This window comes from Protopterus annectens, chromosome 7.part0 (assembly GCF_019279795.1).
Source record: "Protopterus annectens isolate FY-2018-M chromosome 7.part0, PAN1.0, whole genome shotgun sequence".
In the NCBI taxonomy this organism is placed as follows: Eukaryota; Metazoa; Chordata; order Ceratodontiformes; family Protopteridae; genus Protopterus; species Protopterus annectens.
The window spans coordinates 1,366,825,436-1,366,969,614 of record NC_056739.1 but is presented as its reverse complement, the minus strand read 5'-3'; positions in this window follow the sequence as shown (position 1 = coordinate 1,366,969,614).

Genomic DNA, 144,179 nt, shown 5'->3' with positions numbered 1-144,179 from the left:
TTGTAGTTCATGTAGTACACAGCCCAGGATGTCATCTGGTCCCATGGATGCTGTATTCTTAGCTTAGGAGAGTGTGGTTTCTACCTGTGTGCCTGTGATTACTGGAATTTGGCAATATTTTGGTATTGAGATGGGCCCTTTAGGGAGTGAGATGGGGAGTGAAGTTTGCACTAAATCGATCTGTCAGGATATTGGCAATATCCTTGGGATCAGTATATTTAATGCCATTCTGTTGTAGCTCAGAGCATATCTGAGGATTGCCATTTAGATTCTTGACATAACTATAGAATGCAACAAAAAAAGGTGCAAACTGGATAAAAAACAAACAATGCCAACAAAATCTGGTACCAATGGTCAAAAAAGGCAAGACTGGTGCTAAATTAGCATACCACAATTTATTGAATGCTTTCGTCAAAAGACTTCATCAGAAACACAATCATCATCTTCTTTCGGCTATTGCCGTTAGGGGTCGCCACAGCAGATCACCTGTTTCCATTTCTTCCTGTCCTCTGCATCTTGCTCTGTCACACCAACCACCTGCATGTCCTCTCTTACCACATCCATAAACCTTATCTTAGGCCTTCCTCTTTTCCTGTTACCTGGTAGCTTCATCCTTAGCATCTTTTTCCCAATATACTCAGCATCCCTCCTCAGCACATGTCCAAACCAACATAATCTTGCCTCTCTGGCTTTGTCTACAAACCTTCCAACCTGGGCTGACCCTCTAATATACTTATTCCTAATCCTGTCCAACCTCGTCACACTCAGTGCAAATCTTAACATCTTTAACTCTGCCACATCCAGCTCAAACTCCTGCCTTTTTGTCAATGCCACTGTCTCCAACCCATATAACATAGCTGGTCTCACTACCCTCTTGTAGACCTTCCCTTTCACTCTTAAACGTACTCATCTGTCACAAATCACTCCTGACACTGTTCTCCACCCACTCCATCCTGCCTGTACTCTCTTCTTCACCTCTCTTCCACACTCACCTTTATTATGAACTATTGACCCCAAGTATTTAAACTCATCCACCTTCGCCACCTCTACTCCTTGCATCCTCACCATTCCTTTATCCTCCCTCTCATTCACACACATATATTCTGTCTTTGTCCTGCTGACCTTCATTCCTCTTCTATCTAGAGCATATCTCCATCTCTCCAGGGTCTCCTCCACCTGTTCCCTACTCTCACTACAGATCACAATGTCATCTGCAAACATCATAGTCCACGGGGACTCCTGTCTGATCTCATCTGTCAACCTGTCCATCACCATTGCAAATAAAAAAGGGCTCAGAGCTGATCCTTGATGTAACCCCACCTCCACCTTAAACGCATCCATCACTCCCACTTCAAACCTCACCACTGTCACACTACCCTCGTACATATCCTGTACCACTCTTACATACTTCTCTGACACTCCTGACTTCCTCATACAATACCACAACTTCTTTCAAGGCACCCTGTCATATGCTTTCTCTAAGTCTACAAAAACACAATGCAACTCCTACATTCTCTGTACTTCTCCATCAACCGTCTCAGAGCAAACATTGCATCTGTAGTGCTCTTTCCTGGCATGAAACCATACTGCTGATCACTAATCATCACGTCCCTTCTTAACGTAGCTTCCACTACTCTTTCCCATAACTTCATGCCGTGACTGATCAATTTAATCCCTCTGTAGTTACTACAGCTCTGCACATCACCGTTATTCTTAAAAATCGGTACCAAAACACTTTTTCTCAATTCCTCAGGCATCTTCTCACTTTCTAAGATTTCATTAAACAATCTGGTTAAAAAATCAACTGCCATTTCACCTAAACACCTCCATGCTTCCACAGGTATGTCATCTGGGCCAGCAGCCTTTCCATTCTTCATTCTCTTCATAGCTGTCCTTACTTCCTCCTTGCTAATCCATTGTACTTCAAGATTCACTATCCCTACATCATCCAACCTTCTCTCCCGCTCATTCTCTTCATTCATCAACCCCTCAAAGTACTCTTTCCATCTCCTCAACACACTCTCCTCGCTTGTGAGTATGTTTCCCTAATTATCCTTTATCACCTTTACCTGCTGCACATCTTTCCTAGCTCGGTCCCTCTGTCTAATGAATCGGTACAGGTCCTTTTCTCCCTCCTTAGTATCCAACCTTTCATACAACTCTTCATATGCCTTATCCTTAGCCTTCGCCACCTCTTTTTTTGCCATGCACCTCATCTCCTTATACTCCTGTCTACTTTCTTCATCTCTCTGACAATCCCACTTCTTCTTTGCCAACCTCTTTGCCTGTATACTCTCCTATACTTCCTCATTCCACCACCATGTCTCCTTGTCGACCTTCCTCTGTCCCGATGTGATACCAAGCACCTTTCTAGCCGTCTCCCTTACTAGCTCTGCTGTAGTTACCCAGCTATTTGGTAACTCTTCACTGCCACCCAGTGTCTGTCTTAACTCATCCCTGAACTCCACCTCCCAATTACCCTTTTTCAATTTCCACCATTTGATCCTTGGTGCTACCCTCACACTAGAAACACAATAAAATTTAAAAACATCATTTAAATACTCAAACCAATTAAACAATTAATCCATCAATGTAAAATGTAAACAGACAAACCACTAAAATACATAGAAATGCAAACAAAAACTTTAACTTAATTTAAATATGCAGTTAGATCAGCATCTTTATTAAGATTCAACTTTCTATATTTTAAAAACATTTAAAATTGATAGCCTCATTTAACCCAGGCTTCTTGTCAGCCCCAAGTTTAATGTGCCATATCGTTTCTCTTTGTTCAAGAAAGTTCTTGAAATCTCCACCTCTCGGGTCCATTTCAACAACTTCCAAAATGGTAAAAAGAAACTTCTTATATTTCATACATTCCAAAGAATGTTTGTACAAGGAATTTTTAGGATCTTTAATCTTAATGCTATAAATATGCTCCCTAATACATTCTGGTAAGGTACGTGTAGTCATACCAACATAAAACGCAGGGCAGCCACTACAGAAACTAATGTAAACTAACACCCTAGTTAGACAATTAACAAAACCAGGAACTTCAAAGGTAACCCTAATGTGTTCCAACATAACATAGGGCCCTTCTAGAATATATCTACAAAAGTTACATTGTTCACATTTGTGAATACTGTTTTTGTGTGTTAAATGGTTAAATTTACCTCCAAAATTATCATTTTCCAACAACTTTTTGAAATTGGAGCTGTTCCTATTAACACATCTGGGCTTCTCTCCTAAAACTTTTATCAAATCTGAATTCCCTTCTAAAATGTTCCACTTTTTTTCAAATAAATTTTTAATACCCCAACTATCAACTATCATATCAAGGGAACAAACAGCACCATTATTAACACCAAAAAAAGGTGTTTTCTTTGCCAAATCCTTTAGAAGTTACCAAAGGGGCCCTCAAAATAGCCGGGTATAAAATATTCCGTTTATTAAGGATATCAAGTCCTAAACTTTCCAAAAAGTTTTATCATATCCCCTATTGACAAACATTCCTTTAATCAATTTGAATTCTTTTAACAAATCACTATTTTTAGTTGTCATACGGCAAGCTCTAATATATTGTCCTTTTTGAACATTCTTTTTTATATGTTTTGGGTGGTTACTATTGTAATATAAGTATCCGTTTGTAATGGTCTTTTTACGAAAAATCCGACTTTGAAAAATCTTTTCTGTATTGTCCCACCAGAAAGTGACATCAAGAAAATTAACAAATTCATCACTTCCACTTAAGAAGAACTTAAGAAAACCAGAGGATCTATTAATGTCAGCCAAAAAAGTATCTACCATTGCTGGTACACCTTTAATAATAAAAAAGGTCATCAACAAACCTAGAATAAAAAAAATCTTATAATGCTTCTCCATTTCAACTAGGACATTGGTTTCCCACCAGGCCATAACTACATTTGCATAAGCAGGGGCTGCTGCTGACCCCATAGCAACCCCTCCCTTTTGCTTATAGTAAACCTCATCAAATAAAAATAAATTATTATTCAGGACTATGTCCAACAAACTACAAACCAAGGAAATAGTTCCTGCTTTTATTCCTGAATGCTCATTAAAAAACCTCGAACAGCTTCAACCCCATCCTCATGAGGGATGCAAGTAAATAAAGAGACAACATCAATAGAAAACATAACATGTTTAACTGTATCAGAATCAATTTTCTCAGAAAATGCCTTTAATTTATTAAGAAAGTCCCAAGAGTCTTTTAAGTATGACTTCAAATTCTGTACCAAGTGATTTAATAAGGCATCAGCCATTAAAGCAATCCCCTCAGTAATGGAATGTGGGGAAGAAACTATTGGTCTAAAAGGTGGATCGACCAAGTCCTTATGGATCTTGAGAATACCAAATAACACCCCAACTTTTGGTTTGTCAACCAAAAAAAATTCGTACATTTTTAAGTCCATATCACAGGACATCAAAGCTTCATACAAAAAGGAGTAAATGTTCTGATAGCTACAATGAATGTCGTATAAAAAAATCTTTTTCATGCTCTTCTGTATTACTTAAGATTTTTAACATGTTCTCTTTGTATTTTACTGCATTCATGACAACAATATTACCACCTTTGTCACTCTTCATAAATCTAAGGTGGGATTTCTTTCTAAGTTCAACTAGAGCTTTCTGTTCATTAGGGGTTAGGATATCGACCCATTTCCCCCTTATTTTTAAAAATTCAGAAAGCTCCTGCAAACAAACTTCTTCAAAGACCTTAATAGTGCTATTCAAAGATGGTGAAAAATCAAAGATTTAATGAAAATATCATTTGAATTAGGAATATTATGCATTAAAAAATGGAGGTTCAGGTTACGAGTATATTTCTTAATATCAACAGTTTTTGTAAATTCAGCCCTTCTAGTAGGAACAAAATTTAAACCATACCTCAAAATACATAATTCAGTATCCCTTAATGGAGTATCAGATAAATTCACAACATCAAAGGTTTCAGTTAAAGTCCTTATATTTCATCGACCGACATCCAGTTCTCCCTAAAACTAAAACTCAACTCATGCCACAACAAAATTGCCAAATCTGCCACAAATGTAAAATACTCCACCCACCACTGCTCCTCACTACACCAACTAAATTGACTGGAGCTCCCTCATCAACTCACTTATGTGCAAATAATTATTGCCCATAAACTTATCTACAATCCAGCAGCCTGCCCAGCTGTCTCCCACATTCTGAGTGCATACCAACCAAAACGAGTCTTAAGATCTGAAAATAAAATGCTGTTGAATATTGATATACCTAAGCTGTCAGATGGACAAATGCTATACTGTTATGCTGTCTCCGAAGTATGGAACAACCTCCCTGCCTCTCTCAGTTTTAAAAATCCCTTAAACTACATCTATCCTCACAATGGATATGCACCTGCACTCCTATAGTCTAACCCTTAACCTAACCTTTCTCAGAATAGTTACTCTTTCCAACTGTATAACTAGCCCACCCCACATTTTTCTTTTCAAATCTACTCCTTCTGCTGCCATTTTAGCCTCTGCTATCCCCACTTTAATCCTTCTGCCTTAGTATCTCTTTTTTTTCTGTACTACGCTAAACTATGTCTCTACTTACATTTCACTTACTCTCATACACTTTTTCACTTTCACATGCAGCTAAGTAAAAACAACTGTACTCAATTTCTTCAAATGATTCTATGTATTATAACATTTTCTGTATAATTATGCTTTAAGTATGCAATACTACTGTATTAGATACTGTATACAATGTGTTAATACTTTATCTGTCTGTAACTATATGTCTATGTAACTATATGTGGAGCTTTTCTCCCCAGGCCTCCACTGAAAATGGGCTGTTCTCAGGCCCAGTGGACTTTCCTGGTAAACAAATGCAATAAATAAATAAAATAAATAATTAATAAATCACTGAGTTTGGTACTCTCAGTGTAAAGCTTTAACACCCATTCCTGTGGTAGTTACAACAGACCCGATCCAAACATGTTAAGCCTGGATGTCTCTGGTTTCCACTTATAGTTACTGAGCTTTAGTATTTGGGCCAGTTTGGAAACTGTAACATATCTGAAGAAATGGGGAGATCTCCGATCCCCATAGTACTGGGAGCCTGGTAATAGAGTTTTGTCAACTTATATATATATATGTATATATATATATATATATATATATATATATATATATATATGAAGTGCTTTGGACAAAACATTTTTTGAGTTTTTCCTGTTAGGGACAAAGGTGTTGATCTGTTGACATAACGCGATAACACTTTGAGATATAGGCTAGGTGAGGTGATATCCTTGGTTCACACTGTTCCAAATATAGCTGCATTTATTAATGCTTGTGGGTGAGCAAGAACAGCATGTTCAGCTGGAGAGGGCAAGTGCTTTATCATGTACAATAAGGAAGGCATTATCATTACCTGTAAAGCTTGAATTTAGCAAATCATCATATGAAAAATCTCCAGTATAGTTAGACTACTCTCTGTATCTTTGGATATTAATTTACAGAGATTTACATTCATTGTATCATCACAACTCATGCCCACAAGTAAACCTAAATATTTGTGATTCGTAGTCATAAATAGGTTACGTACATCTGGAATATAATTCCTTAACCCACACTTAATCACTGACAAGTTGCTGGTGTTTAACATTACACCAGCTGACCTTCTAAATGATCTGTAAATATCTAGAACACTTCCCAAACTTCAGGTAAATATGAAACTATTAATAGACAGTCATCTGGAAAGAGATAAAAAGAACTTTGAACCCCTTTTTCCTGTGACTTTCCCCTCAAGAAGAATCTCAGTAGGTATGTTCGTTCTTCCATTACTGAAATTAATAGACTGGGTGAAAGAGGGTATCCCTGTCTGCTGCCCTTAGTGATCTGTACATTTGCCGATAGCCCACCATTCACCAACTCCTTGAAAGATAGGGAGAGATAAAGATGCTTAATCCAGTAAGTAAAGATGTCACCAAACCTCCTAGACTACAGAGTTTTAACTAGGAACTACAGCTTAAAGGATCAATTGTCTTGGCAATATCAAGAGGACTAACCCTGCCTGGGATGATGTCTGGCTTGAACCACAAAGGAAACCTGGCAACTTCATCATATTGTCTTTTATCACTCTTTCTCTAACAGAATAATTCTGGCCTAGCTGTACCAATGCTGGAAGCAAACTATCAACCTATCTAGTCTAGTCACCAGACTTTTTCCAAAAAAATTAAAATCAAGGTTAAATATTGATAGAGACCTGATCTCACATAGAATCAGTATACTATATTTAACTTTTGGAATTAAGGTAATCACAGTCTCAATAGTGTGCATAATACCATAATAACCAAACCATGGGGTATTATACTTCATGGTTTAGTCATCCCAAAGGTCAGTACCACCCCATTTATAAAAGGGGGAAACCTGTCCAATCCAGGTACTTTATATGGCTTTATACCACATCATATTGCTTTGGTCATTTCATAATAGGTATTAGATTGACCACATCTTTCTCTATCAACTGGCAATATAAGGAATCTTTAGCATCTTAAAAGCCCAGTGGAAACAGTTTCACTATGATATTGGCAACTGATACTGTTATAGTTCCAACTAAAGGGATCACTAAGCTTTTCTTCTCCAACTACTACAAAAATGTCAGTAGTCCATATCTGGGATATTACATCATTGTAGGCCCACTGATTTAAAAAAAAACATGCTATGCACTTGGGAGTACCTTTCCTGTTAAGCCACATTCATACATACTTTTAGGCAAATGGCCTCCTTTCAGAAAAGACACAAGCTGGTTTCATTCTGACTAGGGGAAATTCAGCCAGGACACCAGGAAATGCCCCCTCCTGCTTTTATTAAGTCCCTTGGGATCTTATACAAACACCTGAGCTACTGCCAGCTCAGGCAGATGGAGCCTTGGTTTAACATCTCATCTGAAGGACATCATACCCAGGGGTGCAGCACCCCTGTGATGCTGAACAGCAGTGTCCATTTTGGTAAATCAATCCACATACATGGCTTGGGTATAGAACCCGCAGTCTCCTGCACCAAAGGAGATTGTACTACCTGCTGAGGTACTGAGACAGTGTTTCTCTTCTGCAAAGCTTCAGCTTCTGTCTTTGAGATTTCTATCATATTAATTCCAGCCTTTAACAAAGTTTCTCATTCTTGCATCACTTCCTGCCTTTTCCTTAAGTCCTCATGATCCAGTGGATCTCCTTGACTGGACACGTTATGGGCTTCTGAAAGTATAAATTTTACTGGGGTCCGTCTCTGAGTAGACATGCAGCATAAAAAGCCTTAGTAACAAGGGAGCCCGCAGGATTATTTGCAGGGGGGTGCAAACACAGAGCCCTGCCCATTCCCCCCATGCAGCCCTCCCCCATGCAGCACCCCCCACGCAGTTCCCCCATGCAGTTCCCCACTACCCACGCAGCCATTTCAGTGTCCCGTTACTTGGCTATTTCTCCCCAGTTGCCATACACACTGTTCAAAACTCAATGTGCATACTGTTTTATGCTTTACTTCTATGATATTACAGATATTTCAATTTAATTTACAAATTTTGTAGCACAAACACTGATAGACATTTGCTAAATGAAGTAATAGTCTTACAATGAAAACAGTTTTGGCATTAAAACTTCTCTACCTTTGAAAGTCACATTAACTGAAACAGCATTGAAACCCACATTCAAAGAAGATGCATCTGGCCATTGACAGGTTAAGTTAACCTTTGGGCTGTTTTCAAATCACTGGCCCTTTGCACACATTTTAGGACCATGCAAAAGTTCTTTAATACAATCAGGAAGGTGAATCAATTCTAATATCTAATAATTGAATTATATCCCTTGTATAATACAGCACCATTTGATAGAATGTATTTTAAATTTATGGTTTTGAACATTTTCCCAGTAAGCAATGAAATAAAACATATGAACCAATAATGACAAACTGCCCAATTTAATTTCAACCATAAAAGGCCACTCAAACGTCTGTCATTATAATCCACCAATATCAGTCAATATGCACAATTTCTGCAGAAGTAAAAGTCATCTGAATAATTCTACATTAAAGAGATCTGAAACCAATGAAGAGGTTGTTGTTAGAAAACAACTTTATATTTCAGTGTTTCATCTACAACTTTAGCGCCTTCTGTCCTTGAAGAATAAATTGCCTATTTTACATTAAAAAAATGGTAAGCTGCTATATTCCAATAGGGAATGGGTGGCAAGCTGAAAAAACAGGTTCATAGTTACTAGCCATGTCATCCAAAGGAGGACATACTCAGGTCTGCAGCACCCCACCCCCTTAAAATACAAATCTGCATGCTGTGGGAGCAGAAACTATAGCCCTCTGCATCAAGATGCAACTATGCTACCTGCTGTGCTACTAAAGCTGCTGTAAAATTCTATACAACAACAGTGATATCACTTGCTGAACAAAACAGTTGTACATTTTAAGCAGACTTAGCATGAGCAGCAGTAAACTTCTCTCCCCTTGAAGCTCAATTCCTTGAAAATGCACTTGAAAATAAATTCCACCTGCTAACTCTAACTAGGGTGTTTCACTCTTTCTTACAGACACACACACACACACACACACACACACACACACACACACACACACACACACACACACACACACACACACACACACACACACACACACACACACACACACACACACACACACACACACACACACACACACACACCTCAACATCTCAGTGCAAGAAATCTGGACAAAGCCTAAAATAAATAGGGACATATTATAAATATTTCTGTCATGAACTTAGAGAATTGCGAGAAAAACAGGATTTGTGTTAGTATGCAGTTTTCTAAAGGATATGATGTCTAAAACTCAAATGTCTGTCTTTATTTAGCAACTCCAATCCTTTTTAGGAGGAATATGGGGCAAAAATCTGGACATTATGCAAAAACCTGGACAGTTGAGGGGTATGCTACCACCCTCTTATACATACATACACACACTCACAAAGGCCCCAAACTAGGGACACATTTTGAAAGTAGCTAGAACAGAATTTGTGTTAATATCCTTCAGAAAATGCATTCTAAGTCTGAAACTCCAATGCATGTCATTATTTAGTAACTTTAATCCTTAGCTCATCTCAGTGATTTGTCAAAAACATAATTTTTATGAGGAACAGACCAAAAATATAAGGCAAAAATCTAGACAATCTGTGAAAATCTGTACAGTTGAGAGGTATGGGTCACACACATAACCCCCCTACCTCCTTAGAAAGTGGCTAGAACAAGTTTTTCATTAGTATGCATTTTCTGAATTATATGAAGTCTAAAGTTGAAATGTCTGCCATTATTTTATGACTTCAGTCCTCAATGATTTTCTAGAAAAACACAATTTTATGAGAACGAAACCAAAAATATGAGACAAAAATCCAGATAACTGCGAGCAGAGGTCATACCTCCACCTCTTAGAGCAGAAAATCTGGACAAAGCCTAAAATGATGGTGGAACAAATAGGGACATTTTTTAAATATTGCCCTTACAAACTTGGAAAGTTGGAAGAATAATAGGTTTTGCATTAGCATGAATTTTTCAAAGGTTGTGGGGTCTAAACTTAAATGTCTGTCATTATTTAATGACTTCAGTCCATGGCTATGTGCCAGAAAGGGACAGATTTTAGGAAGAGCACACCAAAAATATGAGGCACAAATCTGGTAGCATAATAGGTTTTGCATTACCATGAATTTTCCAAAGGATGCGGCGTCTAAACTCAAATAAATGTCTGTCATTATTTAATTACTTCGATCAATGGCTATGTGCCAGAAATGGACAGATTGTAGGAGAAACACACCAAAAATATGCAGCACAACATTGGCTGCATAGGTCTGTGCTTTGTCTGAAGCCAGTGCAGTATGACTGAGTAAAAATCAGTGTGAAGCATCCACTGCTGCTTTGCTGCATACAAGTATTTTTTTATCTTGAAATAGATTTTCTGCTGTATAATGTGAAAGAGAATTTGATAGTGCGCATGTTAACTAATTAGCTTGTCTTGCATTTTAACTTCATCAGTGCAGTCCTGTGTGCATAGTCTTTGAAAAGAAGAAAATGCATTTCTTTTGTTACAAGCTTTTTTTTTGTGGTGAGTGGCTTAGTGAGTTTGTTTATACATCGAGTAGGCTGTAGGGTTAAAGAGGAATTTTTCTGCACTCATTCTCTGGTGCTGCACAAGCATTGGCTGATATTGGATAGCAGAGAGAAAACGAAAAAACAGATTTGAGTTTTGTATGGTGTAACTTGGTACATAGTGAGTTATAAATGAAGTCTAAACATTTTTATGTAGTATCGCCAGAATTTTAACAGCAGAATATCTGCACTGAGAGATCAAATTCTTATGTTTTAGAAAGAGATACATACATACATACAAATGTTTCAAGCACGGGCATTAAGCCCTTCTTGCTTGCTAATATACCAAAACACTAATAATAATATAAATGTCCAGGTTGTTCTTAAAAATATCTAAACTAGTACTTGCTTTAATGTAATTTGGTAGTCTGTTCCAAGCATCAGCTACTCTGTCAGAGAACCAATTGGTACACTTCTCATTCCTATAGAATTTTCTACATAGGTTATCTGACAATTCTCTAGTACTTTTTTTATAACCCCAAACATTCCCCGAGGTAGTTGTCCCTAAATGCCCTATATACCCGAATAAGATCTCCTCTTAAATATCTGCAAGAGACACTGTACAAGTTCAGATATTTTAGTCTTCCATAATAACTTAGATTTTCACATCCATGGATGCCCTTGGTATATTTCCGCTGTACTCTTTCTAGTTTATTAATGCTTGTTTTCATATAGGGTTTCCATATTGTTATTCCATACTCAAGTTTGGGTCTAATGTAACTAACAAACAATGACTTCATTATGTTTTATTTCCTAGACTTTATACATCTTTTTATACAACCTATAGCTCTATAACTATTATTAGCCAATTGGTTGAAATGATTAGAAAACCTCATAGCTGAATCTACCCATATACCCAGGTCCTCAAATGAGTTTACAGTTTCAATCACTGTGTGCTGTATTACATATTCACCTTTCAGTTTATGTCTCCCAAATCTCATATGCTTAGTTTTTTATGTATTATTCAACATATTATTCTCCTGTGCCCAAATGGTCAATTTAGTCAAATTATTTTGCAGACATCCCTTATCTGTAACACATGTAATCAGTTTACCCAATTTCAGGTTGTCAGCATATAGACTGTAGAACACCTCAGATGAAAACGTATGGTCTGAAAGATACAATCTAAACAAGTAAGGGCCTAGTACAGAGCCCTGTAGGACACCTTGATGGTAACCAAGTATTTCACCTGTCCATTTGGCGTGTGATACTTGCCATGTCCTAGTTGTAAGCCATGTAGCTATCCATCTTATCAACAGTACATCAATACATAGTTGTACTAATTTATTGATCAATGTTTTGTGTATGACCTTGTCAAATGCTGAAGTTAAATCTATATAAATCACATCACAGCACAATATTTCATTCATAGCTATTATAATATTGTTATAGAACATCATGTTACAGGTGGTAATAGATCTATTTTCAACATATGCATGCTGATATATGGTTCAAGTCCCAACCTACCCAGTTCTGACAATAACTTATCCAGTATTACATACTCCATTATTTTTCCACACCATGAAAGTAGACGTAAGGGTCTATATGATTCTGGATTTGTCCTACTCCCCTTTCCCATAAAGACAGGTTTAATAAGTGCATGTCTCCAATCTTGAGGACTGTCCCCATATTTATATGACCTTGTGAATTATAGATGTAATGGAGTGTAAGTTCTTGCTGAAGTGTTCTAAGGTCATTGTTACTTATTCCGTCTCCTCCCTGCACTTTGTTTGGATCCATTTTGCACAGTTCTTTTTCAATATAATCTAATTTGATTCCAGTATCTGGGGTTACATGGATGTCACTAGGCAACTTACCACCCCTTTTGTGGAGCCAAACTGTTTTGCATAAGATTTTGTAAATATATCTATAATCTGTTGTGTCTGAGAATAAATTTTAGAATCTACACACAGTTTATCAATTTGTGTATCTTTACTCCTTCCACATATTATGTATCTATAAAAAGGTTTCCTATTATACTATATATCTTTATATAAATTTTCTTCAAAATTTTTCTGATCTTGTCTAACACTATGCTTAATCTGTTTGTCCAGCTCATTTATTTCAGTTTTCAAAGTTGTAGCTCAACCTCTCTTCCATTTTTTATATTTTTTATCTCTCACCTTAATCAGGTATCTTGTTCTTATGGAAATATAACCCCCTGATGCTGCATGCCTAGATCCTGATGTTAAACATTTTTTTTTTTACTTTTTGCACTCAAACAATTTCTCTTTCAAAACTATCTGCAGTTTTTCCATTGAACACCTCACTCCATTTAGTTTTATATAGTAACTGTTTTGCTTCCCTATAATCTGCAATTAACCTTCTGTGCATTGGCTTAGATTTCAGTTTGGCAGAATTATCTAGCAACAAATTAACCTTAATAACCCCATGATCACTGCACATCAATGGTAGTAAAACTTGACTTGAAGTTACAGTAATTTATTTGGGAACACAAACAAATATCTAGTATATTCCATCCCCTGGTAGTTTTTTTTTTACAATTTGAAGCATTTGCTGTTCCTGAATATACTCTGTGAATAATTTCTTTACTAATATTATTCCATTCTGTTTCTGGTAAATTTAAGTGCCCAGCTCAGGCATGGGCAAACTACGGCCCGGGGGCCACTTGCGGCCCGTTAAACGTTTTGATTCGGCCCGCCAAACTTGAAAAAAATTAATAAATTAACCTTGTTAATGTTTTATTTCCCCTGCAATTCTGATGTTTCCTCACTAGATGGTGCACTCTAGATATATTGGCTTTGTTGAGGTGAAGCGTAGGCCTATTACTGCACATTTGCACTTTACCCTTTGACCCACCGCCCCTCTATGAAGATGAGCGGACCCAAGAAAAGGAAAGTGGACAGAGAATGTCGAGTGTTCAATAAGGAGTGGGCAACTAAATATTTTTTCACTGAACACCGATCATCTGCTGTTTGCCTGATATGCCAAGAAACTGTGGTGGTTTTTAAAGAGTACAATATTAGCCGTCACATTGCCACAAAGCACGCTAATTATGCTAGCAAGCTCTCAACAAAAGAACGGGAAGCTGCTGCTGAGAAGGAGGCAGCTAATTTGAAGGCTCAGCAAAGTTTTTTTTCACCGTCAAACTGCCATTCAAGAGTCAAGTACCAAGGCCAGTTTTATGCTTTCATTCAAAATAGCAAAGGCCAGCAAACCACTGCCTGAGGGTGAGTTTTTAAGTGCGCGCAGATCAAATATAAAGCTTCACAGACTGACTTGGTGCAACTGTTTCGTCCTTGCACTGGTCATTGTTGACTTTTGGCACCAGGAAACAAATTGAATAAAAGGAACAGGACAAGTACATCTGCATCTCCAACCGTTTTTGAAAAAAAAGACAGTCAGGAGGAGAGTGATGGTGATATCCTGAAGGATAACAGAACTTTCAGTGCTTTAAAATAAAATGGTCATTTATTTGATTTTCAGTGTTTAAAGACTCATTTCAGTCAGAGATTTTATTGTAATGCTTTTCTTCATTTTCATTGGAAATTAAAGCACATGTTTTCTCCATATCCCAAGATGTGTATTTTTCCCCCAATGAGGTGATGTTTTCAAAGCATGCCATCTATCTGCTCCTGTTCCGGCCCCTTTGTCAAATGTTAGAACTCAATGTGGCCCACGAATCAAAAAGTTGTTTGCCCACCCCTGGCCCAGCTAATATTATTCTTCCCTCCTGTGTTTCATGTAAGAAATGTATGAATTCCTCTAGGTCATCTGCACTTGACTTTGGCGGTCTGTACACTCCAACAATTGGTATATGTTCCAGGGATGATTCTTTCTGGATGCAACAGCATAAAAAACACTCCCCATGCAAACTGTCTGAAGAAGCTAGTCTTAATCTTGAGAGAAATGCAGGACACTCTGTCAAGAAGCCTAACACACAAACTTCTGAGAAGCTTGTGATCTTGCGCATTGGAAGCTGATTTTGGGTAGGTTGTTCTTCACTTCGATTTGTGACTGTTGAATTCTAGACAGTCCATGTTGAGCTTTCGAAAGGAAGCATTTCCTGACTGTGCTTCCCATATACAGACTGTTAAGCGAAAAGTACAGGCTGGTGTAGTCTGAGATGTTTTGTGTGTTAAGGCTGTGATTTGATAACCATTTCCCTTGCTTTTCTAGCTGTCCCTGAATTAAAAAGGAAATTGTACAAATGAATGTATTTTGTATAGGGGAAGGTGAATTTTATAATAAAACTGATGGAATCAGTTTGGTGCTTGTGGCATTTCTGATAATTATCTATGTGATGAACAAATTGTTGAAGATGCTTCTTAAAGTGAAGTTTTTGAATGTTACTTCATTTTTGGGTATATATTATAAATAGAGAATTAGTGAGTGAGTTGACAAGTATATGTTTGTAGGAGACTGCATGTAGTAAACAGGAAGAATGTGCATATAAAATAGACAGGCACAGCCCTAGTGTAGATCATTTTGAAGCTGAAAACTGTTAACAGCTAAACCAACAGAATTCACTTTTTGTTTCAAGATCTTTCTTCAGATGGGCGAGAACCCTTGCAGCCTCCAGTGTTAAGTGTGTGGGTTTGGGTAGGGATGGAGGGTTGAGTCCAGCTTAATCTGTCTGCTTTTATTCTGTAGTTGTCACCTCCAGAGAAATGCAATAGCTTGGGCATTTTTTTCTTCTTTACTTTGTTAAATTCAGCTAACTCAGGAATTCCCTCTGCTTTCAAAGTGCATTCTAGTCTTTTTAAGACTAGATGTGTATATCTGGGATTCTTGATTACTGAACCCTTCTGAGTCTCTCTGGGGCATTTTGGAATTTATGTGATTTGTCTTTCTTTAAGATGCTCTCATCTTGTACAAAGGAGGAAAACACTGAGACATTAAAATGCATATTGGACTGCATGCATTATCCTGCTTAATATCCTCTGTGTGTACAATCTGAAGGCTGAGGCAGGAATTGGAGTTTTCTTCCACTGTATTTCCAAACACTGAATTTGCTTAAAGTGCGCACAAAGTATGTTCACAAAGACTGGCAAGACACCATGCGGCCCCAATGTGGTGAAGTGGCACTCACCCCAATACTTTACACGTTTAGTGTAAAATTATGCCAACTTGGAGAATTGTTTCCATTAAGCGTACTTTGTTTACAAGCTTTGACTTTTTCTGTTAAGCAAATTTCCATTCTCTGGCTTGTAAAGTCAACTATGTCCTTCACTTCAGCTGAGTTTTGGAGAGCCCCCCTCCCCCCACACACACACATACAAGCTACCAGATAAAAGCAAGTATCTTTTGCCCTTCAGGGTTTCACTGCACCGGTGAAATGCTCATTTTGTAGCCTACATAATTTGTATTGTTACAGTTTCTTCCTTTGCACAGTGTACAATTCCTTGACCAGAGTGCCCTTAGCCAGTAATAATTCTGCAGTGTATGTATTTTTTACTTTTAAATGTCTTCTATGAGAATCCCTTCAAACCCCCCCCCTCCCCCCCCCCCATAGCAGTATTGAGATTAAAGCACTGATTTTTGTTATTGCTGCTAACAGGGGAAAACACATTAGAATGAAATGTGATTGTGAACTAACAGGGCTTTGTTCCTTTTACTGTGCAAATGGCACATTCCTAAGCTAATGTTTACCACACAGTACTATCTACCCATTTTAAATACTTTTCAGTAAAGCATCCTGTCACCTGTTTGTGTTTGGACATGTCCAAGCTTCTTGGTTTAAGATTCTGCCACTATTTTGAAGGAATGGCTATTGGAACACTTCACCAATGTACAATAAATTAAAACACTAAGACGAACAAAAGTGTCTTAATGCAGTCAGTGGTTTGATAATACATATGCATCTAATCTTTTGATATTGGCTTCCTACTTGTTTGACTCAAAATTCTCAGAGCAGTCCTGCTAAAATAATGTGCTTCAAAATATTCAATGCAAAAGATTTGTACTAGCAGCAGTTTAAAATGGGAAAGGTAGCTTCATATGCTCACAAGAACCTGTATGTTTACAGACACCCTCTCTTCTCTTGCATGGTAGATTGTTGATGTTTTTTTTGCTATGTTGCACAAATCTGGTAAAATAATAGGCTTTGCATTAGCATGAATTTTCCAAATGATGTGGCATCTAAACTCAAATGTCTGTCATTATTTAATGACTTCAATCCACAGCTATGTGCCAGAAAGGGACAGATTTTATGAGGAACACACCAAAAATAAGAGACGCAAATCTGAACGTTATGCGATAACCTGTACAATTGAGAGGTATGGCCAAGGTATGAACCCCCCACCCCTTACTCACACTCCTACCTCCCTCTTACTTACAAACTCACACACACACACCTACCTACTTCTTAAATAAATGCATACACACCCTACCTACTTCTTACATAAACGCATACACACCCCTACCTACTTCTTACATAGCATAAACAACACATATACACCTCTACCTACTTCTTACATCCACACACCCCTACCTACCTATTTCTTACACACACACACCTCTTAAACACTTAAAACACACCTAACTTTCACTTGTATGTCCATCCGTAGTCCAAACGTCTCATGAAATTTAAATTCCACCCGGAAGATGAAATTTAATCCATCGGTTGCACAGATGGAGAAGACGTAAACAAGTAGCAAACACCTGCTCTGTCTATGCGACTGTACATAAAGGGCATTCTTAAAGAAGAACGCCCTAAAAAAAAAAAACAAAAATTAATCTCCAGGCTAGCCGGTTCCAGGGGAGTGCAAGTGCACCCCCTTGCACCTGCCTGCAGACGCCCATGCTTAGTAGCTATTTATCTCTATCTATACGTCTCAACAGTCCAGATTTTTGTCTCATATGTTTGGGCCGTTCTTTGTAAAATTTGTGGTTTTCTGGAAAATCACTGAAGATTGAATTCAATAAATAATGACATGCATTTGAGTTTCATATTTCATATCCTTCAGAAAATCCATGCTAACACAAATCCTATTATTCTAGCTACTTTCTAAGTTTATAATAACAGTATTTAAAATGTGTCCCTATTTTTGCGCCTTTGCTCCCCATTATTTTAGTCTTTGCCCAGATTTCTTGCACTAAACATTTGGGAGGTATGTCTCTAGGAGGTCTTCATTGATCGTGTGTTCAGCACTGCCCCCTAACTGCCTGTCTGTATGATTCTATATAACTGATTAGGGGGACTAGGGCATGATGCATCAAAGCTATTTTCTGGGTCAATGGGCTGCGCAGTCTTGACTTCAAATTGTCAGGTATAAGTATAAGGCCTATTCTGTTACCTTGCTTCATTAGATTCCTAGAGAATGATGTAATTTTTCCATCTTATACCCCACCCAGTTTGGGTTTGTAAAATGCAAATCATGTCTCCTAAACCTGATAGACTTCTTTGAGGCAGTCACCAAAGCCGTAGACAAGGGTAAGGTGGTTCACACAGCCTATCTAGATCTTGCCAAGGCTTTTGACACCATCCCCCACTCTGGAATTATAGATAAACTAACTAAACTAGGTATAAATCCTGATGTCACAAGATGGGTTGCCAACTGGCTCACTGACAGAACCCACACTGTGAAAGTTGCAGACTCCAAATCCAACTTCAGACCAGTGACAAGTGGAGTACAACAGGGTTCAGTCCTGGGTCCTCTCCTGTTTGGTATCTACTTCTCTGAAGTACAGGCTAACACAGAAGGTCTTTGGCTAATGAAGTTCGCAGATGACAGCAAACTAGGAGCCATAATCAAAACTCTTAACGATGTGGACATCCTACAAAAGGGCCTCACTGAGACAGATGCCTGGTGTCAAAGCCATGGCCTCAAGCTCAATGCCAAAAAGTGCATTGTCATCCCCTTTGGTAAAAACTATGTACCCATGAACTACAACATAGGTGGTAGTATACTTAACACCGAAAGTGTGATAAGAGACCTTGGGACACAGGTGGACAGTAGTCTCTCCTTTGATAATCACATCACCACAATAGTCTGGAAATCCTTCTACGTGGCACACCTCATCACAAAAGGTTTCTCATCCAGAAAAAAAGAGGTCATTGTTCCCCTCTACTCATCACTCATTAGACCCATTATAGAGTACAACGCCCCTTTAGGTATGTACTTCACAAGACATCTACAACAACTGGAAAGGCAGCAGACATACCTCACAAAGAGGATTACCGGCCTCAAACAGATGCCCTACGCAGACCATCTAAAAAAACTCCAGCTTTACTCCGTCGCATATTGCCTACTCAGAGATTATCTCTGCCTAACATACAAAGCTATGTCAAACCCAGAGCTGTTGGACATGCTCCACTTAAAGAAATCCCAATCCCTTCAAGCTAAACACTCTAGGGACCTATACCTTGTCACCACAATAAACAGAACATGTTGGAGGGATAGATTCCTGTCCCAGAGACTTCCCATACTCTGGAATAAACTACCTATCTATATCAAACAAAGCTCCTCATTAGCACTCTTCAAGAAAAATCTTGATAATTGGATGGGAAATAGGAAATTCACCCCAGGGATCACCTCTGTGGCTCTGCTCAACAGTGGTACAGGAAAATAATTTTCTTGGTTGACAAAAGCCAGGATACCTTTTTGGCTCGGCTTGTATAGGCCCCAGGACTGATAGCCTAGTACCTACCTATGAACCTATGAACCTATGAATCTGGATGGAGTTCCTTCCATATGGCTAACCAGCTCTGGCTATTCACCCATTTCTTAAGGGCCACTTGCCACTTTCTATGTGACACATGTATGTTAAAAAGTCCACCCTTTGTATTCTTAAAAACTAGGTTAACATTTCCTAGTAGAATAATGGTGTTCCCTTTATCAGTCACCCCCTACCAAATTGTGAGAACATTTGCAAAAACTATTCTTCATCATGATTAGGAGCATATATGTTCCCAACAGTCAAACATTCATTGTTAATGATGTCCTCCCACAGTAACCAGCTAGTGTTTCCCACTTTTTAGAATACTTTCTGCTGCCTCTGTTGAAGAATTATGGAATAGTATTGTATTACCTTTATTCCCCCAACAGGTTTATGGAATGTATGAAACAACTTACATTCTCATTTTCATAATGTATTAGTTTTTCTTACATGGTCGTGCAGCGGTTAGCGTTGCCACTTCACAGCAAGAGGTTCTCTGGTTCAATCCTCAGCTGGGGTGTTTTCTGTGTGGAGGCTGCATGTCCTCCCTATGGTTGTGTAGGTTTCCTTGGGGTGCTCTGGTTTTCTCCCACATACCAAAGACCAAAGTAGGTAGATTGGATACTCTAAATTGGCCCTAGGTGTGTGTGTGTGTGTGTGTGTGTGTGTGTGTGTGTGTGTGTGTGTGTGTGTGTGTGTGTGTGTGTGTGTGTGTGTGTGTGTGTGTGTGTGTGTGTGTGTGCCTTCTGTGGAAGGTTGGGTGCCAGGCTGGCAACTCAACACTGTAAAACTCCATTGCCAATCATGAGTGGACAGGTGATCCACTGTGGTGACCCCTAACTGGGAAAAGCCAGAAGAAGATTATTGTTTCTTACCTTCATTTTTTGTTTCATGCAAGCATGCTATCAAAGCACTGTACCTTTTGACTCTTTCTACAACCTAGGCTTACCTAATGGAATGAGTACATCCCACCACATTACAGGAACATAGCTTAACACATTCCCTAAGGACTATATGATATATACCAAATGATCTGCCATCTAATTCTTTCGTTTCAGAAAGCTAAGCTGCCCCCACTCCCCTCTCCATGCAAGTAAATGCCAGAAACATCATCTACACTAGGGAATAAAACAAGGACCCTCCCTTGGGTTTTGATTCACCAAAGTCCAAGTAAAAGGTCTCTAATCGCTGTTAAATCAAGACTGCAGACACCTAAAAAACAGCCAACAAATTTCCCATATGTTAGGCACAGAGTGAAGGAAAGGAAAGGGACCCCACCCCTAACTCGAGAACCCTAGTAAAATATCAAGTAACATTTGAGCAAAGAATAAAGTTTACCTGGTGGTTCATATCTTCACAGATGTATCCACATAAATCTTTGTTTTCCATGGAGACACCTGTAGTAAGAAGAGATAAAGTGGAACATGCTAAAAGAAAAACATATCATATTGATGCCATTAACAACAGATTTCAAATAGTATGGAAACAGGGATCTAGTCCCCCACCATATAGCAGAAATATTAAAGTAATAGTAATACAAGTCTAATACCCAGTACTAAATACAAATAAATAAATAACAAGGACAGCACAGTAGCTTTGGAATATGATTCTCAATATAATAAGCAGTGAGTCTCTGTATTCCAGCTGTAAGAAGGAACACAAAAGCATAGGTTTCACATATATAGTCACAGAACCTGATATGCACATTTTAAATGTCAGAATAATTAACTACAGAACACAGTTTCTCCTCTATGGCTCAGCAAGTGCACTACTACCTATAGGAAGAAAGAAATACACAAGGTCCAAATATTCCACAGCAGACAGTATGGCACTGTCTATGTTGATCGACTTTCATTTCAGTATGACAATATACTCCTACTTATCCACCTGTAAAAAAAAGAAAAGAAAATGACACAGAGATAAGCTGAACTTAAACAGTGCTAGTGACACATGAGTCAGCCACATTCCTGTCCAATCTGTCTAGTCCTTGTGCAGGTCAACAATGCTCATCTACAAAGTATAGTAATCCTAAAAAAAATTCTAGTTGTCTTCTTACTGAAGGAATTCAGTTTGTCTGGGGGTGTATTAAATTCAAGTAAATTTATTCTGTGTCTGTGTTCATGCTTATTCCATTGACTGAATTTCATGATCTTATACAATGACACTTCATTATCCTTCACAGACCACTCCTTTACCAACAAAGCCAATGTCCCTGTGTTTCTTGCTAGCTATCTGTGAGTTTATGCACATGTGGGTAGCAGATTCTGAAGTCATCTGGGCCCAGCAGAGGGCATGTGCCTGTAGAGAGGTAGGAGGGATCTGTTGTTTTATGTACATGTTTGTTTTTTGGTGGTACTGCGTAGGGGGGGCACCGCATTTTCTATGTTAGTTGTCACTCATTTTATTTATCTGTCTCCTATCTTCTTCCCCCTTCCTCTTCAAACTAAGAATCCATAATCCAGAATCATATTGGTCTCATGAACAATGTGTAGAGTAATCTTCAGCCCTTCCTTTTCAAGAAACAGAAATGCCAGGAACTGAATGACTGACATATAGCTCAGATCAGAAAGTTATTTTTTAAAGTAACTGAGCTACTTTGTTAACATACAAAAGTTTTGTGAGTAGTCTGCACAAAAATTAATTCATGCTTAACCCATCTAACACCAATGTTCCTGTGACAGTTTTGCATGAGACAATCCTTTGTGTGAGCTTACTTTGGTGTGCTTAATGTATGTCTCGAGGTTGAGATATTCTATCTGAATAGGCCCGTCCCGTGTACATTCTCAGTTGCTAGGTTCACTTGACTTGACATGATGTTACTGATTTAAGGAAATACTCAAGAAAAGAGTGTAGAGGTTTATTTTAAACTACTTCAGGCAGTCCCTTCACCTCACCATTGATGCACTTGGAACAATGTGCCAGGTCATCCAGTTTCATGTTCACTCTCTGTACAGTTTTGAGCCTTTCAGTTTCTTTGTTAACTTTAGCAACCATGACTTATAAGCTGGACGTCTGCTTGAGCAAATTAATCTCCAGGCCCAGTCAAGCCATTTACTTTTTCTGTGTAAGACTAAGAAATGGCAAAACTCCGTCAAAGAGACTTCTGACACCATTCTGTCAAATGACATAAAAAATCTCTCATATGATCCCACCTTTCTGAATTGCTCCCAAACTGATTTCCTGTTGATGTTTTTTCCTTACTCATAGCCATATCCCATGTGCCAGCATAGAGCAAGAAGGACATTTTATTGCTTGAACTAGTTCCCAGATCTGCAGGATCTTGTTTTTTTGTTGTCCATCTTGGATTCAGTCCAGCCATACCCACCCCCCACCCCCACCCCACCCCCACACACACACACAATTCTTGTATTTTTAATGAAAATGTATAGTTTTCCTAATGTTATAGACATATGTCATATTTTTAGTATAGTATTGTAATAGGACATAGCACTTCAGTTACACTAAGAAAAAAGATAGCATAGGATCATTATTCTGGTATGTCATCATATTCTGCAACTAACTTACAGCCTAGTGGCTATAATATCACATGCATTTATTATAAATGTTAATCAAGCAGTTATGATGTTTGCAGTGAGGCAGATAGTTTAGAAGAAGATAAAGATGATTATACAATGACCCCCCATTAATATTCCAAAACGTGCATGCTGATTGGTCAGTGTGCACGTTGTAAATCAGACTTATACTAATGGAAAAGGTCCGGTCGCCCGGACTTTTTCGATTAGTATAAGTCTTTTTTTTTTTTACAGCAACAAAGAACACAAGATCTCCGTTGCTTTTTAGAAACTGTCTCGCTATGTTAAAGGAGTTTAACATAGCCAGACAGCTTTAAAAATAGCAACGGAGATCTTCCTTTCTCCATTGCTTTTTTTAAAGCTGTCTCGCTATGTTAAACTCCTTTAACACAGCGAGACAGTTTCTAAAAAGCAACGGAGAGCTTGCTTTCTCCATTGCTTCCACCCACAGCTCTGATGTACTGTATAAGCATACGCATGCACAGTACATCAGAACTGCCGCAGAATACCAGACAGCTGTGGAAGGGCAGCATGGAGGCATTATACAATGCCATTATTTAAGAAAAGTACGTTTTTTTTTTCTTAAATAATGTCACTGAATAATAGCAATTACCTACTTCTGGAGGTGGGTAATGCTGGATTTAATCGCAATATAGAAACACTTAAATCCAAATAAAGGAAATATTTATTGAATAACCACTGAAGATTTTAAATACATCAAATTCAAACCAGTTTTGGCTAACCAGCCTTCATCAGTGAATAGCATTTCTCATCCAATGTTAATAATGAATATTTATACATAGTTCCAACCACTGAAAACATGGTATGGTCCAAAAGAATAGTTTAAAGAACCGAGAATGCAATAGCATAAAAATTAACATATTAATGTTAATAATACAGTGTGGGGCATTATGAAGCATTGTATTACAAATTATTTACATAAACATATATTTTAAATTTACAATTTAATATTCAATTTAACTGTGTTATTACTGATTATTTATATATTCCATCATATCAATATTACCATATAAAGCTCAAAGACATTTATATACACAAATGTGATAGCAGATGACAACATGTTGTTTGGAGGGACCTTAGTCTCAAAATATATCTTATTAATCCAAAAAAATTAAATAATGCTAATATACAATCCACATGCCAAGTAAGAAAACAAGGTTTCATGGGATAATTATATTTTAAAAACAAATAAACCATATTTTTGTGTCTGTCAACACTAATATGTATATGGAGATTGGTCCATATCTACTACTGGCCAATGGATTCACCTCCTATATATATATGTATGTATGTAGTAGGCATGTTTTATAATGGAACATATATAAATGTAGTGTTCCGTTTCTTAGCCCATATTATCAGTATATATATATACCAAATGAATATTTGGTACATTGTTTATATAGCTTGAAAGCATATCAGCAGTATAAAAAATTTTATATGCTCATATACATATTCAAATTACAGGAAATTGTACTGTCTCAACTACCTATAGTTAGTGCATTCATTTCCTATACTATAGTGTCCAGACTGGTTATAAATGGTCATTGAGACCTGGGGGGAATAATGCCCCAAGATTAATAATCCAATACTTTTCTTTATGGTTCAAAATACTATGCCAACCTTGTTGGTTGCTTCTATCACCTGTGATTTTGTCTATGATCATAAACATGAATCTGGCATTGGTACGTTTAATAGTATGTCTATAGAGGGCATTAGTCTCTTTCTTATTTCGAATGTCACTTTTGTGTTCATTCATTCGTATTCTAAGGGAGCGAGAAGTTTGACCAACATAAAAAGCTGAACATTGACAGGTGGCTAAATATACAATCCAAATGCTACTGCAGTTACCAAAGACTCTTAAGTCATAAACCCTACTAGTATTGGCACTGGTAAATTGTTTAAGTTTACTTACTTGTTGACATGATCCACAGTGTCAACACGGAAAAGTACCCAAAGGTTTATCTCCAGTTATGGTCATTTGTTTATATATTGCACCCCCACTTTCCTTATGGTTATAATGAGAAAATAGGGCACCCAGTGTTTTACCACGTCTGTATGAAAATTGACATTTGGGACCTAAAAGTCTCCTTAATTCTTCATTTGCCAGAAGTATGTTCCACTGGGTATCCAAGATGTTCCTAATGATATTATGATTTTGTCCATATGTGGTTACAAACCTAAGCGTAGACTCCACCCCTGTGGTTTCACGTTTTTTGTATTGCGATAATGTATTCCTATCTTGACCGGTAGACCATTCACTTGCCCTAAGTATATCAGATTCTCTATAGCCCCTTTCCATAAACCTGTTGTAAAGATCTAGTTTGGCCTAATCAAAATCATGTTTTAATGAGCTGATACGTTTGATGCACATACATTGCGATTTTGGTATATTGCGGATGGTGTGGCGTCGATGCATACTCAAAGCATGGAGCAAAGTGTTGTACTGTGGATATTTCCTATAGGTCTTGGTATTTAGAGTATTATCTTCATTCCTATAGACTGTAACATCCAAAAAGTCAATGGTGTCTTGATTAGATGTTACCGTAAACTCTATACCCCCAATGTTTCCATTCAAATATTCCACAAACTCCTGTAGATATGCTAGATCTGCATGCCACACCATCCAGCAGTCATCCAAATATCTGCGCCATATGTCAATCTCAACCATGTACAGGTTATGGAGTGGATTGTAGATCATATATTCCTCAAAATATGCCATGAATAGGTCTGCATATATGGGAGCAAAAGATGCTCCCATAGCAGTACATCGGAGTTGCCAATAGCACTCTCCTTGAAAATAAAAGACATTTTTGTTGAGTACATGTTCAGCCATGCATATTAGCAGTGTATATAATCCAGGTGGATATAGAGCTGATTGTTCAAGCCAATACTGTAAGGCCTGCAGGCCAGCCCAGTAAGGTATACTAGTGTGTAGGGATTTCACATCCAAAGTACACATGAGCCAATCCGGCTCTAATTGTGTATCTTGTATTATTTGAAGAAACTGAGTTGTGTCCTGCACTCTGGCCCTAACAGATGTGAGCAATGGTTTCAAATATTGTGTTAGAAAAACTGGCAAAGGTTCCGTCAGGGAACCGATGCCCGATACAATTGGTTTTCCGGGGGGGTTTGAGATAGATTTGTGTATCTTCGGGAGAAGATATCAAATCTGTTTTTGTGGATCAGTAACCATCAGATGTTTAACTGTGCTCTTAGTAATAATCCCTTCTTCCTCTGCTGCATTCAGGAAGGTGTCTATTTCTTTCTTGAATACAGGGGTTGGATCGATGGACATGTACATATAACATCTGGTATTAGAAAGTTGTTCTTTACCCTCATTCAAATAATATCCCATATTCATAACCACAACCGCCCCTCCTTTGTCAGCTGGTAAAATGACAATGTTATGATTTTTCCTCAGTTCCTCCATAGCCATCTTTTCCGAAGGGGAAATATTTTGACCCATAATACAAGATTCCCTGTGTGGAAAGTGTAGATCTCTGAGTACCGATTGTAGAAATATGGATAAATGTTTGTTCATGGGTGGTTGGAATTCAGATTTATGAAATCTGAATTCATTTGATCTTTGCGAGGTTTGAGAGGTTTGGTCTGAAAAAAACAGTTTAAGATTAAGATTACAACAAAAGCATATTACATCAGATACTATACTGTACTCATTAGAAAAAAATCCAGGTACAAATCCAAGACCTTTATTGAGTAGTTGTTCTTGTTTGTTTGTAAGTATTACATCTGACAAATTCAACACATTTCTATGGACATTATCAATTATTTCAGAAGTGTCTGTATCAAGAACTCTACAGAATTTGTTCTTGTACCCATGCTTGTGTTTGCGGCCTCCCCGCCACCTCTTTCTATGTCTAAAGGGTGTGTTGTATTGGATTTTTTATGGATAGGTGACTCCCTGTAGTTAACACTCTCATTGTCTGTAAAGGAGGATTCTTCCCCTAATGTACTGACAAAAGACCTATCATTGGTCTTAAGGATAGACCTGGGTCTTTTCCTGGGTCTACTATTTCCTGTCCCCTGACTGGTATCCATAAACCTTACTGATCTGAATGATTCAAATGGACGTCTTCTTTGATAATCAGTAATGTCCCTATTAAATTTCTTAATTTTTCTATCCCTAGTCTGTTTCTCATAGCTTGCCAATTCCTTCGAAAGCTTAGTCACAGAACCCGCATGCATGGATAGGGACTCATAATTTTTGCATTCCTCACAAATGGTTTTAACCTCAATTAAGTTAATATCAACCATTCTTTCATAGTATGAGGCAAGTATTTTGACAAACATCATAGAGGCTTGTTGTAACACCATATTCCATTCTTTGGTTAGTCTCTCTTCAGATCTACCAACCAACGGTTGTAAGCGGATTCTCAGGCCTCTTGGGGCTATGTGCCTATTGATATATGCACAAAATAATCTGAGATGCCAAATATTTGCTCTTAAATTCTTCAAGCCCTTACTTAATTTGTTGAAGGCCATGTCACAACCATTTGACGGATTATTCAAGGAGCCATTCTGATTATTGCCTGGTATGTTGTCTATCCCAAAGACACCAATGTCATCCCTATCGGCAGATAATCCATGAAGAATGTTCTCCAAATCCATACTAGTATATTTTTACCACAATGTATATTAGTATAATGAAATGGCCAAATCTGTATGATAGGTCTATTAATGCTCCTAAACTATCAAAGGAATCGGCCCCCTATGAACAAAGATATTCATTATTTAATTAAATAAGTAGGGGGGCACTTACTGATATCAATGGACATATATATGTAAGTATCTCTATTCTCATGTAGATATCAGTCAAAGGACAGCAATATTGCAAAGTCATAGAGCTTAAAAGGCCCAGACCCATCAGTCCATTAGTATGCTATTGGTCCATAGGTTGTATAGTATAACCTGAAAAATGTCAGAAAACCTTTATTTGTGTGGTTTAATTAAACTGGCAATTTAACTTGTTGTTACTAAATAAGTCTTACTAGCAATATTTGTGTGTGATATCTTGATTAAGTTTCAACAGTTTGTATACACAAAGCTACTAATGACACCAGTACTAATTTCCGTCATACAGAATATTATACAAAATCAAAATACATCCCTATGGGTTATAAGTTCTATACAGTCCTTCAATATAAGGCATGCCATCATATAAGTGGTAAAGCTCTGCAATGAGATTGATTCATTAAACAAGCAATCATGAATACTAAACTTTCCAATAAAGCTTATTATTAATAATAATAGTCAGGTATAAAAACCTGGATGAAAAGCCTATACCTAACTTCTTTTGTCATGAAAAAGCTAAAGAGAGTCCTGTTTCCTGAACATTGACTCTCAAATAGAGCTTATTCCTGTTAATGATAGTCCTAAATCATTTTATATTTTACTGTTTAAATCAGTTGTCATGAAAAAGCTTATACAGTATCATGTTCTAAAATATTTACCTATATGATGTATGCGTATGCTTTAATGGGCTAAAGAGACTTCCTCTATCATATGCCTATTGTATTAATGTATAAACTCAGGACTCTACAATAGTCATACGCACCTATACGGATAATGCATCCCCTGATATTTAAAATGTATGCTGATAACAAATATAAGCTTCAATTTGTCCCTTAAAATTCGTTATGTCAAAAGGTCATATATTACAAATAAATAATCATATTAGGTTTGTATGAAACACCTAATCCAAAAAGGCCTATGTATAGTAACAAAATGTTAACCCAATTTCGTAATGGCAGTTTGTATATTTGTTCTGCTCAACAGTATTCACACCTCACATACTTTGACCATAGGGACTATGGAAACATAAAAATATGCAGTTTTAACCAAACAAACTATAGTTAGTGAAAGGATATAAAGTATATGTTAATCAAATCATGACACTTTAATCACAGATGAGTTAGTGTCCGTGGTAGGCCTAAGCTTCAATAACTCAAAGTGTACACCGTCACTCTCCGATAGTAATCCGAACCAATGTCTCTGAAGGCCAATGATACTCCAATAGTACCAGTAGATATATTCTCAAGTAAACAACCACACCGGTATTTGTAAAAAGAAACTACTGACCCTCGGTCCCTTTGGGTATGACTGAATGCATCCAATACTGCTCACTTGGTTCTCTTATGAACGCCAAAAATGTGATGTCTCCATTCAATAAAACAGTTCGTAGTGACGCCCAAAAGGATAATGCCCCAAAAACTGTATTGTTACACAATTCGTTTTTTGAAATTTTTAAAGGTTAGTCACCAAATTAGCAGTGGAAACAAAATCCTCCTATACGAACAAGGAAGTGTTAATATTGCAGCCCAACAGAAAAGCCAATGAACAACAACAGGAACTGAGTGCTTTCCAGGTATGGTATGCTTGGCCAAACCATTACTGAATAATACAGCAACGGCCAGCAATCGCAATATAGAAACACTTAAATTCAAATAAAAGAAATATTTATTGAATAATCATTGACAATTTTAAATACATCAAATTCAAACCGGTTTATTAAATTGTAAATTTAAAATATATGTTTATGTAAATAATTTGTAATACAATGCTTCATAATGCCCCACACTGTATTATTAACATTCATATGTTAATTTTGATGCTATTGCATTCTCGGTTGTTTAAACTATTCTTTTGGACCATACCATGTTTTCATTGGTGGAACTATGTATAAATATTCATTACTAACATTGGATGAGAAATGCTATTCACTGATGAAGGCTGGCTAGCTGAAACCAGTTTGAATATCTACTGGGACTATTGGCCTTCAAACAATACTAGTACATATTCGCGAAAACGCTGGGTGGCCATCCTTTTGAACTATCTGTTTATTTTTCGACAGAACATCTTGTTTCAGTGGAATATAAGGTACTGTACTCACTTTTATCACTTGTGCCTTCGGGCTTTCAAGTGATACAATTATATCCTTGTGGGAATGTGTGGCCATGGAAAACTCCCTAGAAATTATTTTTTTGGGTATTTACAACTAAATATACAAAATAATTGGAATAACAGGTACTGTATTCATACTTTATTTGTATCGTAGAGGTGGAGAGACATTTGAACATTGGCTCTGATTCTTATCAGAGGGTGATAGTGTTTGTTTTGAGTTATCAAAGTCTAGGCCAACTAATGGGAATATAAGGTACTGGATTTAGACCACAGATACATCGTGGAGGTGCAGAGACATTGGTTCGGATTACTATCGGAGAGTGACGGTGTACACCTTGAGTTATTGAAGCCTAGGCCTACCACGGACACTAACTCATCTGTGATTAAACTGTCATGATTTGATTAATACATACTTTATATCCTTTCATTAACTGTAGTTTGTTTGGTTAAAACTGCATATTTTTATGTTTCCATGTTCCCTATGGTCAAAGTATGTGAGGTGTGAATACTGTTGAGCAGAACAAATATACGAACTGCCATTACGAAATTGGGTTAACATTTTGTTACTATACATAGGCCTTTTTGGATTAGTTATTTCATACAAACCTAATATGATTATTTATTTGTAATATATGACCTTTTGACATAACGAATTTTAAGGGACAAATTGAAGGTTATATTTGTTATCAGTATACATCTTAAATATCAGGGGATGCATTATCCGTATAGGTGCGTATGACTATTGTAGAGTCCTGAGTTTATACATTAACACAATAGGCATATGACAGAGGAAGTCTCTTTAGCCCATTAAAGCATATGCATACATCATATAGGTAAATATTTTAGAACAGGATACTGTATAAGCTTTTTCATGACAACTGATTTAAACAGTAAAATATAAAATGATTTAGGACTATCATTAACAGGAATAAGCTCTATTTGAGAGTCAGTGTTCAGGAAACAGGACTCTCTTTAGCTTTTTCATGAGAAAATAAGTTAGGTATAGGCTTTTCATCCAGGTTTTTATACCTGACTATTATTATTAATAATAAGCTTTATTGGAAAGTTTATTATTCATAATTGTTTGTTTAACGAATCAATCTCATTGCAGAGCTTTACCACTTATATGATGGCATGCCTTATATTGAAGGACTATATAGAACTTATAACCCATAGGGATGTATTTTGATTTTGTATAATATTCTGTATGATGGAAATTAGTGCTGGTGTCATTAGTAGCTTTGTGTATGCAAACTGTTGAAACTTAATCAAGATATCACACACAAATATTGCTAGTAAGACTTTGTTAGTAACAACAAGTTAAATTGCCAGTTTAATTAAACCATACAAATAAAGGTTTTCTGACATTTTTCAGGTTATACTATACAACCTATGGACCAATAGCATACTAATGGACTGATGGGTCTGGGCCTTTTTAGCTCTATGACTTTGCAATATTGCTGTCCTTTGACTGATATTTACATGAGAATAGAAATACTTACATATATATGTCCATTGATATCAGTAAGTGCCCCCCTACTTATTTAATTAAATAATGAATATCTTTGTTCATAGGGGGCCAATTCCTTTGATAGTTTAGGAGCATTAATAGACCTATCATACAGATTTGGCCATTTCATTATACTAATATACATTGTGGTGAAAATATACTAATATGGATTTGGAGAACATTCTTCATGGATTATGTGCCGATAGGGATGACATTGGTGTCTTTGGGATAGACAACATACCAGGCAATAATCAGAATGGCTCCTTGAATAAAAATGGTTGTGACGTGGCCTTCAACAAATTAAGTAAGGGCTTGAAGAATTTAAGAGCAAATATTTGGCATCTCAGATTATTTTGTGCATACATCAATAGGGATATAGCCCGAAGAGGCCTGAGAATTCACTTACAACCGTTGCTTGTTAGATCTGAAGAGAGACTAACCAAAGAATGGAATATGGTGTTACAACAAGCCTCTATGATGTTTGTCAAAATACTTGCCTCATACTATGAAAGAATGGTTGATATTAACTTAATTGAGGTTAAAACCATTTGTGAGGAATGCAAAAAGTATGAGTCCCTATCCATGTATGCGGGTTCTGTGACTAAGCTTTCGAAGGAATTGGCAAGCTATGAGAAACAGACTAGGGATAGAAAAATTAAGAAATTTAATAGGGACATTACTGATTATCAAAGAAGACATCCATTTGAATCATTCAGATCAGTAAGGTTTATGGATACCAGTCAGGGGACAGCAAATAGTAGACCCAGGAAAAGACCCAGGTCTATCCTTAAGATCAATGATAGGTCTTTTGTCAGTACATCAGGGGAGGAATCCTCCTTTACAGACAATGAGAGTGTTAACTACAGGGAGTCACCTATCTGTAAAAAATCCAATACAACACACCCTTTAGACATAGAAAGAGGTGGTGGGGATGCCGCAAACACAAGCATGGGTATAAGAACAAATTCTGTAGAGGGGTTGATACAGACACTTCTGAAATAATTGATAATGTCCATAGAAATGTGTTGAATTTGTCAGATGTAATACTTACAAACGAACAAGAACCACTACTCAGTAAAGGTTTTGGATTTGTACCTGGATTTTTTTCTAATGAGTACAGTATAGTATCTGATGTAATATGCTTTTGTCGTAATCTTAATCTTAAATTGTTTTTTTCAGACCAAACCTCTCAAACCTCTCAAAGATCAAATGAATTCAGATTTCATAAATCTGAATTCCAACCACCCATGAACAAACATGCATCCATATTTCTACAATCGGTACTCAGAGAGCTACACTTTCCACACAGGGAATCTTGTATTATGGGTCAAAATATTTCCCCTTCGGAAAAGATGGCTATGGAGGAACTGAGGAAAAATCATAACATTGTCATTTTACCAGCTGACAACGGAGGGGCGGTTGTGGTTATGAATATGGGATATTATTTGAATGAGGGTAAAGAACAACTTTCTAATACCAGATGTTATATGTACATGTCCATTGATCCAACCCATGTATTCAAGAAAGAAATAGACACCTTCCTGAATGCAGCAGAGGAAGATGGGATTATTACTAAGAGCACAGTTAAACATCTGATGGTTACTGATCCACAAAAACAGATTTGATATCTTCTCCTGAAGATACACAAATCTATCTCAAAACCCCCCGGAAGACCAATTGTGTCGGGCATCGGTTCCCTGACAGAACCTTTGTCAGTTTTTCTAACACAATATTTGAAACCATTGCTCACATCTGTTAGGGCCAGATTGCAGGACGCAACTCAGTTTCTTCAAATAATACAAGATACACAATTAGAGCCGGATTGGCTCATGTTTACTTTGGATGTGAAATCCCTGTACACTAGTATACCTCACTGGGCTGGCCTGCAGGCCTTACAGTATTGGCTTGAACAATCAGCTCTATATCCACCTGGATTCAATACACTGCTAATATGCATGGCTGAACATGTACTCAACAAAAATGTCTTTTATTTTCAAGTAGACTGCTACTGGCAACTCAAAGGTACTGCTATGGGAGCATCTTTTGCTCCCATTTATGCAGACCTATTCATGGCATATTTTGAGGAATGTATGATCTACAATCCACTCCATAACCTGTTCATGGTTGAGACTGACATATGGCACAGATATTTGGATGACTGCTGGATGGTGTGGCATGCAGATCTTGCATATCTACAGGAGTTTGTGGAATATTTGAATGGAAACATTTGGGGTATAGAGTTTACGGTAACATCTAATCAAGACACCATTGACTTTTTGGATTTTACATTCTACAGGAATGAAGGTAATACTCTAAATACCAAGACCTATAGGAAATATCCACAGTACAACACTTTGCTCCATGCATCGAGTATGCATCCAATCCACACCATCCGCAATATACCCAGATCGCAATTTATGCGCATCAAACGTATCAGCTCATCAAAACATGATTTTGATCAGGCCAAACAAGGTCTTACCAACAGGTTTATGGAAATGAGCTATAGCGAATCTGATATACTTAGGGCAAGTGAATGGTCTACCGGTCAAGATAGGAATACATTATTGCAATACAAAAAACGTGAAACCACAGGGGTGGAGTCTACGCTTAGGTTTGTAACCACATATGGATGAAATCATGATATCATTAGGAACATCTTGGATACCCAGTGGAACATACTTCTGACAAATGAAGATTTAAGGAGACTTTTAGGTCCCAAATGTCAATTTTCATACAGACGTGGTAAAACACTGGGTGCCTTATTTTCTCATTATAAGCATAAGGAAAGTGGGGGTGCAATATATAAACAAATGACCATAACTGGAGATCAACTTTTGGGTACTTTTCCGTGTGGACACTGCGGATCATGTCAACAAGTAAGTAAACTTAAACACTTTACCAGTGCCAATACTAGTAGGGTTTATGACTTAAAAGTCTTTGGTAATTGCTGTAGCAGTTGGATTGTATATTTATCCACCTGTCAATGTTCAGTTTTTTATGTTGGTCAAACTTCTCGCTCCCTTAGAATACGAATGAATGAACACAAAAGTGACATTCGAAATAAGAAAGAGACTAATGCCCTCTATAGACATACTATTAAACATACCAATGCCAGATTCATGTTTATGATCATAGACAAAATCACAGGGGATAGAAGCAACCAACAAGGTTGGCATAGTATTTTGAACCATAAAGAAAAAGTATTGGATTATTAATCTTGGGGCATTATTCCCCCCAGGTCTCAATGACCATTTATAACCAGTCTGGACACTATAGTATAGGAAATGAATACACTAACTATAGGTAGTTGAGACAGTACAATTTCCCGTAATTCGAATATGTATATGAGCATATAAACATTTTTGTACTGTTGATATGCTTTCAAGCTATATAAACAATGTACCAGATATTCATTTAGTATATATAAACTTATAATATGGGCTACGAAACGGAACACTACATTTATATATGTTCCATTATAAAACATGCCTACTACATACATACATATATATATAGGAGGTGAATCCATTGGCCAATAGTAGATATGGACCAATCTGCATATACATATTAGTGCTGACAGACACAAAAATATGGTTTATTTATTTTTGAAATATAATTATCCCATGAAACCTTGTTTTCTTACGTGGCATGTGGATTGTATATTAGTATTATTGGATTTTTTTGGATTAATAAGATATATTTTGAGACTAAGGTCCCTCCAAACAATATGTTGTCATATGCTATCACATGTGTATATATAAATGTCTTTGAGCTTTATATGGTAATATTGATATGATGGAATATATAAATAATCAGTAATAACACAGTTAAATTGAATATTAAATTGTAAATTTAAAATATATGTTTATGTAAATAATTTGTAATACAATGCTTCATAATGCCCCACACTGTATTATTAACATTCATATGTTAATTTTGATACTATTGCATTCTCGATTGTTTAAACTATTCTTTTGGATCATACCATGTTTTCATTGATTGGAACTATGTATAAATATTCATTACTAACATTGGATGAGCAATGTTATTCACTGATGAAGGCTGGTTAGCCGAAACTGGTTGGAATTTGATGTATTTAAAATTGTCAATGGTTATTCTATAAATATTTCCTTTATTTGGATTTAAGTGTTTCTATATTGCAATTGCTGGCCATTGGTGTATTATTCAGTAATGGTTTGGCCGAGCATACCGTACCTGCAAAGCACTCAGTTCCTGTTAATGCTGACTTTACCCATGGTTGTCTTTGTTTGGCCACTTGGTCTTTGCCCTCCTGACCAAACCCCACCAACCGTTGGTAAATCCAGCATTACCCACACCCAGGCGTGGGTTATTGCTTAAGCTAAGTATCCAACTAGGCATTCTCAGATTTGGAGAAACAGTATGACAGGTCCAAAGAAAGCTGATTTGGGCAGTCTTGTGATGGTTCAAAGTCTTCAAAACATTGATGAAATTAGGGCAGTATATGTACAAGGGACTCAAGGACACAAGCACAAAGAGTGTTTTGACTCACAGTAGGGTTCACAGTGGGAGCGGGTGTGCATCAGGAATCAGCACTGAGCCCACTGCTCTTCATATTGTTGATGAGTTCATTAGCAAATAAGGTGGGGAGCAAATCATCAAAATTGCTGTATGCAGACAATGTGACATGACAGGTACACTTTAATCAAGAACTTCTACAAAGGATAGGGCAATGGATTGCAAAACTGAACGCACATGGAATGAAACTAACTACAGATGAGACAATTGTAATGCAGCAAATAGGGGAAATCAGAAGAAGCTAAGAAGTGATATAAAAGGGAAAATAGCGAAACAAATTAACAGCTTTGAGACCTATGAGTAGTTGAAGAGAAGGAAAGTCAAAAGGAGGGGATCAAAGCTAGACTCAGAAGGACCACAGATAACTGACACAGAGTGCGGGGTAGCTTATGACAGCAGAATGCCAATCGTGCTGAAAAGTAAGCTGCACAAAGCACTGGTGAGTCCAATACCACTGTATGGTACAGAAACCTGGGCAGTGAAAACAGAGCAACTGAAGAGGCTAGAGGTGATGGAGAAGAAGTGCCTGAAATGGGTTTTAGGATTTGCACTTTCAGTGAAACAAAGAAATGAGGACATCAGAGCAGAAGCCCAAGTATCTCCATTTGCAGAAAATGTCAAAGAGAACAGATTACAGTGGTTTAGGCACATGTTCAGGAAAGCAGAAGTCAATCTGGTAAACAAGATTTGGAACAGGTAGGATGAAGGCAACAGAAAACAGGGCAACCTGAAAAGAGATGATAGTGTGAGACAAGACCTTCCTAATTGTCAAAGAAGATTAGAGACTGACATTGAACTGAGACAGGTGGCAATAGGGGACAAGATACTAGGACCACCATGTAGAAAATGGGAAAAGGGGGGGGGGTGATAATCATGATGATGATGATGATGATGATGATGATGATCAAGCAGAATGATAACTAAACCATATATCAATTCCATAATGGATCGTTTGTCTTCTGAAGTAAATCTCTGATAAAACTGCTCAGCTGTGATGCACTTTGAACATTACAAAATAGTCATGAGGCAATAAATATGTCAAGAATTTCATTATATATTTTAACATGAATATAATAGTTTGAAATAAAGTTGTCTTACTTGCTTCATAGTTTAAATGTAGTAAGAAATGCATCATATTCTATGAAATAAAAATCAGAAAGTAATGTACTAATTTGTTACAAATGTGGAGAGAGAGGTTTACATTACTAACTGCTGTGCTACTGACAAAAGTGTGAAAACTGAAATGTATGATTTATGTCAACTGGTTTCAATTGAACACAATAAAACTACTTCTAAAATCCACCACCTTAGTAAAATGTACTACATTGTTAGAGGACATGGATGTTAAACACCTGTTAGAAATCTAAGCATGATTTCTCTGGTCTAGTATCCTCCGATGCATAAGCATAAGATTAACAACAACTCCAAAGTGGAGTTAATATGCAGTTATATAGACAGAAAAGAGTATTATCTTACACATGTATAAATTCAGACAGTTGTTGGAAAACTGTTACATTCTATAACTGTAAATCATTATGAGTCGCAGTTATAGAAATTTATGAGTTTTAACTCATTATATAAATTATGAAAATGGTTTCATAGTATCTAAGCACAATGGAAATATAAGAGGAAGAAAAATCTATAGTCCCAGTGTGGCAGGCTTATACACTTAATAAAAAAGAGGTAGAACAGTAGTCTGATAACACTCATTAAGTATAACAGTGTGTGTGTGTGTGTGGGGGGGGGGGCACTTATACTCTAACACTGATTCAGAATCAAACCAGGAAACAGCTGTGCATGCAAATTGCAAAAGTAGACAGACCCGGCTTATTGTTTGACAGTTAAACAGAAGCAAGTTCCAATGATAAAGCAAAAAAACCCTCAAAATTGTAACAGATATATAGCAATTGAACATGACGTGAGTGAAATCACTAAAGTGAAAATAAGTGCAAGACAGAAATATACACAAAACTTAAAATAAATGTTTGTACATAGTCAGGAAGTATGAAAATAGAAAAACAAAAGACACCTGAGTGAGCACCCTCAGGAGAGAGTGAGTGCAAAAACTAAGGTAAGCAGGAGAATTCAGAGCTCCAAGATTATTATAGCAATAACCCACGCCTGGGTGTGGGTAATGCTGGATTTACCCATAGTTGGTGTGGTTTGGTCACGAGGGTGAAGCCCGAGTGGCCAAACAAAGTCAACAGTGGGTAAATCCAGCATTATCCACACCCAAAAGTGGGTTATTGCTATTACACAATGACATTATTTAAAAAAAAAAATAATTACTTTTCTTAAATAATGGCATTGTATAATGCCTCTTTGCTGCCTTTCCGCAGCTGTCTGGTATTCTGAAGAAGTTCTGATGTACTGCGCATGCGCATGCCCACACAGTACATAAGAGCTGTGGGCAAAAGCAATGGAGAAAGCAAGATCTCCGTTGCTTTTTATAAACTGTTTCGCTATGTTAAATGGGTTTACCATAGTGAGACAACTTTAAAAAAAGCTTTTTTTAAAGCTGTCTCACTATGGTAAACCCATTAAACATAGCGAGATAGTTTTGAAAAAAGCAACGGAGAAAACAATCTCCGTTGCTTTATACAAACTGTCTCGCTATGTTAAAGGAGTTTAACATAGCGAGACAGTGTGAAGCAACGAAGATCTTGCGTTCTCCATTACTGTAAAAAAAGAGTTATAGTAATGGAAAAAGTCCGGGCGACCTGACCTTGTTCTATTACTATAACTCAGATTTACAACGTGCACGTTGCCAATCAGCGTGCATGTTTTTGAATATTAATGGGTGGGGGGTCGTTGTATAATATATATACATTTTTTTTAATGCAAAGCAGAGAATGCAATTTAAAGCAGTCCTTTAGCAGCAGAAATCTGAAAAGTGACAAAAATATTACACCATCTTTTTGTTCTGACATACACTTTGTAGTGAAAGTACTAGATAGGGAAGGAGAAGAAAGTGACAGGGTAGTATCTATTTAAACTTAGTCAGAGGGAGTGCAGACTAAAAGAAAAGAAAAAAAAAAAGAAACCTCAGGAGGCCTATGCCGTTACTAGAGGAAGTAAATCATAAGATGATTTTTGTTTGGAACTACCATTTGAAAGCAAAGACATAGAAGAAGCAGTACCAGTGCTTTTGGCGACAGAAGCTACCTAGGCCTTCCTCCTCAAAGGCTCATTAGTAAAGAACTTAACCTTAAATTAGTGAATTTAAAGATAAGCCACTGCCTTGAATTAGTGGCTTACCTTCACTTTAAAAAACGGAAAATGGTAAAATCAAGCATTAAACAGAGTAAAAGAGAATGCAACAATAGTTGTAGCGACAAATAGTAAATTGGATGTCCCCATTACTTCTGATGCCTATTTTGAGATTAGAAATATTCTCTTATATAGAGTAAGAATAAAAGTGGAAGAAATCCTGCATTATTAACTAGTGACATTTTTTTTGAGGACATTAAGAGTGAAGTAACCCTGTAGTTGTGTTCTAGCAGACCACCTTGAGATGAACCAAGCAAAGCCAAGGGCATTAGATTTTACTGGTCAGACATTATAAAATAGAAGTTCTGTGGTTCTGTACAATAATGCCAGCATAAGCAGTGTCATTATGCAAAGCTAACAACAAGGTAATTGCCAGGGTACTGTTAGTGTTATTCGGAAGCGTGTGTATTCTGCAGGGGATACTTATAGATTAAAACACTCCATTTACATCAAAGATACTGCACCAGCTATGCCAGTTCTCTATAGTTAAAAAGTTGAAGCCACCAGTCTATCATCTGCAGACTGATGGATTAGAAGAAGGTTTTAATACAACACTGAAATAAATGCTGATGGAAGTTAAGGATGTAGCTGGTAATACTGAAACAAGTTGTTACCTTTCTTACAGCCTGCAGTCAAAAAGATGTCACACATTTAATCTAGATTTGCCCTATTTGAACTTCCATATGGCACTTATCGATGTGGCCTGCTTTACATAGCTAAGGAAACTTGGGAGAGGAAAGGACACCATATAAAAGCATGATACAAACTTATGTTAATTTACAGGATAAAATAAAGTTGGTAATGTCCATAGCAAAGGTAGACACACAGAGACCCAGGGAAATGTAATAATTTTATAAGTATGAAAGTCCGATGTAGAGAATTTAAAGCAAGAGATATGGTATTACTGCTAATGCTTTCCATCGACAACAAAATATCTCACCAAATGGCAGGGACCCTTTTAAGATGTAAGAAAGAATAAATGTATTTTACTATAAGGTTAGACAGCAGGGAAAGAGAAATATGAACTAAATTTATTACATTAATGTGCTAAAGCCATGAAAAGTACTAGAGAATTCTGCAGAGAGTTTCATTATAATGTTCATACAGAGACTATGGAATTTCTACCTCATGTGTATATAAAGGAATTCTTGTAAAGTGTGCCAAACTAGAAGGTGAAAGTAAATTTTATTAAGAATAAAAAAGTGTTCTCGGCGATGCCCACAGCAGAACTACACTAACACAACATAATAAAGAAATAATTTTTTGACCAAAAGTTATTCTCAGAATCTATAGTCCCCCAGAGTCAAAATGGCAACAAATGAAGACATTCAAAAATCCTCAAACTAGGTTTGACAGAAGAGTTACAGATGGACAACAACAATCTAATAGTGATAGTCCCTAATCCTGATGGAAGTATTAGATTATTTAATGCCTTTAGGAAAAAAAAAAACAGCATTTCAGCATTTGATATCTCTTGCCCATAATTGATGTGTTCATAGAGAACATGGGGAAGTTCAGACACTTGACAATACTAGACTTAACAAAGGGAGCGTAGCAGATACCACTTGCCACTTACCTTTTTTGGTATAGAAAAAACAGATTTTGTAACTGTGGAGTATTTCAGTCACAAGGAGCTCCAGCCACCTTCCAGGTGATGATGAATAAAATATTGTAGTCCCACACATGATATGCTGAAGCATGAATAATGTGGGTGATTGGGAATCTCACATACCTGAAGTGCAGGCTGCGTAGAATCCATAAATGTTAAGAAAAGTGAACTGGTATGATCAAAGGTAAGTAATTATGTTACCTAACAGGAAGAACTGGATGTGGAAGGAAATGAAGTAGAAAACAGAGGCCATAATATCTGGCCTATACTCTCAACCAAGAGAGATTTATAGAGAGATAGAGCAAGGGAGAGAGAGAAAGAGTTGAAAGCCTTTTATACTAGCTAGATTGTGCAGGAAGTCTGTTCCTAATTCTACAATTATAGCATGTTCTTTGGCAGTTCTATGAAAAAGTTAAGGTCCAGTCAACATGCGGATAGAGCATTTAATGAACTAAGAGGGATTATGCACCTTGTTAATAACTTCTAATTTTTCTAAAGTATTAACCTCATATAGTGATTCATCAGAAGTAGGTCTGATGACAATGCTATTCCGAGATATTCTAAATGAGAAGTACCATGCGTGCCATCTTAACCAGTCTGGAATGAAGGTAAATGGTTAAGAATCCACCAGACTTAACTATAAATCAAGGACTAGACCTGCTGGTTATCAAGGCACAAAGCAAAATTTCAGATGTTAAACTCCTTCACATAGTTTTAGTGATCACTGCCCTATCACACTTATGTATCAGTATTCTAAACCCAAACGTACCATCATACTAAACATGTTTCATTACGAGAAGAACTTCACAATGTTTCAATGTCCAACATCCTGGCTAATGATAATTACTCTAATGAAGTAGCATAATCTTCACAAACACACCTCTACTCCTGCAAAATGAGCATTTCCTCATAATTCTTTCAATATGTTTAGAGATTTAGTATGGTGCCAAAAGTAACTCCTTCCTCTCCAGAAAATAAAGATACATCCACTCAGCTGAGAAATTTAGCCAAACATTAACCTGAAGACATAAAGCTAATTTCATTTAAACAAAGCAAACATTGCTTAGGATCAAACAGAAACAATTTTAATACCCTAATAATCAAATCGCAGTTTGTTATCAAACTGAAGGCCACTAGCCCTAAAACAATTCTTACATCCTCAGGCTGAAGTCTCCTCCTGGGCAGCTTTACAGAATTTTCTCCATTTCCCCCATAACTGCATTACCCCCACTCTTGTACCCCTCCCTAAAACACCCCTATTTTCACCATTGGTTTATTTAAAAAAATCAGCTGAATATATCAAAGCAGTGAAACAAATCCCCCTCAGTGCTTCAGCAGGATCATATGGCCTACTGCCATGGATTATTACCATGACTGCTACATTATTGTGACTTGTGCCTTACCAACACTGTCATTTTAGACATATGAAAAAAGCCATAGTTAAATCAGGTCCTAAACTACCCAAACCTGTAGCTGCTAAGAACTTCAGTCTAATTCTAATCCTTCCAACGCTGAGGAAGTCTTTTGAGAAACCAATGTTCAAATAACAGATTAATCTAAAAAGTACAGCATCCTAACCTCTTACCAACATGAATGCTGTTCAAGAAAAAGTACCATTACCATTATATAAACGTTTGTGGGTGACATACTCAACAGTATGGAAAATAGCCATATTACTGGTGCTCTGTTCACTAACATAACCAGTCTTTAAATTTAGTGGACCATGATCTCTTACTTGAGTCCCACATGACAGCAGGTATTAACACATAATCACTTCCTTTAATAGCTATTTCACAGACTCTTTAAAGTTTAGAGAGTAAAATGTGCTTCATCACCCCCCTCTTTCAAAGGTATTCCACAATGACTAGTCTTATCCTTATCTGCTTTTCTCACTCTATTTATCAATAAATTCTCAGCATACTTACCACAAACCCTCAATTTGTGCAAGCTGACATCAATAACTTTCATCCCTAACATATACACTATTATTCTTAACTTTACACTTCTTTGACAGACAACTTACAATAAGAAGAACTACTTATAGCCTATGGTCACAGTTATCCATCTCCATAAATACCCCACATAATAAACTTCACACTGCAGACCATTGATTTACTATAGTGGCCCCAGAAAAAATATATGGCTCTGTTTACTGCAGCTTGCTGTGGGATTTGAAGTCTTCTTAAGATACTCAGTCTTGATGGCTGGATTCTGCTAAAATTCAAAGTCTGGTTATATTTGCATTCACAGTCTGTTGCATACAGAAACTTGCAGAATATACACTTATGAGAGAATATACTTTGCAGCATCAACTTTAGAGCAGTAACAAATAACTTTTTATAATAAACCAAATGGACTAATGTTGCAGCTTAAAGTACTGTTCCAACTTTACTTCTCATATAGTGCAGATGATGTGAGAGATATAACATTTACCTGAGGACAAATGTGTCCCTACCATACCCCTAACATAACTGGATTTATACAGCTCTTTATATACAATTTTAGTCCTCTTGGTATTCTGTTTTGGAGAATTGCTCATCCTGTATAAACAGTACTAATTGTTGCAGATGCTGATGCAAACTGCTGACTTAATGATATTATTTTTCAGCTTCCTTGTTTAACAATGTCTTGTAAGAGACCAGCTTTTCTGACAGTGTGAACATCATGTATTCTATTTGGATCTTTGTATAAGAACATCTGTTCTTGTGCCAATGCTGATAAACATGTCCAGGTTTTCCATGCAGAAAAACATATTTTTGAGGAAACACATTGTCACAGTGTCATAAACATGTCCTGTAATTTAAGGAAACATATTGTGTCCATTCTTTTTATATGTAGAAAAACATGTCAGTGTTCTTTAAAAGCAGATTTTGCATTTTTGCTGTTGCATACATCCTGTTTTTAAGTCTGTAAGGGAAAAATGTCCATTCAGCAGATTCCTTTTCCAAACCATGGTAATTTAGTATGGTTGCTGATTACATATTACTAAACTCTGTTTCTGCATTTAAGCAAGCTTTTTCTTTCAGCATATTTACAACAGAATTAATTGTATCCATATAATCATAATATCTAACAATTCCCTCTGTTTTTAAACATACTCAAAACACTTTATATAGAAAACACATTAAGAAACAAACCTATAGTCTTCTTTTGATACAAGTCAAAATGCAATTTTACATAGTTAATATGATGATATTAAATATTACTACCAAAACTGAATGTATTTAAAACTTTTTCTTTTGCAGATCATTCTGTGAAAATAGTTTAGCAATTATGAGCTTTGTCTGCTTTAATGTTATTTTTTTTAACTTGATCAATTTATTCTTTTGCAATCACAGAATTCAATTTATTACTTAGAACTGTTCCATTAACTCTTTGCAACTGTTGAATTAACTATAAGAGACAAGAACCATGTGCTACTGCAAGCATTTATACACTGCTGAAAATATACAGTTTTAATGTCATTTTAACTATCACATTGTGTTCATGTGTTTGAACTGCTCATTAACATCTTGGTAAAATACTGAACTGGGCTTAGATAATAAATATCTGAAAGCAATTATTTTACTGGGGTAAAACCAGTGATATTACAACTTGACAAATTACTTTTGAACTTATTACAATATATCCTGCACAGTATGTATTTACACAGACTGTTTGCATTTCAATCTAGTAGGTACCCTGGACCCATTGTTTTCTTTAAATATGTTTTTTTCACAAATATTCATTACTAGACATTAATTTTATTTCTACTGAATTCTTCTGCATTTGTACATACAAAGACTATAATTTGTACTGAATTCTTCTGCATTTGTATATACAAAGACTATAAAGTACATTTAGTCTAATCTTACAAATTTAATAACATTAATATTAAGCAAAGTCTTGGAAAATGTTTTTGTCTCTAGAAATATCTAGTGGAACTGGCACCAAAGGCATATGTCCTGTTATTTTAAACTACATACTCAGCAATTAAAAATACTTATGCTTTTTTATACCAACATTGTTTTGCCAAAAATATATTAAAAATAGTGACCATTCTTGTTCAGTTTTTTACATATCTTTACTCTCTTGTATAGCTGTAATAAAACAGTTTAAGCCATCTCTTGTTTTTTAAACCATCTCTTGTATAGCTTTACAGTTTAACAGGTTGTAAATACAATTTAATACTAAACAATACAATAATAGCCATTATGATAGCTATTAACAACTTGTAAAATATTGTATCCTGTCAGGTTCAATTCAGTTTACCAGTATTTTTAATACACTAATACCTGTTTTTTCCTCCCCATAAAAGAGTATTGTCAAAAAGGAATGAGATTTTTCTTCCTGTAGCTTTATTTTAGACCCTTGTGCAGTACTGCTTATACAGTCAGTGTAAAACTGAGAAAGTACTACACCCCCTTTAGTACTGCAGCACTATTTACCTACTTTATGCTGTGGGAATAGAATGTATGTCAGCCCAACACTATGGTTATACATGTATTATATTAAATTATGGACTTTTGTCTGATTTGATAATTTTTTATAAAGCTGTTGCTGTTTACTACCACTAGTAGGCATTTACACCCTCCTGCACAATTGATTTGAACTGTATGTATACTATAGCCCATTTGCTGGCTGTACTTGATGCAACTGAGTTTTTTTTTCTTTTAACATTTACTTGCAAACAGATTATCAGTGACATCTATGCACAACTGTGGCATTTTATTACAATTACTAAATAGTGTTGCCTGTAAACATTTTAACAATTATGTTTTAATAACAATGATGTTTTTAGAAAAACTCAAGCTACTTGTCTGGCAATCAGTCTTGTTGTTTATTTCATCTTTTCAACATTTCCTGTAACTATTCATTCAGTCTAGGAAGGTCTGAGCTCACATTTCATACTCTGTAAACTACAGTTAATTCTTTTGGCATTTTTCCTTTAATGTGATTGTGATTTGCATAACTATGCATTTATACTGCATTACAATTAGCTTACATGGATTTCAGTATTTATTTATTTATTTATTTCACTATTTAACTGTCCTGCCATTAATTTTACAAAAACTGTTTGTCAAATACCGTCTGTGATTTTCTTTTTAAAATTTAGAATTTTAACTGTTTGGTGTTACTATACAATTATAAAAAAAATTGTAAAAAACAAAATAGATATTAGTTTAACCAACACATGTTTATATTTATATTATTTATATTTGCTGATGTCTGCCTTTTGCTTTTGTGTATTGTAAACAAATGTACTCTAGATGAAAAGAACATACATGCATGTCTGTCTTGTATCTGTATATCTTTATGGAAGCATGTCAGTCTTGTGACTTTAAATCTTTATTCTTAATAATTATTTTTATTTAATTTTATGCACTATAACTGTTTTGTTTACCTTTTGACTATGCTAAGAATGGCAGTTATATGCTCTACTTTACTGTAGTACTGATAAATGTCTTGCTTTAACTGAATGAAAGTAAAACACTTGAGAATGATTTTCCCCTACCATCCTACCATGTATGCTTAACCATTTTCAAAACATAAACATATTATAAAATATATATTTTTTGCACAGATTAGCTGTGTATGCACAAAGTTTTCAGTCTCTGTCAGTTCAGCTAATTTATTTCCTTTATCCTGCAACTGCTGTTGAATTTCCTGTAATGTTGCATGGTTATTCTGACATTCTTTAGTAAGCTGCTCTTCTGAATTTGAAACTACTATGCCCTTTTGAAAAGATGTATGTATAACTTGTCTAAGCTTCCTGAACACATCGTGTCTGTCTTTTAGAAGTTTATTACATTCTTTTGTAACAAAATGTACTAGGGGTTCTATCAGTAACTGATTTGACTCACATGTGGTGACAGGACATAACTGTTCAACATCTGAATGTAATGGAAACACTTTACCCTTAGTTAATTCTTTATCATGAACAGATCTGTCTTTACAGTCTATTTTTTTAGCAATATGATGCAATATTTTTTATGGCATAATACATAAAATGCAGTTTTTGTTGAAGCACACAATAAACATTTATCATATTTCACATGGTTTTCTTTGAGATACCAGTTAAATATTGTAATACATTTGCATAATGCCTTACTATCAACCTGCCCTAATAAGGTTTTACATTTACTAATGTGCTGTGTATACCAACATTGCAATTTACTAAAGTTTGGTTTACTCCTGCATGAATTATAAATAATATCCATACTGTCTAAGAATATACAAACTGTCTAAGAATATACAAACTGTCTAACATCATCCACACTAAATATGTGACACAGAAAAAAGTCTTACCAGTTAGCAAGAAAGCAGGTGATCAGGCTGTTGTTGCTGATAACTAGAATTTTTTCAGAGTCACTTGAGAAGCTGGTGAAGCACAACAGGCAGCGGACTGCTGTACAAGTAGACATCCACCTTTTCCTGGAGAATTTATGACACTGCGACTTTCTTGAACTAGTCTCACTCCAGATTTTAGACGTCTAAAAAACTTTACTACTGCAAGCTGCATAAACTGGAATACTTCTGTTTAGGATTTACACATACGTACAAATGTTAGTTACTGCAATTTGACTGAAGTGACCCTCTGCAGGGCTTACCATCACTCCCCCTGTGTTTGAATGCAGATTTTAGGTTCAAATGCAGGCTAGCTTGCCATTGAAAAATTATATGGCTCTGCTTACTGCTGCTTGCTGTGGGATTTGAAGTCTTCTTAAGACACACAGTCTTGCTGGCTGGATTCTGCTAAAATTCAAAGTCTGGTTATATTTGCATTCACAGTCTGTTGCATACAGAAACTTGCAGAATATACACTGATGAAAGAATATACGTTGCAGCATCAACTTTAGAGCAGTAACAGATAACTTTTTATAATAAACCAAATGGACTAACATTGCAGCTTAAAGTACTGTTCCAACTTTACTTCTTATATAGTACAGATGATGTGATAGATATAACATTTACCTCAGGACAAATGTGTCCCTACCATACCCCTAACATAACTGGATTTATACAGCTCTTTATATACAATTTTAGTCCTCTTGGTATTCTATTTTGGAGAATTGCTCATCCTGTAGAAACAGTACTAATTGTTGCAGATGCTGACACAAACCGCTGACTTAATTATATTATATTTCAGCTTCCTTGTTTAACAATGTCTTGTAAGAGACCAGCTTTTCTGACAATGTGAACATCCTGTATTCTATTTGGATCTTTGTATAAGAACATCTGTTCTTGTCCCAATGCTGATAAACATGTCCTGTTTTCCATGCAGAAAAACATATTTTTGAGGAAACACATTGTCACAGTGTCATAAACATGTCCTGTTATTTAAGGAAACATATTGTGTCCATTCTTTTCATATGCAGAAAAACATGTCAGTGTTCTTTAAAAGCAGATTTTGCATTTTTGTTCTTGCATACATCCTGTTTTTAAGTCTGTAAGAGAAAAATGTCCATTCAGCAGATTCCTTTTCCAAGCCATGGTAATTTAGTATAGTTGCTGATTACATATTACTAAACTCTGTTTCTGCATTTAAGCAAGCTTTTTCTTTCAGCATATTTACAACAGAATTAATTTCAGCCTTATATTCATAATATCTAACAGCCCCTTCCAGAAATTCAGATGCCAACTCAAAAATTCATGCTTGAGCAAGCTAACTTTAAATGCTTCTGAAGACAAGGAAGAAATTTAGAATACAAAACTCCTCTCATAATGCACCCTCAAGCTACCTCATTGACTGACTGCTAAATATCCCGTACTGTATTAAACCTCATATACCTTTTTCTACTTTGTAAATCCTCACATTGCCGTTATTCTTTAATCAACTGTTTACCTGTTTTTGTCCACTTCTTCACAGATTACCATTTTGATTTATTTATTTATTTTATCTCTCTTTCCAACTGCATTGTATGTACCATATATTTGCTACACTGTTTATTACTGCATTTATGCTTACCAACATGTTTTACTCATTATTTTATATTGAGTATGCATTTTAGCTATGTATAGGATCATAGGATCTTAGGAGGTTATTAGGCTACTGGCCCTGAGGCCCTTACCAGCCTAGCCAAGAATTTAGTCCATGTTCCAACAAGTCAGCACCCTATGCCACTGTCCAGCAGGAACACAGATGGAATCCCAGGGATGCATTTTTCATTCCACATCCAGTTATCCAGGTTGAGCTTAAAAAGGGTTAATGAGGAATTCTGCTTGATATGGAGAGGGAGTCTATTCCACCAAAAGGGGAGTCTCCAGGACACAAATCTCTTCTGCCAACAAGTTTTATTCATGTCACAGACCAGGTTGAGGTCATGCATGTGGGTTGCTTGAGTGGAGCTTGATTTGAGGATATGCAGCAGTCTCAGCAAGCCGAGGTCTAAGATTGCTTTATATTCCAGACACAGGTCACCTCTGAGGAGTCTGTAGGAGACTGAGTAGAGGGACAGAACCTTTAGCCTATCTGTTAGGGTAGATGTCTGAGGCCCTGGATTCTCCTGGTGAGGAACCTCTGCCATATCTTCAGCTGCTGCATGTGGTTTGTGAGGTATGTGCCAAAAGGGGCATTGTACTCAATAATGGGTATTATAAGAGAAGAATACAGAGATGTCATGACCATCTTGTCCCTGGATGAGATACCTTTACTAATGAGGTGAGCCATGTAGAAAGCTTTCTGTACAATGGAGGCAAAATGGCGGTCAAAAGTCAGTTTGCTATCAACCGGGGTGCCCAAGTCCTTCATGACTGATTGCATGCTTAGGACCTTATTTTCAATGTTATAATTTGTGGGGATGTCACTCTTCTGAACGGGGAGAATGATGTATTTTTTGGCATTCTGTTTGAGGCCATGTTTCTGGCACCAGTCATTTGTTTGGGTGAGACCCTCTTGGAGGATGTTCACATCATGAGGAGAATTGATGACAGCACCCAGCTTGCAGTCATTTGCAAACTTTGTCAGCCATAGCCCACTGGTTTTGACCTGTACCTCAGTATACCCAAACAGCAGAGACCCCAAGACTTATCCCTGGAGTATGCCATTCATTATGGGTCTACTGCTTGAGGTGGCTTTAACTACTATGACTAGGTGAGTTCTGTCAGTGAGCCAGTATAATATAATATACCAATCCAGTTATTTTTCTGCTGATTGGAATCTGTTTCATTTTCAACTAAATGTACTGTTTTTTTTCTTTATAGTTTGTACTTCCTTGTTGAAATTGGATATTGCCCAGCTGGATCAGCACTGCACTCCAGCTAACAAATGAACATATAAAAATAAATAAAGTACTTTCTTACCAAAATGGATGCAGATGCTTAGAGTGGCCTGCAGCCTTGGGATTTATTTAAACAGTCGGTATATTTGAGGAGTTGTATGGGCTATGAATATTAGTTGAAAGCAACATAAGGTAATCTATTTTTTCATTTCCGACTATAAAATCAAGTGTGCTATAATTTGCTCTTCATTTTGAATTTATTTAAATAAACCTGTATGTTTATATATGATCTACCTCAAGGGTCTCTTTAGATATATGTCACGGTAAATGCACTGAATTGTTTGGAAACCTGGGTGACTTGGGGGTTAAAAGTTGTTCTGTCCTGCTCAACTCTGTAATGGCTGCTTGTACATCACCACCCAGTTCTATGTCCTCCTTTTCATAGCCCTCTCTGCAACAAACTTTCCCCTACCACCTTGTACTCTAATAGCTTAACTTCTTTCTTTCCCCTTTAGTGGCACTTGGTACACTTCTTTTTTTCCTTCTCTTATCCACTGTAAACTCTCTAGACCACCGACTTCTCTTTGTTACTACTTTTTTTCCAAGTGTTCTGAGTGTTTTCCCTCTTCTCTTATTTAAAACCTCATTTGCTGCTTGCCTGATTGTTTTTCTTTTCTGTTTAGCCCTCACTTCACTCCAGCTCACTCTGCTCCCCTACCCTACCCCCATTCCCAACCACCCCCACATTCATTACATTTATACTATCCTTACCACTCCCCTTCCTTTCCTCTAACCAATCCAGTAATTCCTACTCCATTCTGTTACCTCCCCATCACACTCCACCCTTCTGTCACACTACCTACCTGTGTCCATCTCCTTAATATCCTTCCTTGTCATAATCTTATTCTCTTATCATTTAAGTAACGCATAGTTTTCTCAGTTCTCCCCACTGGTGCACAATACCTTTCTCCTCTGCACTTCCACTCTTTTTTCATCCTCTGCTCATTTCTCAACATGTGGTCTCTCTATCTTTCTGCCACCTTTCTCTATTTCCTTTCAGTATCAACCTTCTTACCATACACCACTCTGCTATCAGTCACCTACACCTACTCTACCCTTTTTGTTCAGCATCCACACTACCTCTCACCTACATGTTATCTCTTCATCTCTCTTTCCCATCTCATCCTCTGACCTCTTCAGAATTATTATTTTTCCAAATTCATCTCTCTTCACTACTCTAAAACAAAGACATCCTACTACACTGAACTTACTCATATATATTTTCAATTTCTTTGACACACTTCTCTTGGGTGGGGACATCCATACCAACCAGGACTACCTGCCACTACCTTTCACAAAATCCCAACTCAAACCTCTCCCCCTCACCTACCCCTTCATACCAATATTCCCTCACTCCAAATCACTAAAAATCTTCTCTGTTAATATTGAAAGCATGGTTAATATGACAACAGAACTTCTCTCTTGGATTTCTAACACTACTCTCCACACCCTTACCCTATCTGAAACCTGGCTTAAACCTCACATCCTTAATACAGAACTCATCTTTTGCTCAGATAGAACCAAGAAGAGGGGTGGGAGGTTGCCATCCTCTATTCCACTCAACTTAAACTTTCCCCATGGTCTCTCTGTACTTAGCTTTCAACCTGCCAAAAATATTATTGTAAACTCTCATCTTAACCCTCAAAAAAAGATTTGCATTAGTCTGTATATACATACACCTGGTTGATAATATTTCTATCCTAGAGAACTTTCTGTCCTGGCTCACTCAATATTTCCCTTACACAACCATTATACTTGGATATATTAACATAGACTGTTCTAAACTTTCTACCTCATCCTCCACTCACAATCTCAACCTTCATGGATTTCACCAGCATATATCTACCCTACTCAAACTAACAAAAGCTCCTTACCTGGACCTATCCTGGACTGAATCTTACCTCACATCCTACACATTATCACAACCCTGTTGTACTTCCTAACTCTTTAAGTGACCAGTCCCCTATCTATGTTCATAGATTCACCCAACATTTTCCGAAAGATCATGCATACAGAGTATGTCAAAACCTTATCCACTTTGACCAAGATACTTTTAACTCCTAACTTTCTAGCATTAAATGGTCCTTCCTGTATCACCTTCCTCTCAATGAGGCAGTAGAATCCTTCAAAAAAAATTCCTTGACACACTTGACTCAGTTGCCCTTCTAGACAAATCAGAATTAAATCTAACTTTGCCTCCTGGCTCACAAAACAAACCCACTCCATTATGTACAAAAGAGATGGTGCCTGGAAAGCCTGACTGAAAAAACATATACTCTATCCTTCTTCAAAGGTACAAAGAGCTCAGAAACCTGGCCAAAAAGCTAGTCGACAAAGATAAGAAAGTTTTATTCTACTCTAGCTAATGTAGCACACATAAAAATCCAAAGAAATTCTGGGCTACCATCAGTAACCTGCTTCACTCTGGAAACCCATCTACTCCCAACCCCTTCCCCCACAACACTGCTACTCCATACTCCTTAACAACTATTTCATAGAAGCAATCCAATTACTTACACAAAATAGTACTTCTAACTCAACCTCCATCACCCCATAACAAAATCCTCCTCAACATTTCCCTTTCCAACCAGTTCCTACTTCCATTATTAAATCTCTTCTTAATAAACTTAAACCTTGCTCTCCCTCTGCCAACCAACTACCCCCTGAATAGCCTGTCTCTATACTTACTAATCATTCCATTTCTAAAGCCCATGTCCAACACATATGGAAATCCTTTTATATAATCCCTCTCCACAAAAGTGGAAACTCTACTGATCCTTCTAACTTCAGACCCATTACTATCCTGTTCCCCCTATCCAAAATCCTGGAAAAGTGCATCCATACTAAATTACTCAAGCACATTCTTGATGACAACCTCCTAAATCCCACCCAACATGGCTTTAGACCTCACCATAGTAGAGCCACTGCACTACTCTCTTTCACCCAAATAGTAGCTGAAGCATGCAACAAAAACTTACTTGTCACCTGTTTATTCCTGGATCTGTCTAAGGCCTTTGATACTATTTCGCATTCCAAACTTCTAGCTAAACTCTCTGACCTTCATCTCTCTACCTCCTGTGTTAACTGGTTTTCTTAATACCTTTCTGGCAGGCAGCAATCCATTTGCTGGCAAACTGTCATCTCCCCTTTCCCCCCCGTAAACCCTGGCGTCCCTCAAGGATCTATCCTTGGCCTCCTCCTGTTCAATATTTTCATTAACAAACTTCACTCTGCTGCTAACCTCTCAACACTTCTACAATATGCAGATGATTCCACTCTTATCAACTCTGTCCACAGCATTCCTAAACTTCTAGCTCTCACTCAACATACCTTCTCATCTATCAAAACCAGGCTTTCTGATAATCAACTCATATTAAATCCCCAAAAAACCAAACTCCTTCTCTTCCTTCCTAAAACACTTGCTATGCACAAACCCTCCTTTTCTATCACCTCTCTCAACAACAACACTATCAGATCTGAACCCCATACAAAACTACTTGAAATAATCATTGATGAGGAACTAAAATTTGATACACATATCCAACAATGTATAAAAACAACCCACCGGAAACTTGGCCTTCACTATCGCAACCAAAAATATTTTACACCCTCCACCAAACCCTCCCTAGCTTAGTCACTCCTCTGGCCCTGTCTTTTTTATGCTGTCCCCATCCTTAGTAATGTTAAAACATCTCTTGTCTCCACAACAGAGCAAACAGATACAAAATAGGCAGATTTGCCTCCAATCTTCCATACAAATCCCATCATTGCCTTGCTTTTAACACACTCCATTAGCTTGAATGCCCTAAACAACTACTTATTTCTCAACTATATATTGCACAGTCTATCCTGAATGATCCCTCTTTCTACTCCTCCATTTGTAATCTACTGTCCTACTATAACCCTCAATGCCACCTCTGTACTACAAGCAAACACCTCTTTGACATATACAAGCCCAATAAAAACATTGAAAAGTCCCTTTATAAATACTCCATAGCCCATGCTTGGAACCTACTCCCTCTCAACATAAGAAGCACTCCTCAAAAATACTTGTTTAAACAAGAACTTAAACTTTATCTACAAAACACATGGTCCTGCCATTGTCAACCCCCAGTTGAGTTATTCTACTTTCTGATCTACATAATTTATTTTCCTCATATACCCTTCACCTTATGTTATATTTCCCTCTTTTTCCTATTTTTAAATAATAATAATAATAATAATAATAATAATAATAATAATAGGTTCTTGTGTTACTATTGACTCTTTGTACATTGGAATGACCTTATGTATGGTATTGCACTGAATTTCACACTGCCTTTTTAATATTTATTTATAGATTTGTTACCTGTTAATAGACATATGTTATGTCATGCTATTACTTGCTAGTAGACATGTTATCTGTTGATTATATCTTTGCAACTTTTGTAATAATTGTTAATTTTCTGGAGATTTTTCCTCAAGACTCCAGCAAAAATGGGCCACTGGCTCAGCTGGACTAGCCCATTTAACAAATGCCAATAAATAAATAAATAAATAACACATAAAAAATGGGGGGTGAACAACATCCCACAAGGATGTGTTTTGTGACTGACAACTGCAGAAAAGGAGAATGTAGTATGATATATGTGACCCCCCTGCACTGGCCCAGTAATCGAGGAGCCTCAGTCATCACCACTGTCAACAGTTAGGGGATGTACACACTGGGAGGATGACAATTACAAACAAACTAAAGTACAATTTCCCTTAAGAGCACACAGAGATCACAGTCAGTCTGGGTATGGTTTCTCCCTCTTTCTACAGATCCCCAACAAAACTCCCCACTGTTACAGCTATAGGCTTGAGATCTCAGTTGAGTGGCCAAGCCAAAACTTCCAGTACCCTCTCTGTCCAACCAGTGCTTTATGTCCCTGCCCAAGTAGCTGCCCCACACACACACACTCTTTGAGGTTTGATTTATATACAAACATATACACACTCCTGGGAAAGGCTGGCAAAGGTTTACTAGCTATTCCCTCTTCTACCCAGACTATAAGGTAGTTTGCACTGCCACCAACCACTCTCATCGGCTACGTTTTAGGCCCTTAACAAAGGGTGTCCAGTCCTACTGTGTAATGTTACTATTAATCCAAATAGTTGTCTGATCAAGCAAGATTATTGGAGTGGCCTGTACAGTATCAACAAATAGATATGCAAGTATATTAAGAGCTTAAATATGTCTCACAAATATCAGCCACAAAGATAGGTTTAAATATATTTAATAATAAATAATAAAAGAACAAGACAATACTCAGTAAATCAACACAGTTACTTTAGAATTCAAAATCACAGGAAGTATTTAAAACAACAATGCAGGACAGTCTCAAATAAATACAGAAAGCATCTAAACTAATCTTTACTATATATTTATCTATATCTAAAAGAGTTACTATGCCCTAAAAATTTACTTACAGAGCAAGGCAAGTGCAGATGGTGATGATGAGTGGATGTTTCCAGGTCAACGACAAAGTACAAAATGCACAGTCTCTCTCTGAAAGAGTTCTTAAATTAATATCACATTTTACTGTTGGGTTAGCTTGAATGACATCACTTTTTGTTACCTGACTTCAGTTCCCAGGCTTAAACAGACAATAACAGAATTTAACATCTTTGTGTTAGAAATACATATCTCTCAGATGTTTGTAGACCTTGGGAGTCGTAAAACAATAAAACACTTTTACATTTGAAACCTAGTAACTATTTCTCTTTCAAGACAATACAAAAACATCTATCTCTAGACATAGAGTCTGCTACTGAATTGAAACTGAGAGATAACATATTTTGTTTATGGCCCAGCTATAAAGTAACTTATCCTCAAGTATTCTTAGGTTTTGCAGGTTAATCTTATATGTTCCAGCAGGATACACTGTGGATACCTCTTAGCTCAGTACATAACATACTAATGAGGTGGGCCAAGTAGAAAGTGCTCCATACAATGGAGGCAATAAGGTGGTCAGTTTGCTATCAACCTGGGCGCCCAAGTCCCTCATGACTGATTGCATAGTTAGGACCTTATTATCAATGTGATAATTTGTGGGGATGTCACTTTCTACAAAGGGGATGATGATGCATTTTTTGGTATTCAGTTTGAGGCCATGTTTCTGAAACCAGTCATTTTCTTGGGTGAGGCCCTCTTGGAGGATGTCCGCATCACTATGGAATTGATGACAGCATCCAACTTGCAGTCATCTGTAAACCTGGTCAACCATAATCCACTGGTTTTGGCCTGCACCTCAGAAAAGGATACTCAAACAGCAGCATCCCCAAGACCGATCCCTGGGGTGCACCACTCATTACGGGTCTACTGCTTGAGGTGGCTTCCCCTATTTTGACTAGGTGGGGTCTATCAATGAGCCAGTATAGTGTAATATACCAATCCAGTTATTTTTCTGCTGTTTAGAATCTGCTTCATTTTCAGCTAAATGAACTGTTTTTTTCTTTATAGTTATACTCCCTTGTTGAAAATGAATATTGTCCAGTTGGATCAGCATTCCACTCCAGCTAACAAATGAATATATAAAAATAAATAAATAAATAAAGTACTTTCTTACTGAAATGGATGCAGAGGCTTAGAGTAACCTGCACCATTGGGATTTATTTAAACAGTCTACACATTTGAGGAGTTGTATGGACTATGAATATTAGGTGAAAGCAACATAAGTAGTCTATTGTTTTCATTTGGGACTGTAAAATCAAGTGGGCTGTAATTTGCTTTTCATGTTGGATTTATTTAAACAAACCTGCATGTTTATATATAATCTTCCTCCAGGGTCTCTTTAGACATATTAAGCAAAAAAAAAGCTAGAAAGTACGGCTGCTGCAAGGCAACAAAGCTAGTCAGACCAAATGAAAAAAAACGCCAGCACCAGTAATGAGCTGAGAGAACTGTAAGAGCTTTATTAAGCTGAAATACTAGACTGGTTTCAGCACATGGCTTTCATCAGTAGATTAATACAGAGTAGAAGAAAAGCCCAACAATAAATACCTCTGCCCATGAGGTAGTATGACATCATTTCCTGTCTTAGAAAATATGAATAATAAATATATACATATATAAATTTATAAATTCAAAGAGCATGTGTATAGAATACATTTATCAAACAACAATAAATCTGGCACATACATATAATATAATAAAGAGAATATTTATAGTTTGTCATTGAGTCCAGGGGAAAACAAACCCCCAAGTTTCACTATCCATTTCCTTTCTTTGTTATTAAGAATTCCATGCCATCCAGTTTTAAAGGCCCGATTACCTATAATGTTATCTATAATAGTAAATGAAAATTTAGCAGAGAGATACATATGCACAATATGTGGTGACTTTTGCAACGTTTTAGACAATTGTTGTACTGAATATATTGCCATCTTATTCGCAGATTAGATTTCAGGGATCAATCATCTGTGCAAGTTGTTTAAAAACGTTTGGGACTTTGATCTTTATATTGGATTATGTTCTGATTCCATGTTTTATTTTAATTGCATTAGCAACAATTTTTTTTTTATTTTTGTCCCTAAAACCATTTGGTTTAATAACTGTACTAATTGTCATGTATCCTCTTATGGTTTTTTGCTCACATTTAGCATGATTAATAATTTAGTTTAGAATTTCTGATATTTCCAATGTCTAAATTGGTGCATATTTAGGTTGAATAACAGCAAGATATATCTTATTGAGTTAGTCTAGTATATGTAAATTGTGTTTTCTCAACAACTTCTGTTTTTCAGTAGCAACTTTTTATGGAAGTGTTTCATAATATTACAGGATAATTTTTGTATTCTTTTTCAGGTGGGGTGTTCAGCTTTGTTTATATTTTCTGTTGTATCAGGACAGGGACTTATTTATAGTGTTCAGATTATTCTGGTTTGGGTATATTTTTTATACACATGCTTTTTACCTCACTCAATTTATGGTCATTTTTCTCCGTTTTTGTCATTCACAAATACATTATACACTTATTAGTTACTACGTCTATATCAGGATTACACAAGTTTTTATTTTTTATTTTTGGATCTAGGGACAAAAAATTTTTTTGATTAGTATTATGGCAAAATTCAGTATGGTTACCATTATGCAGGACGGGATTACTGAAACACTAATTTGGTGTGCCTATAATTGAACTCCTCCCTATAGGTGAACTGTTATAACTGTTATAATAATAAGGGTTCTGTGTTATCTTGGTTGACTGCTTATTTGTTGACTTATATTTTTATATCTTTATATTTATCAGGGACAAATATATAATCCAATTTTCTTGGATTACGGGCTTTATACTTTCATCCCTGTCCGGCTCAAACTGATACATAAAATTTTTTTGGGGGATATTTAACAGTGTTTCTATATATTTTTGCCCAGGTTGTACTATTGATTGGTTCTGGTCGTCTGAAACTAATATTTTTAATTAGGCAACTTATTGTCATGGATCTACAAAAGTTACTTTCCGGCCTGTGTGTGGACAAAGATGATATCCAGGTTTTTGGCATTGGTACTTTGCCAGTGGACCTTGTGATGGTCAGACATTAGATCCAGTTGACGGTTGCTTTCTCTTGTTTAGCCAGTTGGGTAAGAAAATCAAAATATTAAGGACAAATATTTGGCATTTAAAATTGTTTAAGGCTTATCAAAATCAAAAAATATCCCCAGGGGGGCTCAGGTCGAAGGTTCAACCATTGGTTGGCACACCTGATGACATTTTACTTAAAGATTGGCAGATAGCCCAGCAACAAGCATCTGCATCCTTTTATGACAGAACAGTTCAGACAAATATTTTGGAAGTTGAAAAGATTTGTAATGACTTGAAAACGTTTGAAGAACATACCAATTTCAAAGACAACCTGGGCAAATTATCTAAGGAACTTTTGATTCTTGAGAACAATCTCAAAACTAAGAAGCTACATAAATTTTCGACGGACAGGGAGGATTATGATAGAGGAAGGTAGTTTGAGTCACATAAGGATAAGGTTTGCTCAAGGCACTAAGAATCCTACATACGTTCGCAAAAAGAGACCAAGATCTATACTCAAAAAGGCTGTTTTTACTAATACAACCTCCGGTGAGGAGTCCTCTACAACAGACACGGAATCCATTGGTACTGGTGATTCACAAAACTCTAAAAGGGGATGCACATCAGAAGACCCTTTAGGGGTAGGAAACATAGGGGAGGCAGAAAACACAAGGGTAAAAAGTTTAGAAGACCTCTTTTTGTCAGTAGTGAAATAGACACTCAGTGTACTAATGTACATAACATTTCTAAATATGTTTTATCACCAGAAGAATATGCATTGCTAAATAAAGGTCTTGGATTCATCCCTGGTTTCTTTGTTGACGAAAGTTCTCTAGTTTCAGACATTATTGCATTCTGTAGAAAAGTTAATCTTAATTTGTTTTTCAGACAACAGGATCAACCAGATCCTTCTCAAAGATCTTCTGAATTCAGATTTCATCGGTCTACCTTTAACTCTCCAATGGATAAACATGTGGCTATTTTTCAGCAGGCAGTTATCAAAGATGTACATTTTCACCTAGGATCAGATAATACCATTAAACACAATTTATCGAGAGCTGAACAATTAGCCTTAACACACCTCAGGAATAATACTAATATAATCATTCTTTCTGTTGATAAGGGTGGTGTGGTTGTAGTCATGGATGCCTATTATTATTGGGATGAGGGAAATAGACAGTTGTCTAACCCCCATCATTACATGAGAATGACCACTGACCGCACACCTAATTTTAAAAGAGAAATTGATGACTTTTTACAGGAGGCAGTGGAGGCTGGTATTATTTCTGATAAGATTAGGTCACATTTAATGGTTATGGATCCTGCGAAACAGTATTTATATCTATTACCAAAAATCCATAAATCTCTTCATCAACCGCCAGGTAGACCAATTGTTTCAGGGATTGGATCACTTACTGAACCCCTATCTGTTTTCCTCACGGATAAACTTAAACCTCTTTTGCCATTGATTAGAGCCAGACTCCAGGACACAACAGAATTTTTACAAATTGTTTCAGATTCACAATTAGAGCCACATTGGCTAATGTGTACTCTTGATGTCAAATCTCTTTACACCAGTATTCCACACTGGGCTGGATTAGCAGCATTGGACTTTTGGCTGAATAAAGCAGGCATTTATTCCCCTGGATTTAACACATTATTGATTTGTATGGCTGAAAATATCCTCACCAAAAATGTTTTTTATTTTAAAGAGGATTGCTACTGGCAGATACAGGGCACATCTATGGGTGCTTCATTTGCACCTATTTATGCTGACCTTTACATGGGGTATGTTGAGGAACATATCATTTATGATGAGCTTCATAACATACACATACCTGAAATTGACATCTGGAGAAGGTACTTGGATGACTGTTGGCTAGTTTGGAAAGGGGGAAGTGACTATTTACAGGAGTTTGTTGAACATCTTAATGGAAATATATGGGGTGCGGAGTTTACGGTTGATTACCATCATAATGAAATACACTTCTTAGACTTTTTTTACAGCGTCAACCAGATAACACCCTTAAAACTTCTGTATACCGCAAATTTCCAGAATATAACACCTTGCTACATGCCACCAGTCTACATCCCAAGCATACTATTAATAATATCCCTAAATCCCAGTTTTTGTGGGTTAAAAGGATATGTTCCTCTGAACAAGACTTGAGACAACATCATAAAGATCTTGCCAATAGGTTTCTTACAAGGGGATATTCTAGATATACTGTTTGTTCAGCCATGCAATGGAGTAAAAATCAGACCAGGGATACATTACTGGAATACAGAAAACACCATAGGCAGACTAATCAGGAGACCTTGAGATTTGTCACTACATATGGTAGAAATACTATGCATCTTTTGGACATTATAGATAAACATTGGAACATACTGAAGTCTCATACTCTATTAGAGGACCACTTGGGGGATAGGTGTTCATTTTCATATAGAAAGGGCAAGACACTGGAATCTCATTTCTCTCATTATAAGCAAATAACATCAAGGGATGATACTCCTTATCAGAGGTCCCTCATGGGTGAAAAATTAGTTTTATCATACCCTTGTGGACACTGTAGTTTTTGCAGTTACATATTTAAAACTAAAACATTTACTAGCAAGAACACAGGACATCTATACAACATCCGTTGCTTTGGTAGTTGCAGTACAGATTGGATTATCTATCTTGCAACATGCACACATCAAGCCTTTTACATTGGTCAGACATCTAGACAGTTCAGAATTAGAATATCTGAACATCTAGGTGACATTAGGAATGCTAGGGTTACCAATGCCCTATACAGACATACATTGAATCATCCCACTGCTAAATTTTCATTTACTATTATAGATAACATTATAGGTAATCGGGCCTTTAAAACTGGATGGCATGGAATTCTTAATAACAAATAAAGAAAATGGATAGTGAAACTTGGGGGTTTGTTTTCTCCTGGACTCAATGACAAACTATAAATATTCTCTTTATTATATTATATGTATGTGCCAGATTTATTGTTGTTTGATAAATGTATTCTATACACATGCTCTTTGAATTTATAAATTTATATATGTATATATTTATTATTTATATTTTCTAAGACAGGAAATGATGTCATACTACCTCATGGGCAGAGGTATTTATTGTTGAGCTTTTCTTCCACTCTGTTAATCCACTGATGAAAGCCATGTGCTGAAACTGGTCTAGTATTTCAGCTTAATAAAGCTCTTACAGTTCTCTCAGCTCATTACTGGTGCTGGTGTATTTTTCATTTGGTCTCTTTAGACATATGTCATGGTAAATGCATTGAATTGTTTGGAAAGCTGGGTGACTTGGGGGTTAAAACTTGTCCTGTCCTGCTCAACTCTGTAGTGGCTGCTAGTACATCACCACCCAGTTCTATGTCCTCCTTTCCATAGTCCTCTCTGTGTTGGAGGATCTGCATTCATTTTGTAGATTACTTAATCTTAAACTGCATTTCCATGAGGATGGTTTAGATTGTAGTTTTGCTCATCCTAGAGGCTCCAGGTTTCATAAATCCACATTAATTCCACCTATGAATAAAAATGTAGAGATATTTCAAAAATGTATTTTGAAAGAACTACATTTTAGTTCTAACTGAGGTAAAAAAAAAATTTCCTCGTAACTTAATGGCACCACAAATTAAAGCATTGGATAGGTTAAGGAACAATAAAGATATTGTTATTATTCAAGTAGATAAGGGTGGTACGATAGTAGTGATGGATTGGTCAATGTATACTGAGGAAGCTAATAGACAGCTGCAGGATGCTAGATTTTATACATGTATGCCTATAGACCCTACACCAAAGTTTAAATGCAGTTAGTGTAGGAGTTATTAGTAAGAACACATCATTTTATTTAAAGGTGAAGGATCCTTTACCACAATATCTATATCTTCTCCCGAAGATTCATAAAGATGTTAATAAACCCTCGGGGAGACCAATTGTATCTGGGAAAGGCTCTCACTGAGCCATTGTCTGTTTATTTAACTACCTATTTAAAACCTTTGTTGAAAGGTATTAGGGCAGGTTTGCAAGATACCACGGAATTCCTTAATATCACATCTGATACTCCATTGGAGCCTGGTTGGCTAATGTACACCCTGGATGTGACTTTGTTATACACTAGTATTCCAAATTGGGCAGGGTTATGTGCTTTGGAATATTGGTTGGATAAAATTCCATTATACAGTCCAGGCTTTAATACCTTTTTTCTGTGTTTGGCAGAACATATCCTCACAAAAAATGTCTTCGATTTCAACAGTAAATTTTATTTACAACTTAAAGGAACAGCTATGGGTGCATCTTTTGCACCCATATATGTTGATTTGTTCATGGGTTATTTTGAACAAAAGATTATTTATGACAGTGGTCACAATCTATTTCTTGATGAAATAGATATTTAGAGACGCTTTTTGGATGACTGCTGGATGGTGTAGAAATTGGATGAAGTCTATTTACATGAGTTTGTTCAGTATTTGAATGAAAACAAATGGCATATTAGATTTACGGTCAATTATGAGGCGGTGTCTATTTCTTTTTTGGATGTGAATTTACTTAGGCAGCAGGACGGTATGTTGGCCAGTTCTGTATTTAGGAAACCCTTTCATTCAAATACACTGTTACATGCCTCCAGCTGTCATTCTAAGCATGTTACTAATAACATTTCTAAGGATTCATCGTATCTGCTCTAACACAGAAGATTATATGCATTTCGACCAGGACTTGATTAAACGGTTTAAGGAATGTGGTTATCCTATAGCTAAACGTGTTAATACCAGTAAGGAGGTCCAACAACTTTGTAGAAGTGATCTACTTAAATATAAGAAACGTGATGATCAAAATGATAATATCAAAATGAGATTCACTACAAGTTATGGTAGGAATACACATCAGTTTATGGATTTGGTCCAGCACCACTGGGATATCTTATTGGCTGACAGAAGAGTGCATGATCTGTTCGGAGATAGACGTTCATTTTCATACCGTAGGGGAAAGACTTTGTGTAGCCATTTCAGTCATTATAAATGTAATATACCATCGGATCATTTGTTGCAGGCCACAATGGATGGTTCTAGGGCAGCTGGATGTTTTCCTTGTGGGCATTGTTCCTTTTGCAAATATATTCAACAGACAAAGGAATTTACTAGCAGAAATACAACACACATTTTTTTCCATAAATACTTTTTCTAATTGCAGTTGTGACTGGGATATCTATCTTGCAGTATGCACTTATTCAGCTTTTTATATCGGCCAAACTTCTAGATCTATCAGGCTTCATATTTCTGAACACCTTAGCAATATTAAAAATAAATATTCTACTAATGCATTATACAAACACATGATTGTACACACTTCCGCTAGTTTTAAATTTATCATTATTGCTAAAATATTGGGTAATAGATGCTTTAAGACAGGCTGGCATAACATCTTGAATAAAAAGGAGAAATCATGGCTTGTGAGACTGGGTGATTGTTTCCACCTGGTTTGAATGATCATTTATAACAATTTTTAATTGGTTAATTAATTTGGATGACATATATATACTGTGTGGTTGACTGCAGTTAATATTATGTATTGAGAAAGGCCTTTGGGCTGAAACCAGTCTGTTGAATGTGGGTTGACGTATTAAAGTCAGTTTGGTTCCCCATTCCAGTTGGTGCTGGCTATTTTTTCTGTGTTGTGCTTTACTATTTTGAGCCTTTTCACCTGCCGTCCATGCAGAACTGCGGTATATGTTGTGGTAAATACATTGCATTTTTTGGAGAGCTGGGTGACTTGGGGGTTAAAAGTGGGGGTTGAACAACATCCCACAAGGATGTGTTTTGTGATTAACAACTGCAAAAAAAGAGAATGAAGTATGATTGATATATATATATATATATATATATATATATATATATATATATATATATATATATATATATATATATATATATATATATTCATTTAACTTCAGAACCTGAAGCATATATCTTTAATAAAAATACCTCATCTGAGGCTATAACTATTCCTTTTACCAAGACTGCATGTGGTGTGTTGTTATGTTTACATTTCGAACTTCAGTTTTATAAAGTAACACATGGCTAGAATTCATCTTACCAACATATTTATGTGAGTTATCATGGTTGTCTGTGGAATGGTTGTTTCTAAAGGAATGGTCAGACTATGGACTTTACTGTGTTCTGTTTGAGAGCAGGGCTTAATGGATTTAGTTGTTTAATGAAAACCTTTTTTCATGATTTTCATTTGCACAAAGGACCACAAGGCTCTGAGCTGTAGAAATGAGATATGTCATCCACAAATTAAAGTTGTAAATCTTATTTCAGTAAAATTGCTTGATGTCTTCCAACTTCATTCCCAGTTTCATCACTTGTGCTACCAACAGGTCACATATAGTATAAATTATTGATGTACTTCTACAATATGGAAAAGGAATAGAGTTAAACATAATGATTTCATCTGTTTCCAATAGTGGCTAGTGCATATGAAGTTGGACCCAAGGAGTTGCATATAAGTCAAACTAGGAAGTAAATGCATAATTCTCCAGTTTTTCCTCATAGTGTATTATCTTCATGTGTGGAATTATGCCACCTCATGTTGTTTTTTTCCCTGTAACAAAACTTTAAACAAAACAAGTTTCTTGTTTGGCATGCAACATCTCTACTGGTCTCCATTGTTATGTATATGACTCTACACTGTGAAGTTCTTACATGTAGTCCTGTTAAAAAAGGCATTCAAAGCTCTTAAGCAGCATTTACTTCCAGTCATTAAATCACTCAAGTGTTCTGTTAAAATGTTCAGCACATTAAAGCTGGGGAAAAAAAGGACAGCCATAAAAGGCCTTGCTTAGTCTCTCACTAGGCAGTGCTACAAATTTTGTTTGAGATGACACGTTTCAAATAATATGAGTGCAATAAGCACTTTGATTAGGTTTAGAGACAGAGAGGGGTGTTTTAGGTTTAAGGAGCAGAAGTTTTAGGGTTTGTTAAGGTATTGAGAAATTTGTGGTTAGGGAGGAGGGACTTGGAGTTTTAGGTTTTGGAAGAGACAGGAATTTAGGAATAAGAAGGGGGAGTTGAGTTTTAGGGTAATGGAGCTGGGTTGGGAACTAGATGAGAGTTTTAGGGTTAAAATTTAGATTTTGCTAGGGCTATGTAGTCTTACAGGGTCAGGTTAGCAGAGAGGTACAAACAGTAGAGTGAGCTAATGGGAGTTAGAGCACTTGCTTTTTTAAGTAAGTGGCAGTGGTGGTGAGCAGGTATGTTCAAAGCTACTAGCAGTAGCGACTTGCAATACACCCTGCTACTTCCACATAATTATTTCTGGTTTTGATTTATCACTATGTCTGCATTAAATATGTTTGTTAAGCATATTTCTTCAAATTTCATAAATATTCAAAAATCATATAGCTAAGATTAATCTTTGTAAACAAGTAAGTGGCATGTTTCCCACATTCATTTGCTAATTTTTTGCAAGTTGGTGTCAGTGGTGATATATAAGAAAAAGAACTAAAGCAGTCATCTCAACAAATGCTTCTAAGGCTCAAGATTTTTAAGTAGCAGCTTGCCAGGTTAAGGCTCTTTGCCCATAGCAGTCATCAGATATCAGGGGAAAACAGCACTAGCCAGAATACTGTCACATTTCAGTTTAAAATACAGTAGACATATTGCTTATTGTTATATCCCATGATTTTGTTTTTGCCAACAATGACACTTTTCAGACTGTATTCTGGATTATCTACAAAGTGACATTACATGCATACGTTGATTTCCAGGACAGTGGGGCTCCATGCCGAAAATGAGACAGCCATACTGACGTGATAACTTATTACTTGGCAAAAGGGAATGGCACTCAAAAAGCACTTAGCAACTGAGCCAAAACTAATATCTGTAAGCTCAGTTACAAAAGCAAAATATTCTTTGTCATTCCAACACATATGACACTTCCTTTTACTTCGCTTCATAGTAAAAGAGTTTAAACGCTCTCAGTGATTATTTTTGCCTGCCTGCTTTGCTATTAAGACTCATTGCAACAGAATGTAAGAATGTGTGTGTGTGTGTCTATATATATATATATATATATATATATATATATATATATATATATATATATATATATATATATACACATATATATCTATCTATATATATATATATATATATATATATATATATATATATATATATATATATGTTCAAATTGATTTCATATCAAGCCTAAAACTAATAATACTCATGAAATGCATCAAAAGGAAGAAAAAAAAAGAAATAAAAAAGTTAGTTGGAGGAATTTAATAAAGCCTACACAGATTTTTTTTTTTCAATGTAGGCATAGTGGCACACTGCTTACATGAAAGTAATCAAGTGCTGGGCGGCGTGCACACATGCACCTACACAGAAGTATCCATGGTATGCAAATCACCTGATAAGCAGATTAATTGCATGCAAATGAGGGAGGCAGAGCGATCCAGGAAGCAGATAGGCAGTCCTTCAGATCCTGCGTTGGTTCCCGTAGTGTACACAGAAAAAATACCATGTACAGGATGTAAAAAAACAACATAGGTCATAAAAGGGCAGGTAGATGAGCAGAAATATCGTAGCAAAGACAAATATGTCCAAAGCCTTTCACCATGTGTCCAAAACCATATGGAAAATAATTTAAAATAATTTTATTTTTTTAATAATCTGTGTTTGCATGGCGTGCTGCAGTGCTGAAACATGTCGTTATGAAAAAAAAAATAAAAAGTGTAAAAATGAAATTTAGTAGTATGTGACAGTAATGCATTATAGGACCCTGCGTGGAGTATTTACAATGGCGGAATGGTTCTGTTGCTAAGGAGGCAGTGTCTGAAACTGTGTTGTTTCCAGGCTGTGTGCATGGATCCCTAAGCAAATGAGCTGGGGTTACTGAATAGCACAAATGGGTATCTGTGTCCACAGATCCCATCCATGTAAGCACAGAACCATGTTGGTGGCCACAGAAGAGGTAGCTGACAGCAAGGGGGGGTGTCTGAGGACTTGTAAACTCACTGGAGCTCAGCCGTTCCTTTTTGCATGGTGTGGTGCTCTGCTAAGTAGTGGGGGGTGTACAGTGTTTGCTAATCTTTGTTTACCTTCAGGGCACATGTTTCATCATGTTTCAGCATGTTTGAGAGGTGCTCCACTGTGCTGAGCATGATCTTTCATGGGGGCATGTACAGTGAGTGCTGAGCACTGTTTACCTCCATGGCATGTGTTTGCATGGTGCACCACAATGCTGAGTGAGAAAGGCTGTTCAAAAAAAAAAAATTGGAAGAGAAAGGTAATGATATCCTAATTACTGATGACCCCTGGTTCACTTAAACTAGGGCCATTTACAGTCCTTAATGATGTACTCAGCAGGTGGAATGCATAAAAGGTAGTCAATCACATATGCTGCACCTACAGCAGAGCACTATAAAGGTTGCATACACTCTACAATCTGATTTCACCCCCATGCTCTGCACCAGTGGAGCACAGACTTGGGAGTTTTAATTAAAAGAATGCTAGGGGCTGCTGCAGGTCTGCTACATATGTATATGCTAGATGCTGAGGATAATGCTGCTGCTGCTGTTGCTGCTGACTGCAGACCTAGACTGTGAAGGAGAAGAGTGTTAAGGCCCAGGGTAACCTTCCAGAAGCTACATGAACTGGAGATTGTAGACAGCTGCATGGTGGACAGGGATCTACTACAAGAACTTACTGAACTCAGCCTACCCCAACTCAGACCCAGAGCCAACAGAGGGGAAACCATCCCAGTGGAAAAAAAGGTGTGTGTAACTCTTAGGATCCTCGCTACAGCTACTTTCCAAAGGTCAACTGGGGACATTATGGGGGTCTCACAGGCATCAGCATCCAGGGTACTCCACCAGTTCCTGGATGTCATGCTACCACATGCCAGTGAGCACATTTATTTTCCCCTCACCCCTGATGTGAGGGCCAGCAGTATGCAAACTTCTACCATGTAGCACACTACTCTGAGGTACTGGGTGCCATAGATTGCACTCATGTGCACATCAAAGCACCAACCGGTGAGGAGAGTAGAATCTACATCAACCTCAAAGGGTATCACTGATTCAACTGCCATGTATTGTGCAATGCCCAGGGCATTATCATGAATGTGCATGATGGCAGCCCTGACAGTTATCATGAGTCCCATATCTGGCACACATCACAGCTGTACCAGATGTTTGATAGGGTGGCCATTCCACATGGCCATTTACTGGCGGTTGCTGGCTACTCACTGGAATCGTGGCTGATGACACCCATCAGAAATGCACATATACCCACCAAAGAATGCCATAATGAGGGACACACACAAACTACATAAACTAGGAACATCATACAGCATGTATTTGGGCTGCAGAAGTCACGGATCCGGTGCTCAATATATCTGTTGGAACCCTGCAGTAGTCTCCAGCCACATGTGCACAGTATGTGCTATGCTACACAATATGGTCCTGCAGAAACAGCTTAAGCAGAATTAGCAAAGGGAAGGGATACGCAGCCCCCCACCAGTGCCTAGGCCACCACAGCCACACCCACAAAGGGACTCCAATGAGGAACCTCTGAGGTTGTCTCTGTAGGCAGACATAGGCAGGCCCAGTATGCTCTGTCCTTGGCCAAGTGACAATGCATAGCACATGCACTGATAACCTAGGGCCCTAGGGACTGACACCTTATTCCGACTCACATACATATTTGTAAAAATTATGCCAGCCACTCTATACAACCTGTACCTAACTGTGTATTGGCTGTGTACTCCTTGCATCAGACAGAGTCAGCTCCGAAGTACAGGTCTGTCAACTGCTGCATTCACAAGGTAAGTCACACATGTATTCACCACTTGTAAGGGGTACTAGCATATGTTAGCATATTTATGGACATGCCAGATGTATGCAAAGGAATATAGTAGGCTACTAGGCTACTTGGGAAGATCTAACGAACAACAACAAGAAATGAACCAAGTTGCTACACCACAGTATGAAACAACAAAGCCAGTACACAAATATGGTTCTGTATTTATTCTCTATCGCCTCGGCCACAGTAAGCCTTCAAGGAGTAACACATAACACAGACAAAAAAGTTTATATAGCATCAGCTACTAAGATCAATCAAACAATGAAACAATTAATTCATTAAAATTAATTAAAGTGCATTTCAAAAAAAATTAAAATGCATTCCAGGCAGAATTAAATAATACTTCTCCAACAGAAATCTGTATTTAAACCCCTAGGAGTTAGGGTTTCATACTTCAAAATAAAAATAGTTTCTTTCTTTAAAAGTGCATTCTTAATACAACCTGTACCTAACTGTGTATTGGCTGTGTACTCCTTGCATCAGACAGAGTCAGCCCCGAAGTACAGGTCTGTCAGCTGCTGCATTCACAAGGTAAGTCACACATGTATTCACCACTTGTAAGGGGTACTAGCATATGTTAGCATATGTATGGACATGCCAGATGTATACAAGGGAATATAGTAGGCTACTAGGCTACTTGGGAAGATCTAACAGCAACTTGGGACAACAGGTACCCTGTGCAATAGTATGTGCTCCATAATATGTACTAGGCCGCATGGCTGAAAAGCCCACTACATTATTCAATGGAGATGACAAACAGTGGGGTCACACGACAGTCGCACAACTGTCTATGCCAGCAGAGTATGGGCTGGTCATCCCACACCACCAATGCATCAGTGTACCCATACAACTGCTGTAACAGTAAATCTGCAATGATATATCATTTGACTAGCCAATTTGAGGGCTGTGACACAGAACTTGGCCACACGTTCTATGTCTCACGTAATGCAGGGGTGATGATGTATGTCTGTATGCTGTTGATTGTGTGATGAATGATGCATCCATGTCTAGCAGCCTTTGTGTGGCTCAGTAGGCTAGTGACATTAGCAGGGGTGATGGTGTTGATGGTTTAAATCTGGCAGTATCCACATCTTTTGCATGTGAGATATAGTTATATGGTGGTGTCCCCACAGACTGTCATACCCCTCAATCTGTTACTGCATGAGAGCTGGACAAAGCCAGATAGAATGGGGGGAAAAAGGGATAAAACTACAGACCAGCATTCAGATGCTCTGATTCACCTAGAAGGTGGCTAGTATGAAAGCGGGTTGCATCAGTACAGCCTATCTGAAGGATATAAAGTCCAGAAGTGAAATGTCTGTAGTTAGGATTATTCACTGACTGCCTTATACAACACTTTACTGGAACACCATGAATGTATGAGGAACAGGCCAGACATACGGGGTGAAATGCTAGACATTAAGAAAAAACATGTACAGTTAGAGGCATACCTCTCAACTGTACAGATATTCGCAGAATTTCCAGATTTTTGCCTCATAGTTTTGGTCAATTTTTCATGAAATTGTGGTTTTCTGGCAAATTAGTGGCAAACCATTAAAGACTAAAGTGAGAAAATAATGGCAGGCATTTGAGTTTCAGACTTTTTACCCTTCAGAAAATTCATGTGAATACAAAACATGTTATTCTATCACCTTTCTAAGTTTGTAAGTGCAATAGTAAAAAAATGTCCTTATTTTTAGGTCTTTGTCCCACTTTTATTAATGGCTTTGTCTAGATTTCTTTGTGTAAGAAGTTGAGAGATATGGTGAGAGGTATGCAGACTGTCACCCTGTATGAGGTATTACATCACGTACCCCAGTCACATATTAATTACAGCACATAGCCGGGGAATGCCATGGACAATGTCAGGGAAGTGCTGTACTGCGGAAACAGGTGCAGCTGTCTGTAGCACACAAAATCCCGGCCTGGAGTGCAGGTAGCTCTGGTCTGGAGTTACCTTGTAAGTACTGACAGTCCCACTGGGCATGCTCCTACACTTAGGTAACTTGAATCTGTTGCCTCTTCCTCACAAAGACCTGTTATGTGGAAATACCTCTGTACATACAGACAGCTACCTCTATATATCTGTCTGACCCTGTCTCCCTCCCACATGTGTAGTGCATGTATCAGTATGTACCCCATATATATATATATATATATATATATATATATATATATATATATATATAGATATATATATATATATATATATATATACATAGAATCTTGACATATATCTACAGAAGTCATATACATTACGTACACACACAGCGACATTTATAGAGACTTTCCTGTTATACACATTTATATATATATATATATATATATATATATATATATATATATATATATATAGATATAGATATATAGATATATATACAATTGTGGGGATGTATGGATTTCCCCACATACACTCAGAATGCTGAGGTTATCTGTACTCACACATCAAAATAACTGCCCAAAGGAACCAAACCAAGGCCGTGGCAGTACATAATCCACTCACCCATGGAGCCCTGTGCCTGTGGAATGTCACCTTGTACACAGACACAGGTGAGATGGTGTTGTACTGTACAATGGTTCAACTTATTACTTGGAAAGGCCATATTATTCCTGTCCACATGTTTGCCTATCTAACTGCAACCAGCCATGTATGACCATACTGCTAACTCTACACACATAGCAGGGATAATGACAGATACCCCACTCCTAGGACACTAGATACAATAACAGTACCAAGCAATATCATTCTGCAGGCCACACATGCTGTCTAACACATGGCTAATTTGCGTACTCCACAAGTGCTGTGCTTGCAATCACATATACAACAGATGTAACCCGTGGTACATGTGATATGTAGTATGAGCTATAGTGTGTAATTGTAAGTAGGTAGATGTTCTTTTTTCTTTTTTTTTTCCAAAAATCTTTATTTAATTTTATAATAAAATCTAATAATACAGATAGAGCACTTATCATAAAATGCACAGGTGAGAAAAAAAAACATCAATATATCAAAAAAGTAACTATTTTACACTTATTTACAACAGTGTCATTCAACCTAACATGCATATAAGAACCTATCCAAAGAGATGAAGTAAGAAAGGTAGATGTGAAGCCAGGTTTAACATAGAGGAGAGGGAGAGGAACATTCTCTATGTTACTTTATTGAAAAAGATTAAAGTAGGATGGTAAACTATTATAGCAATAACCCACGCCTGGGTGTGGGTAATGCAGGATTTACCCACGGTTGGCGTGGTTTGGTCCAGAGGGCGAAGCCCGTGGGACCAAACAAAGACAACCGTGGGTAAATCCCGCATTACCCACACCCAGAAGTGGGTTATTTCTATTATACTATGACATTATTTAAGAAAAGAAATAATTACTTTTCTTAAATAATGGCATTGTATAATGCCTCTTTGCTGCCCTTCCGCAGCTGTCTGGTATCCGTGGCAGTTCTAATGTACTATGCATGCCTACGCAGTACATCAGAGCTGTGGCCAAAAGCAACGGAGAAAGCAAGATCTCCATTGCTTTTTACTGTTTTGCTATGTTAAATGGGTTTAACATAGCGAGACAGCTTTAAAATAAGCAACGGAGAAAGCAAGATCTCCGTTGCTTTTTACACACTGTGTCGCTATGTTAAACTGTTTTAACATAGCGAGACAGTGTTTTAAAAGAGACTTATACTAATGGAAAAAGTCCGGGCGACCGGACCTTTTTCCATTAGTATAAGTCGATTTACAACGTGCACGCTGGCCAATCAGCATGCACGTTTTGGAATATTAATGGGGGGTCATGGTATAATACATGTTGAGTCATCTCACAGGGAGTAGCAAAACAGGATTAACCAACTAATTTAGTATAAGGTTAAATAGCATTTCCCAATACTCAAGAAACGAAGACTGTCTTTTGTGTTTAAAAATCACTATTTTATGGGCTAGCAAGTATTAGTTGCCATTTGTTTGAAACCCTCCCAAGTGATTGCTGATCTGTCCAGCCATTTGGATGCAATGAATAATTTAATAAATAGAAAATAGGTAATTAAGATACATGTTTGTGATATTGGTAAGCCTGGGGGAGGAATGTGAAGTATTCCAAATTCCAATGACAGAGTGGATTTTTCATATCCCTTTTTTTGGAGCTGGACCTTAAGGGAGTTCCATAGTTTATATACATATTTGCAATTCCAAAATAAATTTAGTAGATCAGCTTTTTGGGAATCACAAAAGCAATGAAAGGGTGAGAAGATGGGATAAAATTTGTGTAGAACTGTGGGTGTAAAGTATGCATTAAGAATCATAATATGTGTGTACATTAGTTTCAATGAGGGGATTAATTTAGAGGTTAATTTTATAGACTGATTTATTTGTCAATCAGAGATCAAATACTTTTGGCTTATCCTGGTCAGGAGTCGCCACAGTGGAACTCCAGTCCGCTCATGATTGGCAGTGTTTTTTATGGTGCTGAGTTGCCAACCTGATGCCCAACCTTCAATGAAGGCATGCCCATTCACGCTCGCACCTACCTGCATGTGTTTAACATCACTTGACTGGGGGAGGACATGCAGACTCCACACAGAAGGCGCTCCAGCCAAGAATCAAACAAGAGAACCTCTTGCTGTGAGGCGACAATGCTAACCGCTGCACCACCAAGGCTTATTTGTTGATCAAAGATCTCTGGGTTTATTTTAAGCCAGTAATTTGAAAACAACTTATTATTTTGATATTTAATTGCAGATATTAAGTTATATGTATTTGAAATCATTTTTGTCCTTAAAAGCATTAGTTTCCACAGAGAAGTGCATGTTTTAATATCTCTGTCTGTTATGGTATTGTTAGATAAATATCTTTGGCATAATTCTTTAGCCTGTCTTATAATAATAGTATAGCATTTAGGTAAAGTTTATCCCTTATTTATGTGATGGTAGAATTGCAAAAGGGAAAGATATCAAGAACGTAGAGGCTCTAATCTCACAGCAATGAACTCTGTGTGCGTGTGTGTATAAATATATCTCCATGCAGCACTATGGACAAGCCCATATGTGGTATCTCTGGGAAATGGTTATGCATTTTATGGCCCTGTGACTAGATGCTGGCCTCTATATTGCCCTCCTTTACAAGGCTTGATGATGTCATCTATCTCAAGAGCGTTGGCTGACAATTTGTGTGTGAAAATATATTCAAATGCAGCACTATGGACAAGCCTATACAAGCTATCTCTGTGGTATGCTTTTATTGTCTTTTGTCTAGCTGCTGGCCTCTATATTGCCTTCCTCTACAAGGCCTGATGATGTCATCAATCTCAAAAGTGCTGGCTGTCAATCTTATATTAGATAAACTCTGGGGCACATGCGATAAGTATTGTGAGCTATAGTGTGTAATTGTAGATAGGTAGGGGTTCTAATCTCACAGCAGCCAACTGTGTGTGTGTGTGTGTGTGTGTGTGTGTGTGTGTGTGTGTGTGTGTGTGTGTGTGTGTGTGTGTGTGTGTGTGTGTGTGTGCGTGTGTATGTGTGTTTGTGTGTGTGTAAATATATCCCCATTCAACACTATGGACAAGCCTGTATGGGCTATCTCTGTGCAATGGTTATGCATTTTATGGCTATGTGACTAGCTGCTGACCTCTATATTGCCCTCCTTTACAAGGCCTACTGATATTATCCACCTGAAGAGTGCTGACTGACAGTCTTATATCAGATAAACTCTGTGACGCATGTAATAAGTACTGTGACCTATAATGTGCAATTGTAGATAGGTAGAGGTTCTAATCTGACATAAACTAACTGTGTGTGAATATATCCCTGTGCAGCAGTACAGACATGCCCTTAGGGGCTATCACTGTGCAGTGATTATGCACTTTTTGGCCCTGTGACTAGCTGCTGACTGTAAATTGCCCTCCTATACATAACCATAACCGATGTCCGCCATCTATCTGACCCAGACACAGGATATTTGTAGACATGTCAACTCCATCACCACACCATCTAGATTTGTAATTTCAGATAACCAGGTGACATGTAGCCAGGGTAGCAGGCCTTATAGCAAAGTATGAATGCATTAATACACTGACTTCCCTATTGTCCCTAATAGACTGTTCTACACATATGCATCTAAGGTACCATGCATGTATACTGCCGTACCTTGTTGATGTCATATTTCTGATGTGCTGCCATGCCATCCTGTGCTGCTGTATTACCGCTATGTGTCCATAATGTAGCCTCTCAGACTCCTGGAACAGAAACATACACAGGTCCGTGACACAACTGTCATTCTGTAACACTACCACCAGTCCAACTTCGTGCAACAAAGATACACAAAGTGTGATATGCAGTCATGGCACATGCCAGCATACAGTGCCTGTAGTGGTCCACAAGTGGCATGGCAAAACAATACTGCTCTAAGCAAGTACATGTCAAGTAATAAAGATACTCTGTGCATCAGATAGATAGAAGTATTGAAAATAAACACCAACCAAAAAAGTGAAAGAAAATCACCAAATTCAGCTTCAGCACAATATGATATTGCACACTTTATTCTGGTAACTCAGCTTATCACCTTCTAAGAATAATTTTATTACCACAAACCGCTCCCTTTTATACACAAAAAAGGTTCCACCTTCCCCAATTAAACAATCATTTAATCAATCAATATTAAATAAACATCTACATACAATTGTGGTAATAAAATTATTCCTAGAAGGTAATAAGCCAAGGTACCAGAATAAAGTGTGCACTATCATATTGTGCTGAAGCTGAATTTGGTGTTTTTTTTTCCAGATAGTAGCATTGCCCTGCATTGATGGCATGAATGGCAGGGATGTGGCACAGTTATTATCACATGCATAGAGTGTGGTGTGTGTGAATCAGGAAAGGTGTGGGTTAGATGGTCCATGAAGAGGTGCTGTGTGTATCTGTAGCTGACCTGCATGTGACAGTGGTGTTTCAGTGTGTGCATGTACACAGTCAAGCCCAATGCTAGCCCTACACATGTGTATGTTGGACAGCTGTGAACCATACATGGTAGAGTGGACAGTTCACCATCTCCAGCCATGAACACAGGAACTGGCTCTGCCAGGAGTAGCACTGGCACTACCATGCCCAAGATAAAATGTGATGCTAGTTCCTGATGGCGACTGCAAAATGCTGGGGCTGTGTCCCCCGCAGGACTACCCAGGACCATGTGCTCATGGCATGCCAGGTCATTGTGTGGACACCACAATTCCCTCTGTAGCACTGGAGGTGCAGCCACTATGGGAGTGTTGCTGTGTATGGCCATGTGGACTCTCAGCAGATGGTGTTGCTGACCTATGTCCACATCTATGATGCCCAACTCTAACCAGATGTTCCAGCACAGACAATGTGCAGTCCAAGACAGACATTGTCTCAGTCCACCGTCTGTCCACTGCATCAGTGAACCATTCCATGGTGTCCCCAAAGCGGTGGGGGCCGTCATGGATGTCAAATTGTGCTCCATCCATAACCCTAAGCATGCATCTGGTGTTGCCTACAGAATGTGCCTGTGCCTGCATGATGGCCCAAAACATGTGCTGAGTGACCCATGATGTGACATCTGGGACAGGTGGTGGATGGACAGCCATCCTCCTATGAGCACCCCTCTCAATCTGCCTGTGTGGGACCTCACCTGCTCTCTGAATATGGCCAGTGCCTGCACTCACTGATGTCATAGTTACCACACTGTCCTGTTCAATATTGCCACCACTGACTGTCTAATATATGTGGCCTCTGGACACTGGGTATATGTGGGCATACTGAATGTGTGTGGTGACAATGGGGGCAGAATAGGGATGTCAACCTCTGGGACAGATTCAGCCACCAAAAACCCACCTGTGCCTCACCATGGCCACCATCATCATCAGAGTCCAATGAGACACTGACATCTGGTTGTGAGGAAGGTGGACTGCAACCCTCCTATGGTCACCTGTGAAAACAAAGACAAAAGCGGTACATTACCACCTGCACTTTTATGTGCAGTAATCCACACAGACTCATACAAATAAGCATCCACAACTACATTACCAGTCACACATCTTCTCATCTCTGCTTCTATGCACAACAAACAACCTCACACCAACATACACAGAAAAGTCAAGCCCTTTATAACATGAACATCAGCCACATCCAGGTTTGTCATTACAATCTGCCTGTAAGGTATGAAATACGACACTATACATGATAGACCTACACATACAAACCTGTACACCTATCTTGCAAATGATATGCCAGTACTTGTGCCACTGCCTCAGGTATGTAGCATCTCCCTGTTGTGTTTGAATAGGCAGCTTGAAGTAATTGCCTCATGTATACCAGGCTGTGTAGCAGCTCATAACTATAAATGCAGATGTGTTGTTGGTCATTCAAATACACACCTGTGACTAACCAGCCTATGAACCATAGTTATCTGTTCCAGAATGGAACGTGCAAATATTCTACTCTGGCTAAACACAATTTTTGTACATAGGGCAATAAGGCAGCCCTTAATTTTCATAGGATTTATAGATCCATAAAAAAAACTGTATCACACTTACCAGGTACAGCACCACAGATTTGGGCCACTCCTGAATGACCTATGAAAAGGTGAGGGAGAGGTATTGTCTGTACCACCAAATGTTGCAGCACTACAAGGTAATATGGGCATATAGCCACATATACAGGGGCTGCTGTGATACTGGCTGTGTTGCTGAGATTCTGAATATGTGTCCACAACTGTACATAAACCCTAACCCCCCATGCAGATTGACATAACACCCTTGTACAGGTATGTACATGCTGCCACAATGACTGATGTAGTATTACACTGGTGAAAATAGTACGCTTACCTGGACGCTCCTCTGCTGTGGACACAGTGGCAACCACCAACATGATGGATGTTGTGATGGATGCCTGGGACTTGTTGTGTGTTCCTAGGTTTGCCAGGAATTTTTCTGTGGCTGTGAGTGGATGTTCTGTTGCTGGCCCTCCACCAGTGGTGGCACAGTCCCCGGCAACATTAGTTGCCCTTTGTCATGCATCATTCAGCATATTTGTGGCCTGGTTTTGGACCAGCTCATAGATTCTGTCCTGTCGGCCAATCTGATTTACATCCCACACAAGATCTGCCCACAATGCTGCCCGCTGCTTCTGAATATGCCTCCCCCTGGACAACATGATGTGATGGTGTTGTCTCAGTCCATCCACTATCATGTCATTCTCTGCCTCTGACAAGCGGGCATGTCTTCAGCAGTACATGGTTCCTAAAAGACAACAAAAGAGGAGTACATTACATAACCAGATATCTGGACATCCACTACGTACAAATCCAGCACACCCATAATGGCCTGCACTATCCACTGCTCCTTCACAGGTCATACCCCACAGTCTGGCTACACTCTACATGTGTGGATACCACCAACATAGTAGCAATACTGGGATATGTCCCTGTGTGCTGTGACAGATTCTACTGTATGTTCTAACACCCAGCACTGCAGTCTACTGTGGTGTGTCCCTATGGGCAAACCCCCACTAATATGTCATATTGCCACTGCCAGACAATTAACAGTGTGCTATAACAACAATTGTATGGGGACAGTCCAAAAAACACCAGTGAGCCACAATGACAGTAAACAATACAAGCCCGCTGTACTATATTTTCCCTAGAGGCATCATACCTCTCAACTATACAGATGTTTGCAGAACGTCAGGATATTTGCCGCATAGTTTTGGTCATTTTTACAGAAACCTGTGGATCTCTGACAAATATTTAAACACTGTAGCTGAGTTTGGGCCTTTGACCCCCATAAATTATGGCTTTGTCCTGTTTTGTTGCTGTAAGAGGTTGACAGGTATTTTAGGCATAGACATCAACCAAATAGGGACATATGTCAACAGAAACAGGGACTTAGCCAGATTACATCAGGGACATTCTGGGACACTTTTAAAATGTTTAAAATATGTATGTGAGACAGTGACTGAATGAGGAGGGGTGAATTACAGTATATCGTTTGACGTTACAGGAGTATACACCCTTACTCATTGTAACTATGTATTCTATGTAATCCACTAGCTTTCCTACAACAGCCAACCATTGTAGTTAGGATTGACAGGAACAGAGCTGAGATGTGATTAAAAATCAGGGACAGTTGAGAGGCATGCCTCAGGATGTAGGGCAGCAGATTATCACTGACATGTCATTACCATAGATCTAAGACAGGCTTAATGTTATAATCTCTATTTCCCATACATCCATCCTCTAATCCACATCCTGCTATATGGTGAAATCTATTACCTACCTGCTGGAGTGCAATACTCATTTTTTGGAACTTTGCTTCTGGTATACTTTTTGAAATTCACTCTCCGTGTGAGTGAAGTCTCATACAGAGCTGTTACACATAAGCAGCTTCTTGCCTTTTTAAGGTATTTCTCATTAGCAGGTAATTTCCTCTGCACCAATCTGTGGCTTAGAATTGATAATTGCAGCCAAAACCAATGAATTGCACTATCATTGGCAAATGACATGCCACCATGTGCAATATATAAGGTCTTCATGTAGACATGGGCCCCTTTCTTAGTTAAAAACTCAAAAGAAACACTCCAGATGAGACAGAACATCAGTGCCAAATCATTCAATGTAAACATGGCCAAATCACATAAAATCCAAAAGAATACACATCCACATGAATGCTCTTGAAACAACTATGTTTTCATCCCCAATTATACAGACTTCTTCAGACAACTTTTCCCTCTTTGGAATGGGTGCTGTACTTGGGATAATCATACAATTCAGTCACATGATCCTTGAATACTCCCCTGACTGGGCATCCTTCCATAAATGGCACTGTGAGCTTGTTCTATGCCTCAAGAAAAGCCTTTGTTTATTCACTGTCTGAGTCTTCAAGCCACTTGTAAGGATCAGGAACTTTATGCCCATGATAATCATCACATACACTCCTGTCACGATATGCTTCAGGATATAAAAAGGAAATGTCCTTTTTATATCCTGAAGCATAATGTGATGAGAGTGTATGTGGGAAAAGTCTGAAGAAGTCTGTATAATTGGGGACGAAAACGCAGTTGCTTCAAGAGCATTCATGTGGATGTATATTTTTTTCAAATTTTATGCGACTTGGCCATGTTTACATTAAAGGATTTGGATTTGGCATTCTGTCTTATCTGGAGTGTTCCTTTTGGAGTTTTTGAGTTCTACTTTGAACACTCTTTTCCTCATTTTTTCCCCTTTCTTAGTTGTTAAGATGGATATCACTGAGGTGTGGAGAGTACAGTATCACAGAGGGTAGGTACCATAACTGTCAACTGTATAGATTTATGGAGTATGTCCACATTTTAGCATCATATGTGTGGTCAGTGTCCCATGACATAGTGGTCATCTGGCAGTTCACTGTCAGACATTGTGAGTTGAGGTTAGTAGGGAAAGAGACACACTTAAGTGTCAGACTTCATACCCATCAGAATATGTATGCTAATGCAATAAGTGTTAATTTATCAACCTAATATCTTTGTAGGGGCAAACTGTTACACATGCCCTATCTATGGGCCTTAGCCCCCCATTACATCTGGCTGTATCTGGATACCTGGTTCTAGGGGGTTGGGAGGTATGGTAGGTCTGTAGCAGCTACCTTTGCATACAAGCTGTGTATGCTACAGGCTGCTGCTGCAGTCTAGCGTGCATAAGGGAGAGTGTGTATTCTTTAGAGGACAGCAAGCTGTAAGTGTATCTGTGGCAGCTGTGGCAGCCCTGTCATTATGACAGAGCCTGGGTAAGGGTACCCTGTACAGTCCAATCAAGGAATGTGATTAAGGTACATTAAGGTACATCTATTATGCAACAGTGCCAATACAAGAGTAGTAGGCAACTTATAGTTAGGCTATACAGATATATGTAGTGTGTCCCAACCTGAACGCCTCTGACTTGCAAAAGTGGGTAGCAGTTCATTAACTAGCAGTAACCTGTGCAAATTAGGATTGTATGACTCAGCCATTACTTGATGTTTCTACAATAATGTAACTGACGTGCTAGACAAAACTGGATTGGAACTCAGGACTGTGTGTGGCAAAATGTACTGCAGGGAAGGCATTTAACAGACTACACCACTGAGTCACTGCAAAACTGTGTGTATTTGCAAGATATATGTGCAAGTACACAGGTTGTGGGAAACATTTATACATCCATCAGTATGTGCATGGCTTTATATGACTGTATTTCTGCACCAGAGTTCCAGTTATACATTAACTTTGTCATTGCTGCCTTATCAGGTGTCTTTCCACAATTTGCTGATAAAAGGGCACATGTACCTGCTATCACAGGCCTCACTTACATCCATTATTATGTCTTTGTCTGTCTAATGGTATATTATTGCACCAGAGCCCAAGGGACACTCCCCTTGTTTCCATTACTTTTTATTTGAGTTACATGCCTAATGAATAAGTGGCAATCAGTATGTTTTACTGGAAAAAGCTATTGTGCCATTAGATTTGTATGGTGTGGTGGGTTAATGCTGTGGGCTGTAGGTAAGCAGGCCCTGGCTTTGAAGCTTGGCAGGGGTTTTCATTTTGTACATGTGTCAGACAATGCAATAAACACATTTAATCATTAACACTCATTTAAGCATAGCTAAATGAAGCAGGGAGGTGTGCCGCACTGTGCCACTAACCACAAACCCACACTAAAAAATATAAAGAAAAGAAAAAGGGGGTGAGAGGAAAGTGGTGAAATGGGGGTAAGCAGGGGGAAAAACATAGTAAAAGGGACTTAAGGATGTGCAAGAAGGGTGTAGGAAAGATTTATAGCTATTCATATCTTACACAGCAGCAGTTGTACATTTTGACAAAGTTTATAAATGAATTTGGACTCTCAACCCCCAGAAAGAGGGCGGAGGACAACATAACTGTGTTCTCAAACCAATTAGACCAGTTTAATTGGTCCAGTAGACACATGTGTGACATGGAGAGCTATGTATAGGGCAGTATTTTTTTGGTGTACATGTGGCATTTTTCTTTTTTAAGGTGAGAATGGAATGTAGGGAAGGTGATAGGTACATGTAGGGAGGTAAGTTGGGTAGGAGAGGATCTGTTTTCAGATAGACATGACAGACAAGACAGCAGACAGGGGGTGGTGAGTGGCATATGAGGGGTAAATACCTTGGATGGGAGGGTGTTGTGGAACCAAGGCTTACATATCTCCAGATGGCAACAGCATAACTCATGTCCCCACCCATGGGACAGTCAACACTGCTCCTTCACTGTCCTGAGGGTGGCTGTGATGGAGGCGGGGTGCCAGGGTAAGCCTGACCCACCAGGTCATCCAGCGTGCTCTCAATCTGGCACAGGCAGCATTCATAGCTCCAATGAACAATTCTGACCATCAAGACCAGCAGTTGATCCTGGGTGACTGCAGCCCTTCTGCCACAGCTCCGAGGGAGAGGCCCCTGAGGTGGTTCCACCCAACACTTCTGGTGGTGCAGGGGCAGTGGAGGTGGCACCACTGCCCTGGATCCCAGACATGCTAGGACCTGGTGCCATGGCCAGTTTAGGCAAGGTAGGTGGATCACCAGGAACCAGCCTACCCCAACGTGCTGTGGTAATGGAGGTATAGCAATAAGTATAGGTTAGTTATTAAGAAAACTTTGTTAGTAAGAACAGAATGGCAAAACATTGGAAGTAACACAACTACTTAATGAAAATTATGTGAAACACAACAATAAATAACAGAACAGTCAGTATAACAGAATGCCAGTAACAGTTACAGCATAAGGCCAACAGAATGGGTCATTTAAAATCATGCAGCCATTACAATACATAACAATACTAACACATGCCCCAATAAACAGTTAATGTAACAATATATGTTAATAGTAAACCATAACCGATGAATAACAGTAATAAATAAATGATGATAAGTGGTGGGGGAGAGAGAAAATCAGTCCATTAGTTAAAGTACAGCTTACTTCCTTGACAGCAGTACTACTATCTCCTCTACAGGTCTGTATTTTCTTTATGTTTACAGTAAGTACAAGTCTCCTGTAGCTGATGTAGCATGTAAATACCTCTCAAGCTATATGTATCAGACACTAGGAGCCAAATGGTAACAACTGCGGGTGTACACCTACACAGAACACTTGCACATCAAGTGGACCTATATAACTGCCAAGGTGTTCTGTGTGCTGAAATGGTGATACGTTGTAGTCTAGGTACTCATTGCCATGGTATTCCTGTAACAGGCAGACTATTCACTGCAGATTGCATACCATGAAATCATGACACCTGAGAGACATGCATGTGTACGGTGCAGACACTAAACAGCAGTTATGCCTTGGGTGGCAGGTATGGGAATAGAACTCAATAGCAGTGACTGTGACTGCAGCAACTTTTAACAGACACTCCAGGTATGCAGCCATATCAGGATTGCACATATTATTTCTGACTGAACATTGTTGATTTTTCACATTCCTGGTAATTATTTTTACAGTCTGGGAAATCTAAACACACAATTATCTATTCATAATATGAGCTACCTTACCCATTTGCCTGTAGTTTCTGTAAAAGAGAAATTGTGAGCATTCCATGACTGCTACTGTAATATTTAGTGCTACTTATCACTGGATTCGAACCCTGGTCTGTGTGTGGCCAAATGTACTATAGAAGAGCACTTAACAAACTGAGCTACTGAGTCACTACTGATTTCTGACTGACTAAAATTTGCCTAAAGCTTACTTGGAACCAAACTATGACCTGGCAGTACTACTACAGTGTTATACTAGACTGCAGTGACAGTAGAACATACATGGATGAAATACAAGAATAACGCAGATAGTAGCTATGTTATATATCAGTCTAACAATGCGAAGTACACACTTTATTGTTAGTGGGTTGAAATGTCTGTGAAGTCAACAAACAATATCAGATCATGGAGTGGGCTACCTCATGCATTTACATTGATTATCTGATATTTGTGGAGAACAGAGCATTATGTGAACAATATTGGCCTAAAGACAGCCTTGAATTGTACTATATGTGTTAGACAATGCAACTGACAGCCATTAGATTTGCATTCTACAGCTATTACAGTGTTATATTTGATTGCAGTACCTTATCTTACAGCCTGAATGCATACAGCTCTATTGGAATGGTTACACCAAGTCAATCCTGATGTACACCATTTTATTTGGTGTTATTGGTATTGATTCATATTTTATTGCAAAACAGTTGGCCTTATTCTTTTCTTTCAAAACAGCTCTAATTCCACAGTTATTGAACTACAGACTTTATTGTATATACTTTAATGCAGTTAATGTTTTAACTTTTCTTGCTTATATCACTACACTTGGCATAACATATCTGTACTTACCACACTCAAGATGCGACCTGGCCAGGCGCCTGGCATGTGACTCGACATTGTGAGTCCTCTCTTCTGCAGCTGTTGGGAGAGGAGCAAGCCATTATGCATACCAGTTTAGCAGACATTCGGATTAGATATTGGTGAAAGAGAGGTAAATTACTTACATACTTGTGGGGCATTCCCTGCCTGAGCTTCTTGGACCCAGATGTCCAAGAGTTCCCCTTTTCTTTGTTTCAGGTCATCATGGTGTTGATGACACTCCTCTCCTGTGTGGAGAATACCAGTAACACTGGTGAGTTCTCTGGCCAGCTAGTCCCAGGTCTCTGCCTTACACTCTGAGCTCTGGAAACCTGCCTGCAGCAGCCGGACTTCATGTTTTTTTACTAGGAATTCAACCATGACCCTGGACTCCAAAATGCCCTAATGCTGCACCCAAAAGCATGCACCTTCACCAACACCAGCCATAGTACCCATCAAAGACAGAACTGTTAATATAGGCTGTTTCCCAACCTTACAAATCATTGGGCAACATTCAAAAAAGTGTTGCGTCACTTATCAGTAGCAAACCAGTGCAGTTGAGCTGAGAAGCATGAAAACTTGCAGAACTGTAGTCTAAGCAGAGCTTAGCAGTGAGGAAATCAGCCAATCAGTGTCAAGCAGCCCAGAAACATTGGCAGCCCATATCATGTTTATGCGGCACTTAGCAGGTCTTAGCAGGTCTCAGCAGAACTTAGAAGAGCACAGCAGAGCTATATTTTAAATTAGTCTGCAAAATGTGTATATTAAAATGGAATACTTATTTGCCTTCCATATATTCATACCCTGGATCTACTAAACATGAAGCCATGACTCTATCCATTAAGCTACATGGATATTCAGACATTAGATGTATTTCACATATAACACTGAGCTACCTATAAACAGTGCTAAGCACTGTACCTCTCTGTGCAAACATACTCACATACACTTAAACATACATTTAAATAAATAATTAAATACATCTGGTTTCTAATTTTATATTTCTGGCAGTTGCTGTGCTCCACACCGTGCCATGCAAACATGCTTTTTTATATAAAAGAAAAATAGATAAAAACAAAGCACTAAGACAGTGCAGGGAGTCTCTTACTCCTCTGCGCACACAGTTATCACTAGACACTCCCTGCACTGATTCAATAACTGTGTTCCTCAGCTCTCCCTTGGCAATGTGCAATCATTAATATGCATGGAGTACTGCCAAGGGGGAACAGTGTACATGGACATGATAACATTCTGTGTAGGCCCTACACTGTGCCTACACAGATTTTATTAAATCCATATGAATGTTTACTAAAACATTTAATAATGGTGTAAAGCCAAGTTAATACTGTGAGTGCTGTTAGTCTGAGCCCATACCCACTAAAATAGAACATAATTTTTATATGTCACTGTTGCATAGTCTCATGACCTAGTACCTAATTCTAGTCTAGGTAACGTACCATCATTAACATTATACAGTTTGCATTTAGAGAATGTGTAGCACTGCAGACTTAGTAATTGATGATTTGATCAAAACTTTGTCTATTCCTTTTTAAAACACTTGTGCAATTCACTACTTCATTACGGTGTGTGTGTGTGTGGGGGGGGGGGGCAGCTAGCTTGTACCTTTACCTGCCAGTAATGTTCTTCATATTTTAATTCCTGTCTGCATTACCTTCCTTCCTATCCTGAATTACAAAAGTTCAAATTAGAAAAAATAAAATTTGCTTTCCCTACTACAGTTGAACAAATACCTATATATATATATATATATATAGCATTGTGTGATTCATAGTATTTGATATATAATAATGTTCCTATATTCTTATGTGCAAGCAGATGAAAATATTTTTGTTAGAGTAAGTTTCTGGATGAGAGATCTATATACAAACAGTACCCAGGTATATATATAACACTAGTGACGAAATCACAAAAAATATGACATATAAGCCAATCATTATGAAAAATAAATGGTTTGGACTAATAAAGGTTCCTTTTATCATTCATAGATACCACTTACATGGGACTTTTGCATGCAGCACTGCATCGGGATGTCTCTGTCGCCTTGATACATGCTAATGAAAATGTCTGGGGGAAGGCATATGCTAATTAGACATGTGCACTGCCCCCGTTCTGAAACTACCTCTCTGAAGGCATCTATCTGCTGAGAAAGAATCACTCAGCCATGGACATTAACACACTGTGGTAGTGAAAACACCTAAAGGGCTATAATCATCCATTGTAGTAAAGATATGTACTAGGGAGCTATTGCTAAAGTAGGGTTAGGAAGTGTCTGCAAGGGGCTGCATGTGTGGGTGTACAAGTGACTATGTGTCTTTCTAGCAGTAGGAGAAGGGGAAATAATGAGGGGGTTATGTTAGAGAGTGTGTGTGTGTGTGTGTGTGTGTGTGTGTGTGTGTGTGTGTGTGTGTGTGTGTGTGTGTGTGTGTGTGTGTGTGTGTGTGTGTGTGTGTGTGTGTGTGTGTGTGTGTGTGTGTGTGTGTGTGTGTGAGTGTGTGGCCAAATGAGTGAGTGTGTGCCAGAATATTGGGTAGGGAGGGGGCTGACATGTTAGTGTGTGTGTGTGTGTGTGTGTGTGTGTGTGTGTGTGTGTGTGTGTGTGTGTGTGTGTGTGTGTGTATGTATGTATGTATGTGTGTCTGTGTGAGTTGTGGGGTGGCTGTCATACTTTCGTACTTCCCTAGGCTAACAAGCAGAGTCTGCAACATTGAGTGGGGATAACACTTAAAGGTAAGGTTAGAGCACCTCATAGAATGGGGACTGTGGGTGGAGGGAACTACTAGATACCTGGGATAACTCTCTAGTGCCTTAATGGCACTTGAACAGTACAGAGATAGAGGGAGCCACTATACTGTGTGCCTTAAAAGAGCTTTAACAGTATGGGCATGGTTGAAGATTAGTTGACACCAGGGAGTACTTAGCAAGAAATAACATTGGAAACAATTATGTCTGGCAATTATGTATGACTACAATCTTCCATGACCTACAAGGGCAGAAAGGGGGACATTGGGGACATTCAGACAACTCAGGGACTGCTATTGGTCCCTGATGTGTGTGTGTGTGTGTGTGTGTGTGTGTGTGTGTGTGTGTGTGTGTGTGTGTGTGTGTGTTTGTGTGTGTGTGTGTGTGTGTGTGTGTGTGTGTGTGTGTGTGTGTGTGTGTGTGTGTGTGTGTGTGTGTGTGTGTGTGTGTGTGTGTGTGTGTGTGTGTGTGTTTGAATGTTTGTATTATGTGTGATAGAGTGAATGTGTATGTGGGGGACATTGCCTGTGTCTTGACAGTGCAGCCAGCAATACTGTTTATCACAACAGCAGATGCTGATCTGCATTTCTTAGTAGTTAACAAGATTCAGGGACATACAAATTAGCCGATAATGATGTCTTTCCTCATTGAGGAAATGATGTAGTAAACTATAATGTCTGGCATTAATGTATGACTTCAGTTTTCCATGATTTACAAGGGTAGAAAAGGAAATGCTGTGGACATTCAGACAACTCAGGGTCTAGTATGGGTCCCTGGTTATTGTGTGTGTGTGTGTGTGTGTGTGTGTGTGTGTGTGTGTGTGTGTGTGTGTGTGTGTGTGTGTGTGTGTGCATGCATGCATGTGTCTGTGTGTGTGTGTGTGTGTGTGTGTGTGTGTGTGTGTGTGTGTGTGTGTGTGCGTGTGTGTGTGTGTATTTGTGTGAGTATATGTGCGATATAGTGAATGTGAAGGGGATGCCTGTGTTTTCCCAGTGCAGCCACCAGTACTGTTAATTACAGCAGCAGATATAGATCTGCATTTCATAGTAGTTAATATGATTCAGGGACATGTATATTAGACCCAGTGGTGGGTAGTGACTTCAAATCAAAGGGGGGTTGCAGGAGACAGCTGAATGGGTGGGGCCACTGGAAAGGGGTGTGGCCAACTAGACAGGGGTGGTGGTATGCTGAAAACCACAAAAACTGGAACTTTAATTAAATACGCTGCCCTGGGTGCCAAACCATCATTATGAGAGTCCAATCAAGACAAAATGAAGTGTAGAAGGAAGAAAAAAAATATTGCAATGCATTGGCTACATGACTGTTTACTTAATATCTAGATGGAAACAAAAATATTGTGAGGCATGAAAAAATAAATTACTTTTTAAATGCATAACAAGCAGCACTCAACTCAAACCACTTCTCCTTGCACTGCAGTTCTAATTATAATTTATATTCATCTTTATAAAAGTACCAAATAACATGCTGAAAGTAACAATCTCTGTGATACCCCCACTTGTAAAATGTTTCTTATCTAAAAAGACCTGCTGCCTGACAACAACTATATACTTGTTTCATGGGAAAAACATGATCAAAGTAAAAAATGAACAGCAAACAAGAAACAAGCTCAAGATAAATTGCTTAACGGATTACTGCACAGGTTAAGGACCACAAATGATAGATTGGCATTCTGTTTAGTTTACAATTAAAGCCTGCAAAGATGACTACAAGTCTCCAACAAATATAACAAGCTTCTGAAAATACTGTAATCCTGTCCTTTATTACAAATACTGTCATATGCATTTCAATACCTAAGGCGTATAGGTATATCTAGTTATGTACATATTCTCTGCATGGCAACAACAGAAAGGCTTTCAATGTTGCTAATTCTTAACAGTATGCTTATTAAGGCTTACTTGCATCTTACAATCAGAGACAAGCTTGCTTGATGGTCATTAAAGCATTGCTACTTAAACACAGAGCAACTGGCACTGAAACAGCATGCATTTTCTGAATAATAAGAAGCATAAATCAACAGTATAAAAATATGACAGAAAACCAGAGCATTCTGCAAAATCAAGGACAAATGAAAAGCCACTGTCATTCTTGTGTCTACCTTGGATGGGGGGATACTCTGCACACTTACACTGCATAACTACTCCTTGCTTGGACACATCCAGAGTCACTACATGGGGGTGGGTTGCAATAAGTATTTCACAATTTGAAATGTCTCTAGCTGGCAGTCATGGCCCTGACACATTTGTCATACCTCTCAACCTCAGAGCAAGAAATCTGGACAAAGCCATAAATAGAAGTGGAACAAAGGCCCAAAAATAAGGACAAATTTTAAATATTGCTGTTACAAACTTAGTAAGATAATAGAATAGTAGGTCTTGCATTAGTATGAATTTTTTGAAGGGTATGAAATCTGAATCTCAAATGTCTGTCATTATTTTCTAACTTCAGTTTTTAATGGTTTGCCACTAATTTGCCAGAAAACCACATTTTTGTGAAACATGGACCAAAAATGTGATGCAAAAATATAAAATCTCCACACAATACAATCGGGGAACCTTTCAAAGAAGGGACACTTTTTAATATTAGTACTGTTAACTTGAGCAGATGACAAAATAAGAAAATCTACACACATTTCTGAAATAAAAGTAATCTATAAGTCTAATCATTACAGTTATTTATTAATTGTAACCCCCCCCCATGTTTTCTTCCAAAATTGCCATTTTATGGAAGAATTATTAGGGGGAGAGCAACATTTTGAGTCAAAATCAGGGACAGTTGAGAAGTTTGGCTATACCTAATTTTATAAAGGGATTTATTTGCATGTACCTCTCAACCTCTTAAAGCAGAAAATCTGTACAAGGCCAAATATATTGGGAGAACATACAAACGGTACTAAAATTGCTCTTGTATAAACTTAGACAGTTGATAGAATAATAGTTCTTGCCTTAGCATGCATTTTCTAAAGGTTATGAAGTCTGAAACTCAATGCCTGTCATTATTTAGTGACCTCATTTCTAAATGATTTTCCAGAAAACCATAAATTTTATGAGGAACAAACCAAAAATAAGAAGCAAAAATATAATAATTCTGTGAAAATCTGGACGGTTGAGAGGTGTAGTTCAGCCGGGGCTGTCTTTGAGTTTGCTGCCCTCCCACCTCACAAAACCATGGTCGAATGGAGCCTCCCCCTGCAGCCATTCCAATGTCCCATTACTTGGCTATTTCACCCCATTTACCATAAACACTGTAATGTGCATAGTGTTTTACTTCTACAATGATTTGGATTTCATTGAAAGGTTTATTTTGCATTTTACAGCACTAACACTAATAGACATCTGCTAAACAAAGCAATGCAGTCTCACAATAAAAATAGACTTAGCATTAAAACCTCTCTGCCCTTGAAACTCACATTCATTGAAACAGTATTGAAACCCACATTCAAAGAAAATACATTTGGTCAGTGGCAGGTAAAGATTAACTTCCGGCTGTTTTCAAATCATAGGTCTCTTGCACACAGAACATACATGTGTTCTTTGATACACCTTCCTGATTGTATTAAATTATATTCCTTGTATAATACAGTACAGTTGTTAGATGCCGTTTTAAATTTATTGCTTTGAACATTTTTTCCAGTAAACAATGAAAGAAAATGCATGCACCAATAATGACAAAACTGCTCAATTCAGAACATTTCCATCATAAAAGTCTACTCAAACATCTACAGTCCACCAGTATCAGTAAGTATACACAATCTCTGTAGAAGTAAAAGTCATCTAAATAATTCCACATTAAAGAGATCTGTAACTAATGAAGAAATTGCTGCTAACAAGCAACTTTATATTTCACTTTTGCCCTCGAGGAATAAATTGCCTATGTTACAATAAAAAATGATAATCTAGTAATATTGCAATAGAGAATGGATGGCAAACTGATAACAGGTTCATAGTTACTAGGTATCTTAGCAAAAAGGACATTTTCAGGGCTGCAGCATCCACCCCCTTTACAACACAGTACAGTATCAACAATATATCTACATACTGTGGGAGTAGAACCCACAGCCTTCGGCATCAAAATCAAGTGCACTAACTGTTCTGCTATTGACAATGTAAGCCAACTCAGCATAAGCAGCACTAAACTTCTCTTCCCCTGAAGCTCTCAGCTTCTTGTAAAATCCACTTGACACTCAACTGTATCTCTCAACTTTGCAGCACAAGAAATCTGGAAAAAGACAACATTTATGGGAGGGGGACACAAGCCCAATAACCAGGGACACATTTTAAACATTGCTTGTATAATTTTAAAAAGCTGCTAAAATAAAATGCTGTATTACCACCATACATTTTACTGCCAAGTCTTGAACCCAGGACCCTGTGCAAAACAGTCAGAACAATATACCACTATGCCAAATCAGTTGTTTCTTGAAAGAGAGGAAGACTGAAACTTAAATGGTTACCATTTCGTGAATTCAATTCTCACCATAGCTCTCAACCTCGTAGCACAAACCACCTGGACAAAGTCAATAATGGGGGAATACAACCCTGAAACATATTCAGTGAATTCAGTTCTCACAATGTCTTTCATCATCTTAGCACAATACAACCAGACAAAGCCAATAATGGGGGAATACAGCCCCCGAACATATTCAGTGGATTCAGTTCTCACCATAGCTCTCAACCTCTTAGCACAAAAAACCTGGACAAAGCCAATAATGGGGGAATACAGGTTGAAAAATAGGGACAAATTTCAAATATTCATCTTATAAACTTAGAAAATTGCTAGAATAAAAGGTTTTGTGATACCATGTACTTTCTGAAGAATATGAAGTCTGAAATTCAATAGCCTGTCATTTTTATTTATTTAATATTTATTAACCAGAAAAGCCTGACTCTGAACAAAGGCAATTTCCAGCAGAGGCCCAGAGAGAAACACTCCAGACACATGTCTTTGCAACATGGGAGAAAACCAGAGTACCAAGAGGAAACACAGGGAGGACATGCACACACAGAAGAAAGCCCAGCCAAGAATCAAACCAATGAATGCCTAGATGTTAGTTAACAATACTACCACTGCACCACTGAACCATAAATTGTTTAGTGAATTAAAAAACTCCAGAAAACCACAAATTTTATGAGGAACAGAACAGAACAAAAATACGAGACAAAAATCCGAAACATTTTAACAAATGGTGGTGGGTAGGGAATTCAGGCTCCTGGTACCTACATCCAAGGTACAGGGTTTGAGCCTGAGTTATTCATTAACCACCAGGTATACCTCTTGAGGTTTCTCTCTAGCCACCAGTATATATTAACTGGGGCATTTCACACACACAATTCCAGAGTTGTCTTTTTGTGTGGCATATGAGGTGCCGATGTGACTTACATGATGGTTGCATTGCTTGCTACCTAGATGTGAGTTAAGATCACAGGCTTTAGAACACAAGACACAAGGGGTTTAGTTGAGCTTAGTCATCACTGTGTGAGGAGAACAGATGTTAAGGATGAGTTTTCACAGGATTTTATTCTTTGAAATGTTATTTAGAATAATTGTGTAACCGAGTGTCTGAGGCACCCTAGAGGAATGCAGGCCTGTTTTTTAAACGCTATTTCCTGGTTGCATCATTTTCAGTATATATTCGTCAGAAACACACACATACAACTGCGCAGGCTACACAACTCTTGACCCGGAAAACTATTATGCACAAAGTGCATTTAATGTTATTGGCAGGATCCTGCTTGTACTTATTTAATATTAATTGATTTAAAGATAGTTATGCACTTATGTAATATCCATTACTTTAAGGATATTAATAGAGTAAGATGTTTTAGGAATAGTATTAAAAATATCCTGAGGTAAGTGCAGTATGTGGCTTAAAATAGGTCTTCTGCAAACACCACATTGACTTTTATGGTTTCTCATCTGTAAAAGCTGAAACAAATTTGCAAAATTAATGTTGTCCCCTTTTTTTAACCTTGTTATAAAATGCTGATGCTTAACTGTTTGTTCTCATGTTTTATACAGTTTATATAGATGGCTAAATTTTGCCTTGCATTTTCAAATATTTATCATCAGCATTGCTATTATACATATAAAACTGTGCGTTTGCTGGGGAATTAATTTATTCAAGCCGGATAGTAGTGATTTAACTGCATTCGCTGCATCCTACATACCCTATATGTACCAATGCCATAAGGGAGTGGGGGTAAGGGATACTATTTAATGGGCTTACTACATATTGACTTCATTGTTCTAAAAGTTATAAATAGCAAAGCCTAGCAAACTGAGCAGAATTATAGATCCGGTTAACCAAACGAATGAGCTGTAGAAAGCACAAGTCCAAGGCTGACAATAAAAAATGTAAATTTAATGAAGTAAGCACACGCTTTTGGAGAACTCAATGGCGCTCCTTCCTCAGACAAAAAAGTTTTACATCTCTGAATAACAACCACATTTTTATACAATCAATTATGCTAATTAAGTGTGTTCAAACTAACAAATCACATAGACCCATAAGGGGGTGTGTTCCTATTACTAGCACCAGCAAACAAAGTACTTTCGTCCTAAATGGTGCAAGTATAACAAACTCAAATCCTACTGCACCATAATTAAAAACCAACACAAAAAAGATTATTATAATCTTAAATAATCGTCGATCTAATTAACTTCTCATTAAACCTATAAGGTTAAAACCATAAAAACGATAAAAACAATGAAAACATATGTTCAACCTACCCATATTATCTTTTAAAGATAAATTCTTTAAGATACAACTGATAGACACATGGTCATTCAGACCTGGGTACACATAGGCGGCTGTGCGAACCTGCCAGAAAAGTTCACAGATTTCCAAAAGATTTTGCCAAGGACCACCTCTAAAGTCACAATCAACTTTATTCACAACTGTAAACTTGAAAAAATGATCAGGGCAATAACCAATATGTCTAGCAAGGGCGTTGTTATGATCGCCTCTAGCTATGGCATATATGTGCTCATAGATGCACTGCTTGATTTTCCTTTCAGTTTTACCGATATAAAATGCGTTCCATCTTTGACAGCTAGCCGCATAAACAACGCCCCTGGTCTCACAATTAAATTTGCCATTAATTTTATAGACCTGGTCTCTCAGCCTAATCTTAGCATCTATGCACACATGTTTACACTGCTTGCATGACCCACACTTTGTCATGCCTACCTTGTGAACTCTCATAATTTTTGGTTTAACCTCTAACAATGATTTCAAATTTTGCCCTCTCCTAAAGGTAACTTTAGGGCTGTCACCAAACTTATTAAGTAAATAAGGGTCTTCAATAAGCAAGGACTAATTCTTATTTAGCACTTTGGTAATAGCCAAATGGTCATAACTAAAGGAACACAAAAATCTAGTAGCAAAGGGGGCTGTTTGGTTCTTAAGTGAAACACTGTTCTCTATGTTGTCACCATGTGAGGCATGTCTAACCATAGACAAAAGTGGTTTATAAACACCTAAACTCCTTTTATTGGTGACTTCTGATTTTATGTCAAGAACAAGGCCTGAAGGATACCCTCTATTAATAAACATGCCAGTTAAACGTTCACATTCAACTAAAAAATCTTCGTGATCTGAAACCATCCTAGTGGCCCTAACCATCTGCCCTTTTATGACCGCTCTTTTCTGATGTTTGGGATGGCTGCTAGTGTAGTAAAGGAATGCATTAGAATAAGTGGGTTTATAGATCCACCATTCACTTTGTCCCCTGAACACTAATATTGAGACCTTCAGAACCAGAGATGCACCAAAATAGCTCATTTAGTAAACATATTATTAAATAAAAGCCTAAAAATGAGGTGACTTAATTGAACTTTCTTGCAAGCTTTGCTGCTGGAAACATGTAGTTTCAAAAATGGTTATGTCTGTGTATCTATCTGCATGCTTGCACAGAGTTTGCGTCCCCTCACCTTATGTCTAAGTTAATAGATACACTGTTACATTTTTGGCCAGTGCTAAAACAAATATTGTTCACACTGCCTTACCCTTTACAATATTTTCTTATCCATGTAAATGCATTTGGATCTTAAAATATTTTGCTGTCAGTCAGCCAGTGACACACACACACACACACACACACACACACACACACACACACACACACACACACACACACACACACACACACACACACACACACACACACACACACACACACACACACACACACACACACACACACACACACACACACACACACACACACCAGTACCTGAACTGGAGTCCAGCCCTAACGTTCCTCACTCCTGTTGTAGCAGAGCAGCTTCAGCTATGTTCTGCACTGTAGCAGCATCCTCCCACGAGAGCGAGCAGGCAAGGTATACAGCCTGCAGACTTTGCAGTAAAATCCCCTTCCAGTCTATGCAGTTACTCTGGGGGATCTCTGCTTGCCATGCTGTCTTCTGAATCCAGACTGCTTTTTAACCAGTCCAGATTCCTGCACACGTGCGAACTTCCAGTTGAATTGGAACACTGAGCACACATGCATGCAGTTCATTCCAGGACTGGTTTTCAGCTGGGGGGGGGCTGCAGTCCTGCAGTCCCTTAGCACAAGCTGCCCCTGATTAGGCCATAATGACATCTTTCCTCATTGAGACTACTGTGTCTCTGAACTGCAAAATACTGCATCACTAAAACAGGGTCTTTTCACCCTAAGCCATACATCCTGCATTGGAATTCCTAATGAATCATCAGTAAAGTTTTTGTTGAAAATTGTACAAAACTGATACATAATCTTACAGGAATTTTTTTTTCATATACAACAGATAGCTACATCATTAAAGACATATTGAATAATAATTGGAAAATTGTGTGCAAAATGCTGCATATAAGGACTTAGATGATAAATCAATTCTTGTGAACAAAAGATGCAAAAATGTTATAGAATTGTTTTCTAAAGAAAATATTAGAAGACAAAAAGTTAAAAGGATAAGCATTTTCTTTGAAGGGTGATGCCAACAATGTTGGCAAATACATAAGGAAAAGTTTTTTCATTAGTAAAAAAAACAAGTGGCAACACTTTTATATTTGGTCTAGTTATGTGCTATATAATAGCTTTATACTCAAACTATTCAGCATTTTATATACAGAAGCCAGTTTACAAGTATGTATTTAAAGGTGATAAAGATGAGTTTTGAAACTCATTGCGGGGGGGGGGTGTTCAGGATAATACCAGAAATGACGGAGAGGATAGAAAGGGGAGGGTAGAGGGAGGAGAAGCAAAAGAAGGATAAATATGATTGGAGGAATAGGTAATAGCAAGAACAGGGTAATTTAGAGCAGAAAAAAGGCACAAACACAGGATCGCTAGGAAAGAAAAACAATCAGTGAAACTAAAGAGCCCAAGCTTTTCAGGGTAACTGTTACTACAGATATAAAAAGATGGACATGGAGAGAATATAGAGAGTGTGCTGTAATGAAGGGAGACCTAGAGAGCCATAGAGTAGAGAGAAGGTAATTAACCAATGGAAAACCTAAGCACTAGCTAGAAAATGGTTAAGATGCAGGGGAGATGCAGCCAGAAGAAAGGAGAAATATAAATCACCAGACCACCTAAGAGAGTGTTGAAAAGGAGGAGGGCAACCAAAATAGGTGTGTGAGGCACAGCCTAGTATAGTATTTAAAAGACAAAACATAGTTTAATCTGAAGGTTGAGTAGTTGAAAATGTACATAGAACTAATGGTGACAAGTTTAACTTGACACAAGTCTGATGATCAATTTGCACCTGTCCTTTTGTGTCTGTCATACTTCAATATCAGTAAACTTGCCAAGTGCTTTCAGGGGGAAGAGAGAGAAACAGAAGAAGGTTGCTCTCACATAAAGTCTCAGTGAACCAGGGGCTACAACTAGGTCAGAAAAAAGTACAGATATAAAATCTTTTATCAGTTGTATGGGAAATCAGTTGTATGGAAGAAGGCTTATCTTGCAATATATCATGGAGGTATACTCCCTAGTTCTGGAACAAAACTGTTGAAACATGTTAGGGTCCACTGCACTTGGGAAAGAAAATAATTTTCCCTAGTGCGATGGACAATCCATACCCTACACTGTGTAAATGAACTCCACGGAGCACTCTGAATGTGCTATTTAGCTCTCAACTCATTCACTTTCTGAATCACTCAGTTTACTTAATAAGCCAGGGATATATATGTATTGTTTTGTTTTCTACATGGTGACATGCATACAGCTGTGTAGCACAGGAACATGAATTAAAACTTTGTCAAGCTAATGCCTTCCTAGTGTGCATCAGAAGCAGTACTGGACAGTCAGTGTTGTGTTAAGTATCCAACGTTATCAAAATCATATTATGAAAGAGAGTGTCAAACGTAAATTTTACAAATTTGTTTATATTATACTCACAATAAAATGTGAATGAACCTTGAGCCATATAGTGGGCCTGTCATCTCAAATTTATGTGAAGTGGTTCTGCACACATCTCAGACATTGAACAAAAGAATTCATGAGCATAATTATGATATTATATATAAAAATTAAGAAACTGATCTTTATAAACCTTCTATAAAAAATGTATTATTTTTGACATGTTCTTATTGGCAGTTTCAGAAAAAGTTCTTAAGAAGCCCCATGGAGATTCTTGGGAGAGTCTTACTGAAGTGAAAGAAGTATATACTACCCCCCACCCCCGGGTTTAAATGATAATATGTGTATCAAATGTATCCTGAAACTTTATGACAACAAACATTAATGCTTCCTGGGTGCTGTTTATTTATGTCAGTATTTATTCCAACAGCTGTTATTAATCATTTCAATATATTCTTAAGGACATCCTTACAACTGATGTTGTGTAAACTGTCATATAAAGGCCTTCTAGATGTCATGGGGGACCAATTGTTTATGTTGGCCTCAACCTCTGAAAGTTGGTAAAATGTGTACGAATGTTGCTACTGCTGAACTATCAAAGGGGAGGGACATTTTAATTGAAATTGCTCACCTAGGCTCTATATTTGTGTTGCATGAAACAAAGGTAGTATAAACTCTAGTAGTGACAATAACTAAAAAGATCCCCCTACTCCCAGAGTTTCTTTAACAACAGTTCTCTATCATTAAAATCAAAACAACATAGCATAAACTGTCTGGGAGCATTAGGATTATGTACCGTGGGGGTGGATTGTCTGTGCTCTTTCTACAGTTAGTATATATCCCTCTTTTAATGTACTGTGGGTGGATTCTATGTGCTCTTTCTACAGTTAGTGAATGTACCTCTTTTATGTACTGTGGGGTGGATTCTATGTATTATTTCTGCAGTTAGTGCACTTCCCTCTTTTATGTACTGTGGGGTGGATTCTATGTGTCTTTTCTGCATTTAGTCTATGTACCTCTTTTATATACTTTTGGGTGGATTCTATGTGCTTACAGTTAGTCTATGTCCCTCCTTTATGTACTGTGGGGTGGATTCTATGTGTTCTTTCTACAATTAGTGTATGTCCATCTTTTATGTACTGTGGGGTGGATTCTATGTGCTTTTTCTACAGTTAGTCTATGTACCTCTTTTATGTACTGTGGGGTAGATTCTATGTGCTCTTTCTGCAGTTGGTCTATGTCCCTCCATTATGTACTGTGGGGTGGATTCTATGTGTTCTTTTTACTGATAGTGTATGTCCCTCTTTTATGCACTCTGGGGTAGATTCTATGTGGTCTTTCTACAGTTAGTTTATGTCCCTCTTTTATGTACTGTGGGGTGTGTTCCATTTGTTCTTTCTACAGTTAGTGTATGTCCCACCTTTAAGTAGCATTTGAGCTCTTTTGGTATGTATGAAATGGGATCACCACCTCCACCCCTTCAGGTAAGTCTGTTATCTTTAATTTGTTGCATATAAGTCTGACTTTCTAAGTCATCTGTCTTAATCTCCATCCACTATAAGCTAGTACATATATCCTGGATCTCTGCTGAGGAAGAAGTGGTAATACTCCTTTGTGCTGAAATCTCAATAAATGGTCTCTGCAATTTATTTTCAAATACTGTCAGTTTCTGTTTGCATTGGAGTGACACATTCATTATTGTATGAATATGTTACTGTACTGATAGCATGAAACTAGTGAATGCCTCTATATATTTTTTTTAAATCTAATGACTCTTCCTTGTTTGTACTAGGCATGTTAGCCATCTTCAGCTGCTGGTGATGGGAATCCTCATTTTCTCAATGAATGGCACCCTGTGCCCTTTAATGAGCTTAGTCTAAAATCAGTGCTCTTAAATGAAACAATGCCATTCAGGCTGCTACAATGTATTGATTCTAAGCCGGACATAATTAGATTTCTGAACAGCAAACGTTCATGAAAGAACAGGAGACCTTTGCTGAAACAAAACTATTTACAAGCCTAGGAAAGAGTGGAGTGACACAAATTAGCTGTCAGCCATTGCACATCCCTCTTGCACATTCCATGTTGTTAGGTCCCTTGTACAATTAAATTATTGAGTTTTACCAAATATGAACTGAGGAAATGTGCTTAGAACTGTTGGGTTGCAATTATATGGAAGATACATTCTCTGGGCAAAAAATGGGAAGAGCAAAGCAGCTGCAATAGTACTAGGAAATGCATTAGTGTGTGGGGAAGTGATTGTATGGCTTTACTCATTTTTATTGGTGATATAGTGACCACAGAGTTGTTTATATACAGGCAGGGAAATGCAAATACAGTTACGCTGCTTACCTTTTAGGCAAAACTAAACTGACTACTGGTGTGATTAGTTTATGTATTTATTTATCTATTGAAATTTGATAACTGGGTAGGTGGGCTGTTCAACTGATTCTTTTCAGCCACAAGCTAGGCTACAAGGGAGCAAAATATATGCATACATTTAATTACAGAATAATTTCAAGATAACTAAGAGTAGATTTTATATTAAATAATGTAAAGCAGTAGTAAACATTTTGATTGACAGGAAAGTTTCACTGCTGGAGCAGTACAGTGGCACAGTAGATAGTGTTGGCAGCCCCCAGCAAAAGATTACGTTGTTCAGTTCTCAGTTGGGTACATTCTGTGTTGAGCTTACATACCTTTGTTTGAATGGGTGTTGTATGGTTACTCCAATTTCCTCTTACTTTCCAAAGATATGCAATAGGTGGATTGGACACTCTAAATTAGCCATAGCAGTGTGAACACTGACTCTAGATGATTGCCATAGTTGAAATGACACTGATTCCATGTGCAAAAATGGGGAAAGGGGGTGGCGGATGGATTCATATTTTAATGTTGGAATGATGCCTGACAGCAAAAATATTGGTTACAGCACAGTTATATATAATTTTTGCCCAAAACAAGTATTTACATCTACAATAATGTTTTACCCAAAACTCAAGAAATTGATAATAATATACATTAATGAGATGCTGTGGGACTGCTATTGTTTCCTGCTCCTTGACCTGCAACACTGAAACAGATACAATCTGACTTATTCTGGAGATGCTCTTTTAGCTGGAATATGAATTTGAATGGCTAAATTTTTTTGCTGTTCAGACAATACTTCATTTTTATTATTAATTGAATGCTTATGAAATTTAAGTGTATGCAGTTCCCTAAATATAGCTATAATTTGTTGTATCCTTCACAGTTCTGGGTTCTCTTCCTCTGTGTGCGTGAATTGTGTATCCTCATATCACATTGACTAGTTATCTGTTATTCAGCATTAGGGTTCAACTGCATTTTCTAAGATCTCTCCTAAATAGCTGTTACATTAGTATCTACATTCTCAGGACAAAGATACTCTATTCACTGTTATTTCTTCTACTGTTTTATAAGATTCGTATGACTTATGTCATGATTTCCCTCACTACCGTATGTTCTGCATATTTAACACATTTTTGTATTCTGTACCACTTTTAGTGGGATCTTTTAGAGGACTCTTCAAATTATGTCAACATTTCAGTCCCTATGCAATAAAATGGTTTACTATTGAAATGTCGAACGGCACTACATCGACTGTACTATAGTCGAACACGGAAGTTCGAAAATAGTAATGTCAACATTAAAAAATCAATCTAGGAATGGTTTTAACATGGGTCGAGGTAGGTGTTCAGTATTATTCAGAACTACAAACATCTCCCCTACCTTGACCCATGTTAAAACACAGTCCTAGATTGTTTTTTTGTCGTCAACATTACTATTTTCGAACTTCCGTGTTCGACTATAGTACAGTCGATGTAGTGCCGTTCGACATTTCAATAGTAAACCCAATAAAATGTTGTGTTGAAATTATTTGCTACCATATCTCCAGTAAAATGTTTATATATAAATGTAATAATCATATCTTCATGCTAGTTTTTATTCACTTGTTTCACAAATGAATACATTTGCCTATTCTCTTTAATGCTAGTTGCACAATCAATTTCCATTCCTTCACCTGTTAGTTGATTCTTTTGTTATTTGTTTCACTGTTCTGTGTATGCCATCTCTATCAATGTTTTTTTATAGATATAAACTGGTATAAATTAAAAATCTACCAGGATTGTCACCTTTAAAACCACAGAGAGGTTGCAGAATTGTCCATAATGCATCTCATAAGAAATATCAGTGTCTATGATCTCATAATATTCAGCGCTGCCTGATTTCTTAAGTGCTTAGCTAACTTTGTAATTTTATCACGACTGTCCCACACATGACATGATTTTCCAATAGGGATTATCAAAACAGAGCTCAGTGAAACATGATTCACAAAATCTATTTTGCTGAACTTTGATCAACATAAAATCTTCCAGACAGGAAGAAAGGAAGCATGTAACCCTCTTCTCTCTGCTGAGGAGACCCCCACCCCAGGGTCTAAAACAAAATATTACACACTAAAAATCTGTAACATTTTAGGACAGTTTATTTTTCTGCAGAAAAGTCATTTGGATGACTCAGTAAATAGGGAAAGCAGATCTGCTTAACTTTGATTACAAAGCTGTGTATCAGTTATTCCACATCCTTTCTTCTGACTTATTTTTTATTGAAACTGGATTTTTAATTTAACCTAGGAGCTGGAACACATTTAGAGGAAGTCCTTTAAACTTGGTTAGACGGTATCATCGCTTTATCATAATCTGTAAGTTGTTGTCAGATGAATAACTTTAATCATTTAGTATGGCAGGATATTTACTCTTTTGCAGTCATGATGTCTCAGATTGTCACTCAAAGAAAGATGTAATATTGTTCTGTAATAAAGCCATCATGTTGCAATTAAACTTGTGAATGACTTAGAATGAATGGCACACTGACCAGCACTTTAGCAAAGTTGAAGTATGTTATGCAAAGGGATGCAACCTGTGCGGTTCTACATATAAAACTTATGGATGGATATTCTAGCCTGTGCCTTTATGAATAACATTTGCCTTGCATATGGATGCAGCATTTGCTATAAAAACACTGTGGCACAGCCAAGGAGCCTGCTAATATCATAGGTATGTAACTAAAGCAGATGCATAAATTGCTCCAGAGGCCTGTGCAACTATGATTGCACATCTAGAACTTTCTGTAACAATGCAAAGAAAAATGTCATGTCTCGCTTTGCCTGATCACCTTGATATGGCATTATGCATGGTAAATAAATGTTTCACTTTAGTAAGTTAGATGGGCTGGTAAATTTTATTATGGATTGATTATACTTGTGGATTAGCTGTACCTATAAAACACAAAATATATCTTCATAACCTGCTGCCCCAGTATATACAATGAAGCTATGTGGTCACTGGTAGAGCTACTTTCACATTACCATGATACATTTATATGCATATGGGATATCACCAACTAAAACATATGCCCCAGGATTCAATAAACTCCATGCAGGAATAGTGCTATTCCTACATGGAGTGAACCGTGTCCATTTCCCTTAGTTTTAACAGCAGTGTGCCCTCCATATTTATGAAGGTGCGCTACTGCTAAGACTAAATGGACACAAATACTACTGAGGGCAGGGGGCATGTTTAAGTAGTGCATGTGCATCTAACACACCCCCTTTCACTCAGAAAGTGCTGCATGGCACTTTGAAAAAGCTTTTCAGTGTCCGTAGACACTGAAATCAAATAAAATAGTAAAACAGTGTCTGCGGACACTGAAATATATAGAGCATCAAAAAATTAATGCAGGGAGTGTGTGACAGGTTCTGTCACACACACACCCTGCATTGTCAAAGTGCCATATAGCATTTATCAAAGCGCTGTCAGTGTCCATGGACACTAAAAGCAGGAAGTCTGGATAGGAAGCAATGCAGTGAGTGTGTGACAGGTACTGTCACGCACCCCTTGCATTGTCAAAGTGCTGTATGGCACTTTGCAAGTGCTTTCAGTGTCCCTGGACACTGAAAGCATCTATCCCAATAGGAAGCAATGCAGGGGAGTCTATGACAGGTACTGTCACACACCCACTGCATTGTCAAAGTGCCTTATGGACACTGAAAGCAGCAATCCCAATAAGAAGCAATGCAGGGGGTGTGTGACTTGTACTGTCACACACCCCCCTGCAATGTGAAAGAGCCGTACGGCCATGCTCCTCAACTGTACAGGTTTCTGCAGAATGCCCAGATGCCTGGCACATACCTCACAACCTCCTATAGCAAGAAAGGTGTACAAATCCATAGATAATGGGGGGACAAAGGCCCAAAAATAGAGACAATTTTTAAATATTGATCTTACAAACTTGGTAAGTTGATAGAATAACAGGTGTTGCATTAGCATGGATTTCCTGAAGGGTATGAAGTCTGAAACCCAAATGTCTGTCATTATTGTCTGACTTAAACCCCATGTGATTTGCCAATGATTTTTCTAGAAAACCACAGTCACATGAGAAATAGACCAAAAATATATGGCAATAAGCTGAACATTCTGCAAAACTCTGTACAGCTGAGAGGTATGCTGACTCATGCTAATGTCATGCTAATGCAAAACCTATTATTCTAACAACTTTCTAAGTTTGTAAGAACAATATTTAAAATCTGTCCCTATGTGTCCCCTTTCTATGACTGGCAAGGAGTACAGATAAATTTAAATAAAGTGGGTTTATTAATTATTTTTTTCCCATTCTGAGGTATGTTTAAGCATAGCTGAGTGGGTGTGCATGTTAGGTCCCTCTGCTCAGCATTGCTTAAACATCTTGCAGCTAAATAAAATTTTAGTAGTACATGTAGTACTAAAGCACTGTGCCATGTCACTTTAATAAAGATCAATATCAAAAACTGTTGTGTTTACTCCGGTATGTTGTTGTAGAATAGAATGCATATAGGCTATCCACAGCAAATATGGGTTTGACAGCATGCATTAACTGAGGTTGTTCTGAGAATCAGCTGTTAAGAAAAACTGTGGATTGTGGAGCTGTAAAACAAGATATAAATGAAATATGAACTATATACTGCACTAAGCTCTAACCCTGAATAGTAATGTGTAATGTATCACAGTGTGCCCCAAGCAGCATTGCTGTGTGTTAATCTTTGCTGTCCATATAGTATTATTTCAAAGGATTAATGCACAGTGCACTATCTGTCATGAATGCATCTCAGGATTACACGGTCAGACTGTCTAACCAAGAGAGTATTAGGCAGAAAATAGTCAAATGAGAAACAGCAGTTCCCCAGTACCTCAGTGTAATGAGGAATAGCTTAGCTGTTAACTTTCCACACCCAGACATGGTTTGAATCCAGAGAGTGGTACTGAGATGTGGACATATATACACTAAAGAAATTCTGAATATTTGTAGAAACAGTCAGAAAGAGTTAACTTGATATTTTCTCCACAGGTCTTACAGGTAAAGAAATGTGTGTAGTAGCTGTATGAAGGATATACTAATACACTGTTTACTACTGTTCCACTGTCCAAACCCATATGCCTGCAAATGACAGCAGAATAGGTACATACACAATTCACTCTCCCAGATACATGTCCCTCACATTTCAGGCTGTCATGACTAGTGGTCACTGATGCCAATAACCTTGGGCACAGATAGGAATCCAGGGAAGTATGCCAGTAGCAGACTCACACAACATCAGTGCAGAGTACCCCCTTCTCTGTCAAATATGTAACTCTGACATGTACATGCCCCCTCCAGTAATGTAGCCATTGTTCTCCCAGTCTGCCCCACACCATTACAGGCTGACAGTCTAATGGGTATATATATATATGCTAAGAAGCTATGGGCCATAGGTGGATGTAAAGTGAGGGTGGACCTGTACAGTATTAAGTAGTACTGTTGTGAAAAATGGAAGCCTATACAGTTGTTAATGGACTTTTTTCTCTCCACCCACCCCTCATCTGCATCAATAATTATTATTCATATACTACTGGTGTGTTGTTCTCAAAACCTATTGTTGGTACATGTGTCCTATTATTGTTCATATATTTACTTGGTTGCATATTAATATACCTTGTTCAAAATACTATTACTGGTGGCCTGTTGACATCAATGTAACTTGCATGCTGTTAAAATGCTTACTGTTGTTCCATTTATGCATGTGTTCTGTTTGCTATGCAACTGTTTCACATCTGTTGGTTTGGGTTAATTGGAACACCCATGCATGCTGTTATAACTAATTTTAAAATGTTTTGTTCATGACTAACCAATATGTCTTGGATAACCTCAACACCATAGCACATTTGGGAAGGTAGATCCCCATGGTCTGCCTGTCCCGCACCATCTAGCCATGGCACCAGGCACCAGCACTTCTGGGACCCAACTTGGAACTTCCTTGTCTGCTGGTCCTGCACCACCTTTGGGTGGAACCACCTCAGGTGTGGGACCTGTCCCTACCCTGGGTGCAGGTGCAGAGAGGAGCCTGTCACCCACCGCAAGTTTTGGGGTATGGTGCACAGCATCATTTGCATGGAGTTGGATGGACTACTGTGCCAGATGGAGGGCCACCTGGCACACCTTGAGGGGCAGTCTGCCTCTCCTTTCCAGCCCCCAGCACAGCCACTTTTGGGGCTGTGAAGGTGCAGTGGTAACTGACCATGAGTGGGGACCTCAGTCCCACTGTATCCATTTGGGGGCTCATGGGCTTTGGATTCCCAACCATCCTCCCCGTCAAAGGTGTCTACCTCCTCACATGTCATACAGCCCTGTCTGCTGTCTTGTCTGTCTTATATGTCTGTAAATGCAGCCTATCCTACCCAACATACCTCCCCAAATATACCTGCAGCCCTTCCCTAACATCCCACTCTCAGCTTTAAAAAAAAGGGCATCTGTCCCGTAAAAAATCATTGCCCCATACATAGCTCTACATTTCACCCTATATACAATGAAATTAATCAATCTACCCAAACATTATTATATAAATTTCTGTCGCCAACACCCCTCCCCATGGGGTGTGAGGCTGTAGATTCCAAATTCTACACATTATTCAAAGATGTTGCTGCAGAAGAAATGTAGAGCTATGGTCCTTTCCTACACCCATCCTGCACAACCCTAGCTGTTTTTTCTAATGTTTTACACCCTGCTTGCCCCCTTTTCACCACTTTCCTAAAACCCGTTTTTCATTTCTTTAATTAAAATAAGCACAGGTGTAAGCAGGAGTAAGCATTGCTAAGTGAAGCAAAGAGGACTTACCCATCTGTTATCAACGCATAGCTCCACACAAAACCATGCAAACCAGCTTACAACTGCTTAAAAGTGCCTTAATCACTCTGTCTCCATCAGCCCTTGTTCTGCCCAGCAACAAAACAATCAGCCTTCCCCAGTCTCAAACCCAGGACACTGTGAACTACAATCACAGGAATGTACTACTACACCATCTGAGTTGTGAGAATGTGTAATGCTTTTACAAACATATCATGCATTATGGTCATTTAACATTAATGAAAAAAAGTAATCACAATCAAGTCTTGATCACAGGATCCTAAAATCACAGTAATATGCCTCTGTCCCATCTCAGCTATAGAAGCTTATAATGTTTTTCCAAACATATCATGCACTACAGTCATTTAACATAAAGGAAAAATATTTATCTGTAGTACTCTTTTATATATATATATATATATATATATATATATATATATATATATATATATATATATATATATATATATATATATATATATATATGTGTGTGTGTGTGTGTGTGTGTATACATATATAACCAACCTCAGACATCTGCAAAAAACCTGAAAAAGTGGGGGGATAAAGGGCAAACAACAGTAACATATTTGAAATATGGCTGTTATATGTGTAGAAGTCTGCTAGAGTATTACGGTTTGATTTAGCATATATTTTCTGACAGATTCCAGGTCTGAAACACAAATGATTGTCATGATTTACTGATGTCAATGCTAACATCATCCCAGTGATTTTGTCAGAAACCCACAACTGTTATGGAGAACAGACCAAACATGTGAGCCACGCATCTGGGCAGTTTCTAGACATCTGGACAGTGGAGAGGTATGACTGCAGTCATGTAACATTAGAAAAAAAACACTGAGAGCTGCCAACCATTTCACCCAGCATCTTTTGAACCACCGTAAGACCAACACGGCATTACCCCAAATATATCATACACTACAGGGATGGAACTGTAGGGAAAAGCAGACATTGGTGAGAAATTGTCCACCCACAACCATTTTCACTACAGGCACAGCAACATACCAGTACCCTAAATGAGGGTTGGGAGGGTGGTCTAATGGTTAAGGTGTTTGCCTTACAAACACAAGGTGCAGGATTTGAGTCTCATACAGGATAACTGGCTAGGCTTAAAATGACTTGCAAGAGCAGTTAGCCTAGTACTAATCTATGAACCTATGAACCTCTAAAGTATAACGACTGTTTGAACAAACATATCCCAATTGATAGTCACACACTACATCGACATATACTGCCCCAACTCACAGTCTACTGGAAATCCTAAGGTGTTACAGGACATTTCTCAGTCTGCCTCTACAAATATATACACCTGATAGACCACCAGAAACTAAAGCAGTATGCACAGTCATATAGAAAAGGGTCTATGACACTCACACCTGCAACTCTCTCTACTCAGCTCAACAAACATTTACAGACAGCACTGCTACACAATATTGACAGTCTGTTAACAATGGCCAGAAATACATAACTCTCAATTGTATAGATTTCCACAGAATGTCCAGGGTGTGGGACCATATCTATGGCCACTGCTGCATACCACTTCCAGGAGTATACGAAGTCACTGGGATGATATCAGGAGTGCAGTCACTAAATAAAGATATACCATACCTCTGAACCTCTTACTGCAAGACATCTGGACAATGGATGACATACTTGGGGGACAGGGGACCAAAAAGAGGGACAATCCTCAAATTATCCTACTGATTTCTCAAAAACAGAAATTGTCTGAGGAACAGACCAAACATAATATGCAAAACTCTGGGCAGTCTGTGGACATCTGGACAGTTGAGAGGTATGGCAGAGACATATCACTGTCAGATGTCAATTCACGCAGAAAATGCATGTCCAGACAAATGCTGTTAATCTAGCAATCTTCTATGTGTATAACAGCAACACATAGTTACAATCTATACTCAGTTCTGGAGCTTAGTCCCCCATGTTGTTGGGCTGTCTCCAAATGTCTTGTTCTGAGAGGTATTTCCATCTACTGTCAGTGAAGCTATATCCCCCACACCACCATAATGTCCTCCACACAGGCAAGGAAAAGGGGCAAGGCCCATATGAAGGACTTAATTATAGCACTGTGTTGCTATGGCATTGACTAACGGAAAGACAACACAGCTGGTCTGGATGCAAGTAGCAAGTGGGAGACATCGGTTGGTGCACAGGCCATCACCAGCTCATGAGAATTACCTACAAAAGCCTATGCAACACAGGTCTGAGCCTATCTACACAAAGACAGACTGCAACTTCACAAAACTAACAATTTGCATTATTCTAAGAAAACTCTTCATCACTATAACAGGTATGTCAATCACTTAAGCTTGTAATGGAATGCAGAAATGGGGATGCAATAATGTGAAATAGGAAGATCAACACTAGGTCGCAACAAGACCTGCTGGACTCACATGCTGCTATCCAGCACCTATGGCCATTCCTGCTTGCCCTGTCTGCAGTGACATGGATCACATCTCTGGCCCCTGAGTCACCCCAGCTAATGTCAGCTCATGTATGACTATTATTGGAGTGTCTGTTGTCCAATACTGGCTGTGACACTACTAGGCCAGCTACCTGGGATGTTGTAAATATTCATATGTCACCTGTGAATGCTACTATAATACAAATGCTTGCCTGACAAATGTAAGAGATGTATATAGGGTATATGCATAGTATAAAACAGGCACAGAAATGTGTGTTGAACTGTATGTTATCTACTGAGCCCATACCTGACAAATGTCCAGAGTTTTGCAGACTGACCACATGTCTGCCTCATATTTGTAGTCAATGCCTCATACAGTTGTGTATTGTATGGGACATCAATGGCAGCCCATTAAAGACTGAAGTCATAACATAATAGTATACATTTGATTGTCAGATGTCATATGCTGCAGAGTAGACCTGTGAATGCGAAACCGTCTTTGCTGGCAACTAAGTGTATTTCAGCTAGATTCATAAAGTGTCACTATTTTACAGCCTTTGCCCACCAGTGATGTGTGCCTTTGCCAGATGTCTTGCTCTAACAGGAGCTAGGTGTCTTAGCATGAAACCCATGTCATTGCAAGTGTACCTTGTCCTGTAGGATGCCGACATTTGTGCAGTCACTGACACCTGCTTTGCAGCTGTGGAGAGCACACTAACCTTGCCAGGTTACTTATCCTATCATATGTTTAGACCCCAAATTTAGGGTTGCAAAACCACAGGAGGTGGAGTTTTAAACATTATGATGCACATACACACCTCCAGGCTGGCCAAACAGTATGACGCATGGGAGACATCCCAAGTTCAGTTAACAGTTGACAAAACAGCTACTCAATCATAGCTAGCTACAGGCCTCCAACCATGACTCTGGACACCCACCATACCTATAGGGACTTGCCGGAATCTGTCAGGATTCAATCATCTACCCTGCTCCTGAGTGACTTTTATTACCCAACCATAGTGGGCATGACCTATGCCACCTGAACATAAATGCACAGAGATTTCTCGGCTTTGTCAGTGACAATGCAGTGGATCAGCTGGTCAACACTCCTACGACAGGTGGAAATATCCTGTACTTGGTCCTAACCAACATGAGTAGCCACTGTAGCACTCCTACAGTGTCATCCTCATTGGTAAAATCTGACCACATAGCCATCAGCATCTCCCCTGCCCCCCCTGTCAGGATCAAACAAAATAAACTTTACACAAATGACTATAAATCTCCTCAGAGCAGGTAGAAGTAGCTTTACAGTCACTGTCCCATCAGCTGGAAGTAGCAGTAATGTCCAAGCCCACACCACAATACTATGTTAGCACCTACATAGCTGTATGGACTCAGCAATACCTGACAAGACAGCATCATCTACCTCAAGGCAGGGTAAACATCCTTAGTGGACAGCAGCGATACAGAAATACCATAATAGGTGGAAATAATTGCTGGATTGGGCCAAGAAGGAATAGGTGCCTTATTGGCAGCAATGTCACCTTGGTCTGAACAAACAAATAAGATCACAGGTGAATTACCCTAAAGCTATCTTTGAGTGCAAATTGGACACATCCACCAAGGCCAATCACTTGACCTTCCACATATGTCTACAATCCCCGAGCCAACAGCCAAATCTGCTCTGTAGTGGTGGGCAATAATATCACATACACATATGGCATAGATATAGGCAACCCGCTACAAACAGGTGAAGTGTTAACATCACCCCCCTGTTCCCCTATCAGTACACATGTGCATGCACAGTACCTGCCTCCCTTCCCTCATCATCAGGAAGCAGGTCCATAATGCTATCTCAAAGACAACACACAGAAGTCTCCATAGGCCTGATACCATCCCTGGCTGCACCCTATATGAACTCAGCATGAGCTATCAGCTCCATTACACACTGTAGACAACCAAAGCCTGAGCACCGGTGTCATCCCATCTACAAAGAGGACAGCCACTGTCAACCCTATACACAAAGGCAGAGCAATCCACCGACCCAGCCAAATATATGCACATCAGTCTAACTAGCCTACTCTGCAAGGGCATGGAAGGCAATATCAAGGACATTATGAAAAGGGACATCAGCAACCTCAAAATGCCTGAGCCCACACAGTGTAGTATTGTCAAAGGGAGATCAGGCCTGTTAAACCTGGTTGACTTCTCTGAAGTGGTCAACAAACACAAGGATGAGGGGAAAATGGTGAACAATGCCTACCTTCTCTCACAATAATCCCCAGGCAGCCAGGAAACATATGGCTACACAGCTAGGTAACAACCTGTATGTTAACAGATGGGTAACTAACTGGCTCAATGATAGTACCCACTCCGTCAAAGTAGTGGAACCCCCCCTAGTAATAGAGTTTTCCAGAGTGGTGTGCCCCAATGATCTGTCTGGGTGCCTCTACTGTTTGGAACATACGTATCTGAGGTACAGGAACAAAGCAATGGTCTGCGGCTGAGCAGGTTTACAGATGCTTGCAAGCTGGCCACTCTCTTACATTCCCCTACTGATGTGAGCATCCTCCAATAGGCCCTCATCCAATTAATGACTGCTTCAAGAAGCATTGCCACAAACTGAATGCCAGGAGATGCATCATTCCCCGTGCTGTGGCAGATGTCATCTGCACTAATTATGACAGTAATAATGTGCTGAGTATGCAATCAGGTGTGAGGTGACTTATGTACCAAGGTTGGTAGCAACCCGACAGTTTCCTACCATGTGGGCACCATTGTACGAAAGGCTGTCTACATGGCCCACCTCACAAATATGGGTATGTCATCCAGGAACCAGGAGGACACAACATCCCTGTACTCCACCCTTATCAGACGCATTACAAAGCACAATGGCTCCTTTGGCATATACCTTGCCAAGCAAATGCAGCAGTTGCAGAGACCACAGAGGTTCCTGACCAGGCAAATCCAGGGTCTGCAACACCTATCTTATACAGATAGGCTGAAAGCCCTGTCCGCTGTACTCAGTCTCCTATGGACTGATCATAGGTGACCTGTGTCTGGCATACAAGGCCATTTCCGAACCAGCCTTGATGATGTTACTGCATATGTGTAAGACAAACCCCACTCATGCAACATGCATGCAAAGCCATAAACCTGGTCTGTGACATGTATAGTACTTGTTGGTGGGATAGTGTTGTGCCCACACAATACACTCTCTGTAAAATACATTCCCTCCCCATGTCTAGTAGAGTACGTGTATAGTATAGCCCTTTTGAAGAAGAAGCTAGACAACTGCATGGGAAGTGGATGAGACACCCTGGGATCCTGTGTCAGTCCCAGCTGGACAGGGGAAACAGGTGATGGCTTTGAAGGGACATGAGTGAAAGTCTGGGCCAGGCTTATGAGGGCATCAGGGCCAATAGCCTGGTATAATCTTATGAGGCTATGTACCTACTACTTTACATGTTTCCTGTATGTATTGCAGACTGTCCTGCTGTTGTCAGAAATGAATCCCTGTGAGTCTGAACTGTGTAGGTACTGCAGTGATAGTGTATAGTCTTATTCCTTCATCAGTTATCATCATATATCATTGCACCTTGTCATTGTGTGTGGTCTGTATAGCAGTAAGTCAGCACTTACAGTACGTGCATATGCACTTGGTGAAACTGTATAACCCAGTCCAATAGCCTTGGTTTTGGTCACAATTACCATTCTGCTACTAGGCCATCAAACAGTAGGATTTGTCACACTTTGTTGTAGGCCTTACAGTAGCTGTGAAAGAGATAGATTGTGACAGGCAGAGCTACTGTAAAGACTGCCCTGAAGGGCTCATAGGTGTCAAAGTTGTGCCAGACTGTACCAGGAGTGCATGTGTGTGTGTGTGTGGGGGGGGGGTGTCTACCAACAAACATAATATTGCAGTGTATTAATTTACAAATGTTGTCTTCCACTCACAGGTGAACAAAGGAGTTGGTGTCCCTCCCCCTCACAACCTGATGTCAGTGTCTTAGTGGACTCCCATGATGATGGTGAACATAGTGAGACACAGGTGGGGTTGTTGCTGCCTGAATATGTGCCATTGTTTGGTATGCCACTTTCACCAACCATGTTCCCGCACATAGTCAGTATGTCCACACAAACCCTTCCCCAGCAGCCATGGATAATGGACAGGTTAAGGATACTGGAATTTAACAGGCTAGTGTGTTGACTATGGTGAGTGTGAGTATAGATAACAGCCATAGCCAGAGAACAGGTGAGGTCACACACAGACAGATGGACAGAGGTGCTCGACGGAGGACTGTTGCCCATCAAGCCCCTGTCACAAGTGCCACAGCAGGTGTCACCAGAAACATGTTATGGTCCGTCATGGAGGCACAGAAGCATACTGACCACAACACCAGAGAGATGCTCAAGTTCATGAATGCAGCACTTCCTGCTATGCATGATGACCTCCATGGCATTTGTGATTCCATACGCCATATTGTCAATGTCATGGATAGACAGTGGGGTGAGACATTGTCACTGCTCGACTGTGCAATGTTTGTGCTTGAGCATGTGGTGAGAGTAGGGCATTGACGCGTAGGTCAGCAACATGATCAGCTGAGAGCCCACGTGGCCATGCACATTCACAGTCTCACAGTGGCAGTACCAACAGCACTACCAAAGGGAGTGGGCTGTCCATACCACAAAGGAGCAGGCCATAGGCACATTGTCCTGGCCAGTACCATCAGGGATGCAGATCCAGCAGACAGCAGTCACTATAGGGGAGTAGTACTTCATCTGTCCTTGGTACTGGTGATGCCAGTGATACTCCTGGCAGAACCAGTTCCCTCGACCCTGCCAGGAGATGGTGAACCATATACATCTTGCCATGTATGGTACATGGCTGTCCAACATAGCCCTGTGTCGGGCATCCACATGGCTTGATGGTGTGCAGACAAGCGCTCACACATCCCTATAACAGGTCGGTCACCACCAGACATGCACACCTCCTCTGCATGGCCCAGTTGAACACCACCCCTCCAGACACCCACACACACACACACACACACACACACACACACACACACACACACACACACACACACGTCAGCCATATGGCCCAGCTTAAGCCTCTGGCAATCCAACACCACACACTGTGCATGTGATGATACTTGTGCCACAACCGTTATCCATACCATCGATGCACTGACATGCTCATATGGGCCTGATGCACAGGGTGACTATAGTACAGTGTAGCAATGTCATGCTGTGTAAGGTGCTGTCTGCTGGCAGTAGTTATGGGTACACATCGAGGTGTATGTACCTTGTTAGCCATAATGCACTATTGTTGTTAGTGCTGCTGACTGACTTAGTGACACGTACTGTATTCTGGTTGTGTTCCAGGTGTCTGTGTGTCTGCAGGCTGTGGGCTTGCTGACAGTAAGGGGGAGTGGAAATACAGTGACCATTTCATAGCCAAGGTACAACTGTATATGTACATTTTTACCAGGTGTGTTTACATGCAACAGTGTGTGAGGGGCAATTGTGGCAGACAGTGTGATCTTGAATACATACCCTTGACATAGCAACTAGCCTTCATCCATGTCACCTGGGTGTTCTGTAGGACTGCAGGCTCACACATATAGAGGAGGTTACTTGAGTACTGGCACTAGGTCCCTCACAACCTTAGCCATTACTTTAACTGCAACAGAGTCAGCTATCAGCAGCTGTTGGCCCTGCCATTTCTATCACATCCACTCAGCCATCATGCAGTTGATGAGAGTATGCCAGGTACTGTGTAGGACAGGTTTTGGGTATGTATTCCTGACACAGCTCAGCCTGTGCTAATCTAACCTGACAATCACCAGCATGTGTGTCTGCTATCTCATATGCATGTCTGGCCTCTCGTGCTGTTAGTGCACATAGAGTCATAGTCCTGTACATGGGCAGCTGACAAAAAGCTAAGCACAGCCCCTACTTGCACAGTCTTACAAATGATAGCACTAGAGACATAACACAGATAGCACAGTGGTACCTTAATGTGGCAGTGTCTGCCCCTACTACCGAAGTGGGTGACTATTGCATGGGGCTGATATGATTGCCAATGGTGGGTATAGAGGCCCCCTTAAAATGTTACAGCCATCTGACACACACACACACACACACACACACACACACACACACACACACACACACACACACACACACACACACACACACACGCGCACACACTGTTGCATGGCACCATGCACTGAAACACACATGCACATGGAGGTGACACTTCTCGGAGTAGATGACCTACCCATCTATTAACTGCAGCAAAAGAACGTAGTGGAATCTAGGATATCCAAAAACAAAGTCCAGCAAACAAAAAGATGCCCAATGCTGAGAGCAAGAACACTTTTAATTCCAAAAAAAACCAGATAAAAACAAATAAAAAACAGGTAAGCGCTTTCACTATTGCTTGCTTCCTGAGACCTTAACAAACAGTATGAAAAACAGGCCTTTAAATACAAAAACTTCCAGTTAATTAAAACCAATTCAATCTGTTGGGTGTTAACACTTATCAGTGACCTAAGCCTCTCTTCTTTAGGAGAGGCTTTAAAGCAACAGCACTATTCAAACCAGGTGGCACATATGCTTTAAAGTTGACATTCCATTTTAACTCAGCAAATTCAGTCTCATTACTCAAATCCACTTCCTTAAACTTTCATTTAATTTCTGTAGTACCAAGATCTTAAAGCTGTGACACATACCAGCTTCAGATACATGTTTTGCTAATGCATTTGTTAATTTATTATTTTGTATATCACTCTGATGCTGCAGAATCCTGTCCTTAAACATACGATTTGTCTTACCTATGTAATATGAATCACATACATTACACTTAGCCATATAGACCAAATTTTTTGTACAACAGTCTGCATAAAAGGACAGATGCATAGGTTCCATACTTAATGGATGCATAATCAAGTGTGCAGACCACATATGACTGCATGCCTTACAAAACCGGCATGCATGAGTGCCCTTATGCTGGGAGGTGAGGTGCCTATATGGTTCAGTGTGTGTATAAGAGAGTTGCTGTTTTAAGTTCTTGGTATTTTTAAAACAAAACTTAGGAAATTGTTCTATATGTTCACTGATAGAGGGATCAGTCAACAGGATAGACCACTTTTTCTTTATGACTTCATACACTTTATTAACCTCTGCAGAATAGGTCAAATAGATCTTATTTACACCCTTGTTGCTGTTAGTCTCTGTGTCCCTCACTATACTTGAGGTGCTGTCAGAAAAGTAAGGTTTTACTTTGACACCAACCGATGTATTCAGTTCTCTAATTTCCTTATCTCTCTCACTACCCTTATAGCCCCTCTTCAACAAATCTGCCTTTAACACTATTAAAGCTTGCTCTAAAGAGTCAGTATTAGTATGCATTCTCATGCACCTAAGAACCTGATTTTTAACCACATTCCTAGTAACGTAGGATGGATGCATACTAGAATGATGTAAGATATTATTTTTCCTGCATGGTTTCCTACACATTTTAGTGGACATGTTACTTAACATATCTTTGCTCACAGTAATGTCTAAAAAATCAATGATTGAAACAAATCGCTAGTAGTGTCAGCTCCAACGAATGGTGCAAAAAGTAATGCAATGAGTAGCGTAACACTATCTGCTGGTAATCCACTGCCAAAATAAACTGCCAAAATGCCGGTAACTCCACAAACTGCTTTATTCCACAAACAATGGTAAACGTTAAACGCTGCCAGCGTTTTTCGTTCTAAGTAGTATCAGAACTTCATCAGACAACAGCTAGATAATTACTCACAGTTTTTATACATATTCTAAATAATTAAAGCAATTAATTTTAATTAATTAAGTAATAAATCTGCTTTTGCTCCAACTTTTAAAGGAACATTACACATATATGCCATGCAAAAACATATATGCATACTACTAACATAAGGAAAACTTATTACAATTATATAAAAGGAAAATGAAAGCTACTATAAACACCTTATTAAATACAACCTTAATAATTTTTATATCTATTTAAAAACATACTTATTTTCCTAAATTTTTCTAATGTAAGCTAGTTTAAAATAGGCATTAATACTAATATAATACACACCCGCAGCAACAGCAAGTACCCAGGTTAAGACTGTTTGAAACACTTCATAACAATGAAGGGGACTTTTTCATTTACAATTTTACAGAATGTGTTATTGATCATGTACTTGTAGAACTGTTTGCGAAGGGTTTAACATTTGTGCCATCGAAATATTGTGACATAGCAGAAGTATTGATTGACTTTAAACTTTTCATTCGCAAATTGAATTTGAATGTATTGTTTGGGAATTCATCATACAATAGTAGTGAATTGAGCATAGCAAGTTCCTTTAATCCCCCACAGAACACTACTATAGGTATGTTTGAATACCTTTGTGAAAATGAATTCAGAGACATTTTGAAATGTTCATCTAAAATTAAATCTAAGTCTAATATCTCTGATGAAGAAAAAACCCTGTTGACCCTCCTTAGAAGTTTACCCCTGAGGCTTATGAAACCAGATAAAGGTGGGGGACTGGTAGTTATGCATAATGAGGATTATTCTAACATTATGATGGCCCTTTTGGCCAATAGTACTTATACACCAGTGAGTAGAAATGAATTGAATTTAGCCCACCGTAGGATTAATATGTTCATTAGCGACTTGTTTTCAGATGGTATTATAACCTTGGAGCAACATACATACTTGACTATGTTGGTCCCAAAATTGCATAAAAATGTCTCAAACCCACCATTCAGGGCATTAGTGGATGCACGTCAATCAATCACATACCCCTGTGCAAAATTAGTGGACAACATTTTAAAGAAATTTGTCACTATGGAAAACCAGATTTTGAAGGACTCATAGTCCTTCTTACAGAACATGCAGTCTATTCCATATGATGATACAAGCAATTTCTTAACAGTGGATGTCATTGATTTATACTCCTGTATCCCACATGACCTGGGAGTAGAATGGGTAGTAGAATTTATTAGAACTAAAGGGGCTAGTGACAACGAATGCAATCTAGTTGAACAGCTACTTGACATTATTTTGAAAAACAACTTTGTTACTTTTGAAAACAACATTTTTGTTCAAAAAATAGGAGTGGCAATGGGTTCACCAGTTGGATCAAGTTTTGCGAACTTGGTGTTAGCACATTGGGAAAACAACTATGTGTTTAATAGCCATTGGTGTAACCAGTTTACTATTTATAAAAGATTATTGGATGACATCTTTATCCTATTTAAAGGTAACAGTGAAGAAGCTGATCTTCTTGTAAATTTCTTTAACTCAACAACATCATTTTTAAAGTTTACTCAAAACTTTCAGGAAAATTCTATTAATTTTTTGGATGTTGAGTTAAGTAAAAACAGAAGATGTTATACGGCAAAAATCTTTAGAAAGGCCACATATTCTAACAACTTTTTACACTTCTCTAGCATGCATCCCCTTCACCAGAAGAAAACTGTGGTGAAGGGACAACTAGTGAGAACAGCAAGAATGGTTACTTTGAAAGAAGATTTTGAGGAAGAATGTGGATTGTTACACCTAATGTTTTTGAGGAGAGGGTACCCTGCCTCCTTTTTAGATAACATCTTCCAGGAAGTGGTGGGGAAAAGGGAGAAAGGGTTTTATGTACCAATATTGTCTGTAAATGGAAGTATGGAGGTACATGGTTTAAATAATGACCTTACATCTAACACTGAGGACTCGGGGTTTGGAATCACAGAGAATATAGATCATACTATGTAAAAAATGTATGTAGTGAAGGGAATTTTGCAACAGTATTTACCATCACTTATTGCCCAGAGGCCACAGAAATAATTAAAACAGTTAGAAAATACTGGTTCTACTTATTAATGGATAAGAATGTTGCAACGAACTTAAATCTCAATCCTGTAGTAACATTTAGAAAGGCTACCAACATGAAAAAACTCCTTGAGTCAAAATCGACTCCAATGCATGCCAGAAGGGGCACTAAGAAATGTGGCGCTTGTAAGTATTGTATGCACATAATGACAGCAGATCATTTTATAATTAGGACAACTAGATATGTTGTTAAAGGATCATACACCTGTAACTCCAAAGGAATTGTCTATCTGGCACAATGTGCACAATGCCCATCATTTTATGTGGGCAAAACAGATAGACGTTTGCGTGACAGGATGTACGAACAATTGTACACTATTGACAAGGGCAAAAATGAGAATGGCCTGGCTAGGCATTGTGTTAATAATCCTAATCACTCTTTCAATTTTATGGGCATAGACCGAATTAATACATTACAAGATGACCATAGCTTTGTTAATGATCATTACCTAAAATTGGAGTTGGAGAAAAAAGAGCCAACTTGGCAATTACGCCTGGCAGCTAATAGAGAACCAGGCATAAATGAGTTTTGCTCAATAGCATGTATTTTAAAAATCAAAAATTTGATGTGGTAAATTGACTTGATTGTTAGTCACTTTATTGTTGAATTGTCCCTCTATTTTAGACTTTTTTTAGAATTATTTTAGAATTGTGTATTATATTAGTATTAATGCCTATTTTAAACAAGCTTACATTAGAAAAAATTAGGAAAATAAGTATGTTTTTAAATAGATATAAAAAATATTAAGGTTGTATTTAATAAGGTGTTTATAGTAGCTTTCATTTTCCTTTTATATAATTGTAATAAGTTTTCCTTATGTTAGTAGTATGCATATTTATTTTTGCATGGCATATATGTGTAATGTTCCTTTAAAAGTTGGAGCAAAAGCAGATTTATTACTTAATTAATTAAAATTAATTGCTTTAATTATTTAGAATATGTATAAAAACTGTGAGTAATTATCTAGCTGTTGTCTGATGAAGTTCTGATACTACTTAGAACGAAAAACGCTGGCAGCATTTAACGTTTACCATTGTTTGTGGAATAAAGCAGTTTGTGGAGTTACCGGCATTTTGGCAGTTTATTTTGGCAGTGGATTACCAGCAGATAGTGTTACGCTACTCATTGCATTACTTTTTGAACCGTTATTTGGAGCTGACACTACTAGCGATTTGTTTCAAGTGTAGTGTGGTGCTTCTTGTTCTTTTTTCGTAAAAAATCAATGATGTCAACAGAGTAGTGCAGAGAAAAAGACAAATAAATAGTTGAAGTCTCTAACATGTCCACAAAGGCTTGAACATCATCCATAGTACCATCCCAAACAAAAAAAAATGTCATCCACAAATCGCTTATAAAACATGTTATGTGTTTTATATAGATCCTTGCTGAAGACACATTCTAGCTCCCAATTGGTTAAAACCAAGTTTGCATACGTGCTGGCACTCACTGTGCCCATTGCTACCCCTACAACTTGTAGAAAGTATTCTGACTCAAAGAGAAACAAATCATTCTCTAATATCTGCTCTAGATCTATTGAAGAGGGGATATAAGGGCAGTGAGATAGATAAGGAAATTAGAGAACTGAATACATCGGTTAGTGTGAAATTAATACCTTACTTCTCTGACAGCTCCTCAAGTATAGTGGGGGACACAGAGGCTAATAGCAACAAGGGTGTAAATAGGGTTTGTTTGACCTATTCAGCAGAGGTTAATAAAGTATGTGAAGTCATAAAGAAAAATTGGTCTATCCTGTTGACTGATCCCTCTGTCAGTGAACATATAGAACAATTTCCTAAGTTTTGTTTTAAAAATACCAAGAACTTAAAACAGCGACTTTGTTATACACACACTGAACCATATAGACACTTCACCTCACAGCGTAAGGGCACTTATGCATGCCGGTCTTGCAAGGCATGCAGTTATATATGGTCTACACACTTGATTATGCATCCATTAAGTATGGAACCTATGCAGCTGTCCTTTTATGCAGATTGTTGTACAAAAAATTTGGTCTATATGGCTAAGTGTAACGTATGTGATTCATATTACATAGGAAAGACAAATCGTATGTTTAAGGACAGGATTCTGCAGCATCAGAGTGATATATGAAATAAGAAATTAACAAATGCATTAGAGAAACATGTATCTGAAGCTGGTATGAGTCACAGCTTTAAGTTCTTGGTACTACAGAAATTAAATGAAAGTTTAAGGGAAGGGGATTTGAGTAATGAGACTGAATTTGCTGAGTTAAAATGGATTGTCAACTTTAAAGCATATGTGCCACCTGGTTTGAATAGTGCTGTTGCTTTAAAGCCTCTCCTAAAGAAGAGAGGCTTAGTTCACTGATAAGTGTTAACACCCAACAGTTTTAAATTGGAAGTTTTTTTGTATTTAAAGGCCTGTTTTTTCATACTGTTTGTTAAGGTCTGAAGATGCGAGCAATCGTGAAAGCGCTTACCTGTTTTTATTTGTTTTCATCTGTTTCTTTTAATTAAACGTTTTCTTGCTCTCAGCACTGGGCATCTTTTTGTTTGCTGCTACCCATCTATTAATGTAAGAAACAATCTTTGGTACACCTCCACAGCTTAGTTGCACTCTTCTGAAGAACATTTTTTAAAAACTTTTAAAAACAAACAGCCACTGTCAAACTTTAGCATGGAGAGTTATAGCAACAGATAAGCATTTTTGGCAATGACCTTTCTTCAGATCATGATTTCTTCCTGCTCTCCTCCTAGAGTAAAAGTAAGAGCTAACCAATGAGAGCTATGATAGGAGACACACCTATCCATCATCCTATTAGGAAATTAACCAATGGCTGGTTTCCTAATGACAAGCCTCCTAGCTTGCATCAATTGATATTCTCCAATTCTTGAGGATTGGGTTAAGTGGTGTTTTTCTGTTCAGCCTAGGTGGCTGATCAGCCCACAGATTCACATTCCAGCTAGTTTCACATAGCTCAGTATGATTGGTGATGTCACCTTCCATGACAGTTTAGGGTACACATTGAACCACTTTAAAAATAAATCTATGTGTAAGTTGCGTAGAAATATGCATGGCAAGTGCATTCTTGTGATCTAAATTATGAATGTCCCTAAGATGATGAAGTATTCTATCTTTCAAGTGCTGATCAGTCTTGCCAGAGTAAAAAACTTCACAATTGCAGCACTTCGCAAGATAGACTAGGTGTTGACTATTAGAGTCTGCATACACTTTGAATACATAGTTTTCCTTCAATTTAGGGTGTGTAAAAGTGTTGCTACTATCAGTGAGAGGGCAAGAATTGCATCTTGTACATTTGGATGATTCTTTCCTGTCCGAGATCTTATTGGAGCTAAATCCATCACTATTGCAGAGCAGTCTTTTAATATTTTTCTTATTTTTAAAAGTGAACCTTGGATGCTCACCTACTATGTGCTTTATTTTATCATCTTCCATAAGTATTGGCTAAAACCTCCAGATAATATTTCTATGTGAGTGCACAATTCAAAGTATTGTTCCTCTCTTTAGTGCTGTTGACATTATTGCTGAAGGGTTCCTTTATTTTATAAAATGGTCTACCTTTCCCTTCCCTTATTACATTATGATCAGATTTAGTTCTTAGATCTTGCACTTTATAGCCTCTGTCTTGTAGGTTCTCCTTAAGCTGAAGACACTCTTGACTGAAACAGGCATCATCAGTATAAAGTCTAGAAATCCAGAGTACCTGATTCTCCATGATGTTCTTAAATATGTGATTTGGATGCATGCTATTGTGATGTAGATAATGATTCTTCCATGTTTCTTTTCTATATAAGTTGGTATTAAGTCCCAGATTTTGATGTAGAAATAATTTAACATCTAGAAAATCAATCACTTCTCCAGGAGATTTAACCATAAATTTCAGAAAAGTGGTACGTGAGTTTAAGAACTCCGTAAACAGTGCCAACTGTGCATCATCACCCTGCCACAAGATAAAAATATCATCACAAAACGGGCATAGTGCCATAGCTGTGGATGCCTTGGGTTATTATCTGTAAGGACATTGTTTTCTTCCCAAAAGACAAGTACCAAATTGGAATAACTATTAGCACAGGGTGTGCAAATTGCCAAACCCCATGTCTGCCAGTAGTAATCCCTGCCATAGACAAAATGTTCTGTAGGATAAGCTCCAGTAAGGAGCAGAAAAGATCAGCATTGAAGCCATTCCAGTGTAAATACTCATGAATTGTTTCAATCCCATAGCTATTGGGCATCACAGTGAACAAACTATTGATATCCATTGCAACTAAGGTGAGATCTGTAGTATTGGTCAAGCTTCCTGTTTTCTCATAGAGATCTGTCAAAAAGCTGCCTGTGTCCTTTAGTACTGAGCCAACTTTGGGTAGAACCTTTTTCAGCTCATTTTCCACAAATATTGACAAAGGTTCAGTTAACCAGCCCTGTCCTGCTACGATAGGCCATAGGGGTGGATTACTATGGTCTTTATGAACCTTGTGTAGACCACTAATTCTTGGGGTAGTTGGTTGTGTCACTTCAAAGAAGTCAAACAATTCTTTAGAGGTATGTCATTCCATAAGCAAGTCGAGTAAATTACTCTGAAATGTCATGAGCATTGCATCTAGTTCTCTTTTATTAATCTTCTTATAGGTATTAACATCCTCCAGCATGTTCAACATTCTGTTCTTGTACCACAGAGAATCCATCACCACAATGTCTCCTCCCTTATCAGCCAGTTTGATGACAAGATCTTCACACATCCTGGGTTGCAAAAGTGCTTGTTTTTCATGAAAAGTAATATTGTGGAAGTGTCTCCCTTTACTATGTTTCTCTCTTATCTTTTCAGCTTCATTTTCACATAACTGTAGGAAGAGTTCCACTGTGGGGAATTAACAGGTACAAATGTACTTGGTCATTTGAAGAGTTTATGTATAACATCTTTGTCTCTGCCAAATATTGACTTCAATGTAAGATTTCTCCCAAATTGTTTTATGTTCATTACAAATTCATTACGATTAGAGCACAGGGATGGAATAAAGGTCAAGCATTTGCTTAATATCTGCAATTACTCTTGACTTGCAATTACTTGACTCTTTGTGAGACAAACCCGCAGGATTCATGAAGCTTGCGCCAGGTGCAGGCGTAGTGTAGGTGGAATAATGCCAAATACGGCTGTCGAGCGATTCAGGTACGATCCAATTCCACGTGCACTACCGGCGTATGCCAGAACTGCGCAGCCCTTGGCATAGGTATGCTAATCACCCCATGTGCAGTGTCGCACCATGCAAATGAAGGCAGATAGCGATTCATGAAGTGGTGTAGGCATAGCGTAAGCCCACAGAAATGTAAACCAAAAAACACAGTTTACATTTTCCCAAACAGAACATCGGAGCTATGGAAGCGGACCAGACTCATGTATTACAAAGTTAACATATGCCAATGGCTAAATACACATCCAATGGCATAAGAAAAGATGCACAACACCTAAAAAACAACATTTAATATCATGTCCACAGTAACGCACAGTAGCACGCAGGGCATGTGTGCGCAAACAGGAACATAAAGAAATTATATAAAAATGTCATAAAATCGCAATGTAATACAAATCAGGTTTACATCATAATATGCAATGGTAGGCATGGAACACCACAACCAAGGTGCAAGGGTTGCTAAGGGCCTGCAACAGTATTCGGCACGGTAACTATGAATTAGTAGTCAATGCCATGCAAATGAGGCAGGTAATACTGAATCGCAAACGTCCCACCGGATGAAGGTTGTACCATACGGCGCAGCGCTATAACACCGAGGAGTGACTCAGAGGAGATACATGACATCAGCAGAGGGGTGTGCCACCGTAGCAGTAAGCATATTGGAGCAAGGCAAATCTGGCCTGGCCATTGCTAAGCAAAGCTGCAGGACACGGGTGGGGAGGAAGGTATAGAATTGTTTAGCTGAGAGCACACATGGTGCCTGAAAGCGCATGTGTACGGGGATGTAAACGTGCCCGAAACCTGGTAAGCGGATGCACGCGCCACGAACGATAGCACAAACAGAAAGGTCAGGGGAAGAAAAGAAGGAAATGCTGAAGTAGGGTAATTGGAGTACTAATGAGCAATTAACACCAATCACCTCACGGTGGCCAATCGACGGCAGCTGACAAGTCTGCTCGCAGAAACCTGTAAAACAGGATAGGGGAGGCATTGGAATGCAAAGAAAGGAGGGGAGACATTGGATTGCAAAGATAGGAGATCTGTCATAGCAGAGCAAAGCAAACCGACAGAAGACCGGCAATAGCACACATTACGCAAGATATGCCAGGTCTAGGAAAGTACAAATGAACGCAGGCTGCTGGATGCATGCCAGAAAATGGTAGGTGGAACATGCAGAAGTGTAAAGGGAAGGTCAAGAGGTAATCCATGGCAGCCAAATGTAATTCAACACCAAAGGTACCACAATAGTAGTTCCGGTAGTAAAACACATAAGATACCCTGTAGCTACGATCGTACATACACACCCTATGACATCATCGGTGTTCACAGCACAATAGTATAAAGTGTGAAAGCACCCTACACACACCTGTGTATTCCCAAACACTGCACCATAGGTGTAAACACATGGGGAACTTTCAAAATGTACATGTTGGGAGCTGCCATAGCTGTGATTCATCAGCAGGTGTTAGAGACTGACGGTGTTGTGGAGGATGATGCTGACAACCACCGCATGCCCTGGAGAAGGAGAAGAGTGTTCAGACCAAGGGTAACCTACCAGGGGCTACATGATCTGGAGATAGTAGAGCATTACAGGGTGGACAGGGACATCTTACAGCAAATAGTGGAGCTGTGCCGGCCACGCCTGAGAACCAGAAACAACAGAGGGGAACCCATCCCAGTGGACATGAAGGTATGTGTAAGCTTGCAAATACTAGCCACAGGTACATTTCAAAGGCCAACTGGAGATATAATGGGGATCTCACAGGTATCAGCATCCGGGGTACTACACCAGTTCCTGGATGTCATGTTACCACATGCCAATGAGCATATATACTTCACCCGAACTCAGGAGGAGTTGGCCAGCAATATGCATGACTTCCACCATGTGGCACACTACCCAGAGGTACTAGATGCGATAGATTGCACGCACATACAAATCAAGTCGCCACCCGGTGAGCATGGTAGGCACTACATAAACCGCAAGGGATTCTACTCCATCAACTGCCAGGTCATGTGCAATGCCCAGGGCATTATCATGGATGTGTGTGTTGGCAGCCCTGGAAGCTACCATGACTCCCATATCTGGCATGCCTCACAGCTGTATCAGGTATTTGTCAGGGGGGACATCCCACATGGCCACCTTGTGGGGGATGCTTGCTATGCACTGGAGCCGTGGATGATGACTCCCATCAGAAATGCACACACACATGAAAGAATGCCATAATGAGGCACACGCACAAACCAGAATCATCATAGAGCGTGTGTTTGGGATGCTGAAATCACGATTCTGGTGCTTACACACATCTGGCGGAGCCTTGCAGTACTCTCCAGGCACGTGTGCTCACATCATCATAGTATGTGCCATGCTAAATAATATGATCCTGTGGAAACAGCTGCAGCAGGGACAAAATGGTGAAGGCCCTCATAGCCCACCACAATTGCCAAGGCCATCACAGGCACAGAGGGATTTAGACCATGAACACACTGTGCCAGCCCCAGTAGGCAGACGGAGGTGTGCCCAATATGGCTACGCCTTGGCAAAGAGGGAACGTATAGCACATGTTCTGACAGCGTAGGCCCCTACGGACTGACACACCTCTCCACCTGCACACACAGTAAAATGGATGGCACACAAACACGACCACCTGTAAATTGTAATGTATAGGTGGCCCACTGTGTGAATCCTACATAGGCAGCCCTCAAACATTGTACACACAACAGCTATTGGAACACAGAATGTCAACACCTGAACAGTACATGCCCCTATCAGCATATGGTGGTGCTGTGTGTATAGGTTCCCAGGTACATCGGTAGGTACACGGCCGATTGTCAGAGGCCATAGACCAAACTGGGCAAACAGTGTTCGCTGCCGCCACAACATCGAGTAAACAACTGTCGCTTAGTGGAGCAGATGCAATCACGGGAGCACATGTGTGTAAGCACTGTTCTGCACACACTCAGCACGGAGTCCCTGCTGCGTTAATGAGGGGCTCCACATAATATAATCATGGATATTGTGTCAAGGCATGGGTTGTACCCATGACAGGTATTCATCACCCCAGCATGCCCCACTTACAGTCGTTTGAAGGTGTAGCACAGTATCGTGTGTGGCTTACTGTGATATACATACCCAATGCTGGAGCACATCCAGTAAAAATCACATGGACATACCATTAACTGGACTCATCAATATGTAAACTAACAGAGTTACCCATGTGAGTGCAGTATGGAGTAACAGCCATAGTATACTCCACATACAAAATGGCATAACACGTGTACAAATCACAGATGTCCATGTGTTAAATGCAGTGACCGTTGTGCATGTTCCCGGTCCCATGTCCTGCAAGGGATGTAACATAATCCCGAAGGCACGAGTAATGTATGTCGGATGCAGGTCATCAGATCATGTTTAGCACACGTTAGCGGGAATATGCGTTGCCCACTGCTGGTAAGCAATGTTTAAATATGACTATATGGATATGCGTGAAACAGGGATAAGCTGCTCCAAATATCATGCAGATCACAGTCAATGATGTCCAGAACAGGTGAAACCAGCATTATTCACCCCTGTACTAATAGCGCCTGCTCTGAAGGGTAAAACGACCACTGCCAGGAGTAGAACATGCAATCATGTATAGAATCGCCTAACACTATTGCTAGCCAAGATGTACCTATAGTAGGGTTGCCACCTCTCCAAATGACCAATGTGGGACATACGTCAGATGTCTGCAGGCCGACACATACACCCGGCCAGTACAAAAATCAGAACTTCACTGTTTTGCCTAGATAAAAGCTTATTATTGTAATGTTTACTTACTTATTCTGTTTCTATAACATATAGGTGGTTCAGATACAGAATAACTGTTTTATGCAACTATTACTTAAACCATAGAAAATAAGTATGTCCTAAAATCTAAGAACATTTGCCATGTTTACAAATAGTTTGCAGGGCACAACTTCCCAAAGGGGGACTATCCCTCGCAAAGTGGGACAGCTGGTAACCCTAACCTACGGCAGGTGTGTAATGTGACAGGTACAGACACAAACGTGCGGAGTCCAGGAAACAGTATACACTGACAAGTACACAATGAAAGGTGTAGCTTGCCTGTCACTTTCCCTGTCAGATATATATATATGGGTCTACTTCTAAAGACCGAACCGACGATTCCCCGACACAGAAATCACAGACGCCAGAAAACCGACAACACACAAACCCGACAACGCGAAACACCAAACACCATAACACCGACACACGGAACGTAAACAACACACTACACTACATAGCATACACACTAGCCCTGACCCAAACCCTAACCCTAAGGTCTGACACTATCGCACACTTCACCTACCTGCACCCTAACCCTAACTCACTTACCCACCCCTAGCCCAAGCTCCGAGACTAACGCACACTTCACCTACCTGCACCCTAACCCTAACTCACTTACCCACCCCTAGCCCAAGCTCCAACACTAACGCACACTTCACCTACCTGCACCCTAACCCTAACTCACTTACCCACCCCTAGCCCAAGCTCCGACACTAACGCACACTTCACCTACCTGCACCCTAACCCTAACTCACTTACCTGACCACTCCTACCTCCTTCACTGTCGCACACTTACCGGGTCGCGATCACACATTACCCTTGTCAGTCTTTCCGCTGTCGGCGAATCACCCTGTCGGTATACGTACCTGTCGGTTATCTGGCGTCGGTGATTTCTGCGTCGGGAGATCGGCGGTTCGGTCTTTAGAAGGGGACCCATATATATATATATATATATATATATATATATATATATATATATATATATATATATATATACACATATATACATATATATAATACAGATAGAAAGGGCGATAGAGTGATATATGTTGATATATACAGATTCAACGATATCTGCAAATATATATAGATAGGTCAACGACATTCATAACACCTTGGAGGTACAAATAAATAGGATACCGCCAACTATGGAATGTGTAACATACTGACACGTGTAACCACGAGGCTGAAAGACCGAAAGAACACCGTACTGGAACAGTACAACCGCGAGTAATAGTATGACGATATGAAGGGACATGTAGTTACCGCTGCCGGTGTTGCAGTCCACGTAGATACTGTGTTCAACTGTGTTTTTGAGTGCCGTAGTCTGTGTATGTGTGTGTTGAGGGTGCCGTGTGCATCTCTGTGTGATTGTAATGTGTGTGTGTGTGTGTGTCCACATCATGTGTCTGTTTGTGCCAACTCGGAGGTAGATCATTACGGTAGGTGTGGGTATAGCTAGCTATAGGCATATGGTTACCCCTGTCCAACATTAGGAGGGACAGCCCTTCCCTGGGCAGGTGTGTCCTGACATAAAACATTACAAAGGGCAAATGTCCGAGATTTTAGGACATTAATATGTCCCATATATTATGTAATAGTTGCATTAAATAGTTATGCCTGTATGTAAGAAACGTAAATGTTACATGCAATATGATAAGTAGCCAAAGTCCCACAACTATAGGTATGTATTGAGGATAAAAGTATGTGCTATCTTGTGTACTGACCATGGCTATGTGTCGGCCTGTAAACACCGCTGTGTGTCCCGCAAATGTCCAACAATGGCCATATGAAAAGGTGGCAACCCATGGCAAAGAGGTTCTGTTACCAACACAACCGCAATTACTGCAAATATCTCGGACAGAAATACACGGGATAGCTGTCATTTAGACATATCCCTTTACATATTGCTGCAATTCCGGAGGTATGGAAGTATCAACCTCACCTGCATACTATATAGAAACCAATTAACAACAGCCCAATGTAAAATCCCTTAACATAAGTCTACTAACTGATAGCTCTTTAATTAGGGACGGAGCACACACACATATACATGGAATATGTAGAAATGCAAGCCCCACAAACCTGTATATGCTACGTACACCCACCGACATCCTGCACACTAGAAACTATAGCAATACAGACTGTAATAACAGCACAAACATCCAGTCAGTCAATTACATCTGCAGAACCATCAACATACCTTGTGAGAGACACAATTAAAGGCGCCATGCAAAATTGTAGCCATTGTATAATGGAACAAACGGCGATGTTACAGGTTTTGTTTGCAATAGTCCGTTATCAGACAGTTGGGATGACAGGTACACCCACATGTTGAACCACATACTCTAGCTGTCACACACAATCCACGGGGGACATGAATCCAAAGTATATTTGTCTCTACACATAGCAATTGCAATTACACACAACAAAACACAATACAGGCCGTCTCCCCGAAGGTAGGGCAAATGGCAATGCCCAAGTGGAGAATTCAATTATACCCCACTGTTGCCGCTTAACTGGCGAATGGAGTAGCTGCACAGCTGATGTGCAAGTAATTAGTTACTCAGGAACACCAATTGGCGGCAGGAAACCACATGTTACAGGTATTGACGTATATAAGGATGACTTGCCAGACATTCAAACCGTATGCTCATACCATATACCTGTTTAAGCAGTGTGAGAGAGATAGAGACGAAAGTCCGGAATGATAACAAGGTATGTAGAACACTCGGTATGTAAGTTTATGTATAGCATGTTTTGTATTAATTATTTACTGTATGTATAGCCTGGTTTGCATTAATTAAAAGTGTCCGCAATGCATAAAGTGGGAAAAGGTATTTATGTAGTGATGTCTTGCTGAGCATACTAACACTTTTAGAAACTGTTTTTTTTACCCTTTTTACCAATCTCTACAGGAAACCTTGCTGGAGGAATGCTATACTACATTTTAATAGCATGTATCCACGTTCGTTTTTTCCGAACATTGTCAAGAGCCAGTTTAAGAGAATTTCTAGACTATGTATGAGCTCCCACGATAGACAGCTACAGCTAGATTATATAGAAGGATTGTTCTGTGATCGAGGTTATTCGAAATCCACACTACGTGGTTTGGGCTGCTCAGTATCGGCCATTACGACCAGTCATGTGGAACATCTTGATTTTGTAGAGCCTTTTGGTACATGCTCTAATTATACTACCCATCATAGACATGATAGGGTATTTTTTACTACGAGATATACCAGTGATATTAGATTCATTACTGACATTATAAGAAAGAATTGGGGAATATTACTAACAGATAATAAATGTTCCCAATTTCTTGGAACGATACCTTCTTTCAGGTATAGAAATAGTAAAAACTTAAAGAGATTATTATGTGTTGACAAAACTGTTTTTTCTATTGGTAGTATAGAGAGGTTAACACTAAGGCATGGTACTTTCCCATGTAATAAATGCAACATGTGTAAATATATAAATGGTGAAGATTGTTTTTATCATCCTCATTTTAGGTATAATTTTAAACCGCGTTTTCATGTTACTTGTGACAGTACTAACCTCATTTATCTGGCTACCTGCACAGCATGCACTGCATTTTATGCAGGCATGACGTCCCGCAGGTTGAGAGATAGAATGTACAACCATATATATGACATTAGGAAGATGAACACATGCAATGCCTTGGCTAAACATGTAGTCATGTGTCCTGATCATAGTTTCACCTTTAGGGTTTTACAAATTGTAGATATAAATGTTAGAGGAGGTGATGCAATGAATTATTTAGAAATGATTGAATTGAGATGGATCTTAAGGTTGAAAGCCCATCTCGAGCCTGGCTTGAATCAGTCTGACAGCATCAAGCCTGTTCTAATGGCACGTGAACACTGACCAGTATGAACCAATTTGGTTTTACCGGTTTATGTTTCTATTCACTAGTTCTTAAAATATTCACTATTTCATTTAATCTATTTGTTTTATATCTTCATGTTATATTGTATAAGTATGAGGCGATTGCCTATTAATTCATTAATATATTTATATTCTATTTTTATGTCAATATAATAGAGACTGTGCTATTATCTGTCTCAAGCATTGAATTTTTATCCTGTGCTACAAGAGTTAACTTTAACTTGTAACTATCATTTTAATTGTTTAATTGCATTGCTTTGATTGCTAATTATACAGTTTGATAGCTTTTGCATTTCTATAAAAAGCCTCAGTTGAAATTTCTTGTTAAACTTGATGAAGCGTGTTTTTTGATACACGTGAAAGTGCTTGTTATTCTAGTTTTAATAAACAGATTTTGTTTTTACATCGTGGTGGTTTCTACATGGTTTGTTTTCTCACTTGTAGAAACTGTGCGTCCAGCAGTGGGCTACAAGGTACACATGGCAGACACCACAAGGGATGCTACATGTGGGCTTTAAACAGAACAATTCCATACAACTCACCGTCAGTGGTAGGGTATGTCCGACAAGTACGTGCCATAGCAGGGGATAGTATATGTTGGTATACTGTCACAGTAGGCATGTGTATGGGCATATAACGGCAATGACATGTCTAAGCTGGTCCCACTGTGCAAGTATGCTTTGCATTATGGGATACTATGTAAAATATGTGTAATGTATAGTATTGTAAGTTATGTTAGATATTCTACACAGCATAACAGGCATATCATGCATACCAAAGGTATCATCTATTGGCATGTACAATAACAGGATACATATGGCTTTTAGGCATGGGACATTGTAATAGCATGATAGCTAATCTAAATGGAAGAGCTACCAAGTAACCATGCACAAAGGACATGTAATAGCTTCACAGGTACATAATGGGGTACTATGCAGTCTGGCAAGTGTATGTGTAAGCACAACTACAGTGTTCACACCAGTGGCACCTCTCTAGGTTAGTGTCCTGTGAACAGCAGAGCCATGTGTTACCTGCACATCTGCACAGTATAGCCACTGCAGTGATCCCTGGCGTACATGTGTCTCCCAACCACCAAGGGAGGTATCGCATGAACAGTGCTACTGAGTGTCCCTGCGTGATGTACATAGGACTTATGTTCCAAAGCATGGGGAGTGTCCAGTTTGGGAATGTAACCCTCAAGCACATCCCACTCATCATTGCGTGTGTGCACATATCCATGAGCATGTTGCTCACAGTGGCTTTTGCTTATGTCGCGTATGTGGAGTATATCCATTAATATTGTTGTGGACATGGGCCCTGTCTGTTCAGCAGAGGTCACCCCTGAGTATGTAGTATGCAAATGTGTACAGACGTGGTGTCCATAGTTCAGCCACATACTTTAACTGTCGGAGCTCAATAAATGTCATGGTGTGTTAATGTTGTGGTATGTAAAGCTGTAGCTGTTGTGTAAGGTACACCCTAAATGGGGTGGTGTACCCTTGAATGTGTGTAGAAGTCTTGAGTTCAGAGTTACAATGTGTGCCTATGTACCAGCTACACACCCAGTACAGATATGTGTGGCCACGTAGAAGGATATCCACGCCAAAGTGGCAATATGGTAACCACAGGAGTGGGTGCGACATACGTGTGTAGAATGTCACATGTATGTAGGGGACTACCACCTATGTGATAGTCAGTGGGTGAATGGTGTAATGCAAAGGTGATGTTCATGCACCTTGTGTCATGCAGTTTGAGGCCATGATATTCATATCAGGTATCTGTCACAGTGACACCCATATGGATGGAGTCAATATCAGCTGGTGGATCAATCATGGCACTTTGTATGCAGGGGTTTGTAAAGCTAGGCAGGGAAAGTCCCTCTGTGCTAGCCTGTACCTCAGGGAAGCATATGCTGAACATGAGGGGCCCTATGACTGAGGACTGTGGTATGCCAAATGTAACTGAAATGCAGTAGGTACTATGGTATGCTACCCTCATTGTGTGTGTCCTGTCCATGAGCCATGTTGCATAACATCCTGAGACATAGGGTAAGGTGTGCAGATGAATGTGGATGTTGTCAATATCAGAATGGAGAATGGTGCTAAAAGGCAATGAGAGACAATGTAGGATGTGTGTACCCCCGTACCGTCATCAACTACCCTGGTAACTGTATGAAAGGAGTCCACCAGGTACAGGGGCCATGCTCTGGCCCCAACAAGTCCAACCCAGGTGGCATCAAAGGACCGAAGACCAACAATGTCTCTGTGAATAACGTCCATGATGATGTGCCCCACAGCCATGCAGAACAGTCCAGTCAGGTGTGTAGGACTATAGTCCCACTCGTGCATTGTGGCGCCACCTGTGTAGAGTGTGATAACTGTTGCTGTGTGCCATTCAGGGGCCACAATGTCTGATACAAGGCTATTACTGAATATGGTGGCCTAGTGGGGAGACATGTTGTTCAGAGGTTTGTGGACATCACAGCCTGGGACTTTGGAAGGTGACATGGGGCCAGTGTCCCAGGACATATAGAGTGCAGGTTAGTACTGTGTAGGTGTGACCGCAGGGACAACGCAATGTTCCTGCATGGATTGTGGCCCTGTAGTGAGTGAGAGGGTGTAATGTTAGCATTGAATTCATCCGCCAGCATGTTGCCAACATCACCTGGGTCTGTAATGTTCCTGAGTGACTGTTGTATGTGAGAGCAGATGTGGGTATTGCCATTGACTACTGACATACCACCATAATGCCTTGTGGTACACCCTGGAATGTGTTGCAGTAATGTTCACATAGCTAGTCTTTGAGTATGTGATGAGGGATCCCGTGGCTCTACCAAGGCTGAGCAGTGAGCTACCCCACCCATGGGATTGTACACCACTGTACAACAGCCTCCACCTGTTGTTGTACATTATGTCCATGGAACTTGACCACCAGAGTGGCGTCTGTTATCCGGTGTGTACCATCATGGCTCTGTGTGGAATAGCATGATCCACACAGTCGTGTACATGCTAATGAATTGCACTGGGGTATGTTTCAGTGTTTGTATGTGCATTGTCCATCTGCACGGGTGTCATGACATCAACAACCGCTGTCATAAGACTTCTGTAGTAGGTGTTGTAGTACTCATGTACTGTGTATGCCATGAAGGGTGTGGTGCTGGGATGTGGCTAACAAGGGTGATTAGCATATGTTCAGAATCCACCAGTGAGGGGATAAACCCAGGTGTGGAACACCAGTCACATGTTGGTAGTGTTCATGTCAAGGATAATGTTGGTCTTGGAGGTGGTGTGTATGGGTTGATCCAGCCGAGTGGAGGTTATGACTCACGGATGTGTCGGTACATGAGTGGCTATCCCAGTTAAGTGTGGGGTAGTGTCAGTCACACATCAGTAGTAGCTCTCTGAGCCCTACTATCCAGTACACCAACAAATGAGGTCCGGTAACCATGGGGTATGTTGTTGAATCTGTAGCTTGTTACAATGTGTATTGCAGTTCTGGACACAGTTAGTTGCACGTGGAGCACCTCTGATGCATTTTGCTAAGTAACTAGCCAGGATGTGTGTACAACATAATGGGATATGGGAACACCTCAGCTATGGGTGTGCCGGTCCAGGTATGTGCCTGAAAGGTATAGTCTGTCTATAACATGTCATTGCAGGTGTGCTCTGCAGAGCCTAGAGGCAGGTCCCAGTCACTGCAGAGATATTGGAGTGGTGCATTATAAGGTGTGCCTTGCCTGCGTGCATCACAGAGGAAGATGCAAGCATTGTGTCACATGACCCCATGTCTTGCTTGCCAGTTCCCGTTCTGCTGGTGACTGTTATTGGAAACTGTGCAAGACAGACAGTATAGAAGCAGCAAGAGCCTTACATGTTATCTGTACTCCCAGGGCTGACAGGTGCAGGTCATCTGTGCCAAAGCATTGTGTTTGACCAGGTTAGTCAATGCTGACAGATACCAGATGCCTGTGGAATGACAGCAGAAGCATATGCAACTGTTGAAGTGACACGGTCAGTTGTTGTACAGTGGTATCGGGTCCAGATGAATGCATAATGCTCCCCAGGGCTTGGCCCACACCTTCAGGGCTACAAGTCTGGTGAGCTATTGCATGTCCCTGCACACGTAGTCTGTGAAGTGGCATCTCAGGGCAGTCACACTAACATGGAGAATGACAGTCACATCGTACCTGGTGAGCTGTGGCATGGGTGCATAGGTTATGTTGCAGAACCAGTTACCCGACAGCAAGATGTAAGCGACTATCGCCTTGTGTAGCCTGATGTGTGGAACTGCAGTGTGACCGCCTACAGAGTCACCTATGACTGGTGTGTTGTGTATGTTATAACACCCTATTGGCTGTATGTGATGGGCACACATGAGTCTGTGGGCTATAAGTTGGTGATGTTGTGTTCTGTGATGGTGGCTGCCTCTGGTGCCTACACAGAGTATGGAGAGGTACTGCACAAGTTGTCCTCGTATGTGTGGCCTGTGGTGGAGATCATGTGAGACTATGTGATGTGTGGGGTGCCCTTGTGAATGTTACACATCCCAACATGACTGTCAGGTGCAGTCAGGGTTGATGACAGCATTATCCCCAGCAGGGCTGCATAAGTGCATCCCCTACAGGCTGTAGTGTCGTATATTGGGAGGCGAGCATTGAATGTGTACATAAGACAATTGCTTTATTGCCACATGTATGACATATCCATCATATAGACAGGCAATAGCACTGGTACGTGACAGTTGGACATGCCTGTATATACAACCATGAGTTACATGTGTACAACAGCTGTTGTACCGTAAGCAAGCTGGAAATTTTAGGACAGCCAGTGTACCTGTGGGAAATGGTGTGGAATGGGTGCTATAGTAATCAGTAGCTCATGGCATGCTCACAAGTTCTGAACAAGTGCCTAACATGAACATACAATACAGATAGGGTGTGGTGACGACAGTCATAATTGGTGGCACTGCACTATAACCCTGCTGAGTATGGTGCGCATGTCCATGAACCATTATCACTGTAGATGTTAGCAGTACAGATGTACAAGACAGTACGGATATTTGATTACAAATACCTTTGTATGTCACAGGAGTGTTCTACCAGTGGCCTGTTGACAGACTCACAACTACAAAAGGTGCCAGAGTGACATGTGCATATCACACCAGTGCCAGCTACAGTAGAACAGGGTTAATGTGTTGTACTCCACCCTCATTGTAGCCCATACCACACAGACAAATGTTAGGCATCTGTGTATGTAAGGATGTGAATGGCCATGACCTATGAGCAATAGCTGTGCCAGCGTTGTGAACAACATACAGAATGGGCTGTGTGGGTGAGGTGTGTGACATATGTGCACATTCTGATGGATGAAATCAGCAGTGTCACTGCTAGGTGAACATCCCTGTACCCATTAACTACCACCTAGGCTGTGGTCAACATTATGGACACTGTGTAAGGGATGGTGCTGTCCAGTACACCTCCCTGACTTGGTGACGTCTCCAGGCCCCGTAGGTAGTCATATGAGGTACTCATGTCATGACAGGGTGCCATCCATGAGCACGGAGATCATTGGACAGGCATATACAGCACTGGGATGACCAATATTGGATCACATATCACCTTTAAGGGGTAATGGCCATGCGTGGATGGGCGATACCAGCCTTCACAATCCTCACCTCCACTATGCAGCATGCTGTCTACCTTGCATAAAGACATTTGCTGCACCATGATAATGGACATGCTACATGTCCATATCCTGATCTGAAAGACGTACGTCATGGACAGCCACCGTCCTAATACTATGATCGCCACATGCTGGACAGATCCCTTTGCGATATATGTGACATACTCCCGCCATACCATGCTACCCTGTCCATCAAAGCTGCACATGTCATCCCAGTCATACATGGTGTGATGGCCACATGGTAGATGTAGTATCAACTGTCTGGATCAGTAATGTGGCACTGATGCACCTCGGGGTAGCATAATGGTTGTCGGTTACAGCTAGGAAACCTTGCCTGTACATGCTATGGTTAATAACCATCCCTGCGAATGACGTCCGACTAGCCATTGTCCCATGTCTATCACATGTGCAACACAGGCGATCCGTGGCAGGATGTTGAACAGCTGTACAGTGCTGTGTATATGTATATGGCAAAACACATGCATGTACAGGTTTCCATGCGTATGTGTGCATTGTCACTGATCACGTCCATTAAGGCTGTGTGTGTGTTGATATGTGACATATACACAGCATCAAGGTCAACAGCATTACCATGGACACATCCAGGCATGTGCAGATAGGTAAGAACACCAGTGCAGGCAAACAGACATGCCCACATCAAGACAGCATTCACATGGAGTATGAACACTGTAATGAGGTGACACACATATATGGTGATGATATCCAATCCATAACGGGTGCTACATATGTGTGACACAAACACGTCAGTCATGTCAGTGTCATGATGATTTGCAAAGATAACTGTGCAGATGTACTAGATGTCATAGAAATGTATGTGCAGCAGTATCTCTGTACATTTCTGAAACTGTGACCTGTCACCATCATTATGTCTTACAGATAATGCCTCGTACACGCTTTCCAGCGTACAGCTGCCAGGAGGAAGAAGTCCTCATCCTGTACCTCCGTGAGAACTATGAGGTGTTGTTCAGCCATGTGCCACAGCATGCCCAGCAGTGGGAAGACCTGTGGCAGGATCTTTGCAGGAGGGTGAACGATGTGGGTGGCCATAACCGCACCTAAAAGCAGGTGCGCAGACACTGCACGAATCTGATACGACATGCAAAACAGCGTGCCACTGCAATCGCCAGGGAACAAGGTGGAACAGGTGGTGGGCCACCAACCCAGCCCCCACTCATACACAGTGAGGAGTTACTGGCCAGTCTGGGGACACCCTCAGAACAGCATCCACAAACACTATCTGCCATCGTGGAGGTGGGTGTCTCCCAACCAATGAGCCTGGAGTTTCGTGGTAAGTCAGTACTGCACATATGGCTACTATATCCCATTTACGTGCATGTGTCATTGTACAATGTAACAACATATGCATGGTATGTGGACACACATGCTGCATACTACAGTATGCTACCCTGTTTATGCACACATGTGCATACTATATGCTATTGTACAGGTGAATATGTTAACATAAACAGTGCATCCTGTGGCTTTCATACAGTCATGGATAATGTTCATACTGCTGTGTCTCCCCTATACAGGGTCCTCTGGCGTGCCGCACAGACGAGTCCATTGCAGGTGAGACTGTCATCAGTATCAGGCATGTAAAAGCACAGATCTATTCGCCATGTGGCCAGTTAACACTTGTACACTTGATGTTCGTTCCATTCACGATATACAGCTCACGTCACCCATCATTCACACAGACCACCCATGTGCAATATATACAAATGAAATGATACACCGACCTGAAACCAGAGTATTTGTCATCGCTACATGTGTGGTCAGCTGTGCATACAACAGTGGAGGTGTTCTACAATGGAGGCATATGTGCTATACATTGGAACAACACGTGTGGTACGCAAACAGTACCACACAGTGAGCTGTGATATGGGCAGCCCACAGGTGTCACCATTGTGTTATATGCCCCAGCAATGGGTGCACACATTGTGATGTGTCATCTGACATGTCCCAGACACGTAGTGCATTAGCTGCAATAATGGCACACTATCCCATAACCCATACCCCACATACAACCTGTTGTCTGCATAGCCCTGTGGATGGTGACATATCTGACATCTGTGGGTGTATGTCATATGGGACAACACAGACATGTGCGATAGATGGCCATCACACACATTTGTCCAACACATGTGCACACATGGCCATGGGGGATGGCCAGAGATACGTAGCCACACAGTAGATGTGATGTGTATACACCCTGTTTCACATTGTCCACACATGGTCCAATTATAACCTTAGTTGACAGATTATACAGTTGATGTGGTACACTGGACATCCTAAAAACCTGTGCACAGCCAGTGTAGGTGTCACTGATGTCTGCCATATAAGATGTGTTGAACATCATGCCTGTGTCATAGCATGACAGTAGTCACCTCTACAGCTTCCACAGACATTGACACCACATCAGGCCACATATACTGTACATTTCCCTTGCTGCTGTAGGACATCACCGTTAGCTGTGCACCTCATGTGTGTGGTACAGCAATGTCATGTTGGACATGGTGAATTGATAAGTCCGCTATGTGTGGACATGGTTCCCAGGCAGCTAAGACTCTGTAGTTGTTGTGCAGGGGTGTCATCTGTAGGTCCTCCAGTGACTTGTCACATGACACAGCATGGTTTGGTGTGTACACACCTCAGCAACGTGGGTCACAATCCACAGTTATGTCATGGGTATGCATGCAGTTATGGCTATGCAATGTGTACATATTATGCACTGTATAGCAATTTAGACACCTCATGCTGCCATGCAATGGCACAGTGTCTGTACTTCACACTGTAGAGCAATGTAGATGGCTCACACTACCCTTCCATGCACATCCACATTTGCTAAACATGCATTCTATCTGTAGGGCATACAGACAACACCGCAATGTGATGGTCATTACAATATTGTACATGTCAGGACACCATTGTGTCAGACATGTATGCATGTTAATGCACACGTCAGCAGATTACATGTCAAGGTCACGTCAGCCATGTGTACTGTTATCCTGTTCTGGTCCACATGGTGTATCACGGGGATGCATGCATACTACCATGATTGTGTGAACTGCATTGCTACTGATATGGAACCTGCTTGCTGTATTGTGCACCCCAGGGGGTATGCTTACTAACACTATTAATGTCTGAGCTGCATGCCGTCTGCTGTATCACAGGCATGCTGCATACCATCTGTCAAATCACATGCATGGTGTGTGTGTGTGTGTGTGTATGTGTGTGTGTGTGTCTGTGTCTGTGTGTGTGTGTGTGTGTGTGTGTGTGTGTGTGTGTGTGTGTGTGTGTGTGTGTGTGTGTGTGTCTGTGTCTATTGTAATTTAGAGTCTTTCTTTGCATTCACAGGTGATGTAGGTGTGCTACCCTCCTGCAGTCCATCTGATGTTAGTGTTCCCACAGATACTAGCAGTAATGAACATATGCATGAGGTACAGGCAGGGTTGTCAGGGGCTGGATCTGTGCCAGTGGTTGCCATCCCAGCTATGTCCCCCTCTTCCCTGCACAAAGTTCTGCTGCCAATACATACCACATCACCGGTGGCCATAGAGGAAGGACAGTCAATATCTGTTAGCGTGGAACAGGAACATGTGGTGGCTACAGAAGGTGTGTCTCCACACCATGGTGTCAGTGTAATGTCTGCAGATGTGCCAAACAGGCATGTGGCCGGTGCTGCTCATAGGAGGACCTCTGACAGACATGCACCTGCAAGACAGAGCACAGCTGCTGGTATCACCAGATGCATGTTCCAGACTGTAATGGTGGCACAGGCATGTGCTGAACAGCAGAACAGAGAAGGGCAGAGGCTGCAGAGGGCTGTTATCCGTACCCTAAATGACAACATCCAGGCATTGGCAAATGCTCAACAGCAGATTGCTGATGTTCTGGACAGGCGATTGGGTGACATGGTTGGAATCCTTGAGCGTGGCATGGCAATCCACGAGCGTGAGCTGTCTGTGCTGGAACAACTGGTAGGAGTGAGGCGTAGGTCCCGTGGACGTAAGCCAGCTACACCACCTAGTGCAGGTCGACATGAGCATGCCACCTCACATGCCCGCTCCCATAGTGCCGGTAGCAGTAGCAGTGCAGCTGGTGCTGCGCTGTCCACACCAGGACACAGCAAGCCATGTGGACATGGCCCTGAATGTTCCCAGTGGGGACAAGGTTCCAGTGGGCATGTTTCATTGGACAGTAGCCAATCTCTACCTCCGCCTGGTAGTGCCCGTGCAACCCCTGGCAGGCACAGGTCACGTAGCTGTGGCCAGACACAGTGAGCTGTACAACCTGGTCTGTACAATCTGGAGCTGTCAATAATACCCCTGTGTAGCCCTCACAAAAGGCATAACTGTGTGCACACATACATGCACACAGCAACCACATCTGTAGGGCACCGCAACACTCACATGCATACTGAACAGACATGTCCAATCATATCACAGACCCTTACTCACACACATGATGTCACCCATTGGTGCAGCCTATGCCCCTGGCACACATTATCACCCTGTGCATATGATGAAGCCTGTGCCGCATCCCTGTCATCCACACCATCGGTGCAGGGACATGCTCAAATGGGCTGATGCACAGGGTGAACAGAATAGTGAGATGTGTGTATTACATTAGTTGTGTACGACTAGTGAGGGAAGTGTATATTATGTTAGTTGTGTAAGAATGGTGAGAGATGTGTATATTACATTGGTTGTGTACTGTTGACATGCACCAGACATAACATGTAGTACAGGTGTAGGATGCATTGTTATATGTGCACAACCATGTAGTACAGGTATAGGATGCATTGTTATATGTTCACAGTATGTGTCTCGGTAACAACAGTAACAGCATGTTGGTAATGATGCCCAGGTTCCCTCCTTATGGTCTACATGCATGTGTCTACAGGTAGCAGTGTTTGCAGTCTCCCATGTGTAACTGTGGAGTACTCACAGGCATGTACAGCAATCTCAGCATGCTATACGTAGCCTCAACCAGATAGCTGGAAAGTCTAACATACCACAGATGTCCACACATATACTGATCCAGCAGCCTGTGTGCAGTTTAATAGGCTACAGTGGCTAGAGGTGTGACATCCATACCAGGTCACATCACAGGTATGTTGACATGGTGCAGGGGTTGTACACAGCGGTCTGGACAATGATAACGTTAGAGGCCACTTGATAGCATGAGGCCTCACTGTGTAGCAGTAATACCCTGTCACAGTACAGGAACATTCCCACACTCACAGGGTCGACAACACTATAATGCAAACCCCATAGTGTTGAGTTGAGGACACGTGCCTATGTGGTCATCACCCTCACAGTACTGTGCACCCACATGATGTGACACAGAGAAGGGACATGTACAGGTAGCCAGTACGGCTGAGACCGATGGCATCAACAGGGTAGTTGACTGCATCACCATGAGGGGTTGGGATCCTGTGTGTTCTGTATGGTAGCATACACCCACACTCCATGCACCAGACAGCCATACATACAGACACACACACACACACACACACACACACACACACACACACACACACACACACACACTGTGGAGACCACAACTGTCATACACATATGGATAGCTGATGTGTGT